At 41.7% G+C, this 121,415-nt stretch overlaps 2 protein-coding genes, 1 non-coding gene and 2 pseudogenes across 8 annotated transcripts; 3 read left to right on the top strand and 2 right to left on the bottom strand.

The window, feature by feature from the left end:
* Window positions 1-6,091: 6,091 nt before the first annotated feature.
* DDX50 (DExD-box helicase 50) lies at window positions 6,092-38,250 on the bottom strand. 4 transcript variants are annotated; one of them, XM_045437635.1, is made up of 17 exons: window positions 38,038-38,146; window positions 35,310-35,467; window positions 34,918-35,027; window positions 34,255-34,554; window positions 31,438-31,513; window positions 30,895-31,073; window positions 29,282-29,399; window positions 28,972-29,157; window positions 28,337-28,482; window positions 23,921-24,070; window positions 16,747-16,908; window positions 16,162-16,281; window positions 15,087-15,160; window positions 14,703-14,862; window positions 11,228-11,362; window positions 10,021-10,065; window positions 6,092-6,592 (listed from the first exon to the last, which is right to left on the bottom strand). In XM_045437635.1, exons 4-17 carry the CDS (start codon window positions 34,444-34,446, stop codon window positions 6,314-6,316), a joined length of 2,022 nt encoding a protein of 673 aa, XP_045293591.1. In that variant the 5' UTR covers window positions 34,447-34,554; window positions 34,918-35,027; window positions 35,310-35,467; window positions 38,038-38,146; the 3' UTR covers window positions 6,092-6,313. The 4 variants fall into 4 exon arrangements, with proteins under 4 accessions (XP_045293591.1, XP_045293590.1, XP_045293592.1 ...); XM_045437634.1 differs by lacking the exon at window positions 35,310-35,467 and having other exon boundaries at window positions 38,038-38,151; XM_045437636.1 differs by lacking the exon at window positions 35,310-35,467 and having other exon boundaries at window positions 34,918-34,969; window positions 38,038-38,135.
* On the top strand, window positions 6,890-8,954 carry LOC123577559 (annotated as a pseudogene).
* Window positions 19,167-19,857, top strand: LOC123576605 (annotated as a pseudogene).
* Window positions 38,251-39,125: 875 nt separating the features above from the next.
* Window positions 39,126-99,675, bottom strand: STOX1 (storkhead box 1). 3 transcript variants are annotated; one of them, XM_045437629.1, is made up of 4 exons: window positions 99,243-99,675; window positions 58,028-58,180; window positions 52,954-55,306; window positions 39,126-39,327 (listed from the first exon to the last, which is right to left on the bottom strand). In XM_045437629.1, exons 1-4 carry the CDS (start codon window positions 99,553-99,555, stop codon window positions 39,171-39,173), a joined length of 2,976 nt encoding a protein of 991 aa, XP_045293585.1. In that variant the 5' UTR covers window positions 99,556-99,675; the 3' UTR covers window positions 39,126-39,170. The 3 variants fall into 3 exon arrangements, with proteins under 3 accessions (XP_045293585.1, XP_045293587.1, XP_045293586.1); XM_045437631.1 differs by lacking the exon at window positions 99,243-99,675 and adding an exon at window positions 66,990-70,144; XM_045437630.1 differs by lacking the exon at window positions 39,126-39,327 and adding an exon at window positions 48,806-49,020.
* Window positions 99,676-110,583: 10,908 nt separating this feature from the next.
* LOC123577641 lies at window positions 110,584-110,687 on the top strand. The gene has a single exon (XR_006701983.1). It is a non-coding gene; the product is annotated as a U6 spliceosomal RNA (small nuclear RNA).
* The last annotated feature ends 10,728 nt before the right edge of the window (window positions 110,688-121,415 follow it).

Below are 121,415 nucleotides of genomic sequence, written 5' to 3'. Positions count from 1 at the left end.
AAGTAAAACGTAAAAGAATTTTTAATTAAAAATACAGGGCTCTAAATCTTGCATAATTGGGGCAATATACTAATTCGAGCAGTTGAGGAAAGTGGTCCATGATCTATGACAATGTCACTAAACTCTGAAGAACTAGTGATCCAAAGAATTGGGAATAATTTTTAAAAATCCGTTGAAATCATGCCTGGCTTTGAAAGCCTGCACTGCTTGGTCTTCTCTGATTTTGCACACATTACTTAATTGGAACCTGAGTTTCTCCTGCATGAAATCAGGAGAAATCAATGAGTTTCTCGTGGGCTGAGAAAATTAAGTAAGATAATGAATGAAAAGGGATTAGCAGTGTCTGGCACGTAAAGCACAATAAATGACAGCCATTAAAACTTGTAGGTGTTTAGAAAGACAACTTAAGATATAATCATTTTATGACAAAGGTAAATGCAGAAGTTTTATTTCTGTATTTACTGCACATTTTAAAATGACAGTTCAATGGAAAATTTTCATGTTTCACATAAAACTGTTACTTGATGTTTCACAGTCTCAATTTTTTAACAGGTAAACTTATGTAAATCTACAGCAACTCTTTCTTTAACTTATACTCTGTGATATCTTTGAGCTAGGAACCTTGATTTACCTATTTTGTATCCCAAAGATTTCAAACAGTGCCTGGTACATAGGCACATGGTAGACTGACACTAAAAGTTGATTGATCATTAAAATGGCAATGTTGGGGTGTGGGGAAGACAGAGAAATCCCTTGAAATAAATTTTAGCTGTATGCCCACGCAGGAAAGCAATTCAATCATCCTGGTATTAGGTGTAGAAGGGGGAGGAAGCATGAATGCAATCAATCAACTGATAAAATGCTTAACATCTAGGATTTCAGCATTGTACGTGGGAGTTTGGAGTACCTTTAGTGAAGGCCCAGTCCCTCCCTTAAGGAACCTCTGTGATACTGCTATAAACCATACAAGGACATTTTTATTACCAGTAGATGTTCAACAACTGAGTGAGCCCAGAACACTCCTTAATGGAAAACTGTTGTCAAGGTTTATAAAATATGTAAGTTCCTTTGTAATATACCCACACATAGGCATAAGGCCCTTTTTGGGTCAAAGGCAGCCAAATTACTGCATTAAATCTAGTTATCAGTATAAAATTCAGCAACAAGTAGAAAAAAAATAGGTCTTATACATACATTTGATTGGAAATGTGAAGTTCTGGGTATTGATTCCGCCAGACCAGTTTCCTCTGATGTAGATAATGTGTTTTCATAAAATGGGAGAATTTCTGTTTCAAAAAGTATGCATACATACACACACACGCTGATTCAAAAGTCTACACAACAATATGTTAACAGTAATTATCTGGTATAATTATGGATGGTTTTTATTTTCTTCCATTTGCTCCTCTATTTTTTTCAAATTTTCAACAATGGATGCATATTACTAATATGAAAAAGGAATATGGTTTAAAAAAACATTAAACACTACCCACAAGACATGTGAAACAAAAACAATGTGAGAGGAAGCTCTCAGACATTCACACATAAATGTGAATTCATTATTCAAATTTCTAATAAGACAGACATTTACAAGTTCAAAAACTGAAGATCAGGGTAACTGATTTAATTGAATTCATAGCTGTTAAGTGACCACACTAGGGCACAAATACCAAACAGGAGGCTCTGAATAGCCAAAAGGTGGAAGCATGAAGGTGCTGGGCTCTATGAAGAAAGAGCAAAAATAAGGGGCTAAATGCAGCCCAAAGAGGAGAATTCTGCCCCCACCTTCTTCTAGAAGGTATGGAAAGCTATTACTTAATCTTTTTTAGGACCTGCCCCATCTTCCTTGCTAATAGGGAAGCCAGCCTTTAGCAAGTGGACCCCTAAAATCTACCTCCACCCTGCTAGCATGCACCTACATGCTTATCTTTTTCACTCACTTCCCTGAAAGCCTTCAATGGGTTTCAAAACAAGGCCTACAAAGCCTTCCGAGATAGGACCTTACCTTGTTCTCATCACTGCTTTCCGTGAAGTGAGAAGCCCAGCAATGAGAGCTATTTCTCATTCACCATGCTTAGACCTTGTTTTATTAGCTGTTCTATGCCTTTGCCTCGATGTCCATTCCCACTTTGCTCCTTTTACCTGACTTAATCCATTTTCAATCATCATGTCCAAAAAGCTTTCTCTGAACTCCCACCCCCGTTTCCTGGGCTGGGCTAAGTGCCCTTGTGCAGAGCTCTCAAATTATTGCACTAGTCATTGCTCTGGACCTAGGTTTCTGTGGCCATTTATTTCACTAGATTCTGAGTTCCTGAGGGCAGAGACCAGGCACACATTATTCACCTTTGTACCCTGAACGTGGTGCCTGGGGCATTGTAGGTATACAGCTTACTCTGACTAAAGTACTAGGACTCATGCACCTTTGTAGGAATGGAGCCCCGATTTCATCTTCAGTATAAATGCAGAGCTCACAGCTACTCATATGCAGAGCCAACTGACACTTTTCCCCCGAGTCATGGCTATCTGGAACCCCATTTCCCATAATCAAAACCTCTCCCTTTCTCAATCCAGCACTGAGTCCTCCCCCCCACACACCCCGGCTTAACTGAAATCTGGGTTTGCTGAAAAATACTCTTCTTGCAGCTTTCCCTCACACGTTGCTCATTCCCTCATATCCCACGTACCCTGGTATCCATGTCCTCTTCTTTTCTTCAAAACCATTTCCAAACTATTACTCCTTCACTATCATGCAAATGCCCTTTTCCCCTTGAAGATATGTGGCAATATCACCCTATACACTTTCTTGTTCCGTAACTTAAACTCTACCATTCATTGGCTCAGTCTTCCTCTCCCTCCTCAGTCCTAAAGACTTCATTGTCCATGAAAACACCCAAAGAATGCTAGATTCTCAGTTCTTTGACCATCTCATCTGAAGTGACCTTTGCCCCTGAACAGGCCTGCTACCAAACCCTGAACTTGTCTTCTCCCCAACTGCTCCACTCTTGAAATCTCAGAGAACTTTCAGTGACCTTCAGGTCTTTGCTCCTTCTATATTCTCCCAGTTATCAACCCTACCTCCACTTCAATGCCTAGGCAGTCTAGACTCCATGGACCATTACTCCGATCACTTTTGCCAAAGTTCTTCATCCTTTCATCCCACAGAGCAAAACCCCAATCCTGGATCAAGCAGATATCTGCCATCTCCATTCCTACAACAGAATACTGAAATGTTATTACAGGAAGTCACTCAAGTGCTCTAATTGCTGCCAGAATAAATGAAGTCTCTAATCTCAGCTGGACCCTCAAAGCTGCCTGTGACCCTCAGTTTCCCTAGTAAGCTATCTTGTCCTACAGTTGATACCTCAGTGTTTCTCCCATTTTCTCAAATCTCCTAGCCTGCTACTTCCCTCTTCACCCTTAGTAGATGACCATGAAAGAATACCACAGAAAAAAAATAGAAGACATCAGGCAGGCACTCCCTTAATTTTTACCTTATCACCTGCAAACTCACCTACGTGATAACCATACTTTCCTCCTGGCAAAATGTGCTTCTACTTCTAAGGCTAAATTCTGTCTGCCTAAGCTCATCCTTCTGGGTCTTCATAGAGATATTGCTCCATCATATGTTCTTTCTCTTCCTCCCTCCTTTCTGGCTCCTTCCTGTAGTAGTAGTCCATGCTCTAATTTCCTTCATCCTCCCCCAGCCCACACATACAAAAAACTGTCATCTCATGTCCTTTCTTTCACTCCAGCTTTAGCTTATTCTTCTCTATTCACAGCCAAATTTCTGGAAGACAGATTTGTCGTCTCTACTTCTTTATCTCTCATTTCCACCTGAACCCACTGTTCAATGGTTTCTACTTTCTTTTTTTTTTTTTTTAATTTTTTTTTTTTCCCAACGTTTATTTATTTTTGGGACAGAGAGAGACAGAGCATGAACGGGGGAGGGGCAGAGAGAGAGGGAGACACAGAATCGGAAACAGGCTCCAGGCTCTGAGCCATCAGCCCAGAGCCCGACGCGGGGCTCGAACCCACGGACCGCGAGATCGTGACCTGGCTGAAGTCGGACGCTTAACCGACTGCGCCACCCAGGCGCCCCTGGTTTCTACTTTCAACACTTTATTACTCTGGGTGTTCCCCACGTCAAACGTCTCCTTTTTGCCAAATCCAATGGCCATCTCAGGCTCATCTTCTGGTTCCTTTGAAAGCCTCATACTTCTGGACTTTCTGCCTTCTTCTTACCTCTTATTGATAGTGATGGGATTCCCTTCCTCTGTTATGTAGTGAATACATTAGTTTGCCTCTGGGTTTACTCCTTAGTCCTCTTTTCTTACTATACTTTCACTAGATACACTCTTCCACTGCCTTAACTATAATTACCATTGTTTTATTATTCCCAAATCTTTACACCTCTAGAACAGATCTCTCTCTGCTTCAAACTTACAAATCCAACTGTATACTGTTAACCTCCTCTTACATCTTCTTTTAAGATCTCATGGGCTATTCAATATTAAAATATATCTAATATTGAACTAATCATATCCCCCCTCCCTCCCCACATAACTTTTCTTATTCTTCCTTCTAGTACCTTATCTCAGTGACAAAAACCTGTTTTATACTTCTGCATCTCTCTCATCTTCCAATTCAATCAAGTACTGAGTCCTAACCATTTTATTTCCTAAAAACTTTGGGGATGCCTGGCTGGCTTATTGGAGGAGCACATAACTCTTAATCTTGGGGTCATGAGTTCAAGCCCCACAATGGGTATAGAGATTACTAAAAAATAATAATAAACTTAAAAAAAAAAACTTTGGAAATCTATGCATGTTTCTCAGTGTCACCCACCAACTATTTAGCACAGTGGTTAAGAATGCTGGTTCAGAAGGTAGACTTATCTGGGTTTAAATCCTCATTCCATTACATTGATCCAGCTGGGATTCTGGCCAAGTAATAAGCTCCCAAATGCCTCAGTTCTTATCATCAAGACATGTTACCTACTAGTAATGCAGACCATCACCACCTCTACCTTAGATTGTTCCAACAGCATCATAAGAGGTCTCCTTACCTCCAATCTGGCCCTTCTCTGATCCAGTCCCTTCAGTGTAGCCAATAATCTTTTCTAAAACACAAATCTCATTATGTCATTCCTTACCTTAAATCTTTTAATGGTTCACCAATCTTCAAGAGAACGTTTAAACTTAATGCACACAAGGCCTTTAAAATAAGGTCCCTGTTAAATACTAACTCACTCTCTCTTATTCCTTCCCTCTGCCTGTCACATGCAAACCATACTGAACTGTAGGTCCTCAGACTTGCTATGGTATTCTTTGGCTCTGGTTATTTGCATATTCTGTTCTCCCTGCCTGTAAACCCTTTCCCTTCTGAATGCTTCTTCCAACCATTCACACATACTTGCTTAGATCAATGGATACTTTTGCTTTACTTCTTTTTTTGGGTATCACTGCTTATAAGCCTTTCTGACTCCTAAGACTGGTTTGGTGTACCCAAACTAAGTCCTTAACATTCCATCCAGGTAGGATCTTAGCCTACCATCCATCCATCTTAGCCTTTCGATGTTAATTTCATTCAAAACTGTTTGTCTTTAGACCGTAAGTTCCTTGAAGATAGTGCTGTGCCTTGTTCACCAACTAAATCCCTAGTGATCAACACAGTGATAGGCACATAGCAGACTTCAATCATTTATCTGGTGAATAAGTTATTGAGCGTACACTGCTTGCACACCTTTTTAATTAACACACAGGTGTGTGTGTGTGTGTGTATGTATATATATATATATATGTATATATATATATATATATATATATATATATATGTATATATATATATATATATATATATATATATATATATACATATATATATATATATACACCTAACCATATATATATATGGTTTATATATCCCTTTAATGTAGAAGGGATTTCTTTTCTACTACATAGCCTATGGAAGGAATGATCTCAATACAAATACACCACATTTTTCAAAATGCAAGTAATCTTAAGATTAATTTGACTGTCATGTTTTAGAAGAAACTGTAGAAGATTACACTGACAAAATTCTTAACACATAGTGAAAAGAGACAATAAAAGGAGGTTTTTTTATTCAAAGGTATAACTGGATAAGTAGATTTGTTTACAACCATTCTTGTGAAACACTTTTTAAAAAAATATGACCAACTTCTTTGCAAAGAGCAGACACATACCTCAACTATGATGACCTAATTTTTGGTGGATAATGTACATGATTAGGCAGAAATAGGCAAGCTCACACTGGTAGATTAACTATCAAATACTCAGTCAAAACTCCGTTTGTGGCCCCCGCTTCTTGATCGATTTCTATTCCCACTTCGTCTTCTACCATCTTGTCGACTTCCTGACCGACTCCCCTGTCGACTCTGTCTACCTGACCGGCCACCAGATCGACCACCTGACCGGCCAGATCGGCCAGACCGGCCACTTGACCAGCCACTCCTCTGCCTGGAGTTAGAAGATGTGTTTCCATCATAATATTCTTCAATTTCAGGTAACTTGGCTGGCAATGAAAGTATCCAGTCTGAATCATGCCACTCTGCCTGTTGGGGGAATTTAGAGGATTAATATAAATGCAAAATAGAAACCATAAGCAACTACACTGAGTACAGGAGATTCTTTTTTTAATGTCCATTAACTATTAGCTAATTAATCTTCCCATTAAATTCAAAGTTTCTGGAACAAAACTGAAAGCCAGAAAACAAAACCAAAAACATATTCAAAGTACATCCATTAAAGTTCCTAAATTTTAGTCTTAGGAGAAATTCTCAGGCTTATTTTGAGGCTCATTATTTCATACTCAGTTTATACACTCTAAAAGAGAGCACTGATTTCTTGGCATGAAACAAGTAGGCCGTTAACAAGTAGTGCATTTCTTTCAGCAGTTATATTGACAGAAGCAAGAAGTGAGAGCTAGTGATGAAGATTAAAACCTGTCAACACAGGTGAGGACAAAAATACATAGCCATTGGAAATAATTTGGTCAGGGTAAACAACTCAAGATATACAAATCAGCGCTCCTAAGAGCATCACTATGTTATATCCTGCTACAATAACTGTTCATTGTAATCATGAGTTGCCAAGGAAAGTAAATATTAAAATACCCTGTTGGTAAGAGTGAGCAGAGACAAACACATACCACTAGTGGCAATATATGACCAAAGCCTTAAAAATGCACAAACCTTCTGGCCAAGCAATCATCTTAAAAAATTCATCTTATACCATATGGTTTCATTCATGTGGAATTTGAGAAACTTAACAGAGAACCATGCCGGGGGGGGAAGAGAAGGGGAAAAAAATAGTTTCAAACAGAGAAGGAAGCAAACCGTAAGAGACTCTTAGATACAGAGAGCAAATAGGGTTGAGGGAGGGCAAGGAGTGGGGGCGGGAGGAGGGGAGGGTGAGGAAAATGGGTGATGGGCATTGAGGAGGGCACTTGTTGGGACAAGCACTGGGTGTTGTATGTAAGCAATAAAGTATGGGAATCTACTCCCGAAGCCAAGAGCACACTGTGTACACTATATGTTAGTTAACCTGACAATATATTATAGTAAAAAACAATAATTAATTAAATAAAAATAAAAATAGAAATAAAAATAAAAATAAAAAATTCATCTTAAGGGTGCCTTGGTGGCTCAGTCAATTAAGTGTCCGACTCTTGATTTTGGTCATGATCTCACAAGTTAATGCGGCTGAGCTCCACATCATACTCTGTGCTGACAGCTCAGAGCCTGCTTGGGATTCTCTCTCTCCCTCTCTATGCCCCTCCCCTGTGTGTGCTCTCTCTCTCTCTCTCTCTCTCTCTCTCTCTTCTAAGTAAGTAAATAAACATTAAAAAGGGGCACCTGGGTGGCTCAGTCGGTTAAGCGTCCGACTTCGGCTCAGGTCATGATCTCACGGTCCGTGAGTTCGAGCCCTGCATCGGGCTCTGTGCTGACAGCTCAGAGCCTGGAGCCTGCTTCAGATTCTGTGTCTCCCTCTCTCTCTGACCCTCCCCCATTCATGCTCTGTCTCTCTCTGTCTCAAAAATAAATAAACATTAAAAAAAATAAAAATTAAAAAAAAATAAACATTAAAAAAAAATTTCATCTTGGGGCCCTGGGTGGCTCAGTCAGTTAAGTGTCTTGGACTCTTGATTTCAGCTTGGGTCATGTTCTCACAGTTCACAGTGAGTCTGAGCCCCATGCTGGGCTCTGCGCTGGCAGCTAGAAGCCTGCTTTGGATTCTCTATCTCTCCCTCTGCCCTTCCTCCACTCGCATATTTTCTCTCTCTCTCTCTTAAAATAAATAAATAAACTTTAAAAAATTCATGTAGGGGCACCTGGGTGGCTCAGCTGGTTAAGTGTTCAACTCTTGGTTTCAGTGCAGGTCATAATCTCACAGTTGGTGGGTTCACGCCCTGTGTAGGTCTCTGTGCTGGCAGCAAGGAGCCTGCTTGGGATTGTCTCTCTTTCCCTCTCTATCTCTGCCCCTTCCCTGCTCTCTCTCTCAAAAAAATAAACATTTAAAAAAAAATTCATCTTGAAGAGATAAACATGGCAATGCATAAAGAGTTAGCTATGCTACCCCTTTTTAGCGATGACAACTTGCCCACAAGAACAAGCCCTTTGTGAAGGAACTCCTGTACCCGTCCCCAGAAGAGAAGAGGAAGGGCAAAAAGAAGCGCCTGGTGCGGGGCCCCAGCTCCTACTTCATGGATATGAGGTACCCTGGGTGCTACAAAATCACCACCATCTTCAACCACACACAAACAGTGGTGTGTCTGTGAGCTGCTCCACTGTCCTGTGCCAGCCAACAGGAAGAAAAGCAAGGCTTACAGAAGGATGCTCCTTCAGACAGCAACGGCAGTAAAAGCACCCTGAATTAGCATGAGTGGGAAACTATCCTAATAAACAGATTTGGATACAAAAAAACACCCAAAAAACCAAAAAAACGGAGCTAGCTATACCATCATTCATGGCTGTCCTGTTTATAACAGTATATTACTGGAAATAACCTAAACGTCAGAAAACAGAACATTAAGAAAAGTTGACCAGGGGTGCCTGGCTGGCTCAGTCAGTAGAGCACGTGACTCTTGATCTCAGCTTCATGAGTTCAAGCCCCACGTTGGGCATAGAGCCTACTTAAAATAAAAATTTTTAAAAAACAAAAGAAAAGTTGACCACCCACATGGCCAAATGCAGGGAGCTGTTAAAAAATAACTGTAGAGTTGACAAAGGAATGTGTTCATGATATATTCTTAATTTTTAAAAAGACTTAAAAAACAGAATCACCCCCAAATACATCTATAAATATGCACAGTAGTGCAATAGTCAAATTCTATAGTGTAGGAATCTAGTAGACAATCTCTTTCTGCAACAGATAAAATACAAGAAAAATTTTTTAAAGTGACAAAGAAAGGAGCAAGAAACTGCAGATTAAAAGAGACTTAAGAAACATCAAATTATAACGTATGGGTCTTATATTCTAAGATATTCAGGAGACAAAAAAATAAAAAATATTTAGGAGACAATAGGGAAATTTTAAACACAAAATTAGATGATATTAAGGAATTATTATTTTAGGTATTTGAACTATGGCATTATGATTATGTTTTTAAAAAGTATCCCTAGTAGATATATGGAAATATTTATGGTTGAAATGACAGAATACCTACAATTTCTCTCAAAAGCATACATACAGGAGAGTAGGAAAATGGATGGAAGTGACATGAAACAAACCAGCTGTGAGCTGATCACAACTGCAGCTGGGTGATGGGTACATGAATATTTATTATGCAATTCTATTTTTTATATTTGAAATTATAATAAATGTTTTAAATTATGATATAGCCTAGATATATTCTATAAAGGAAAATTAATTGACTTAGGCATCATAATGATATTGTGACTTCTTTTAAATGACTTCTTTTAAATTACTATTTTAAATGGTTAAATATTCAACTATTTAACAGATAAAATTTTTAAAATACCTGTAACCTTTCTGACTCAGTTGTAGGAACGTCAAAGCAAACACCCTAAAAGCAAAATGAAAAAATTTTTATTTAGATGCAGATGAGTTGAATTTTTACTAATACACTAGTACTTGCTGGTAATCTTACAGCTAAAAAAAAAAGAAAGAAAAGATAGGGTGTGTCCCATGAATGCTTATAAGATTAAAACAACTAACATAAATAATGCATGAAAGTGGCTGCTTATTTTATTTTCTATATCTGAAAAGTAAAAAAAATATCTAACAGGAATCTACTACTAAAAATATAGAGTACTCTCTAGAAAAGTTCTTGTAGACACTTTAATGTTGTTCCATGTCCACTGTAAAATGATCCATGTAATAAATTCTTTGGAAAATTTAGTGCTGGAAAATTTCTATCCTGAAGAGATGCAGTATTTATCAGATAATGGGAATGATATAACCCAAGATGCTTCTTCTTTGGTACTGGTTGTGAATAAACTGAAAGTTAATTTAATTCTCATGTACAGCAACTAGCCTGGCCTAAAGATTTTGTTAGATTTTCCATGCCCTTCATATTTTTTCTGAATGCGTTTATTTGTCTCAGATTTGCCACAAAACTTTTTTTAATGGTAATATTAAACTTTGAGAGAAATGATTATTTCCAATAAATAATAAAGTTTAACAAATTCTAGGCTAGAATAAACCTATGTAGCAAAGTTGGATGAATAAATATAACATCTTTCCTCAAAACCATTAGAAGAAACAGTCACTAAGATTAGAGATAGTTTTAACTTTGCTGTTTCAAAAATGTATTAAAATTCTTACTTTACTTCATTATCCTCATTAACAACCAAAGCAGGCCACTTAAAAGTCAACACTGCATATTCGCTAAATAACAGAGCTGTTCAGCTGTTGAAATTATAAGTTACTTAGTCATAGAGTAAAACACATACAACCACAGATAATATGTGCACAAAAGCAGAAACTTAGATAACTTGGTTATTAGACAAACTAAGCAGAATGACTTACAGCTTTCTAGAGAGTAAATTATTTATAAAACTCCCCAAATTTACAACTGGAAACAAACCATCACACAGAGAAAACCGTATTATGCACCCTATTAGCCTTTAAAAAAAAAAAAAAAAAAAGAAAAGAAAATCTACTGGGCGTTAGAAACATTTATAGTAGTTGATTAAAAAGCTTTTTATTTGTCTAGAAAAACCTACCATATTTCCTTTTAGGAGGCACATTCTGGTAATTTGGGACACAGCATTACTACTCAGCTTTCTGTTAAGTTCTTTCCAAGCGCAACTGACATCTTGTATTTCTTCTGGGCTTTCCAGAGTCATGGTCACAAACCCCTTAAAAATTAAAAGTCACATTATCTTTGGGAAAAAGGCAGCAAAAGTAGGACAATGAAGTTCTAACTTCATGACTTAACTACATTTTTCATGAGACATCAGTATAACATGGCTGCTAAAAAAAAATAACTTCTTTGGGGCGCCTGGGTGGCGCAGTCGGTTAAGCGTCCGACTTCAGCCAGGTCACGATCTCGCGGTCTGTGAGTTCGAGCCCCGCGTCGGGCTCTGGGCTGATGGCTCAGAGCCTGGAGCCTGTTTCCGATTCTGTGTCTCCCTCTCTCTCTGCCCCTCCCCCGTTCATGCTCTGTCTCTCTCTGTCCCAAAAATAAATAAACGTTGAAAAAAAAAAAAATTTAAAAATAAAAAAAAAAAAATAAAAAAAAAAATAACTTCTTTAAAACCATATTAATAGAAGACTAATGCTTACAGATATTTGAAAGAACAATTCTTCTTTGTGTTGCTGTAAAGACTCATGCTTTAAGAAATAATTAAACTAGAGCACCAGAAGGGCACCTGGGTGGCTCAGTCAGTTAAGCGTCTGACCTCAGCTCAAGTCATGATCTCACACTCCGTGAGTTTGAGCCCCACGTCGGGCCCTGTGCTGATAGCTCGGAGCCTGGAGCCTGCTTTGGATTCTATGTCTCCCTCTCTCTCTGCCCACCCATCTGCTTATGCTCGTCTCTCTCACTATCAAAAATGAATAAATGTTAAAAAAAAAAAAAAAAAAAAAAAAAAAAAAAACCTAGAGCATCAGAGAAAAAGTTGTAAAGAATTAAGGAAATGCCGGAAGAGTCAAAGCTTGGAGTGGAAAAACAAGAAGACATAAATCTCTAAACTTTTGAAGGACTATTACCTATGCAAAGATTACTTGTTCTGTAAAACTTCACTGGACAGCAAAAGGATCAGCATGAAGAAGATATAGGGAGGGATTCATCTACTTTTTTAAGTAAGCTCTATGCCCAACATGCAACTTGAACTCACAACCCTGAGATCAAAGGTTGCATACTCTACTGACTGAGCCAGCCAGGATCCTCTCATCTATCTAACAAATATCCACTGAGTGTCCCCTATGTATGTGCCAGAGACATAGTAGGTGCTCAAGATTTAGCAGTAAATAGTCCTTTCTCTCATGAAGGTTATATTCTAGTGTTGGGAATAGGAGTGGTGGTGATGAGGTGAGGTAGACAGTAAATAAATAAGCAAACATAAACACTAGATAGTAATAAGCATCATGAAGAAAAATAAAGCAAGACAAGGGAATCGAGAGTAAAGGGAAAGGTAAGCTATTTTAGACAGGGTGATCAGGAAAGACCTCTATAATACAGTGATCTATGAAGAGAGACCTAAATAAAGTGAGGGAGGAACTCACATGGTAAAAAGAAAGAACATATGAAACAGTACAAGTAAGTGCAAAGGTCTTATGTGAAAGTAGGTTTATGTTCGAGTAACAAGTAGGTTAGGGTAGCTGAAACAAGGGGAGAATGATGAGATGAGGTCAAAGAGGTACAACGGGGAAGACCCTGTAGTGCATTTGTGGTAAAGACTCTGGATTTTGGTTTAAACTATAAAAAAATTTCAAACCCACTAACATTGTTTCTAAGATATTTAATCAGAAATTAGATGACCCATCTGCCAAAGAGAGATTCCTTTATTAGATAAGGGCTGGGAATAAATGATCTCTTAGGTACTTCTTAGCCTAAAAGTCTATCAACATTTTCCTAAAAAATATGGCTTAAGTAATTTCCTAAGAAGTATTTGGTGACAGGGTGGCTGGGTGGCTCAGTGGGTTAAGCAACTGACTCTTGATTTTGGCTCAGGTCATGATCTCAGTTTCGTGAGTTCAATCCCTGCATCAGGCTCTGTGCTGACACTGGAGCCTGCTTGGGACTCTCTCTCTTTGCCCCTCCCCAACTCACACTCTCTGTCTCTCTCAAATAAAAAACAAAACAAAACACACACACAAAAAACAAAACCCCAACTACAGAGAGTAAGATACCTTCACAAAGGGAGTACATGGCAGTTTCCACTGTAAACAAGTGATCAAACTAAGCAATTTTAGTACTGGAACAATCTGACATCATATGCCTCCTGATGTAATGTAGTATAAAATACATATATATACTATATACAATATAATATATAATATATAATACATATATATATAATATCACCCACAGGGTACTTTGGCCAAAACTATCTAACCTGAATATAAAATCATGCTTTGACGTTACTTCCAGTTTACAGGAAAAGCTGAATAAAGACAAAAGTTACATGATGTATGAAAAAGAGAAAACCAGAAAAATCCAGGTGAGAAGTTTTAGACTCTGATCTAGACAACTAATCTATACTCTTTAAAAAAATAAAAATAAAAATGGTGGGAAAATAGTTCCAGATTAAAAGAGAAATATTAACACCAAATGTAACATATGAACTTGAATTGGATCCAGGCGGTTTTTTAAAAATGTTCATTTATTTAGAGAGAACAAGAGCAAGTGAGCAGGGGAAAGGCAGACAGAGAAGGAGAGAGAGAGAATCCCAAGTAGGCTCCATGCTGTCAGTGCAGGGTGCTATGTGGGGCTTGAACTAACAAACTGTGGGGCTCCAACTTATAAACTGTGATATCATGACTTGAGCCTAGATCAAGAGTCAGACACTCAACCGACTGAGCCACTCAGGTGCCCCAAATCCTGATGTTTTTTAGAAATACACAGTGTGCTGGTGGGGGGAGATGGACACATGAAGTCACTCCCAGCAAAATGACATTTGGCTAAACCATTAACACTTGCCAGATGGAAAACCTCAGACACACCCAATGTACTCATTTATCCTACACCACCAAATAGTCCCAAGTAACTTTATCTGCCCTGCTCTTTTTGTTCCCCTCTCCCACCAACTCCTTCTGTCAATCTTTCTCTCTCCACCCAGATATCAGAGTGCTCTCTTATTGATGGGTCCGGTCATCCAGGGACTCTCCTCACTTATACCATGGTGAGTACCTTTTAACTACTTGCAACCAATAGCTCTGATGTGATTTGTTTTGACATCTGACACTGATCTAGCAGGGGACTAGATCAGTAGTGTCACACCATGCACACACCCCTCCACATATACAGGCAATCCTTCCTTTGCGTGGTACTGTGTGAACTGCATAGCGTCTATGCTTTGATTTGCATGGTTCCATGGCAACTTACAAAATAAAGAATAGATTCTGGTATGTAAGTTTCAGTTAACACAGTACTGGCAAAGTAAAGGTTTCATGGTTTTCTCTCCAGATAGATGAATTATCTATGGTTCAATTTTAATCTTTTCTCAATCACATAATTTTATCATAGATTTCTACCTTATCAGAGGTGATCAAAGATCGTGGTTCAAAACTTGATGCACCAGAGATGTGGGCTAATGCTGCAGCCAATGCATCAACTGCCCCTTTCTCTTCAATCAATCTCTGAGCTGATGGTCGGAAAAAATCAACAGCAGCATAAGAAACGGAAGCCAGAGACCTATGGTTTAAAAATAGTACATTTTCTTGGTCAAGACAAATGTAAAAAATTAAAGATAAGAGAATGAATGGGAAAAGAAAGAGCAACGTTTTCGTATTTTAATATAACTAAAAGTCTGCTGGTAAAACTGGTGATTAAGTTTTCTGATATTTGAACTAGGAGAGCTTAAAGATGAATAGCCTAATACAAAAGAAAAACTTATTCAGCAAGGTCAGAAAGCATACCTGATGGCATCCATGCTTTTAGATTTAACTAAATCCATTGTAGAAGGAACACCTACACGTTTAAAAGTAATTCCCTGAAAATGAAAGAATTACATTAAAGAAAAATGGAAGTCTTTACAATTAATTCCTAAATTAATATAGTTTGTTGAATTTCCATTTCTTGGACTTAAAGATTTCCAAGCCCCAGTAGATCAAAAGACCTGCTTTTTTTCTAATAAATCATCAATTACAAATTCTAGAAAGAGAAAAAAAATTTAATTGCCCTTAGTTACAATCATGAAATTTCACTTACAAAATAAAGCTGATTCTAAAAGAGGAAAAAAGATGCTGTTTATGTCTATCAACTTTTTTTTCTTATTACCCTATCTCATTTTACAAAGTAGATGAAATAGTGTTTAAAAAACACACATCAAAGGGGCGCCTGGGTGGCTCAGTCGGTTAAGCATCCCACTTGGGTTCAGGTCACGATCTCACAGTTTGTGAGTTCGAGTCCCATGTCGGGCTCTGTGCTGACAGCTCGGAGCCTGGAGACTGCTTCGGATTCTGTGTCTCCTTTTCTCTCTGCCCCTCCCCCACTGGTGCTCTGTCTCTCAAAAATAAATAAATGTAAAAAAAAAAAGAAAGAAAAACAAAAAACACATATCATAAAAATAGGAAAAAATGTAAAATACCACAAAACAATACAGGCCACAAAAAAATGTACATAATTTCTTACAGAAACTGGCCGTTGTACTATCATTCAATATAATCTTATAAATACACCAAGACTATGTCACAGTCACCCCTTCACAATGCTGGACTATGAGATACTGAAATCACAATGTGCTTCTGATTTTAGAATCAAGGGAGAAATTCAAGGGAAAAATGAGAAAGTCAGCTCTTCTGTCTTCACAATAAAAGCTGTATCAAAACAAAGTCTTGCAGCTCATATAAATTTAGCTCTCCACATGCTTCACATCCAAATGCAGCTTAAACTGAGAAAATAGTTATAAGGATCTATTTGTGAGAACAAATATAAAAAGAGCTCTAAGTCACCGTTTAGATAATAAGCCTGAAATAATTTAACTCTACTTACTGCTTTTTGTTCCACATATCGTAGTTGACCTCTTTCTCTTGGTTGATAAAAACATATGCAAATCCCTGTCCGGCCAGCTCTACCTGTGCGTCCAGAACGATGAATATAGGACTCAACATCCTAAAAATAAAAGAGGCATTTTTTAATACTTCTTAAAAAAAATCTGGCAAGTAAACACAGTCATTCCAACATTCAAAAAATAATGCTAATAATAACAAAACTACTACCACCAATAAATATATTATTTCAATCTTGTTGCTCTGTCAACATTCCAAAGAACTTTTATGCTGAATTTTTGGATAAAAGAAATAGGATTTTTTTTAATCCACCTAATCCCAGGGCTCTTCATATGACAACTTTTTATAATTCCTTTGCATGATTCCACGCTTTAAATCCAAAAAGGAAAGTTAATCATTTGCTAAGGCATCAGATTCTGACTAATTTAACACTGCATTAATAAAAAAAATGGCTAAGAGGAAGAACAGATAACATATTTTGCATATCCCAGGCAACATCTTGTAAATAAGCAAAATGGCAATTTATACAGTTGTTCTTCTATTCCCTAAATAAAATCTCATTTCTTACCTGGGGAGGAGAACTTTGAATCACCAGGTCCACCTCAGGTATGTCCAAACCACGGGCAGCCACATTGGTTGCCACCAAAACTTTAAAACTACCTTCTCTGAAGCCTTTCAGGGTAATTTCTCTTTGTGACTGTGCTATGTCCCCATGTAAACACTGGGCATTCTATTTGACAAAAGAGAAAAAGTAAGTGTACAACTCACACTTGCACTTGATAGCACCATAACACCATACAGTCCGTACTCTTTTTCTGTTACTTTAAAAAAAAATTTTTTTTTAAATAATCTCTATACCCAGTGTCGGGCTTGAACTCACAACCCCAAGATCAAGAATCAGATGCTCCACTGACTGAGCCAGCCAGGTGCCCCAATCTTATTTTCTGGTAATTACATGATGCATGCTTATTGTTCAAAAAGACCAAATATTACAGAAACTAAATATTTAATATAAAATGTAAAAGCTTCCCTTAATATCAGCCTCATAATAATTGACTAACCATTTGGTGAATATTCCTCCAGATATTGTTTTAAAAAAACATACAAGACACACAACCCACACATAATGGCATATACTATAATATTATATATTTACTTATAAAAATGGGATCATACTATATACATATATGTATTGTTTCAAAACAATGAAATGCTTTATAAATTTACTACCTTAGCCATTTTTCTACATCTATAGATATAACTCTACTTAATCTTTATAAACTGGATATGATTTCTTCATATGGATGCAATGTCATATATTTTAGCAATATCCTACTGATGTTTGAGTCATATCCAAGTTTTCATCTTTCATAATACTACAAGTACTATACTATACTATAAGTACTTTGTACTTATACCTCTGGACCACTCAGTATATGTGTATTTCAGTAGGAAACATATCTAGAAGTTGAATTTTGGGGTCAAAAATTAGAAACATTTGGTGCACCTGAGTGGCTCAGTCGGTTGCATGTCTGACTCAATTTCAGCTCAGGTCATGATCCCAGGGTCATGGGACTAAGCCCTGCATCAGGTTCCATGCTGAGCATGGAGGCTGCTTAAGAATCTCTCCCTCTTTCCCTCTACCCCTCTCCCCATCACCCCACTAAAAATAAATAAATAATATTTAAAATTATAAACATTTAACACTTTAATAGCTATTGTAAAAGTGTATTATAAAAAGAGGTTGTGCCCATTTACTCTTCAACCTTTATGAGTCTTTACTTCATCATAACCTGCCTACCCTGTGTATTGTGAATCATTACCATCTTTGTAAATCTAATCATTTAGGCAAAAATGATTTCCCAATGTTTTAATTTATATTTCTATAGTATTTAGTGAAGTTGAGCCTTCTTTATGTGATTTAGATATTACCTTTCATTCGTACTGAAAATAATTTTCCTACTATTATAAACATATTTCCTAGAATTCTAGCCACTATTAAAATTAAAAAGTTCGTAACAGTCCACATCTAAACCTTAGTAACCAAGTCTTAAGCATTGATGAATGAATTAACATACTTGGTGTGCACCAGATTCTGGAACAATCACGAAGCAACAGCCCTGGGACAGACAAGCTGACAGGCATTTTCAATACAGTATGATGATATATACTATGACCGGGTGCAGGCTGCTATAGGAATACTTACAAGGGAAGCCTAACTTAATTTTGTTTAAGGGTAAGGCAGCACTGAAGCTGAGACCTGACAGATAATAAGGAACCAGTAGTCAGGTAGAAGGAGAGCAGGAGGCTAGGGAGTTTTGGGCAAAAAAAACTTCATACATGAACAGGGTGTCTTGAGGATCTACAATATTTGAGTATTGATAAAGCATAGTGTGTAAAGGGAAAAGTGATGAGAGATGAGGCTGGAAAGGAATATGAATTATATCCTGAGAACAGTATGAAACAACTGAATGATTGTAAACAGGATTATCATGAACATATTCAGATTATCATGAACATATTTGCATTACAGAAGGAACACTCTGATTATAATGTATAGAATGTATTAGAAAATGGCAAAACAGAAAGACAAAAGCTAGAGACCTAGGTAGCAGGCTGTTGTAGAATTCAAAAGACGTATCAGTGGCCTCACCAAGGCAGTGCCAACCACCCTCTATGCATTCAACTAATACTTTATAACCTACGAAATGTCAGACACCAGGGATAAAATTGCAAACAAAAATAAGACTGCCTCTGTCCTCATGGTCTTTATACTCTGGTAGGGGAGATGGAAGTTAATCAAATTATGAGACACACAAATTTAGCCAACAACCGTAATCGATGCACGGGTATAAGAGGCAAAGAGCATTTATAAGAGGGCAATCCTATACTGGGGAAACAGCAGAGAAGAGAACAGAGGTCTCTGCCCTCACATGGCCACTGTTTGATGGGGAGCTTGTCAGTCAGCAAGATAAATGTTGTAAAGTCAGGATGGCTAAAGGTGATCACAAGAAACCAAAGAGCAAGATGTCTGCTTATGCCTTCTTTGTGCAGACATGCAGAGAGGAACCTAAGAAGAAAAACCCAGAGGTCCCTGTCAATTTTGCAGAATTTTCCAAGAAGTGCTCTGAGAGGTGGAAGATAACATCTGGGAAAGAAAAGTCTAAAGTTGATGAAATGGCAAAGGCAGATGAAATGCACTATTTATTGGAAAATGAAGAATTATGGACCAGCTAAGGGAGGCAAGAAGGACCCTAATGCCCCCAAAGGCAGTCTGGATTCTTCCTGTTCTGTTCAGAATTCTGCCCCAAGATCAAATCTACAAACCCTGGTATCTCCATTGGAGACACGGCAAAGAAGCTGGGTGAAATGGGGAATAACTTAAGTGACAGTGAAAAGCAGCCTTACAACAATAAGGCAGCAAAACTGAAGGAGAAGTAGAGAAGAAGGATGTCGCTGACTCTAAGTCCCAAGGAAAGTTTGATGGCACAAGGGGTCCTACTAAAGTTGCCGGGAAAAGGTGGAAGAAGATGAGGAAGAGGAGGAGGAGGAGGAGGCAGAGGCAGAGGAGGCGGAGGCGGGAGAGGAGGCATAAAAAAGGAGGAGGAATATAAAAACCGTTTATCTGTTAAAAAAAAAAAAAAAAAGGACAATCTGACCTAGTTTGGAGCAAGGAAGAATTCCCTGAGAGTGGTGCTCTAGACTTTTATCTGAAAGTTAAGTAGGAGTTGCTAGGCAAGGAAGATTACAAGTTCAAGAGCCCTGTGGTGTGAGGAAACATGGCAGATATGGAAGAGTGTACAGAAATGACAGGAAAGTATAATAAGATGAAGTTGGAAAGGTAAGTAGGGGGCTAAGCCATAAATGAATTCAAGAACTACTGTCAGATGAAACTGGGGGGACCTGGTGAAGAAAGGAGAAATCAGGTATAAAGGAAAGAAGCATTATTCTTGACTCCCAGATTTTAATTTTCTGCAACAGTAGTAAGAAAGAAATGGACCATTTTCAGCCATGGAAGATAGAATCTAAAAATACTTTGTGGCTGGGGCGCCTGGGTGGCTCAGTCAGTTAAACATCCGACTTTGGCTCAGGTCATGATCTCGCAGTTCACAAGTTCGAGTCCCATGTTGGGCTTTGTGCTGACAGCTCAGAGCCTGGAGCCTGCTTCGGATTCCTCTCTGACATTCCTCCCTCTCTGACGTTCCCCAGACGCTCTCTCTCTCCCAAGAATAAATAAACACTTTAAAAAGAAGTCAAAAGCAAACATATGTTAAACAGTTGGGACAGTTTTTCATAGTGAAATTTTCAAATTCCATTTTTTTCAAAAAAAATTTTTTTAACGTTTATTCATTTTTGAGAGACAGAGAGAGACAGAGCATGAGCAGGGAAGGGGCAGAGAGAGGGAGACACAGAATCCAAAACAGGCTCCATGCTCTGAGCTGTCAGCACAGAGCCCTGATGCAGGGCTCGAACTCACAAACTGCGAGATCCTGACCCGAGCCAAAGTCAGATGCTCAACCAACTGAGCCACCCAGGCACCCCTCAAATTCCCTTTAAAAAAATTTGATACAACATTGATTTTTTTCTTGATAATTAGTCCTAAGAAGGGACATAATACATTAATAATGCCAATGATGGGGGTACCTGGCTGGTTCAATTGGTGAGCATACGACTCTTGATCTTGAGGTTTTGAGTTGGAGCCCCATGTTGGTGTAGTGATAAAATAATTAAAAAAAAAACAAAACAAAACACAGTGATGGTTTCCAGGTCTCTAACATCTGAGTAAATTATTTTCCAAAAGTTTGTGTGTGCATATGCGTGCACGCGTGTGTGTGTGTGTAGGTTTGTTTAGAATTAAGAAAGCATTTTTCTTGGTAAAATCTGACCTTAAGGAAAAAAATAGTTAAAAACAAAGAAAATAACCACTGAAGTTCCCTCAACAGTCCCTAAAATCCTGTATCACCTATAATGATATGCTACTATTTTTGAACTAAACAGTAAACCAGCAGAGCAGAAACTGCATTGCTCTCAGCCACAGAAGCTGATTATCGTCCAGTAAGCAGGGGAATTCTTACCCAGCTTCTGCAGCAAGGCAGTTCCTCCCTAGGAGACAGAACAAGAGCGGCTGCAACACTGCTGCTGCTAGGTGTTCTAAGGCAGTACCAGGAAAGGTGAATCAACCACCCTCAATCACTTTCACCATTTGGCATCTGTGTATACCGTATACAAAGCTAAAACTACACAATTAGTTAAAATGATACTGAGGAAGATGTTGACAGAATAGTCTTTGAATCTCTCGTTCTCCCATAAAAACAAATAGAGCAACTGTATAACAAAATTAAAAATCCACTGACATCTATGACAAAACTAAGTGAAAGTATTTTCATGATTTCCAAAACATGAGCAGGTAGGGACAGATGTGTGTGTATGTATGAGGTGGGGAGATTTGCTGGTCCTAAGAACAGATACTCCCTGCAAAGCCTAACGGACCAATTTGATAACAGCAGCTGAACGTGACAGAGTTTTTGTACACTCAATGGTGATTCCAGAGGATTCTAAGAATCCAGAGGTAAGATCTGGAAGAGGCTGGAGCAGCCTGGACCCTATGTGAACTTTCAAAACTAATAAGCCAATGTTTCCTTGCCAGGAAGAGCTCCACACTGAGGAGAAAGTGTTGGACCTAGGATCCAAACTGAGGATACCAGGGATTACAGAAGCAAAGGAATAGAAGATCCGCATAAAAATGAGGGAAGGGGCGCCTGAGTGGTTCAGTTGAAGCGTCCAACTCTTGATTTCAGGGCTCAGGTCATGATCTCACAGTTTGTGGGTTTGAGCCCTGTGTCAGGCTCTACACAGACAGTACAGAGCCTGCTTGGGATTCTCTCTCTTTCTCATTCTCTGCCCCTCCTCCCCCCACCCTCTCAAAATAAATAACTTTAAAAAAAAGTTAGGGAAAAGACAGCCAGAGCTCAGAAAGTGGGATATGCTTTACTCCAAAAACAATGGCAAAACATATTTAAGATACTGAAGGAAAGGAAATATGAACCAAGTATTTTAATATCCAGCCAAATGATTTTCAGGTATCATTACAAATCACAAACCATCTATTATCAACAGATAATATTATTTCCATAAGCCCTTCTTCAAGAATCTACTATGCCACTCTCAGACAACAAAATTGACTGGAGAGACACTGACATAAAAACTAAGGAGTTTTTTATGAGTTTTTTTTAAGTTTAAAAACTTTTTTTAAGAGTTTTTAAAGAGAAAGAACTATGCATTATACACTCTTATAACATAGTTTTGCCCTAAATAAACAAACAAACCTGAATTTCCAGGAAATACAGAAGAAGACAGAGGAACATGTTAAATGACTTCACAGGGAAACAATACTCTAGATGATGGAAACTTGGGTTTCTTAAATAACAAAAAAGATGATGCACCTGAGTGGCTTAGTTGGTTAAGCATCCAACTCTGAATCTTGGCTCAAGTCATGATCCCACACTCGTGAGACTGAGCCCCACATTCTTAAGATTCTCTCTCTCCCTCTGCCTCTCTTGTGCTCTCAAAAAATAAAAAAATACATGAAAAAAAAAAGCTACAAGAAAAAACAGATGAGAAAGGAATCCATACATTAAAGAGATATATTGAGGGGTTCCTGGGTGGCTCAGCTGGATAAGCGACTAACTTCAGCTCAGGTCATGATCTCACAGTTCCTGAGTTCAAACCCCGCATCAGGCTCTCTGCTGTCAACACAGAGCCAGCTTCAGATCCTCTGTCCCCCCTCACTCTCTGCCCCTCCCCACTCATGCTCTCTCTCTCAAAAATAAACATTAAAAAAAGTAAAAAAAGAAAGAGATATAATAAAATCACACAATTTATGAATCTTATTTGAATCTACAAAAGAAAACTATAAAAACGAAAACTATAAAAACAAAAACTATAGGGGCCCCTAGGTGGCTCAGTCGGTTGAGCATCCAGCTTCAGCTCAGGTCATGATCTCACAGTTTATGAGTTCGAGCCCCACGTGGGGCTCTGTGGGGACAGCTCAGAGTCTGGAGCCTGCTTCAGATTCTGTGTCTCCCTCTCTCTCTGGCTCTCACCTGCTCATGTACTCTCTCTCTCTCTCTCAAAACTAAACAAACATTTAAAAAAATGTTTTTAAACAAAAACTATAAAAGAAAAAAAGCAATCACGAGGCAATTCACAATTTGAACACAAATTGACATTTGAAAATATTAATTACTATTAATTTTTTAGAGGTGGTAACATTATTATAGGTTTAAAAAAATTCTTTTCTTTTAGAGACACATACCCAAAAATTTATAATATGTAATAATATGTTATCTAGGGTTTAGCATAAAAATAATTCAGGAGCAGGAAGTGAGTGGGCATTTGGATGAAATAAGGTTAATTGTTGCAGTGGATCCATTCATTCAATAAACATTTGTAATTCATTTTATAACACAGCTTTCAACTATTACCCACTCTTACCCATAGGAATTCATTTTGTTTCAACCTTTATATTTTCAAGATCAATTTATGCAAAGTCTTGAAAAACCTTCTCATGAAAATGGGTAGAATTCTATCCTCACTTAAAAGATCATGAAAGGTTGGCTATAACTTCCTTCTGAATTAGATTCGATTCTAAATACTGTCAAACCTGGTCCACAAAGGACAATATTTTTCTTCAGTGAGTCATCCCTATAATCTCAATTAGAGAAGCATCAGAAAAGACTTACCTGTTTTATGTGTGGATTCATGGCCATTTCAGTTACATTCTTTTTGGTCTCACAGAAAATAATAGCCCTCCCTTCAGACCCACTGTAGACTTGAAGGACATCTCCAATAACTGCTGGCCTCTGAGACCAATGGCACTGGATGGCCAAATGCTTCGAGGAAAGAAAATACCTATTATCTGTTTCATTAAAATTAGTGAAAATGACTTCCCTTGTATATTTTTTTCCTAATTTGTTCAAGAATTGGCCTTTCTGGGAGACAATAAAATGACAATTCTTCTGAACCCCATTTGAAAACAATATACAAACGGCCATCAATAGGTGAAGGGATATATAAACTAGTATATTTATACAATGTAATACTACTCAGTAATTAAAAGGAACTAAAAACTAAAAGAGAAAAGAATCAACTACTGATACATGCAACAATATGGATTAATCTCAAAACACGTTAGGTAAATGAAGTTTTACAGAAAGAGAACACACATAGTAGGATTCCATTTATATCAAGTTCTAAAATAGGCATAACTATTCTATGACTACATTTATATGAAGCATCAAGAATAGGTAAGTCCATAGGGACAGAAAGCAGATTGTTGATGCCGGAGGCTATGCAAAGGGGATGATGGGGAGCAACTGCTTAATGATTATTGGGTTTCCTTTTGGGGTGATGATGTGTTTTGGAAGTAGACAAAAGCTATGGTTGCACAACATCATGAATATATACATGTTATACAGTTAATTTTGTGAATTTTGCCTCAGAAACTTTGTAGGGGTGCCTACTGAAACTGGGTGTTTCAGTTGGATGAACATCTGACTCTTGATTTTGGCTCAGGTCATGATCCCAGGGTAGTGGGATTAAGCCCTGCATCAGACTCTGCACTGAGCTTTGGAGCATGCTTAAGATTCTCTCTCTCCCTCTGCCCCTCTTGCACACTCTCTCAAATAAAAATAAATAAATAAAGTAATTAATTAATTAATTAATTAATAATAACAAATTTATAATATAAGCATATGGGTGCTCACTGTAAAATTGTTTTGACTTTTCAGTGTTTGAAAATTTTCATGACAAAATGTTGGGAGGGGTACCTAGCTGGCTCAGTTAGTAGAGCATGTGACACTTAAACTCCAGGTTGTGAGTTCAAGCCCCATCCTGGGTATAGAGATAACTTAAAAAATAAAATCTGTAGGGGCGCGTGGGTGGCTCAGTCAGTTAAGAATCCAGCTTCGGCTCAGGTCACAATCTCGCAGTCTGTGAGTTTGAGCCCCACGTTAGGCTCTGTGCTGACAGCTCTGAGCCTGGAGCCTGCTTCAGATTCTGGGTTTCCTTCTCTCTCTGCCCTTCCCCTGCTCGCGCTCTCTCAAAAAAATAAACATTAAAAAAAATTTTTTTAAAGAAAATAAAATCTTTAATCAGGCTCCACACTGAGTATGGAGTCTGCTTGAGATTCATTCTCTCTCTCTCTCAATTGCTCTCTGCCTCCCCCACTCTCACAGGCTTTCTTTCTCTCAAAATAAATAAATAAATAAACTTAAAAAATATTTTAAAAAATAAAAATAAAAATCTTTTAAAAACGCTTGGGATAAAATTGTGTATTCTAAATCTGTGCATTTTAACATGTATTATATTTCAATTGCTATTGTATATTCTAAATCTGTGCACTTTAACATGTATTATATCTCAATAAAATTGTTTTTAAAATGTAATACAGGGGCACCTGGATGGCTTAGTAGGTTAAACATCCGACTCTTGGAGCACTTGGGTGGCTCAATTGGTTGAGCGTCCAACTGCAGCTCAGGACACGATCTCGTGGCATGAGTTCAAGCCCTGCCTCGGGCTCTGTGCTGACAGCTCAGAGCCTGAAGCCTGCTTCAGATTCTGTGTCTCCCTCTCTCTCTGCCCATCCCCACTTGCACTCTGTCTCTGTCTCTCTCTCAAAAATAAACATTTAAAAAGAAAACAAGAAAAACAAAAAAACATGAGACTTGATATCAGCTCAGGTCGTGATCTCGTATCTCATAGACATAAAATCAAGCCCCAGGTCAGGCTCCACGCTCAGTTTGAGATTCTCTCTCTGCCCTTATCCACTTGTGCAGGTATGTGCATGCGCGCTCTCTCTCTCTCTCTCTCAAAATAAATAAACATTTAAAATAATAATAATAAAAATAGGGCATTTGGGTGGCTCTCAGTCTGTTAAGTGGCCAACAACTGATGTCAGCTCAGGTCATGATGTGATTTATGGTTCGAGTCCCAAGTCAGGTTCCATGCTGATAGGGCAGAGCCTGCTTGGGATTCTCTCTCTCACCCTCTCTCTCTGCCCCTTCCCTGCTCCCACAGGTGTGCGCACACATGCGCACGCACTCTCTCTCAAAATAAACTTTAAAAAAATTATAATAAAATATAATACACATTAATTATACAGCACCTGGAAAATAGAGAAAAGAACAAAGAAAATGAAGAATCTTTTGTACCACCTATGACACTCCTACTTCTTCACCATGGTTTAAAAAAAAACAAAACAAAACAAGAACCTAAATCTGACCAAGCCCCACAATCCAAACATCAATTCACAGGAAAATGAAAGCGGAATAACATGTTAAATAACACCACAGGGTTGCCAATTACCAAAATTAAGACTGTGGGAAATGTATCATTTGAAAAATGATCATGTCCTTTTAACAAAAAAAAATTGTAAAAATAAAGTGACAGAGGAACCTGTAGATTATAAGATTTAAGAGAAATATAAACCAGTGGCAATTCAAAGATCTTATTTGGATCCAAACTGAAACTATATAAAAAAAAAAGACAACTAAGGTAACAAGGGCACTAGATATTCAATAATATTAAATTATTGGTTTTTTTTCTAATGTGATAACTTTGTAATTTTTGTTTTGTTTTTTAAAGAATACTTATTCTTTTCAAAATATAAACAATTACATGAAGATGAAATGACGACAAGATTGCTTCCAATTGTAGGAATGAAAAATGTATGGGGGTATAGAAAAGATCATCATTAAAGCCTAGTGATGAGGGCCCCTGGGTGGCTCAGCGGGTTAAGCGTCAGACTCATGGATTCAGCTCAGGTCATAGCCGCACAGTTCATGGATTTGAGCCCCACAGCAGGTTCTGCGCTGACAGCACAGAGCCTGCGTGGGATTCTCAGTCTCCCTCTCTCTCTGCCCCTCCCCTGCTCTTGCTGTCTCTCTCTCTCTCTCAAAAATAAAATAAATAAACATTAAAAGAAAAAAAAAAAAAGCCTGGTGATGGGTACATCGAGTCCCTCATAATATTCGATTTCTGCACATGTTTGAAAACTTCCTTAATAAATTTTTTTCACTGATGCATTGTATTCTTATAAAATTTTCAACCATTACAAAATGTAAGAGTTTCCTTTGACTATCCCATACTATAAAAATCTTCTTTCCCAAAAGTAATTATTGGTTTGATGTTTATCCTTCCAAACTATCTTTATACATTTACATAAATACCTAAAGAATCCATTTAGCATTATTTGTGTATTTTTTGTACACACAAAAATACAGTGTAATTCTGTACATATCACTTTGTAATTTGGCTTTTATCACTCAAATTCATTCTTTTTAACCATTCCATTGTACTTATACATTATACCATTGTTTAGCCTATTTTTATTTGCATATATATATATATACATACATATATATATGTACATCTATTAAACAGAAAGTGACATACATGGTACCTACCATAAATAATGCAAATGCCATCTTTAATCCTTTCTTTTTTGTGTCTTTTGTTTGTTTGTTTTTTTGTTTTTGCAAGTCAGCTCTAAGTCCAATGCAGGGCTGGAACTCAAAACCCTGAGATCAAACATCACACGCACTACCAACTAAGCCAGTCAGGCACCTCTTTCATTCTTTTTAAAAATATATACACTACTGGTTTAAATTTTTATGGAGTGAAAATTATCAACATTTTCCTTCTGACTTTATGTTTAGAAAAGCTTTCCCTTCCATGAAATCAAAAAATTGTTCATCTACACCTGCTTTAAATTTTATGGTTCACTTTTTAAAATTCTTTTGAGACCTTTTTTGGTATAGGGTATGAGATGAAGCTCTATTATCAGCACTATTCTCTTCATATTGATATAAACTGTCTCCTTTGTCACTTTCTACATACTTCAAGTCCTTCTCTATGGCTGCTTGTACAGTATCTCTTGTTAGGACTTGCTTATTTACATTAAAAATATTTACATATTTTCTTCTACTTATTCTATTCTGCTCCTTAATCTCAGACCATAGAAATACATAGGTATCTTACTGACTAAAGGTCAAAAAAGAGATTTGGCCTGAACTGGTACCTAAAACTTAAAGTTTAGCTTCAACAAATTTCAAATACCAACTAAAAGCTACAATCTCTCATGCTAGAAAGCTACTTACTTCCACAGTAGTTGCAGCCTTTTGAGTCATTTTTCCAACAAGGTCAACCTGTTCATATCTGGATTTCATGTATTTTTTTGCAACTTTGTATACCCATTGTGGGCAAGTTGCAGAAAAAAGTAAAGTCTGAGGATTGTCTTCAGAATCTTAAATAAACAAAAAGAATTCAAATGCTTTCTTAATATCCATGATGTAGTCAGCTCTTGAACCCCCCCCCCCCACAAACTTCAAAGAAATAATTAAAAATTCAAAACTTGGGGTAAAATTTGAACATACGAACTTCAGTGCAATTATTAAAACTTTCAACTTTCAAAATTAGGGGAAAAAATGAAGAAAACTGAACCCAGAAAAAAAGGTGAGAATTTAAGAAGGGACAATGACCAAAGAAATCAGTAAAAATGAGTTAGTAAATCTAACTATGGACTATAAAAAATAATACATGAAAGAAACTGTAGGAAGCTAACAAATATGTTAAAGTACGTCACCATACTCTCTTGTTTAGGAAGAGAACACATACCAAATATTTAGTTTTGTTTGAAGGCTGGGGACAGTGTAATAATAATTATGAAATAAAAAATTCATAACTTTTAGATAAAGAATAATTGCTAATGTGTTTATTTGGAATTAGGATATACCAGTTTTGTAGGATTCATGGATGATATCTTCAACTTGTTCAGCAAATCCTAAATCTAACATTTGATCCACTTCATCAAGTACAACATGGCGCAGTTTAGAAAGATCTAATCGGCCACTCTGCAGATGGTCTTTGATACGACCAGGAGTCCCAACCAAGATGTCAATACCATTTCGAATATGATTAACTGTTAGAGGAGAGAAATACCGTAACATATGAAATCAAATATTTTTTTAGAATTTTTTCACATTATTTCCTTAGATTTAAGTAGCAAGTAGATCTCTGCACCACCCTCTTACATATTTACTCACTTTGGCTTTGATAGGATGTTCCACCATAAAAACACGCCACACTGAGTTTCCTAGTGATATCTTTGAAGTCTTTGGCTACTTGGTTTGCCAGTTCCCTTGTAGGAGCCAAAACAAGTACCTAAGCAAGAGATTTAAAAAATAAAAAGATACTTTTCTAAAGACAACTAAATTCAAAATGAGAAGATTTTTTTTTTAAGGCGCATTTAAAACTAGAAATCTAAACATTAAAGTCGTAGTATTTAAAGACACAGCACCAATGCCAACAAGAACAGCTTATATTGATAATATCCTCCCCACTTCCTTCAGGTTTTTTTTTTTCAAAACTCACTTTCTCAATGAGATTCTTAACTCTCTTTTCATATCCTCCACCCCTCCTTAACTGTCTCTCCCGAGCACTTATGTCATATTAAATATTCATATTTTACCTTTTTGTTTATTGTCTGTCTCACCCACTAAAATATAAGCTGCCATGAAGGCAAGGATTTATGTCAATTTAAGTTACTGAATTCCTTACACTTGAGACCATGCCTGGCACAGAACAGACACCCAAAAAGTATTTGTGAAATGAATACACAAACGTTTATGAGCCAACCACTAGTGCTTTGGCCAAATTACAGAATTTGAGCCTCACAAAAACCCTGTGACGTGGCATTACTATCACAATTTTACAGATGAGGAAGCTGAGTCTTAGAGAAGTCGAGTCTTGTCCAAGATCAAACAGCTAGAAGTGGCGGAGCTGGAACCTCCAATAATCTGGAATCTCCTTGTAGCATAAAAGCTTTTTAAGGGAGGGTCCTATTTCTACTACTTGCAGTCTTTCCTAATTTCACCAAAGAAACAAAACTCTCTAAAAAAGGTTTTTCCTGTTGGCCACCCTGATCCAAGACCATTATGACTTAATTATACTCATACATGTGAATTTACTTTCATATTGCAATACCATTTAGGAATCTCAAAGAACAAATTACTTTTAGTCACATTATCTGTAAAAATCATGATGCTCATTTTTTCTTTTTTCTTTTATTAACCTTAAAGTGAACACAGGTTCTAAAAACATCAAATTTCAGGCTAAAATTTCATTAGGTCCTCTCTGCTCTCTCCTACTTATACATTAAGATAGATCTCTAATACCCCAATAACATATGGACTAGCAATATCATTTCTAGAATCTCTTCTTTAAAAAAATCAACCAGTGAAATAAATGATATTGATTATTAACTGAATGACCAAATAAATGAATACCTCTTTAGCAAATTCATTGTTTAAAAGCAAAGGTCAAGACTGTAAAAAAGAAGACAAGGTCACTAAATATATTCCCTATAAATACACCTAAAATTAGACATGCTGGCTTTATAACATCTATGTTTACAAACATCTTTATCAAAGACATCTATGGATCCATACACATTACACTCATATGTAATAACTACTTCATTCGGCTTGAGATTTATATTAAAAAATCCACTAATTTTTGCTTTAGGACCTAAATTTTTACTTTATGCCACAGAGCTAATTTTTCTATCTCGGGGGTTCTTGAACTTAAGATCAGTATACTCTTTCTTTCCCTAACCATTAGAGTAATGTTTAAACCTTTTACTCCCTATAATGGTTACCTTTGGTGAGCGGCTTTTTTTAATTGTCTCTTGATTTCTTTGGAGTCTTTCAATCAAGGGGATAGCAAAAGAAAATGTCTTTCCTGTTCCTGTCCGTGCTTGAGCAATTAAATCTTTTCCTTCATATACAGGACCAAAGGTCTTAACTTGAATAGGAAAGAGATATGTTACCCCTCGACCTGTAAAATGAGATTTCATTGAAATATATTTAAGACTAGCGTTAGGAAAAAATATATTTATTTGAAAATGACAATCCAGATTCCTCTATGTCAGCCTAAAAATATACCACCTAGTGACATTTACAGTTATTCCTACCCCAAAGAGGAATTTTTTAAAAATTGGTCTGAACTCTTGACAGATACATACAATTAAAGTCAAAAACCGGTCAGAATATCAAAAAGGATGATGTAGAAATAACTGCAATTAAAGAAGGGCTTATTTCTCTTACACTTTCTATATTCTCTTTTTGGTAAGAAGAGGCAAAGATTTTTATAAAATCTAGTTGTAGATTTTCAGTTGTATAGCCATTAAAGTTCATAGTACCTTTTAGAAGCTTTATAGTTTCTTCAGAAATAGGGAAATTGGAGAAGGCTCCTTCTTTCTGTTCACGTGTTAGGTTCTGTCAAAATGAAATCAAAGTTCTAACTAATAATAGTTCATATTCAACTAGGCATTTAGATTCTTACTCATTTACCAATTTTAGCTTTACTAAACGAGCTAACAAATCAAAGTTAGTTACTACTTGCAAAAATTGTATAGATTAACTTACACAACCAATTAGTGGAAAATTCTTTTAATTTCAAAAGCATCCCTTTAAATACCAAGTTTACTTAATACATTTTCCCATAGTACATTTAAAAATGATTTACTCACACATAAAACTCCCTTTGGAAATACAGCTACTACATAAATTAAAATATATTTTCATTTCACTGAAACATTACAAAAACACTATTTGATCATCTAAGCCATATTCACAGATACAGGCAGTATTAATTACAAGGACTAACAGAAGCCTATAAACCATCCTAAAAAAATATTACACAATGAGAAAAATAAATTGTTTCTAAAAATAAATGTTAAAAAGTTGTTCTATGGCTCTAAAAAGCATGTTTTAGGTCACCAAAACAAAGCAAAGTTCCTGCAAGCTTGAAAGTTTCTTTAACATATACATAGGTTAGCATGATACTATCATTTAACATCTATTGGAAACTTTGTTTACTGGTCAATATGTATATAGAAGAAAGACAATATTATCTACCTGTTAAGTTTATTATTGGTGTGTTTAAAGAAAGTTGTTCCAAAACCATACACAATAGCAATTTTCAAACAGAGAACCAGATAAAAGACATAATATCAAACTGAAATTGTAAGCTATTTAAGCAACCTCAAAGCTATCATTTTTTTAATTAAAAGAAAAAATTTTATTACAAAAGTAATACATTTTCATTATGGAAACCACATATAAACAGAAATAAAACTATAATCCAGTCAGCTGATACCACATTTGAAACAGATACTCCTCTAATCCTCACTCTATGCACATATAAATTTTTTAAAATAAGAAAATACTGTATATATTGTTCTATAATCTGTGTTTTTCATTTAATAAGATACACTAAACACCTTTTTAACATTCTTCTATGACCTTCAGGATAGATGTCATGTATTGCATAAATGTAGCAGATTTTCTAAAACCAATTGCCTACTATCAGGCATTTAGTATGCATTTAGAATGCATAAATTTTCCACTATTATCAACATCATTGTAGTAAGAGTTTCATACAACCCTATACACCTCATGATTATCTCCTTAAGACACATGCCTACAAATAGAATTCCTGAACCCTAATATGATCTAAATAAAATAATAAACAATTAAGCCTATTATAATACAGAGCATTATACCAGATAAAATTGCAACAGAGCAAAAGCAACTCTGTACATTTTGCCACTGGCAATACAAACTTGTAGGGCCTCGTTTATTTATTTATTTATTTATTTTGAAAGAGAGAAAGAGTGACAGCATGTGTGAGCAGGGCAGGAGCAAAGAGAGAGGGAGAGAGAGAATCCCAAGCAGACTCCATATTCAGCACAGAGCCCAAAATGGGACTTGATCTCACAACATTGAGATCATGACATTAGCCGAAATCAAAAGTTGGATGCACAATCGACTGAACCACTCCAGGTTCCCTGGAGGGCCTTATTTAGATCAACTCTCAACATATGTGCTTCCTGACAAATATCAAATTCCCAAGTAAAAGAAACACCATATTTTAAGGCAAAAATTCAGTATGTTTCCCCAAAGTTTACACAATAAGCTAGGCTAAGACCTATTTAAATTATCGGCAACCATCAGATTTTAAAACATAAAGAATTATTGGGGCATCTAGGTGGCTCTGTCGGTTGAACGTCCAACTTCAGCTCAGGTCATGATCTCACCGATTGTGAGCTCAAGCCCCACAACAGGCTTGCTGCTGTCAGCCTGTCAGTGTGGAGCCCACTTCCAATCCTCTGTCCCACTCTCTCTGCCCCACCCCACTTGCATTCTCCCAAAAATAAATATTTTTTGAAAATTAAATATAAGGAATTATTAATACCAAGAATTACTAAGACTATCAAAAGTTGTTTCTGTCTGAAGACCTGAGTAACTGACAGTTTATAATACCTAGGTAAACCTATGAACTCTGCTAGAGGACAACTGCAAGAACAAATTGGACAAATTCTGTGCAAGGAAATATCTATTCTAACAGATAAAGGCAAAAGCAATGGGTTCAGGAATACAAATTCTATACTAAGCATGTTTTCTAAACTCCACAAAAATTAATACCCTGGAAAACAGATTTCTTCAGTTCATTTTTATACGGTTCATTTCTGTTTAAAAATGCAAACAGCTTTTGAGTTACAATATGACCTAAAGATCACTTAAAGTTGCTATTGTTACAGAAGCACAACAAGCAGAAGGCAAAATACACAAAGTCAAGAGGCTTTATGTACCTTGTTTCAGGAAGTCAGATGTCAATTCATGAGTACTGGTAGGGACTGAAATAACCATAAGAAATGCAAGCAGATCACCATCAATAAGCAATTTGGAAAAACTATTTAGGAACCCAAATGCATAGGAAAGGTTTACATTTGACCATTCCCCCAACCTCCACCCCAAGAAAAACAAAATACAATGACAGAAACAAGGGACAAAGGAAAAAAGTTTCCAGTTTCAGTTGTACAGATTCCCTGTCCAATTGAGGGTATTGTACACTAAGCAGGAAACATCATGGAATCAATTCTAATTAGTCTAAAAAATCAAATTAACCTGTATTTCAAGGATAAAGGCAAATGCAAAACAAAAAGTATCCATACCTCCTCTAGTTTATTATCACTTGATTTATGAGTAGAACTATCTAAGGATGACACTCGCTTTGATTTTTTTTCATATTCATCAATATCTCCATTTGACAGATCTTTTCTTCTTGACTTATGAGATTTAGAAAATTCATCTGAAAGTCTATTATTACATCCTTCTTCAGTGTCTCCATTTAGCTTCTCTTTCATTTTAGCTTTTTTGGGCTTGGGAGCATCCAAGTTATCTGCCACACCATTTTCTCTTGTTTCTGATTTCTCGTCTGAGTCATAATGGTGCCTTGATTTCCTTCTATCACTCTGTGGAAAAACAAAGAAGCAGTGACAAGAGGGTCACAAGGTCTCCTAAGACTCTAGAGAAGTTAGAGAGTGACCCCCAACCACCTTGAAAAGTTACCTGGTAAAAATCAACTGGTTGCTAATGCCGAGCCTAAGCCTCACCTATTGCTTTCTTTCTCATCCCATCTCTTGCATTCTCAAGACTTGGCCTCTAGCCCCTCTCTAATCCCATTACATGATTTAAAGGAAATCAAAATACCTCCTTTCAGAAAAAGATGAGAACCCGAGATCTGTAAATTAAAAAACATATCCAAATCCAAAAACAAAAACTTCTAATATCTCCAAGAGAAAAAAAAAAAAAAGTTAATATTATTGCGTACCTACCCAGCACTGTGTAATGCTTTCGGCTTATCTTGTTTAAATCTTCATAACAACCCTATAAGGGAAGTACAGGTCCATAATCCCTTATCCGAAATTCCGATATCCATAAAGCTCTGAAAACCGAAAGTTTTTTGGTAACTTATTTGGAGACAAAACCTTACCTAACCTGAACTCACTGATGGAAAAATTTGACTCAAACTGATGTGAGGCTATTTTTAACCTTTACTTATTCCACTTAGTATGCATATTCATATTTAATATTAAGGTGTTTGATCATAGGTTGGGGGCCCCAAGCCCTACTGGGGTGTTACCCTTTTAAAAGCCCCCAAAATTCTGAATTCCAAAACAAATCTAGCCCCAAGGATTTTGGATAAGGGATAGCGAACCTGTATTACCTTTGCCATAGTACAGATGAGGAAACGGAAGTTCTTAGAGGTAAATAACTTGCCAAAGACTCACATGCAGGATTTCCTTCAAGTGGAAGTTCTAGAAATCAAGCTCTGTCTGATTTGAAAGCCCATGCTCTTTTCACATCATGCTTCCTCTCTGAACTCTGGTAATTAATAGGTTAACGAATAAACAAAACAAAAAAAAAACCTAAATAATTCATGTAAAGTTCCAATCGTTATATTCCCATGGAGAGACAAGTATATTAGTAACCCTGGAAACTTTTTAAAAAGTTTTTTTGTTAATTAATACAACTTTAAAAAAAGAAAAAAAGACTACTCTGCAACTTTACTTCTAAAATGCCAAACTGGTGACCCGTGTTTTAATATTTGCAAACAGTAAAAATTATTTGGCAATTTAGCACTTCAGAATTACCTGGTCAAATGTTCAAAATAGATTAGGTAATAGTTATTAGTGATAACAAACACTACTGCCACCAAAATTTTGACCATGATTTACATAAATTTTACAAAGTACTTTCACATACAATTTTCTCATCCATAAAATGGAGATGTTGTGAAAACGGAATAACATATGTGAAAATGCTTTGTAAACAGTAGAGCTTTATATTAACATAAATTATACAGTTACATGTTATACATTTGATCTTTCATTAACTGAACTAACCCACATCTCCCCAAATCAATAAGTTCCAAAGAAAAACAAGGTTATTTACAGAGCCAGCCTTGGGGTTAGAAATGCTTTGGGGCCATGTACTTGAGGGAAATGAAGTAAGGTAAAGAGAGGCCTCTAAGTCCAAGCCCAGAGATATGGCAAGGTGATGAAATACACTGTTCCACATCAGATCCATAGTGCTTGACACTCTTCACTTCCTTGGCTTCCATGACACTCTAGATTCCCTCCTTATCCTCTTACCTCTACCCTAATGATTCCTCTCCCGCCTCCTTCTGTAGATGCTCCTTAAGTCTAAGTTCTCTGTGTACGCTTTCATACCATTTTCATGGTTTCAACATTTCCATGATTCCTTCCTCCCCCGCACTCCAGTTTTGAGAACATACGGCCCAGCTTCATAGTTCTACAAATCCAAATCCAAAATTGTCTTCAACTCAATGCCAGATCACTACCCAAATGCTCTGTTTTTGTTAGTTGGTACTCTGATCTGTTTCCAAATCTTTAGTTATCCCTCACAGTTAAAGAAAAATCAACAAGTATTTCTGGAGAACGTACAATGTGAAAGCCATCAATTTACAAGAATGTACTAATATGTAAGGATGGACAAATATATGGCCACTTACCCCAAGAATCTCTGGAAACATTTGAGAAGTACACACAAGAAAAGTGAGCTAACTTTACAAAGCAGCACAGAATAGATACCAATCGAATGATAAAGATAGCACTGGAACAAGACTTCAAAGGGGAATGAGATTACTGGATGTGTACACTGGAGTGTTTAGAAAACACATATAAACTAAACCTTGACAGAGAGACAGGATTTGAATGCAAAAGGAGAGGTATTTCAGGAGGAGCCAAAATTAAAATAACTGCTTAGTGATTCCACTTACATAAGGGATCTAGAGAAGTCAAATTCACAGAGACAGAAAGTAAAATGGAGATTGTTAGGGACTGAGGGGAGTGGGCAAGGGGGAGTTGGTGTTTAACGAGAACAGAGTTTCAGTTTAGAGGATGGAAAAGTTCTGGAGATGCATGGTGGTGATGGCTGCAGAACAATGTGAATGTACTTAATGCTACAAAACTGTACACTCTAAGATAGTTAAAATGGCAAATTTTATGTCGTATGTATTTCACCATGACTAAAAAAAATAACCACTTGGCTGGAATGGCAAAGTTTACCTAGGTGATAAGGTAAGGTAGGTTCTGCTCTCTGGGGCTATACAGAGTATTTTCATTTTTTTTGTCAAATGTCAGCCTTCAAATACAGCTTCCTCACCCACCTTAGCTCTGTTTTCTTTTCTCTGGGTCTCTTTTTTTTTTTTTTTTTTTTTTTTTTCTTTTTTTGAGGTTTAGGGTGGGAATTCTCAACAACTCCTCTACGGGGTCCTTGAGGGCAGGGACTTATTTAAATCCTGTGGTGCCCAGCAAAGAGTGTGGCACAAATTAAGCTCATTAAACACTTGGGGTCTAAATGAAAATACTAACAGTAAAGCCTACTAGTAAAACAACCCACACGATCTCCATCACAGCCAAATCCTGGGAATGTCGGCTCTGACACTTTTCCTTAAGCCTCTAAAGACTGGCTCTCGAGGTTTGTAAACCTAAGATCGCTTTCCCCAAGATTCTCGCTCACAGGTCAGGCTGACGGAGAAGTAACACATATTCAAGGCAACCATTTTCTTAACCATCTTCTAACGCGGCCAACAAGAACCAAGTAACAGGCCTCGCTGCTTAAGCAAGGAGAGGAAAGAAAGAACAGATTCCACGGCGATGGGAACTTGAGTCTGCCCATCTCGTAGTCGCCGACGGGAAGGGCTGAGGGAGCACTGGAGGCCCGGCCAAAGCCTAGTGCAGCCCTTCTCCAGGTTCGGGGTGTGGAGATGGGAATGGTTCCGGAATGACCATTCAGGAGGGACGACGGCTGCGCGAGGGGAGGCCCTGGGATGCTCCGGCCAGGTTCTGACAGGCCATCAGATCAGAGACAGCTCCCCTCCCCGCCCAAGCCGGCGCAGCCCAAAAGGAGGCGCGGCCCATCCAGCGCACCTTTTGCCTCTCCTTCCTTTGGCTCTCCGTCTCCTCCAAGGGTGCCTCCAGCTCCATAATGTCCCCCCAGAGGAGTTTCCCAGGCATCATTCGCCGCCGCCGCCTCCTTCTGGGCTCGGTGGCCACAACCACCTACGGGCAGCGGCAGCGTGAAAGGAAGCGGGGGCAGGGCGGCCGCCCGGCCAGGGCCTACGTCACTTCCGGGACACGCACCGCGCGGCGGGGAAAAATAATCCCGGATACTCTCGTTTTAAACTCATCCTTTGCGTTGCAACCTTCCATCCAATGAGTGTGAGCGATCTCGACTGGCCCACCCTTGTTCTAAAGTGATTGGCTGCTAGGATAAAACCCTGGCCAATCTCCATAAAGGATGAGCAAACTGATTAGCATAAAATGATGCGGGTTTTCTTTCCTCTCCTTCTCTCCCCCTCCCCCACTCCGAACAGTCTACTTCGGCCTTGCGGAGTCGCTTTGGGGCTTTCCAGAGAGCACTGCTGGGGCTGAGAAGGCCCTGAACTGCGGCGGAGAGGGGCCCGACCGCTGCGGGATGGCGCGTGGGAAGGCCCGAGCAGGGCCGGTGGGGAGCGCCACGCGCCTCCTAGCCATTCGCCGCCGGAAGCTGCAGGCCTCAGCCCGCCCATTTCGGGGTGAGGCGTTAACGTCTAACGGCTTTGCGCGAAGTCGCCTGTCCGGCGCTGTTGGGAAGGGGTTGGTGGGGTCTGGAGTGGGCTAGGGGGGCTTGAAGTGAGGGTCAGGGCTGGACAGTCGTTTCTCAAGTCTTAAGTTTTAGTCAGGAAATAGGTCCTTGGTTCATTTTAGGTTCTTTCCACACTCCCCAGTGACTGAGGGGAAACTAAACCCCGAGAAAGGGATTTACATGTCTGAAGACACAAAACCAGTTCGTGGCATAGTCAGGACTAGAGAGAACGCTCCTGAATCTGAGATCAGTGCTCTCTTGCCACACCATCATAAAGACTTTGTTTCGCAAAGCGTTTGGGGGAAGATGCTCCCGTGAAATCATAACTAGGAAAACTCCGGAGAAACGTAGAGAGAAAAACAAGTCTAAATGTCTTCGACAGATGACGTAGTTGCAGTGAATAAAAGGATTTTATTTTATTGGAGATTAACCGCCCCTAAATTACAACCTCATACAAAACTGGAAACCTTTCGACAATACAAAAGGTTGATTGCTTAGCATACTTCTTTTCTTCCGCCACTGGTGCTGGCTGGTTAGCGTTCTTTTTCAAAGCCATTTCTTTATCTCTTCCTGATCTCTTCACCTCAGCTACCCTTGAGTGGAGAATGAGAGAACCCAAACTGAGACTGTAGGTGCAGGGGCACTTCACAACCACTTGACAATTTCTAAGACACCAGCCTTGTTACCTCGGCATCAGACTTGTGTCTTAGCAACATTACATATTGCTATATACATCATGGAGTGGCCCCAAACTATTGGTCCAGAATAGCTGAAACCACAAATGATTGCTACAGGCCTTCTGCCCTATTGTGGATTGGCCTGAAGTCAAAGGACTGTGTATCTAAAAGTCACCTTATGGGTTCCATACTGTGAACAAAGAGTGTCAGCAAAAGATAGTGGAAAAAATGCATCTCTCTAGAGTATGAGAATCGCTGTGAATCTCTAGATGTAAATCCTTTTCTACCATTCTCGTACACCCACCCCAATTCTACCATTGTAAGGTCTTTGTAGCCCTACAACAGAGCATGAGGTGCATAGGAACATGGAGTGGATGTGGCAACTTCACACATGTAAAATTGGGAAAATAATAGGAACAGATGTTAGTATGTTGTGGTTAAAGACCAAATATAGATGAAGTAAAGTTTTTAGCTCCTCTAGATTCTATTTTTGGCATTCATTTTTCTATCAGAGGTCTTATAGCAGGTATGTAAATAAAACGGACTAGACTGTTCAACTCTCCCTATGCCAGAGACTAACAAGCGTATTAGTGTTTTTCAGAATGACCTTCTGTGATTTAGGACATTCTACAACCCTTGCCTTTCTAAGCCCCAAATTCCTTGAATCAAATCTCTGTCTGGTGTCTTATATTTTTTAATTTCTTCTCTAATTGCCTGGTTGACCCACTCATTCGTTAGTAGGGTGTTCTTTAACCTCCATGCTTTTGGAGGTTTTCCAGACTTTTTCCTGTGGTTGATTTCAAGCTTCATAGCATTGTGGTCTGAAAGTATGCGTGGTATGATTTCAATTCTTGTAAACTTATGAAGGGCTATTTTGTGACCCAGTATATGATCTATCTTGGAGAATGTTCCATGTGCACTCGAGAAGAAAGTATATTCTGTTGCTTTGGGATGCAGAGTTCTAAATATATCTGTCAAGTCCATCTGATCCAATGTATCATTTAGGGCCCTTGTTTCTTTATTGACCGTGTGTCTAGATGATCTATCCATTTCTGTAAGTGGGGTGTTAAAGTCCCCTGCAATTACCACATTCTTATCAATAAGGTTGCTTATGTTTATGAGTAATTGTTTTATATATTTGGGGGCTCCGGTATTCGGCGCATAGACATTTATAATTGTTAGCTCTTCCTGATGGATAGACCCTGTAATTATTATATAATGCCCTTCTTCATCTCTTGTTACAGCCTTTAATTTAAAGTCTAGTTTGTCTGATATAAGTATGGCTACTCCAGCTTTCTTTTGGCTTCCAGTAGCATGATAAATAGTTCTCCATCCCCTCACTCTCAATCTAAAGGTGTCCTCAGGTCTAAAATGAGTCTCTTGTAGACAGCAAATAGATGGGTCTTGTTTTTTTATCCATTCTGATACCCTATGTCTTTTGGTTGGCGCATTTAATCCATTTATATTCAGTGTTATTATAGAAAGATATGGGTTTAGAGTCATTGTGATGTCTGTATGTTTTATGCTTGTAGTGATGTCTCTGGTACTTTGTCTCACAGGATCCCCCTTAGGATCTCTTGTAGGGCTGGTTTAGTGGTGACAAATTCCTTCAGTTTTTGTTTGTTTGGGAAGACCTTTATCTCCTTCTATTCTAAATGACAGACTTGCTGCATAAAGGATTCTCGGCTGCATATTTTTTCTGTCTAGCACACTGAAAATCTCATGCCAATTCTTTCTGGCCTGCCAAGTTTCAAAAGAGAGATCAGTCACGAGTCTTATAGGTCTCCCTTTATATGTGAAGGCACATTTATCCCTTGCTGCTTTCAGAATTTTCTCTTTATTCTTGTATTTTGCCAGTTTCACTATGATATGTCGTGCAGATCGATTCAAGTTATGTCTGAAGGGAGTTCTCTGTGCCTCTTGGATTTCAATGCCTTTTTCCTTCCCCAGTTCAGGGAAGTTCTCAGCTATAATTTCTTCAAGTACCCCTTCAGCACCTTTCCCTCTCTCTTCCTCCTCTGGGACACCAATTATGCGTATATTATTTCTTTTTAGTGTATCACTTAGTTCTCTAATTTTCCCCTCATACTCCTGGATTTTTTTATCTCTCTTTCTCTCAGCTTCCTCTTTTTCCATAACTTTATCTTCTAGTTCACCTATTCTCTCCTCTGCCTCTTCCATCCGAGCCGTGGTGGTTTCCATTTTGTTTTGCATTTCGTTTAAAGCGTTTTTCAGCTCCTCGTGACTGTTCCTTAGTCCCTTGATCTCTGTAGCAAGAGATTCTCTGCTGTCCTCTATACTGTTTTCAAGCCCAGCGATTAATTTTATGACTATTATTCTAAATTCACTTTCTGTTATATTATTTAAATCCTTTTTGATCAGTTCATTAGCTGTTGTTATTTCCTGGAGATTCTTCTGAGGGGAATTCTTCCGCTTGGTCATTTTGGATAGTCCCTGGCGTGGTGAGGACCTGCAGGGCACTTCCCCTGTGCTGTGGTGTATAACTGGAGTTGGTGGGCGGAGTCGCAGTCAGACCTGATCTCTGCCCCCGGCCCACCGCTGGGGCCACAGTCAGACTGGTGTGTGCCTTCTCTTCAACTCTCCTAGGGGCGGGATTCACTGTGGGGTGGCGTGGCCCGTCTGGGCTACTTGCACACTGCCAGGCTTGTGATGCTGGGGATCTGGCATATTAGCTGGGGTGGGTAGGCAAGGTGCACAGGGGCAGGAGGGGCAGGCTTAGCTCACTTCTCCTTAGGTGATCCACTTCAGGAGGGGCCCTGTGGCAGCGGAAGGGAGTCAGATCCGCTGCCGGAGGTTTGGCTCCGCAGAAGCACAGAGTTGGGTGTTTGCGTGGAGCGAGCAAGTTCCCTGGCAGGAACTGGTTTCCTTTGGGATTTTGGCTGGGGGATGGGTGGGGGAGATGGCCCTGGGGAGCGCCTTTGTTCCCCACCAAGCTGAGCTCTGTCGTCCAGGGGCTCAGCAGCTCTCCCTCCCTTTGTCCTCCAGCCTTCCCGCTTTCCGAGCAGAGCTGTTAACTTATGACCTCCAAGACGCTAAGTCGCGCTTGCTGTCGGAACACAGTCCGTCAGGCCCCTCCGCTTTTGCCAGCCAGACTCAGGGGCTCCGCTTGGCCGGTGAGCCGCCCCTCCGCCCCAGCTCCCTCCCGCCAGTCCGTGGAGCGCGCACCGCCTCGCTGTCCTTCTACCCTCTTCCGTGGGCCTCTCGTCTGCGCCTGGCTCCGGAGACTCTGTTCTGCTAATCCTCTGGCGGTTTTCTGGGTTATTTGGGCAGGTGTAGGTGGAATCTAAGTGATCAGCAGGACGCGCAGTGAGCCCAGCGTCCTCCTACGCCGCCATCTTCCCTCTCTTCTCGACAAAATAATTTCTCCAGAGTAATTAACAGGTGTTATCTACCCAAGGAATGGAACAAATAGGAAGTTCAGGTTCTAAGGAGCTGCCTTGTTTGTGCCAGTGGCCCCAAGCTAGCTCTTTATTAATTGCACCACCTGGGATGCTGATAGCGAACTGAGCTTTGGAACATTTCAGGCCTGGCATGGAATGCGGTTTTTACACAAGTGTCTTGTGGTTCAGAAATCCGATTTCACAGCTTATCTTCCGTTAGGTGAAAGTGTTTACGGTGTGTCTGGAGCTGGAGTAAGTTCCTGCGGGTGCCCAAGAGCAGGGGCCTCCTCTCTCCTCTCATTAATTTGCTGATGCCTAACTGCACTGACGCAGCGGTGAGATACCGGGGAGAGAGCTGTCTGGTGTCTTAAACCAAGTCATAAGTAACTTCGCCAAGCTGTGGCTTAGCTGGAAAAAAATTAGGTACTACCAAATTTGGGTAACTATATGTTCTCCAGGGACCTCAACTAGAAAACTTGGGAATGGTAATGAAGGGATGGAGAATTCTGTTTTTTCTTTCATATTTGTTCCCACTATAACTCTCAAGAGATTTGTATCTGATAATAAAATCTATTGGAGAGGACATGAAGGAGTAGCATAATTTAAATGTACAAGTAATTCAAAATATAATATTAGAATATGTTTATTTTCCAAAATATCTTACCAAAGTCACTGATATAATTTCTTAAAATTTAAGAGACTACCTCATCTGTTTCTCGATTCTATAAAGATTTATCTTGCCTTTGGCTTCAGCTCCTTAAACTCTATGACCTTAAGATATAAAAATAAGAGGTCTACGACCATACTACCCTGAACATGCCCAATCTTGTCTGATCTTGGAAGATAGAAAGAGGACTTACACTTGCCTCTCTCTGGTCATTCTCAAGCCTACAGGGCTAGGGTTTTTTTTTTTTTTTTTGCTTTTTGGTTTTTTTACTCCATAGTTAAAAAATAGAAAGTTAAAAAGAAAAAGTCATTTTGCATCTGCATTTCAGTTTTATGTGACAAAAGGAACTGAACTACCATGCTTAAATGTTAGGACATGGAAATAGTTTAAGGAGCAGTTATAAATTGATGAAGAGACACTGTTGCATAGAATGAATGTTTAGAGTATAAAGAAGTAAGGAGAAAATGAAAGAGGGAACAGGACATGTTTCCTCCGTTGCTAGCCCCATGACCTTGGCCAACTCAACTCTAAAATCTGGTCTTTTGCGGGGCGCCTGGGTGGCTCAGTCGGTTAAGTGTCCGACTTTGGCTCAGGTCATGATCTCGCAGTGTGTGGGTTTGGGCCCCGCGTCGGGCTCTGTGCTGACAGCTCAGAATCCGGAGCCTGCTTCGAATTCTGTGTCTCCCTCTCTCTCTGCCCCTCCCCTGCTCACACTCTGTCTCTCTCTGTCTCTCAAAAATAAATAAATGTTTAAAAAAATTTTTTTAAATAAATAAAATCTGGTCTTTTTGTTAGTAATGTGGGGACAAATATGCCTTCCCTGCTGGTAGTGCAGGGAAATTGGAAGGATCAGCTGATTGAAACAGTACTGTAGAGAAGATGATATACAGAGCTGCTTACATTTCTACCTTTAGGTCAAGGTTTTAACAGCCTCGAGGAAGACACAGCTTTTGTACATTTAGCACATGTACACTTAATGTATGTAGCTCCTAATTCAAAGGTGGAATTTTTTTTAAGGTTTTATTTTTAAGTAATCTCTGCACCTAATGTGGGGCTTGAACTCACAACCCCAAGATTAAAAGATTAAAAGAGTCCCACGCTCCACCAACTGAACCAGCCACGCACACCTGGCGGTGGGGGGGGGGGGTGGACTTTTTAACTTTTAGAGAGAGGTCTTACTGGTTTTTTAGCCAATTACTTTGTAAATGTTTTGAATCAAATGGTGGAAGAGTAGTGACATCAGCTACCCAGAGAGGGCACTGTTACCCAAAAAATGGAAGCTGCTACTACTAATGGAAGCTGCTTGCATCTAAGGTTTAAAAGGAAGACAGATCTGTAGAGGCCAGCAAAGTAGTCATGAGTTTTTGATACCCACCCCCCCCCCATTCTTGTTTCATGACTCCCGTGTCTCTCTTCCCCACTCCATTTTGGCAGTAGTCTTTCTCCCGCATTCCCCCAAAGCCTTCTCAGCTGTAGGAGGGATTCTCAAAATGTAGTCGTTCCCAGTTTTCAACACTACTACTGTTCTTGTTCTCTCCATTTTTTTTCCTGACATATCTGACATTTTGAAACCTCTGTCTGCTAAATTGCATTTAGTAATAGACCCATGATCATTCTAATCTATAAATAAGATACAAATGCAGCTTAGCAATGTCACACCAGCATGTGATGGTGTTCTATTACGGAGCTGGTGTAATTTCAGCCACTGCCAAAGAAACTTGAGGTTTTAATTAGTAAGGAGTTAAGCAAAGGAAATATACAATTTCTATTAGAATCTTTGAAATATTGAAAATAGCTTGCAGAACCCAGCTACTCTCTGGAGGATTCCTAGGGGTCTGAGATCCCAGATGAGAGAGGATGATCTTGTATGAAATGTCTAAATTAACCCCATGATTTGCATATTTTATTCCTATAGCATCAGGCATAATATTTCCTATTAGCCAAGACATAATAACTCCCCAGGCAAATCCAGATTTGGATTGGGATGAAATTTCTTATAATCTTAATTTAGGGGCATCTGCGTGGCTCAGTCGGTTAAGTGTCTGACTCTTGATTTAACGGCTTAGGTCATTAGGTCTCAGTTCATAGGATTGAGCCCCATGTCGGGCTCTTTGCTGACAGCATCATAGAGCCTGCTTGAGATTCTCTCTCTCCTCTCTGCCTCTCCCTCCCTCTCTCTCAAAATAAACATTTTTTTAAAAAAGAATAAAAAATACTTTATTACCAAAAAAAAATCTTAAAGGATTGAATCTCTAAATGGAGGAATTCAGGACAACTTAGCAAAAACAGGAGACCTATATAGAAGGCCATGTATTCAGACCAGTTTTGTGAATATATAAATATATAAAAATATGCATACGTATATTTATAACAATATCAGGTGCCTCCTGCATTGGGCACTTTGAATAGATGAGCCTTAGATCTTACAACAGTTCTGAAAGGTAGATATCTTACAGATGAGAAAACTGAATCAGAGAAGTTTGGAATCTCTCTCCATCACACAGCTCCCAAGGATTGTAACTGGGATTCAAATTTGTCTGAATCTGGGGTGCCTGCATGGCTCAGTTGGGTGGGCATCAGACTTTGGCTCAGGTCATGATCTCATGGTTCCTGAGTTTTGAGTCCCACAATGGGTTCTGTGCTTTGTGCTGACAGCTCGGACCCTGGAGCCTGCTTCAGATTCTGTGTTCCCTTCCCTCCCCCACTCCCAACATGCACTCTGTCTCTGTTTCTCTCTTTCTCAAGCATTAAAAGGAAAAAAAAAAAAAAAAAAAGACAAAACAGGGGCACCTGGGTGGCTCAGTCAGTTAAGCATCTGACTTTGGTTCAGGTCATGATCCTCATGGTCCACGAGTTTGAGCCCCTCATCAGGCTCTGTGCTGACAGCCCAGAGCCTGGAGCCTGCTTCAGACTCTGTGTCTCCCTCTCTCTCTTTCCCTCCCCTGTTCATGCTCTGTCTCTCTCAAAAATAAACATTAAAACAACAACAATGACAACAACAACAAATTTGTCTGAATCCTCAACTCAGGTCATCATGCTACCTCAAGGGAACCATCATGCGGAGGAGAAATCAAGAACTAATGTCATCACACACAATATTGGTGGGGGGGGGGGGGAATGCAAGCCACCTATTTAGAGAACAACCTCCCAAACAACACGCATACCCATCTTTAATATCTGTTGTCATATGTTGTGTTTTAGAAGAAACACAACTTTTAGAAGAAAAGTTTTATTGGTCTCACAATAGGTTTCATTTAATACATCTAGAGAGTGTCATAATGCATCCAGTGGCAAAATTAGACAGATTTCATTGGTCCCTACATGTGACTAGAGCCACAAAAGACTTTGGATTCCTCATTCTGTTAAGAAACTTGTCCAGGTCCAAAATCAAAGATAGAATGAGTTGCTGCTGCTCCCTTTTCCAAGGAGTAACAAGGATAGTACAGAAATGGAGAAGTGGAAGAACTCTGGAATCTTGCAGGAGTTCAGTGTTTTGTAGGATCCTCAATCTTTTTCCCCCCGCCCTTGAGGCATATTTGACCTATAACCCTCACTGAATCTTATAAGAACAAAACCTTACAGTCAAGAGGAATTTTGGGGACGTCTGGGTGGCTCAGTCAGGTAAGCGTCCAACTTCAACTCAGGTCATGATCTCACAGTCCGTGAGTTCAAGCCCCACATCAGGCTCTGTGCTGACAGTTCAGAGCCTGGAGCCTGCTTCAGATTCTGTGTCTTCCTCTCTCTCTGCCTCTCCCCTGCTCACGCTCAGTCTCTCTCTCTTACAAAAATAAACACTAAAAATTTTTAATTTAAAAAATCATCGAGTTCAGCTATCCTGTTATGCTAAGTATATACCAATCAAAGGATCACCAAGTCTCTGCTTGAATACCCTAAATAATGGGAAATGCTTTCATTTATAAAATGTCTATTTCATCTATGGGTAGTTTTGACTAGTGGGAAGTTCTTTATCTGAGCTGAAATCTTTATTCTAACTTTCATTCACTGACGATGATTCCAAGCTGTCACACCCCCTAAAACAATGCCTCCCACACAAGGCCTTTCTATACAAATTACCCTTCTTTGGTACTTTGCCCAGGGTTTCAAATGTCCTTGTGACCACAGCTGATCTTCTTGGAAATGCCATAATAGGTTGCTCAGAGCCACTACAAGCCAATAGTCAGAATTGAGTGGGCCAACCGCTACTTTTGTACATGGGCATATGTGACCTCTCCTTCTCTGTACTCCCCCAGAGCCTGGAGACAGCTCTCTATGGCGCCAAGCTTCATCTTGCCTTCACTGTTATCTTGTCTTCACTGGTGAGAGTTGGAAAGAGGCACTCTCCAAACATTCAGTCATGCTTGAGATCTAAGGCCTTGACAACCCTTAGAAACCTCTCAGAAGAAACATCCCCTGAACCATAAGTCAGCATTAGCATCTATCCAATATGCTGAAACCAGTCCTGACTGCTCCATATTCCCCAAACCTGAGAGAACGGACCATTCCACTACCTGCCTGAAAAGGCCAGCCAGAAAAAATTCTGGCAAAGCTGTCTAAGTCTTAGTGGAAATAGATCAGATGTAAATGAACTATCATCCATCTTCCATCTTTTCTCTAAATCTCTAATTCAGAACCTCCTTGCACTCACGAGCCATTCTGCAACCATTCTGCTTCCTTTCTATCTCTACCCTCTGAGAACGTCCTGATTTCTCACTGCCATGCTACAGAGAGTGCCTTAAATGTGAGGAGGAACCAGAAAAACAGTAGACCCAGTTGCTGCCACACGTATTTTGGACATTGCCAGTCAGTATGATGTGGGGCCATCTGTTCACGTTCAAGGTGGTTGCAGAAAAGATCTTTGGCAGCAATGACTAGAGAGAAAAAATTCTTGTTGCAAAGTACCCAATACATCTATATAAACTTTGATAATGATAAAAGACTTTAGTTGCAAGCAAAGTATCTATGCAACCTTAATACACTATTTTCGGGAGTTTTGTGTTGAAATCTGGTGAAATCCACTTAACATAAGAGTGGATTAGTGTAGGTAGAGAAATTCACTACTGAGTATAGTAAATTAACATCCTATGTAATTGGGAAATTAATGAATGTCTGAAAATTTGAGTTAATCACATTTAATTGGAAAAGGACCATGTATTTTATGGTTTAATTGCAAAATAATCTGTATATTCCCAATAAGTTCATAGTAAAATAATCTTTTAAAAAAGCTTTAAAATGTCAAAAAAAGGGGAAAATACAGCAACTAGAACAAAATATGTAATGAGATTAACAGAATCTCATACTTGGCTTTAGAGAATGCTTACATATTCGGTTGATTAAAATATTCTATATTAATGCTGTACCTTTTTACCAAAGAGTTTCCAAAAGAAAAATAAGAATTAAACATTTATGACTGGAGTTAGTTGTAGTAAGGAATTGGATGTGAGTGTTTGACCGCTCTTTGTGCCTTCAATGTTCTGCAGAAAATTCTGTCTTCTTTTTAGTCCATCCAAAATGACTGAATTATTAGATGCCAGACTCTGTGTCCTAAAGATATTAAAAATAACAGAATTATTACCTTCCAAAGGGGCCTGGGCTTCTAATCAAGGCATCATACCTTCATCTGTTACTTTGAAGCAATATAACATTTTCTAACACTAAAGCACGCTTAGAAGTTAATCTTTAAAAATCTAAAGTGCTCCTTATATTTTATTTTTTAATGTTTATTTATTTTTGAGAGAGAGACAGAGAAAGAGCATGAGCAGGGTAGGGCAGAGAGAGAGGGAGACACAGAATCTGAAGCACGTTCCAGGCTCTGAGCTGTCAGCACAGAGCCCAACGCCGGGCTTGAACCCACCAACTATGGGATCGTGACCTGAGCCAAAGTCAGATGCTTAACTGACTGAACCACCCAGGTGCCCCTAAAGTGCTCCTTATATTTTAAAGGCTTCACAATAGCACCTCAATTATTTGGCAGCTGCTTTCCAAGAAGTTCATATTTTTTGAACATCTTCTCAGATCCAATATCAAGTATATTCTAGTCAGAAACAGTAAGTTCCTTGGTGGCTGGCTGGCTCAGTCAGAAGAGCGTGTCACTCTTGATCTTGGGCTTGTGAGTTCAAGCCCCACGCTGGGTGTAGAAATTACTTAAATAAATACACAAATTTAACAAAAAAGAAAGAAAAAGAAATAACAAGTTCCCTAAAAAACTCTTCTCTACAAGTGAAGTAACCCATACCTTCTTGAGTAATTTCTTTTTTGAGATGTCATATGAAAGAGAAAAGCTGACCATAACATTTTTCATATTGACAAGATTCCTTTCTAAGGAGCTGTAGGCTAGGTTAGTCCCTTATCTAACACATCTGCCTTGCTTCAGCCAAGTCACATTACTATTTGGGCATTTTGCTTTTGACATTCCCCTTTTCTCACCTTGCATCCTCTCCATCACTTGCTCATTACAGTAAGATATGCCTTGGGGCTCCTAGGTGGCTCAGTTGGTTAAGTGTAGGACTCTTGGTTTTGGCTCAGGTCATGATCTCATGGTTCCTGAGACGGAGCTCCACATCAGGCTCTGTGCTGACAGTGCAGAGTCTACTTGGGATTCTTTTTCTCCTCTCTCCCTCTGTCTCTGCCCCTGTCCTGCTCTTGCTCTCTGTCTCTCAAAATAAATAAATAAACTTAAAAAAAAATAATAAAACTAATATCACCATACTTTAAAAAAAAAAGAGATGCTTCAAAAATGTATCCTCCAATAAGTGTCCCCCCAAACATTTCATTACTCTTAATTCCACATCTCTTCAGCAATTACAGAGAGTTTCCACTTCATTTTTTTTTTTTTTAAAGTAAACTCTACCCCCAATGTGGGTTTCACCTGAGCCAGCCAGGCACCCTCCACTTTGTTCTCGAGTTCAGTTCGGCTACTTATGTTTTGTTGGTCTACTCAACTAAAGTGCAAATTTCCTATGGGTAGCAACATCTTGTGGGTCTTCTCTGTCCCTCTAATTTGTAACAATTATGGCACAGAGTTGATGTTCAAATGCTATCTTCTCTTCCTTTTCTTGATTATACTTATAAGTCTTTTAAGAGAACCATATTATACGCAATTTTTTAAGAAATCAAATTTCTCGGGGCGCCTGGGTGGCTCAGTCGGTTAAGCGTCCGACTTCAGCTCAGGTCATGATCTCACAGTCTGTGAGTTCGAGCCCCGTGTCAGGCTCTGTACTGACAGCTCAGAGCCTGGAGCCTGCCTTGGATTCTGTGTCTCCCTCTCTCTCTCTGCTCCTCCCCCACTCATGCTCTGTCTCTCTCACTCTCTCAAAAATAAACATTAAAAAAATTTTTTTAAAAAAAGAAATCAAATTTCTCAAGATTTCACAAATTTAAATTCTCACGCATATCCTTGACAAATTTAAATTCCTGCATGTCCTTGACATGCAAGTCAAGGAGCAATTGCCCTTACCTGTTTTGGGTTTGATTTTGTTTTTGTTTCTGCTTTTTTTTTTTTTTTTTTTTTTTAGCAGCAGGCAAAGGTTTATTAGAATATAAGATTAGAAAGGAAGAATAGTAGAAAAGCTCTCTTTACAGAGAGGGGACATTTGAAAGTAAATGCCCAAGGACTATAGGCAAGGGTCCTTGTTTTATGAGGTTCTGGTCAGCCTTCTGTTTCTGCTTTTGCCAAAGTGGAAGGGGACCCATAGCTTGTTGGTTTACACTACCATTGTTTACTTTGGAGACAATATGTGTTGATACTTTCAAGACTTGATATGAAGAGCACCTGGATGGCTCAGTCGGTTAAGCCTCTAACTCTTGGTTTTGACTTGGGTTGTGGTCTCACAGTTCGTGGGTTCGAGCCCCCCGTTGGGGTTGCACTGGCAGTGCGGAACCTGCTTGGGATTCTCTGTCTCTTCCTCTCTTTCTGCCCCTCCCCTGCTTGTGCTCTCTCTCTCAGAAAACAAAAACAAAACAAAACCAGAAAAAAAAAGACTTGATATGAATTAAACATTCTTTCAAGCAGAAAAGATCTGTTTCCCAATAAGAAGTAAAGATATATTTTTAAACTGCAGACCTCCAGGAATTTAGCCTAAGGTAGAGTCAGAAATGTCTGTAAACATTTATATGTGAAAACAATCCACTGAAGATTGATATTACGGCAAAAAAATGGGAATCTAAATGTCAAAGGAGGGAAAATAATAGTTATATAAATACTAGAGTCCACATAACAGAATACTAAGCAGCCATTAAAACGAATGAGTTGGATCCGTATGTATTGATTGCAGGATATGCATGATACGTTAAGTGAAAAAAGAAAGTCACAGCTCTGTATGATCTGTTGTTAAAAAATAATTATATTTCTTCTTTTTTAAAAAAATAATTATATTTCTAAATGCACAGAAAAAAGGCCGAAAGAATATAAACCACACTGTCAACAATGTTTAGGTCACCTCAACGGAAAGGCAATGGAAAAGGTTGGGGAATGCAGACTGTCAGTTTCACCTTTTACATTTCTGTATTACTTTTTCAAAAGGAAGTATATAATAATTTTGTATAATAAAAAACTGGTAAAGATATATGCCAAATTTTAAGACGACCCTTTTGAAAACTATTAAATAACCTCAGGGGAATGTTCACACTGTACCCTGAAAAAAGCACTATGCAAAACAGTAATGACAGTATAGGGAAAACATTTAGACAAAATACATAGATCAATATGTTCAGACTGAAGTGTTATAAATATACCAAATATAAAAGGATTTTTTAAACACATCTAAATGGTAGGGTGATTATAGGTGTTTTTTAAAACGCTTTTCAGTACTTCTCAAATGTTCTATTATGTGCATATTACTTTCATAACATGTACAATGTTTAATTTAAACAAATAAACATGGAGGGGCGCCCTGGTGGCCCAGTCGGTTAAGCCTCCGACTTTGGCTTACGTCATGATGTCACGATTTGTGAGTTTGAGCCCCGCGTTGGGCTCTGTGCTGACAGCTTGGAGCCCGGAGCCTGCTTCGGATTTTGTGTCTCCTCCTCTCTCTGCCCCTCTCCCACTTATGTTCTGTCTTTCTCTGTCTCTCAAAAATAAATAAATGTAAAAAAAAAAAATTTAAACAAACATGGAAAAGATTGGTGGAAAATAGCTGCATCTCTTTCTGAACTGAGTAGAACCAGATATATAAGTGAAAACTTCTAGCCCTCAGTTCAGGAAGTGCTTCATTTATAGCAGTTCCTTCCTATATTTAGAAATAATTCAAGATTTAGTAGTAGTGGAACAAATTTTGGTTCACATTCAAAATGAACTCTATCCTATTATGTAAGAGATTTCATTTTAACTTTATACAATTCATTCAGTAAAGGCTGGCAGAATTCTATCACTATAAAAAGTGTATTCAGGGGAGTCTCCTACTGGGTCATTCAGTACTCCCTTGAGTGTAATAATTCCTGAGGAATAGTGGCTACTCAAACACTTTTACATACACTTACCGTGGAGAATCTATTCCACTGTCTCCCGCCATGCTGTGATTTTCTGTTCCTTCCAGATGACTGTGTTCATGTTGGACATCCTGAGCCAACACTGGCATATGTGAAGGGCTGAAAAGTTCTAACTTTTGCATGAACTGTTTTCTCACTTCCTGATTCTGAGCACCCTGACTCCAGCTAGCTGGTTTCTTTCCTATGTCACCAACCAAGTCTTGTAGGTTTTCAGTCTCAGAAGTGGCTTTCCTTGTGCTATAGTAATCAAATACACTTCCATCAGTATCTGCTAAGGCTTGCACACATGTAGCAACACTGGGTCCGTCTTCATAGTTAAAACTGGACCGAGTCCCTGAATTGAGGCCACAGCTTTCAGCAGAGAGTTTAGGTGTTTGGCTTTCACCTGAGTTAGTGAACAACCCAGTGGGTTTGTAACACTCATTTCCTTTAAGCACCTGAGGCTCAGACCTGTGTATTCTGCGGTTGTACTCAGTCAGAAATCTTTCAGTCCCCTTTTGTTTTCCTAAATGATTCCACTTGCTTCCCCCTGTAAAGGAATACTGAATGCGGCCAGGCAGCATTTGACATAAGTCATCATTCTCAGAAAAGTCCTCCTCATCTAGATATAATGAACTACAGGCTCCATCATCATCTTCCAGTTCCTTCTGATACAAGGCCTGGTTATCCTCAGAAAGCCCTTCGTTTTCTGGACTCACAGTCTTTGTTTCCTGGACAAATGCCTTTCTTACTCGTGTTTCTTCTGAGTCTCCCTCTTGTCTCTCAGGTTGTCTCAAACAGTTCATACTAACTGGGTAATCCAAAATACCAAGATTTTGGAACTGGTGTATTGTTTTATCAACTAGTCTACACGCAGAGGAAGCATGGCCTAGAGAGGAGGAACCTTGTGATGGCAGCACATACTGTGTTTCTTTTGCGTCCCCTAATGCGTCAAAGTGAGAATAACTTTTCCTCAAGACTTCAGGGATTACCTCATTTTTTCCACCATACACATCGTGTCTCCTCAGGCTTTCCCTAAAGGAAAAACATTTACTACCATTTTGCAAAACACTACCTTGAGAGTGATTTAAGAGGGGATCTCTAAAGTCATCACTGATAGGCTTGACTGTAGACTTATTCATAGAAATGGATTCTGCTGTCAGTTTATCTTCATACTGTTCAGCACATGGCTGTTTGCCTTTACTCTCAAAGATTCTTGAGGAATCCAAAGACCTTGACCTTTGGAAAGGCTTTCCCTTTGGTCCAATCTGACCCGGTTTCAGATCACTGGTCTGGATGTCGTGCCCTTTGGTTGTTGGGTTCCCTCGGTAAGACAAACCCTGGAAAGGATTACTAATTCGCTTCTTGTAAAGCAAATGGGAACCTAGCATTGATGGATTCTCATCAAGTGGTTTCGGAACTAGTGCTTCATTTGGGCTTTGAATTCGGGAGGTGGGCTGTGCAGCAGGGGACGTGGGATGTTTCTCCAGTCTAAGGCTTCCTGGAGGAGGCTCACTTCCCTGACTCCTGGCTTTGTGTCTATCCCTATGAGAACGGCCCCGCCTTCGAGGCTTTGCAGACCGGCCCCGTCTTTTCTTAACTCCCTCTTTTGAAGGATATTTATGCCTGACTGTCAGCAGATCAGTGGAAGTGCCCTGGCTATTGTATTTTTTCTGTTCTTCGTATTTTTGCATTAGGACGGTATGTTTGATTAAATTGTCAACAGTCAGAATGGGATTAATTCGTTTGATAATCTCATGTTCAATGTCTCGAGGGATATTGTCCAAGTTATCTTCATCTCGAACAGGCCATTCTTCTGGTGGAAACTGGGCAGAGAAACTACTGTGCTCTATTCTGGACTTCTCCTTTCTGGATATACTACGCCAAAAGAGGCTAAAGCCAAACTTCCTGCCTTTTTCTCTGTCTTTTGTGTATGGTAAAGGTTTGGTGCTTTCACAGACGTGATTCCCCTCAGACAGGGAAACTGCTTGATTCTGTCCCAAAGATTTGGATTCCCGCAGACCTTTCTGGCTTTTTCTAGTCACTTCAGCAGCCGGTGTTTCCTGTACATCCTGAGTGCACAGATCAGGGAAACACCGGCAAGACTGACAGTGAGAAATGGGGGCAGCCTTTTCTTGGGCCAACTCTGCACAGCCCTCCACGCTCACCAGATAAGTAACGCAAGTTGGCATCTGGCAGCTTTCATCCGATAGGTCTCTCTTATTTTCATGGGGCGTGATATTCGTAATGAAGTAAGTCTGAGGAGTGACTATGAAGTATCCTTCTCCAGTGTGATAAATTTTCCTTTCTTTAATCAGAGTTCCCAGAGTGGTATAGAGAATATCTTGAGGTGGAACTGCGATGCCTGAAACAAACAAGCATTTTATTACACTGATAGATTTTGAATGAAAAACATTTCAATGCCTGAAGTCAGTAAGTCAGAAATGACCACACATTTGCCTGATGAACCCAGAGCTGACTATAACACAATTAATATATGTGATTAAAATGCCAAAGAGGCATTACTAATAATCATAACTTAATTGAAAAATGGGAATATATTTTGACCCACACAAAGACATAGGGCTAAGTTAATGTTTAAGTAGAGAAAAAAAATGAGTCCACTCAAATACAAACACTAAGTTATATAACCCCATCATAAATTTATTTTATTTTTTTAAATGTTTATTTTTGAGAGAGCGTAAGTGGGGGACGGGCAGAGCAAGACAGAGGATCCGAAGCCAGCTCTGCACTGACAGCAGAGATCCCGATGTGGGCCTCGAACTCATGAACCGTGAGATGGTGACCTGAGTCAAAGTCTGGCCCTCAAATGACTGAGCCACCCAGGTGCCCCACCCATCACAAATTTAAATGTTCACTTCAAGAAAGCATTCTTGAAGAGTTTTTGAAAATAATCACAGTCTCCTAGCTTAAATCTTAATAATCTAAAGACAAAATGAAAACCAGCTTGTGTCAGGGGGAGGGCAAACTATCTAACATCAATATTATGATAGTTTTTCAAACTAGGAAGGTAACAAATCTTTTTAAAAGAAATCCCCGGGGGTGAGGGGAGGCACCTGGGTGGCTCAGTCAGTTACTCATCTGACGTCGGCTCAGGTCATGATCTCACAGTTCAGAGCCTGGAACGTGCTTCAGATTCTGTGTCTGCCTCTCTCTCTGCCCCTCCTCTGTTCATGCTCTGTCTCTCTCTGTCTCAAAAATAAATGTTAAAAAAATGTTTTAAATAAATAAATAAACATTAAACATTAAATTAAACATTAAATTAAATTAAATTAAATTAAATTAAATTAAATTAAAAGAAACTCCTGGGGTGCCTGGGTGGCCCAGTCAGTTGTGTCCATCTCTCGGTTTCAGCTCAGGTCATTATCTCACAGTTTGTGAGTTCGAGCCCCGCATCAGGCTCCAGAGCTGGCAGTGCCAGGCCTGCTTGGGATTCTCTCTCTCCCTCTCCTTCTGCTCCTCTCCTGTTCATATTGTCTCTGCCTCTCTCAAAATAAACTTTAAAATTTTCCCTTTTCCAAATAGCAGCGTTCAAAACTGTATTTATGTTGTGAAAACATTTTTGAATAACACTGGAAGAAAATACATCATATATTAACATTGATTTCCTTGAGTGGTGGTACCATAAGTGGTTACTTCTCTAGATGTTCTCGATTTTCTACAATGAGCATATTTTACAATGGGAAATTTTTTTAAATACTCTTCTGCAGGGGTGCCTGACTGCATGTTGGGTGCAGATTACTTAAAAATAAAATCCTTAAAATTATTTTAAAGATAATAATAATATTATTAATTAATCAAAAAATACTCTCCTACATTCATGCACTGGGATATCATGGCAGCTGTGTAAGAATGAGATAGATCGATATATAATAATACAGAAAGATTTCTAAAATATGTTTTTAACCTAGGCAAGGGGCAGAGAGAATGTAAAGATCTAATTTGGGGTTGCTAGGTGGCTCAGTCAGTTAGGCGCCCGACTTCGGCTCAGGTCATGATCTCACGGCTTGTGAGTTGGAGCCCTGCGTCAGGCTCTGTGCTGACAGCTCGGGGCCTGGAGCCTGCTTCAGATTCTGTGTCTCCCCCTCTCTCTGCCCCTCCCTGGCTCATGCTCTGTCTCTCTGTCCTTCAAAAATAAATAAACATTTAAAAAAATGATCCAATCTATGTTATAAAAATAGAACACATATGCTCAAATACAATTTATGGAAGTATACACAGGAAAAGAGACTAGAAGCTGTTGTCTTTGGGAGGTGGCAATGGAAGGATGTGACTGGCTGGGGGGGTGGGGAGAAGATGAACTTTCCCTTGTTTTGCTCTGCACTCCTTTCTACAATCTGATTTGTTGTCATAAGCATAATTTTTGAGGGGCGCCTGGGTGGCGCAGTCGGTTAAGCGTCCGACTTCAGCCAGGTCACGATCTCGCGGTCCGTGAGTTCGAGCCCCACGTCGGGCTCTGTGCTGACAGCTCAGAGCCTGGAGCCTGCTTCAGATTCTGTGTCTCCCTCTCTTTCTGACCCTCCCCCATTCATGCTCTGTCTCTCTCTGTCTCAAAAATAAATAAACATTAAAAAAAATTTTTTTTTAAAACCCATAAGCATAATTTTTGAAAAAGTTCCTTTGGAAAGTAAAAGAAATACCCTTATTAAATTTGTTGATGCAGGCCTTTTCCTAGCAGGGCTCTAATACAAGGGTCTACAATAGAAAAAAAAAAAAAAGTAGATATCGCCCAGTTTATTCACATGTTTAAGATGATTTCTAAATAGGGGTGCCTGGGAGGCTCAGTTGGTTGAGTGTCTGACTTCAGCTCAGGTCTTGATCTTATGGTTCATGGGTTTGAGTCCCATGTCGGGTTTTGCACTGACAGCACAGAGCCTGCTTGGGATTCTCTGTCTCCCTCTCTCTGCCCCTCCCCAGCTCGTGCTCTCTCTCATATAAATAAGTAAATAAATACACATTAAAAAAATTTTTTTTAAGTTGCTGAAAAACCTCTTTAAAAAAAAATGACTTATAAATAGAAAGCAAACACATACAATGAACTAATAGAGAAAACTTGCTGTCCTACCTGGGTAATGTTTCATCAAATGCTCCAATAGTGATTCCTGTGTCACCACAATCTGAGCAACATTCATATCAGATATAGCACAGCAAAGAACTTCAGCCAAAGGTATAAACTGAGATTGAGCTATTGGATTCATTTGCACTGGAAAGACATCACCTAAATTGGAGGTTTAAAAAAAAAAAAAAAAAGGAAAGGTGATAAATTTGTAGTAAAAAATGTTTAGGGGGGCGTCTGCAGGTCACTCAGTCAGCTGAGCATCTGACTTCGGCTCAGGTCATGATCTCACAGCTCGTGGGCTCAAGCCCCATATTGGCCTCTTGTGCTGACAGCTCAGAGCCTGGAGCCTACTTCAGATTCTGTGTCTCCCTCTCTCTCTGCCCCTCCCCCACTCATACTCTATCTCTCTCAGAAATAAATAAAACATTAAAAAAATTTTTTTTAATATTTGAAATTAGTGAATCAAGAATAAAAACTGAATAGTACATGGAATTGCTATTTTTTTCATCACTTTTTCCTCAGAATCTGTTAACATGATATGTACAATGATAGAGAGCATAGAAGAAAAGTTTTACATTAGGGTCCCTACTTTTTAAGAAGTTTGTAGACTTTGTCACTGCTTTACATGTAAGAGATAGTAAGTCCCCAGATTAAAGGCACAAAGTGCTATCAGAGTACAGGTTGGACAATGCTTATATGGTAATTCTCATCTTTCAAAGCATTTTTTTTTTTCACATTAGCTATCTGAGGCAGGCGGGGATGGGATTCTTCTTTATAATACAGAAAACCTTCAGGGTGCCTGGGTGGCTCAGTCGGTTGAGCGTCTGACTTTGGCTCAGGTCATGATCTCGTGGTTCATGGGTTCATGCCCCGCATAGGGCTCTGTGCTGACAGCTTGAAGCCTGGAGCCTGCTTTGGATTCTGTGTCTCCCTCTCTCTCTGCCCCTCCCCAACTCATGCTCTGTTTCTGTCTCTGTCTCTCTCTCAAAATTAAGTTTAAAGAATTTAAAAATTAAATTTAAAAATTAAAAATTAAAAAAAATAAAAATTTTTTTAAATTTAAAAACTTTTTTAAATAAATAAAATTTAAAACATATATAGCAAACCTTCTGGAAGCTCAAGAAATTGTCCCAAGGTCAGACAGCAAGTAGAGTGACAGAAATAGGTCTTCTGACTCCTAATCCAGTATTTTCATCATTCCACATTTTCCTGATTGGAATGATTAGGAAGGAAAGAAAGTGCACAAATGTTTTTCACAAGCATAAAGCCACGGAACAAAACCATGGAAGGAGGAAAGCACAAGGTATATAAAAGCATGAACAGAATTATCCTGGTTGGATAGAGCTGAAGGGTTATATCAGACCCAAGTGGAAGACCGACTGGAAATGGAAGCTAGACCATACTGTCCTTCCTCCTTGCTGACGTATTAAATAAATGTCCTTAACTTGCTATTACTTACATTAGAGTTTTAGATTCTGCTGAACATCCAAGGGAATCCCTCAGTTACTTGGACATGAAAGACTAGGACTCAGGAAAGAGATTTGGGAATCAACTAATACAGATGAGATCTGAAACTATGGAGTGGAGTAAATTCTTCAGTGGGAGAGTAAGGAAGAGAGCCAAGGAACACTTAACTACAGGACTATCTACAGTTAAGAGACAATAGGGGCACCTGGGTGGCTCAGTCAGTTGAGTGTCCCACTCTTGATTTCAGCTCAGGTCATGATCCCAGGGTCAAGGGATGGAGCTCCACATGAGGCTCCACACTGAGCCTGGAGCCTGCTTAAGATTCTCTCTCCCCCTCAGGCCCTCTACCCTGCTCATATGTGCGCACTCTCTCTCTCTCTCTCTCTCTCTCTAAATAAATAAATAAAAGCCACTAATCCCATAAAAAAGAGAGAGATAATAGAAATAGGGACCCACAAAAGAGAGAAGGCCCCATAATGGGAGTAGAAGGGAGAGAACCAAAAGTAGAATAAAATGCTCCAAAGTGAATAGTAAAGCAACAGTGTCAAAATGTTTGAATGAGATCAAAAGGTTGAGGGAGGAGACAAAACGGCCATTGAATTTCGTGATGAGAAGGGGACCACTGGTGACTTTCATTAAGAGTTGTTTCCATAGAAAAGAATACCAAAACTAAATGTCAAGTTGAAGGGAAGGGAATTGGTGAGAAAAAAGGAAAGTTAATGGATCCTCCTTCTAAAGCAGGGTTTCTTAACTTCAGCATTTTGGACATCTGTGGCATGATAATAGGGTGACCAACCATCCCAGGATGACCAAAACTCAGGGGTTTCCTGGGACATAGGATTTTCAATGTGATAACTGAGAAAGTCAAAGGCAAACCAAGATGGTTGGTCACCATAGCCACATAATTCTTTGTTGTGTGGGGCTGTCTTGTGCACTGTAGCATGTTTAGTCGCATCCTTGGTCTCCACCCACTTCTAGATGCCAGTAGCATCTCCCACGGTTGCAGCAACCATACTTCCAGACATTGCCAAATGTCTCCAGAGGCAGGGGAAGGCAAGACTGTCCCAACTACAAGCCATTGTTCTATACCATTTGTTGGAAAACTCGATTGTGAAAGAGGAAAAATCAAATGCAAACCAGCAAGGAGTAGGATCAAGTGAATATGAATGTGTGTGTATCTTGTGATTTTCTTAAAAGAAGATCTCTGCACATTTGGATGCAAAAAGGAAAGGCTTAACGGAAACAATGTACATGATTCTGGGAGACAGAAGACCAGGGAGACAGCAAGATCCCAGAAGAGAGGCATAGGAAAATGCACAAAAGGCACAGGTAGAAGAACTGCCTTAGAAACAGGGAAGATATTATCATCTGAGATCTGAAAATAGAGGGTGGTAGAACACCAGAAATATACTGAAGCATAAAGGAAAAAAAAAACAAACAAAACAAAACATTAGCACAGCAAGGTCATCTGATCTCTGTAAAGTTAAGGCAGGGAAAGAAAGGATAGGAATAGGAGAAAAAAAAAAAAACAGGAATGAAGAGAGGAAGAGTGGAAAGGGGGTTGGAAGAGCTATTCTTGGAGTATACTAAATAAAAAAAAAATGAATACAAAGATTATGAAGGAGCCCTGGGTCTCGAGATGATGGAAGTATGGTTTCTGGCAGGTGAAGTGGCAATCTGCAATAGAAAAGGGTGAGAGCCAGGGAGGCCAGCAGGGCTTCTCGAATTTTAATGTGCATATGAGAATCCCCAGGAGATTGTGCAGATTCTGATTCAGAAGGTCTGAAGCTGAGCCTCTGATTCTGCATTTCTAACAACTTCCCAGGTGAGGTCCACTTGGGAATGGTAGAGGGTTAGGGTGGTAATGACAGCAATGTTAAAGTAGGTAACCATTCAACAAATAAACATGGCCCTGAGGCACAGGGAGTCAAGTGTAGCCAAAAGGAAGGCAAAGAATTGAGAAAACCTGGTTATGCCCTGCAGTTGATTCCCCTAGTGATAGTGGAGAAGCCAGTACATTGTACTGGTCATTGAGGGGGAAGGAAGGTGGTGAGGGCTGGCAAGGTATGAAAGGTTGTAGCCAGCTGGTGAGAGGCCCACAGTACTTACTGTATCTGCGTGAAGAAAAAGGGCTGTCATAAGGAAACTGGTAAACAGTTTGCTGTTATACATAACATTGGTCTGTTTCCCTGTGTACTTTAGCTTCTCTATCTGGCAGACTGGGGCATCTCCGAACTTGGAAGGTCACAACAGGGCAGAATTGCCGTCTGCCACCGAGGCAACTGAGGTTAGGATCTCCTCTTGTGTACTTGTGGCTATTCCACTGGGTGATGCCAGGATACTTACAGCATTCTGAGAAGCTAGGATGAATGGCTAATCGATTAACGTTTCTAAGGACAGTGATAAGAGATGATGCTCTGAAGCTTACTGTCCAGAGGGATGATAGCTGACCTAAACCTCAAATTCCTCCTAGAGACTCTACCTCTAAGCTGAGTGTAATAAGTCTCTGCCTTTCTTCATTCCCTCTTTGCCTTTCTTTCTTCCCTCAGAATTTGGGATTTACCTTCTTTTCTTTCATCTCCCTCCTCAACCAGAAAAAATATAGGTACAATTTCAAATAGTTCCATGCTTCTTTAACATGACTCTATGTGCTTAATTTGAAATAAGTGACTTTTCGGTATCTTTCTTCCTCATCTCCCAAAACACTCTTAGGTGACTTTTTTCTTGTATGTGATTTTATATTGATTACCTGCCCCCTGCACCCTCCCCTCGCACTTTCATGTGGACTAGAAGTCCTTCATTCAAAAAGAGGGAGGAGAAAGGTCTCTCCTAGAAAGTTTAGGGCTAGAGTATTGGCGAAGTATAAGGCAAAACTTCAAAAGTTTTGCTCAACCACACAATCCACTTTCAAGCCTCACCTCATCCCTACCCTAAACCCAGTCACTTCGAACTTTGAGATGGGAGGAGGAGGAGGAAGCATTAAAGGGAAGGAGATGAGTGGCTAGAGCGTCAGCATCCCTATCGCGCCCTCTGCCGGTAGCTGTCCATTTTTTGGCAAATGAAACAAGGAAGCTGTAGGAAGGGTGGGGGTCCAATACTCTGATCTCCACTATGCCTTCGGGATACACTGAAGCAGCCCGTTTTTTAGCTCAACGCTTAAATTTATTTCCTCTTTTCACAGGAAAAATAGTCAAAATGGATTTTTCATGGGGCTGGTGGGAGGGATGCACGGGATATTCCTGTACATTTCTTTGCAATCTCCCGTATATCTAAAATTATTTCAAAATAAAAGTTAAATATAGATTTTTCAGAAGGCACTACTTTTAGGGGCACCTGGTTGGTTCAGTCCATGGAGTGTGCAACTCTTGATCTCAGGGTTGTGAGTTCCAGCCCCACACTTGGTGTAGAGATTACATAAAAATAAAATCAAGCAGATAATCAACGATCACTTTTAGTTAACAAGCAGATATAAATGAGAAACAGAACTTTTTTCTTACATTTAAAAAATCCCAAGCAACTTCTTTTAAAGAATCCTGACACTGCTTGCCAAATCCAAAGACACTCTCAGAAACTGTACTCATAATTCCTACCACGGTGTGGGAATGAGTATTTTAAGAATCAACAAATCTATCAACTAGGAAGTCAAATGGCCTTTTTTTTCTCCTTAAAATTAATACGGCAATATGTCAATTGCATTTTGGAAGGACATGTTAAATTGCATTTAACCTCTGCTTCGGAGCTCCCTCTAAACAAAGCCTAGAGAACGTTTCTCAGAACATTTCCTTCATAGCCATTGGTAAGATACGTCTTCAGGTGCATAAATCATCAAGAGTTGTTTGTGCAGGAAAGCAGAGTGAACCCTGACATGGGAACATTTGTGACAGACGCAGGAATCATTTTCACGCTACAGCCATCTTTTTTCTTTCAGTAAATAACCCTTAACAGAGATTTCCACCAAATATTAACTTTCTGTGTAGAAGAGCCCACTTACAGATGTGACCAGATTTCACAGTGAGGAAAAGGCAATCCTTTGGCTTTATCCTCAATTACTATGGAGTAATTGAAGAGCACCCTTAAGCCCAGGCCTGTCGTGGACCTTTGACCCCTGACCTGTAGCAGTGATCAGAAGGCTAGGAGAGGCTGTGTGCCAGAGTAAACAGTTCCCAACAATGTTCTCTCTGTTTACACAGTCTTGCACTCTTGGGTGCTGCAGAAATGGGAAAAGCATTTAGGCTGAAAGACTGGTTTGACCAAAACACCAACAAAGTCGAACCATATATATTGGTGCCTACTACATTTAATGCCATCTTTTCCGAAAGGACTTTCTGTTACTAACTTGCTGTACTCCCAAAGGATTTAGTTGCTATTTATGTATTTTTTGAGTTTCCAAATTATGAGTTCTAAAACAATTATTCTTTAAAAGTCCACTTTGGGGGAGAAGAAAAAAAAAAACAGCACAAGGCAAATTAAATAGATGTGGTGTGTAGAAGTCCAATCAGAAATGAAAGTATGGAGTTCTGAACTGTCACAGGTTGACAAGCAGGCCCCTTACGGCTTGGGATCCAACAACTGTGACTGGAATTGCACTCCTGTGCGAAGGATATAAATTCATATAACCCCCCCCCCCGCAAAAAAAAAAAAGTTAAAAAAAAAAAAAATACAACCCCAGGCAATCAATCTCTGCCCCTGATGCCTAATAACAGTGGCCTAGAAAGCCCCTAGCTGATGGCAGAAGCCTCAAGTGCAGCTTGCTCCTGGAGTCGGTGACAATAGCTCTATGAGGATCCAGTGCAAACTCCTCATCAAAACTCTGAGAGGAAAACAAAACAAAACACAAATCAAACAAAACTGAAGAAAAGGAGGTGGCTTCTTTATGTCAAGACAAAAGGCCTCGTCCATATGTCTCTGGTGGAAGGCCTCTAGAAGAATACCCTATCTTGGCTGTTTTCTATCAGCAAAGTGGCTACAAAAAAGTCATTTCCTGGCTAATTCATGAGGCGTAAATACTCACACCCCAGTGTAAAATGTCAGGAAGTACACTCGTGACAAATATGGATACGGCAAGACTGCCTTTCACCGGACCCAGGTAAGGCAGCTGGAGTCGACCAAGCAAACTGTCCCCCAACGCTGTTGGTACTGGAGAAACCTCCAACCAGGGACAGCAGACTCCTAAATCTGCCAGTTATAGATCATCAGTTGGAAGCTTTAGTAAAATTAAGCGAGCCTCAACTTTGCACTCTCATAACTGGGAGCACTGGTGTCAGCCTAGTGGCCGGTCCAGTGAGGTTAGTTTTCCAGGGTTAGTGGATGTAGGGGGCACAAGCCAACAGAAGTGTGACAGTGATCAGTCCCAGCACCCAGAGTGAGCGTCGGATGCCATGCAGCAGTACTGGGGTCCAAACAACATACTCGCTCCACATCTTGAAGGGGAGGTTTGGAATCATAACCATTTTGGAGGAAAGAGCCAGATGCAAAGAAACCGTGTGATCCTAGGCCTCCCAAGTGAGAAAGGCAGAACCAAAATCAAGCAGCAATCTGCCTGGCCCAATCCCACATTTGCCTTGTCCACTGAGAAAACTTGGGAAGAAAAACCCATCTTTATCGAAACTGAGTTTTATTTTGCCATCTGAATGCTCCAGTTAAATTTCAGGGCCAAAATTAAAGTTTTCTATAAAACCTTTACCTTTAGGGGAAAAAAGTTAAATACCATGTAATATTTACATTTATGTTTTCAAGACACCTAGACACATTCCCAGAGGGCCTTCTCGTGGAATCTAAATCCTGACATTTTAATTGGGAGTACTAAAATACGATTTTAAGGTTCACAAGAGACTGTGCTACCAAATATGCAAAACAGAGGAAAGACTTCTTTGAAAATTTGGAAAGCACTCACATCAGAACTTTTTTGTTGTCCCACTAAAACATGAATTTGCCATAAAATTCTAGGCAAAACTGATGCTAAGATCATTTAGTTCATATTTCAAACACAAAATTTTCTCTACTATAAAAATGTTTAGTCCCTACACAAGTTTATGGACTCCGTGCTAGGCAGTCTGCCAGAAATTCATGCATTATTGACCTTCAAAGGGTTTAACTGAGCCACTCAAACTCAGCTAATTACCCGGACACATGAAATCTGAGACCATCTTTTTGGGTGCCTGTATTGAATCACACTGTGGGAAAGGTATCTTCTACGTGCATTAGAGATGACAATGGAGCATGAATAAAACAGCCTGCAAATACACTCAAGTTTAATTAAAAAAAAAAAAAAAAAAAAAAGGATGTTTTGTTCTAAGTAATCCAAGAAGCTTCCCTGATTTTTTAACTCCACTTTTATCCAAGGCAGAATTTCCAGATTCCTTTAACATTAAAATTAATCCTGTTCTTTTAAAAATGAAAGTATTTTGTAACAATGTGTATCTCATCAGAGATAAGACACTGTGCAAAAATCTCCATAGCTTTAAATAATTAGATCTCTTGTGTTAGAACCTTAAATAGGTTCAGAAAATCAAAACAAAATAGGAACAAAAAGGTTTCAGACCAGCAATACCAAGTCCCTCTCCATGTCTCCCTTTTACTTCAGTAAAATAAAAGAATGCAAACACTTCTCTCCCCATTTAGAAACTGAAGAGTACCAAGACTCAGAAACAGGCTGTAGATCTAAGGTTAGTCAGGTTATCTGCCATGGAAGCTGAAATCTTTCTCAAGCACGGTGATGTTTATTTTGAACTCCTAGACAAATGCTTTCCCTTCTGGGACATGCCCTCTGTTGAAAAGCTAAAGGCTTTGCCTTGGAAGCCTGGGCCAGTCCAACACCAGGAGTCCTTAGTGTTGTCTTCTGTAATAACCACACTTCAACCTGTCAGGGTTTGTGAATTAGCAGCCCCTTTCTTTTCAACTGATATAGCCACTAATAACCACTTTCAAACGACTTGCAGAGGCTTTGGGCCATTTATGACAGACTCCACGATTCAGTCATCAGACAGTACATGGGGTATAGAAAAGACAGAGGTGGTCCTACTTTGGGGAGCCCTTTGGCCTCTAGCACCCTTCCGCCATGACCACCTCATTTTGGGTAGAGATACAAGGACACCTGGCCGGTGGGGAGGTGGGGGGTGACGGGGAAGATGTGCATGACTCAAACTGGCTGGTTTTTTAAAAAACACTGAAACTCAGCACTCAGCCCCAAAGCCCTCCAGGCCCTTTGGTGCCCTTCCCTAACCTCTCTTCCCTTAAGGCTTCCACTTTGGATGTTCAAGATTTTATCCCAGGGGTGTCTGTTTTCTCAGGCTGTCAAAATTAACTACCATAAATTTACTCGCTTAAAACAACAGAAATTTATTATCTCACAGTCTACACATCAGTAGTCCCCTGGGCTACAATGGTTCCTCTGCTCCGGGTCCCTTGGCCTAGGCTCTAACTAGAGGCTCTAGAGAGAGTCTCTTTCCATGCTCATTCAGGTTTTTGGCAGAATTCATTTTCTTCTGATTAGAGGACTCACGACTCAGGTCTCCATCTGCTTGATGGCTGTCACAAAGGAGCCTCTTCTCAGCAATTTAAAGCCATCTATATTTGTCCTGTTGCCCCCTTCATCTTCAAAGACAGCATGGAGTCTTCTGCACACCGCGATTCTGACTTGCCCTCCTGTGGCTTCACTTCTGTTCCAGCCAGATAAAGTTCTCTGCTTTTAAGGGCTCATGTGATTAGATTGCGCCCACCCAGATAATCCAGGATAATCTTTTAAGTCCATGACATAAAATTGCATCTGCAAAGTCCCTTCTGCCATGTAAGGTAACATATTCACAGGTTCCAGGGATTTGGAGGCGGACAAGGCTGGGGCACCGCTCTGCCTACCTCAGCAGATGTAAGGGCTGGGGACCAGGAACACCTGAGAAGAGAGGCACAGGTTGTAAACTGCAACGGTCCTGGATCTCCCTAAAAATGGCCATGCAGGAGAAAATCTTTTCTTTGCCCTCGAGGCAAACCTGGGACTGATTTAAGGTGAACCTTCTCCCCAAGAGTCTGGAGGCCACACACACAATGGCTGTGACTGGCAGCTGAGAGTCATGGTGATGAATATAAAATACCACTGTGCAAAACTGGGGGAAATGTTTAGCACCGAGTTTGTTGCTTGGATAATAGATAAATAAAAAGTTCCCCGTGACGAAGAAGCTGTCTTTTATTACGCAGTCTTCGTATTACAAATGAGCCTTATATTGGTGGGCAAGGGACCTGGTTCTGCTATGTGGCTCTGGCTAAACCACTTCTCTTGAGTCTCAGTTTCCTTGTCTCTGAATGTGGGACCGAGCTAGATCAGTGTTTCCCAAGATGTGTTCTGTGGAAAATTCATTCCATAAAATGCTCTGCAAGGGTCCCAAGGCCAAATGTTTAAGAAACGCTGCCTGGAGTCACAGTGGCATTGTTAAAAGCTCTGAGAACTGTTATGGACAATCTAGTTTATTTAACCCCGTGTTTCCCAGTCATACCTGGCAGCAATCTTTCTCCAAAACCTAGTATTACCCTTCAGCTGTGACTTCTCCCTGAATAGTCTGTACTCTCATCTCCCCGTGCCCGTGTTTCAAAATCCCGTCAGGAGGACTGGCCCAAATGCTGACTGACTCTCCCCTGAACTGTTCTCGGAACCCATCAGCTAGAGTTACATTCTCCCTCCTACAGGGACCACTTAAAGAAACATTGAATGAGCGGCTCCCATGGTGTAGTTTAGGTATTCGTAATATTATAACAACACAGTCATTCAATCATTCCTTATCCTGCAAATATTTATTGAGTACCTACTATATGCCAGTTCCTGGAGATACAACAGTGAACAGAATACAGTTTTGGCCTCCAGGGGCTCTGATTCTAGTGGAAGAACAGTGGTTGGAGGCAATCACAGCCCAAGAGGAGGGCTATCATTGGTAGGACGGGGACTCAGTCTTCCTGGTCCCCCTCCTGAATGCCATTCTCAGAAGTTTGTGGATGCCTGGGCAGGATCATCATGAATGAGAAGAGCCAGACCTGTCCCTTCTTGTTCTGAGACAAATCCACCCTTCACGTGTTCATGCCATTTTGAGAGGGTTTTCTATAATCTGCAGCAAAACACATGTTTAGTCAGGGGCTTTTGACATTTGTTTCCCCTTCAGGTTTTCCACTGTGGGCAAAATGTTTGCCCTGCCAAGGGCTGGAGTGAAGCTTCTGGATTCTACGGCAGCTGGGTGACTTTAAGCCACAATGCTATACTGACGGGTCTTCACAAGAAAGGTGTCAGGGCTTCTGCTGCTTTCCTCCTATCATGCCAGGTCTGGAACACGCCACAAGAAGGATGAGAAGCAGCAACTTTAGCTAGTACTGCTACGTTTTAACTGCTCGGGGAAATCTGTCCTAAAGAGGCTACAATAGGCACTCTCCTCGGGATGAGGAAGGATTTCGTCATTGCTTGTAGAAACCACAGAGGGGGAGATAAGAACAGTCACAGCTGTACAGCTCGCTCTCCAAATGGATATCTACAGTTACAGCCCTGAGAACGGGATGCCTTTCAATCTCTCCTGAAAGGAAGTCTTGTGAAATGCAGCCAATAAGTCAGTATCACCACTCACGTCGATGTAAGATTAACTCAGCATGTGAAGAGGCAAATAATGAATAACAACACCACTTCTATTTCAGGAGTAGGTAATCCCTGCCATTTGTTGAAGATAGTTGGGTTCTGTGGTGACGGGACCTGGGAGAAGGCTCTACTTTATTTACATCATGAGATACAAACTTAGTGCTGACTTATACTCCAGGCCAAACACACACACATGTATACTTTACTAAAAGCATCACAAAAATTGTAGCCTGGCCTGTGCCTCTCCTATTGATGGAGGTGGGGGTCAGGTGACCCAGAATAATGAACAGGACCTGCCCCCAGAATCCAGGGAGGATAATCCCTGCCCGCAGGCTCCTGCCCAGGCCCCCAGAACAGGGCACTCAGCGAAGTCAGCCACCCTTTCTCCCACCTGGGAACCGCTCCTGCCCCAATCAGGAAAGCATCACTGGGTTTCTAAATCAATGGTCTCTTTCACTCCTCCCAGACTATCTGCTATGCCCCAGCTGCTTTCAAGTTGATTACAGATTCTTCTGGCCTCCTGAAATATCAACTTTTAAAGATAAAAGCCACTCCGGGGAAACAATTCATAGAAACGTAGTTTTACTGAGAAGCATTTCCAGGCTGTTAGAGACTTTAATGGCATAAACTTGTCGATTCTAAGATTGTGAATTCCCTTTTATTCGGCCCAGAAGGCTTCACGTTACGTTTGGGCAGATGTGCCCATACCTCAGCAGGCCTTTAGCACCTTTTCACGAGGTCATTGCCTTAGAAATGAAAAGTTCACCACCTGAGAAATCTTAAAAGAGGCTGTAGGCCTTGCTTACCATCCATGGCTCTGATTTTTACATGTGGGGCCATAGGACCACTGCCTCTGGGAGCGAACCACCTGCTTTATACAAAGCTGTCCATTCCTGCACCTCTGACCCAAGGCAGCCAGATGTTTGCTCAGGTTACATGCTGGCAGAAAGAGTGTGGGTTTGTGGGCCACCTGGGTGGCTCAGTCAGTTAAGCATCTGCCTTTGGCTCAGGTCATATGATTTCACAGTTCGTGGGTTCGAGCCCTGCATCAGGTTCTCTACCGTCTGCGCAGAGCCTGCCTTGGATCCTCTGTCCCTTCTCTCTCTACCCTCCCCCGCTCCTGCTCTCTCTCTCTTAAAAAATAAATAATAAAACATTAAAAAAAAAAGAGTGTGGGTTCATGCACATCACGTTGTGTATCCAGGCAGAAACTGCTAGGGTCCGCCTGCAACGGTTAGCTGACTTTTCCCTTCACCTTCCACATGGACATGGCTTCCCTACCCCACTCAAAACAAATGCACTCTTTTCCTCACTCTCTTTGGTCTCAGCCCAGAAAAGGAGCCTCCAACACATCTTTTAGACATACTACTTCCCAGCTTATTGCTTCTCTGGTCCCCTCTTCTTCCTACCTAGGAGTCTAAGACTGACATTCTCCTTTCACTTATGAAATATCCCCTCTTGCAAATGCGGCGCAGACCGTACTCCTGCTACCCACACACTGCTCATTTCACCAGCCCTCTTACTCAGGCCGCTGCCACCTCACATCTTTGCCGGCAGCCCAATGCATGGTGCCTGAACTCAGCTGTAGGAGAGCAAAGACAATTCCTGTGGAAGTGCCTGGAGCAGCACAGACCTCTGGGTCATGAGAGTCATGCATCTGTCCAGCTTCCAACATTGCACAGTGGAGCAAACTGTCAGCAAGAGAAGTAGAATCTTTGACTTTGAAGAGCTGGGACTTCCTGGAGAAATGTTGCTGAAATCTTGAGATCCTCAGCTAAGTTAATTTACAACTATGTAGTGAGAGAACTCTCGGAAGATTTACCTAACTCCGAAGGTGTGTTTACATTTCAAGGGCAAATGAGACCCATGACCTTGGAAATAGCTCTAGGTCATAAAAACTGGAGCCACCAGGGTTGCTCTGGCTCCTGCAGAGATGTATTTATGTTCCAAAAGGTTAGAGGGAGAACCCCGGATCCTTTCCATCCTGTTTGCAAGCAACAAAGGTTTTTCTCCCTTCTGGGAGAAGAGAAGGAAGCAGTTGCCTCTTCTGTATAGAAGCAAGGAAAATCCATTCTTCTCCATCCCTCACCTAGGGAGTGTCTAACCACCTATGCTGGAGATTTTGCCATCTGGCTTTCATTAATAAAGGTGCATATGAAAAGCCCAACAGTTATTATGGCAGCAAAGATGATGGTATCCTATTTGTCACGTGGTTGACTGGAAGAGACAGAGCCCCAAGGCTGGTTAGCAGGATTTAAAGGATATCCACAGGAATCAGATCTGTTAAAAAGATCGAGAAATTTGTTAGGCAGGGATTAGGAGATAGGCTTGGAAAGTGAGGATTGGGATTTTGCTCTCTGCTCTGGGTGGACCCAGAAATCCTTAAGGGTGGGCTTCAGGTGGGACAGGAGAAGCTCGTGTTGCTCTCCTGCAGGTGAGAAGAGAGACTTACTCAGCTCCCAAGGCAAGAGCAAGACTGGGAGGACTGCACAGCTACAGGTATTGAGTCAACACTACAGGGAAGGGTGTGGAGAACCACCTTGGAGAGGCTTCCTTGCTCCCCTCTGCTCCTTAGTTCCCCTGCGACTCCAGACTCCAGCTGACTTTCCTGGCTCAGAAGGCACTGCACTAATCCCTTTACACCCACCAGGGGACAGGGAGCCTGGAATGTTGACAGTTCTGTGGAGAGAGGACTCGGGGGTAAATGGAGATGCTGAGGAATGCAGAGTGGAACGCCTGGCCTGGCCTGTGAGCTAGCAGGAGTCCTGGAGCATTCTCACATAGGCCAAAGAGAAAGGAGAGGGCTGTTATAAAACACCACCCTGCTGCCTGCATTTTGCCCCACTTCTACATTCCCCACCGGGGAGGAAACAGCTTCTCCCTGCAGCTGTGATTTTATCCCTGTAAATGCTGATTTTAACTGTTAGGAGTTTGTGGAAAAATTTGCAGTGGGGAAAAAAGAGGAGCTTAAAAATGACTTTGTATTGTTGTCTGTGCTGTTACACCTGAATGTATGGCAGAACTTGATTTGGAGGTTATAAGCTTGTCCTAAGTGCTCGAGAGGGATCATCTCACCTCCTCCATCACGGAAGGCTGCAAAGAGAAAGCTGCCCTTGCCTTTTGTCACCTGTGAGTGGAATGGATGTCTCTTAGCCCTGAGGTTCTCTGGCAACAGGGAGAAAACTGTTGGCTTCTTACCATAAATTTGGAGACCTGAAATCTTACTAGATTATAGGTGTGAGAGACAGAACAAGTCTCCATGCCAGATTTTTGCTGTGATGCTTGCCTTAGGAAAGGTAGTAAGGCCAAAGCAAGAAGGGGGACAGCTTCCAGAGTCAGGTACACCATAGTAGAAGTTTTTGACATGGACACTACATAGTATCTTTTTGAAAAGCAGCTTATGAGCTTGTTAAGGAGCTCTTGTGGAATTCAGATGTGCCCATTCGTGGAATGGGTCAACTCACACTCCATGACCGACAGGTAAAAGGAGCTTTTACAAAAATCCTTGTAAGAAAGGCCTTGCTAGCCGAGCAGCGGTTCTGCTTTGCATGAGAAAGGGGCAGAGCGATCTCCTCTAGCCGCCCCAAGCAAGGAAAAGCCACTGGCTTTTAGGGGTGGAGAGTCAGGTTTTCAGCTCTCCTAAGCTAAAAAGAGGTGTGGTGCCTCTCTCCTACCCCGCTTTGTGAGCTGAACTCTGAGAATGTTCAGACATCCTTCTGTGAGGCTGTGAGCTGCAGAAACGAATCCTGAATACGGGCGGACCTGTCTGGATCGCACACAGGTGCCCACGGAAAGGGCTGTTGTCCAGGAGGCCACCGCTGACGGAGTCTGCCCCATCCCTAGCAGCCCCTCCGCCTGCTCAGGTGGATGGAATCAGAGGGGACTCTGGGACCTCCCTCAGTGAGATCTCATTGCTGTTGGCTTTTTGCAGTCAGCCTTTCTGACCTTTGCAGTCGGGTCATTTGTGCCTTCTCTGGTTCTGGCAGAGGTCACTTAACCATCAGCTGCTGGTCGGATTCGCCTTCTCCCAGTGCACACACCTCAAGAAGGCAGCTTGATGATCAATGCAGCCGTCACCAAGGAGGGCAGATTCTCTGAGCTTTTCACTGGCTCGTGGTCAGAAAGGTAGGAGTGAGGGCAGTATAGATCTATTTCAAAAAATGTTTTCATTCAGAATTCTGCCCTGACCAGTCTCCTGCATATGATGTATCTTTCTCCCCCCTGACAATCATCCCAGGTAAGCTTGCCTGCAAAGGGTCTCAGGAGATGCAGATTTCATAATTAAGTCTGTTTGAATTGTGTGCAAATGTTCTGTGAAAAGGCTTTTTGTCTCTCTCACACCCAACCCTTGTGGACAAAATGTCTGGATGAGAGGAGTGTATGATGGGAAAAACTTCGTGAAGTCACAGTAAGGAGACACACTGACTCAGTAACAATGAAAGGAAAGTCAAAAGCAAGGCCCTAGAGAAGGAAGAACTTCACACCCAGGAGATGGAGGGCAGGGGATTAATGACACTTGTTTTCCAGAATCTGCTCCTGGAGCCCTCCTCCCAGATGCTCTCCTGACCTGCTGCCCTGTACTCCTCTTCTTAACTGCCTTCCTTGCTGCTGTGAGCACTCCAAATTCAAACTGACCACTGAGCGTGCTCCTGATGCCTGACAGCTGACCGGACAGGAGGGGGTGGGCGCAGCTTCCGCGTGGTCCACGTATAACAACTCCAGGTACCGTCTGCACCTCAGGAACAGATGATCGGGTGTCGCGAGCAACCTGGACTGCTTGAAACTGATTGCCTGAAGGCAATCCCTCTGAAAACAAGAACTGAACTGATTTATTTGGGCTGAAGTGGGGAACCCCAAAACCTATTAACTGGTGGAAGGCCACATTAGGGATCTTGTGCACTTAGGCTGCCTAACTGATGTATAATCCCCCGCGTGCCCTCTGGGGCTGTGTTTTCGAAAGGCAGGGATTAACTTCTCTCTGGTGAAAACACTGACCTACACCTAGACACGGTTATCAGGAATGTTCAAGTGTTGATAGAAACACTGCAGGTAGACCAAGGAGCCCTCAGACACGTACTCTTAGGGCAGCTTGCCTACAGTGTTATTCCATTAGAAAGGTGGTATGAAATTTATTCCTCACATTTTAGTTGAAGGGCTTCACGGCCCCATCTCAGCCTCAAAGACATTCAGGTCAGCTTCAACTCACTGGGGCCAATTACAAGGATGACGGAATTTGCTCTAGATTTCCTTCTTGCAGGCTGTGGCAAAGTCCATACAAAGTATTAATACATCCAGCTGAACCCGGGTATATGCCTCGGGCCAGGTAGGCAAGGTTGATTCAGAAACCTGAGGAAGCCACCAGCCATTCTAAGGTAGACCTTGATGGTAAATGAGATTTTGTTCAATTGACTAAAACCAGAAGGACCTCGGAGGCTGAGGCGAAGACCACTGCAGTGGCAATGACCTCATCCTGCCCTTGGAGTTCTGGGGGAAATAGTGAAAGGGCGGGCCTACGCCGGCCGACTCCATCTTGTTCTGTGTCCTTCACCTTCACCACACCTCCTCCCCTTGAGTAACCCCCCCCCCCCTCACCTGCCTAACAGGACTCGGACCCTTCCCCAGCCAATCGGCCGAGGCCACGACCCTTCCCCAGCCAATCGGCTGAGGCCACAGCTGTTACCTCACCAACTGCCCCTAGACCCCAATAAAACCTTTGTGCTTTTGAAACTCGCTCTCTCTCCCCGGTATCTCACCGCTGCGTCGGCGCAGGTAGGGGATTGAGCTCGAGCTAGCTCGAATAAAGGCTCTTTTGCTTTTGCATCAGACTCGGCTCCCTGGTGGTCTTTGGGGATCACGAATTCTGGGCATAACAATAGCTGGGTATGTGCTGTTTAAGACAAATCCAGTGGATTTGGTCCTGTCTCCTGCCAGTCAGATTAAAAGAAAATGACCAACAGAGTGGCATATTCTAGAAAAACTTACCAGGAGCCATCTAGGGAGAAACATAAGAGGTGGAATCACTGGGTAGAGAGAAAATAGTTTTTGTGTTTCTGCACTGTTGGGATTTCCTGAATAAATTTGCTGAAAATCAGCTAAGAGCCAAGTCTTGGAAAATTAATTTTCAACTGTATAGGTAGGGAGCTCCAGAGAGATTCACCTAATTCTGAAGGTATGTGTTTCTATTTCAAGGGGAATGAAACCCACAACCCTGGAGACTTCTCTAGGTCAAAAAGCTGGAGTTTATCTGACCCTAGAGAGATGTGTTTACATTGCATAAGGTTAGAGAACCCAGAATGCTTTCTGCCCTGTCTCCAAGTAGCAAATGTTTTTCTCCTTTCGGGAGGGAGAGGAGGGGCTGCTGCCCTTCTCCTGTGGAAAGTCAGAGAAAATTGATTTTTCTCAGTCCCACGTCTACGGAACGTCCAGCTCCTTGTGTGGGTGGTTTTCTTCACTGCTTCCCATGGTGTTGCCCAGGACTGATGTAGTTGTTACGGAAGTAATAACTAATCCACTTCGGGATGTCAGTGTGAGAAATTCTTTGGACCACTCCTAGCAAAACAAGCTGGTGGCAACCATAAAAAAGAACCGCCAAAGTCCCTGGAAATTCTTCTCAGGTCCTATGCCAAATGAGGAAACATTTATTAGAGAAAATCTAGTACAATTTGGTAAGAACAGAGTCTGTGGCAATTAAGCCACAACCCCCTCCCTACCCCACCCTTCCAAACCCCAGCTCAGTTTGATGAGGGCTCCACTACAGGTAAATATGGTCAAGAAGTCTGGGCTCCCCCTCCCTCAGCTCCCAATCAAGGTTTACCATGTCTCACTGGGAGAGGCAGGCTGCCAGCATTTTCCATCCCCTCCAATTTCAAGCTGAAGAGGCTAAATTTCAATTACTGGTGAGTGTGGCTGAAGGATTAAGGGTTCTTTTCCTCTTACCCAGTGCCTACCCACCTAGTCCAGGCTCCACTCCAGGAGCAGCAAGCCAAGAACACTGGGACCCCAACACCTTCACCCCAACTCACTCACAGGGCATAGGTCCCACCCTGGGAGAGCAAACAGAAGACCAGAGGCTACCATGGTACCCAGCACCCACAGCAGGACAGAGGCAGTCCAAAAGAGTTCCAAAGCACTCCCTGAAGGAACAGACTTTATTTAAGACTGTTGGAAAGTTCAAGCCTTAGGGCACTCCTAAAAACAATAGTTCCTCATAAGAACAATGAATAAACTATAGACCAGCTAGTGCACCAGAGTGAACCAGAAAAAGAGATAGCTAAAAACAACAACAACAACAACAACAACAACAACAACAAACTCCTGGGGTCAGGAGAAAATTCAAAAGACTGACCTCAAAAAACAATCCCTGCCGGAATTTAATTGGACCAGCCTGCTGGCAAGTTTGCCCTGGGGCATTGTTGAAGACAAAAGAGCAATCAGTTGTCATTAGAGCCTAACAAGAGTGGTGCGCACCTCACAGAGCAGGCCTCTTAACTGGAGATCAGGGAAAGAGACTCTGCTAAAGCCACCGGTATCCCTGGGAACTGTCACCACTCAGGCTGCGCACCTCACCTCAGGGAGGCTTCTTGCTGGGGGGAAACAGGCTTCACTAACCTAGCCTAGTCAAGCCACAAAATCAAATACAAGTCCCAGAAAGGGGAAAGAGTTGCTATAATAGATTCCCAGAAAGGTCCAGTTTTCAACATAAGACCTGCAAAGAACGAGGAACCTGTGACCCATATGCAGGGGGGAAAGTAGGCAACAGAAACTGCCTACGGGGACCAGAGGACAGATTTAGACTTCAAAGTGGCCATTATATGTTCTAAGAACCAAAGGAAACCATGCTTAAAGAAGTAAAGTATAAAGACAACGTCTCACCAAATAGACAGTATCAATGAAGAGAAACTATAAAAACCAAACACAAATTCTGGAGTTGAAAAGTACAATGACCCAACTTAAACATTCATGTGAGGGGCTCAACAGCAGATTTGCAATGGCAGAAGAGCCAGGGAACTTGAAGATCAGTAGAGATCACATGAGCAAGCCAAAGAACAGAAAACAGAACGAAGATAAATGAACAGAGCTTCAGAGAAATGCAAGACATCTTTAAGTACACCAGTGTAGGGGCGCCTGGGTGGCTCAGTCGGTTGAGCGTCCGGCTTCGGCTCAGGTCATGATCTCACGGTTTGTGAGTTCGAGCCCCGCATCGGGCTCTGTGCTGACAGCTCAGAGCCTGGAGTCTCCTTTGGACTCTGTGTTTCCCTCTCTCTCTGCCCCTCCCCTGCTTACACTCTGTCTCTCTTTCTCTCTCTCTCTCTCTCTATCTCTCTCTCTCTCTCAAAAGTAAATAAACATTAAAAAAAAAAAAAAAAGTACACCAGTGTATGTCTGAGGAGGAATACCACAAGTTCGGGAGGAGGAGAAAGGAGCAGAAAGATTTGAAGAATTAATGGTAAAATGTTCCCAAATTTTGAAAACCAATCTACATACCTGAGAAGTTCAAAGAACTTCAAGTAAGATAATGCTTCACACAACACAGTGGAGTGAAAATACCAAAAGCCAAAGACAAGAAGAAAACCTTGAAAGCAGCCAGAGAAAAACAACTCACATGCAAGGGAGGTCCAAACAGATGAACAGCTGACTTCTCACCCAAAACAACAGAGGCCAGAAGGCAGTGCATACAGATTTATTTTTATTTTCTCAGTGTACAACATATTGAAAGTGATGAAAGAATAAACCGTGTCTAGGGCACCTGGGTGGCTCAGCTGGTTGAGCAACTGACTCTTGATTTCAGCTCAGGTCATGATCTCACAGTTCGTGGGATCAGAGCCCCGAGTCCGGCTCTGAGCTGACATCGAGGAGCCTGCTTGGGATTCTCTCTCTCTCTCCCTTTCCCTGACCCTCCCCTGCACATAATGCTCTCTTTCTCTCTCTCTCAAAATAAATAACCTTAAAAAAAATAAAAAGAATAAATTGTCTCTGACCCAGAACACTTCAGGTGTGCATTCCAGATAAAATTAATAAAGATGAATATTAAAAACCAAACAATACTCTAATTAAAAGATTTAAAAATTTGATGACTTTTTACTGCCACAATTGGATGTCAAGTGTATTAGAAAGTGAGTTAAGATCCACATGATTCATTATGCTCATGGAGCACTCAAATTTCCTATAATGTTGAGGCTCCCTCTTCCTCCATCCTTTTTGCAAGGATAGAGTTGTGTTTGACTTTGTGTGTTGCCCCTTAACATACATGGAAAGATATTTGGTCTCTATCCCCAGTTCCTGGCATAGTTCCTCGTTCCTAAAACCTTTGGAATTCCCCAAATGATAAGGGTGACTTCCAGGCCCCTTTAGATAGCCTCAGGATGGGGCCTGGTTGCCAGAACAAGCCTTGATTACAAGTTTGGAACTTTCAGCCCCACTCCCGAACCTCTGGGGATGAGTGAGGGACTGGAGATCTCATTCTTCACCAATGGCCGATAATTTAGTAAGTCACGTCTATGTAATGAAACCTCCATGAAAACGAAGTTGGGAGAGTTTTTGGATTAGTGAATAGACCAAGGTGCTGGAGAGGGCATGAACCACTGAACTCCTCTCCCCGACACCTTGCCCTATGCATCCCTTCTGTTTGGCTGTTTCCTGTGTTGTACCCTTTATAATAAGCTGAGGGGCACCTGGGTGGCTCAGTCGATTAAGCATCGGACTCTTTGATTTCAGGTCGTGATCTCAAAATTCATGGGATTGAGCCCCAAGTCTGACTCTGTGCTGACAGCGCAGAGCCTGCTTGGGATTCTATCAGTGCCCTCTCTCTCAAAATAAACATTAAAAAAATATGTAACAAGCCGTAACAGTGCACTTTTCCTGAGTTCTGAGTTATTCTAGCAAATTAATGAACATGAGGTGATTGTGAGAATGTGTGGTTTTGTTTTTTTGGGGGTTTTTTTTGCTTTTTTTGGGAGGCAGAGGGAGATTGAGAGAATCTTAAACTGGGCGTGGAGCCTGATACAGGGCTGTATCTCAGGACTACAAGATCATGACCTGAGCTGAAATCAAGAGTCAGACGGACGTTTAACTGAGCCACTCAGGCACCCCAGGGAACTCCTGATTTTATAGTCAAGTTAGGAGAGTGTTGGTAACCTGGGGGACCCGATACTTACAACAGTTATCTGAAAGGTGGGCCAGTCTTGTGAGACTGAACCCTAAAACGTGTGGAGTCTGATGCTAACTCCGGGCAGTCAGTGTCAGAATTGTGGGACACACCCAGTTGGCATCTGCAGAGAATCAGTTGGTGTCCAGAGGAACCACACCTCTCACTCCCGCCTCCTTGGTCAGGAAGGTCCCTATGACTCCAGCCCTCCCACAGCCACCCCCCCCCCTTCAAGAAGCTGGCAAAACTACACAAAAGTCTAAGTGCAAACAAATGAGATGAGGGGAAAATGGGTGATGGGCATTGAGGAGGGCACTTGGGATGAGCACTTGGTGTTGTATGTAAGCCAATGTGATAATAAATTATATTAAAAAAACAAACAAATGCAATGTCATGGAATCTCAGCTAATGACAAAAGTGTCAACTTTAAAGTGAGTATGATAAATACATACATACATACACACATACACACATACATACAATGAGCATGTACACAGTATTCAACTCCAAGGAAGCTTCTTCTGCAACACCAAACCCACCAGGGGCTCCTTATGGTTTAGGGAAGTTGAAAAGTTAGTGTTTCAGAAACCCTAAGCCTTCGTTTCCTAAACATCAATCATTTGGGTCACATTTGGGATTTGGGACCTATCTACATATATAATATTTATCTTAAAATCAACTGTATTAAAATCATTACTAAAGAAACTTTATGTCCCAACTGTAAGTGGAAAATCAGTATTATTAGCTATTAACAGAAGATACACCTTACTTCATTAAAAAAAAGCTTAATGGTTAAATGTGTATCTAGGGGCACCTATCTGGCTCAGTCAGTAGAGCACGCAATTCTTGATCTCAGGGTCATGAGTTTGAGCCCCATGTTGGGTGTAGATTACTTAAATAAACAAATTAAAAAAATAAATGTATATCTAAATCAACTTGTGTGCCATCACCAATCCTATATATGCCACACCTTGCCCTAATCCATTGTGTGGGATGAATGGGTGAGAACAGAAACAGAAGACACTGTCTTTGTGAAGCGCCCTGGGTTTGAGAATCAGGCTTCCCTCTGAGGAGACTGTCGTCGCCTTTCTTCTCAAGGCACATCAAGGAAACACCTTTACAGTGCATTCAGTTAGAACACTAAATTTTTAAAAATTTAAAAATTAAAAAAAATATATTACCAGGGCTTTCAACCAGCAAATACAATTAGAGGCAGCTGCAGGGCTAGACAATTAAGCTCAGTTTAAAAACAAAAAACACAGCCCTGGGCTTTCTGAAAAGCACCATCACCAAATGCCACTGCTCTCCAGGGACAGCCAGTTTATGTGACCCACAATTACCATTTAAAGCCCACACCATTCCTTTATTCCCTTTCTTACAGTTATGGAGAAGTGAGATGATGAAAAGTTTAGAATGGATTCTGGCAAAGGCTGGGGCAAAAACGAAACAAAAACAAAGCAAATATCAAACTGCTCCCTGCAGGTAGTTTTTTTTTTTTTACCTCTCTTCCAATAGGAATCACAGTCTGGTGTAGAGGGATGGAAAGACCAGGCTCCCAGCCTTACTGGCTTGCCATCTCTGTGCACAGAACCTTCGGGTCAAAGAGACATGAGAGGCCTCCCACACAGAAGACAAGGCAGGGGCTCGCCTTGAGCATCATGGTTCTCTGGAGTCTGATGCAGCGATGAACGACCCTGGTTAGGACTCCTTCTGTAGCTCCCAGAAGCTGCAAGTGCCTCTGTCAGATGGGAAGTGCGCAGAAACTGAAAGAGCGGACCTAGGCCGGCCGACTCCATTTTGTTCTGTGTCCTCCATCTTGAGTGACTATGTCCCCGACATGGCCCCCTTTTCCGGGCAAACCGCAGAAAGAAATTCCCGCTCACCCACTAAAACCCCCTCCCCTTGAGTAACTTCTCGCTCACCCGTTCAAACTTCCCGTTCAAACCACACCCGGCAACCTGCGCAACGGGACTCTGATCCTTCCCCAGCCAATTGGCTAAGGCCACGACCATCACCCCACCAACTGCCCCTAGACCCTTATAAAACCTTTGTGCTTTTGAAACTCGCTCTCTCTCTCTGGCATCTCACCGCTGCGTCGGTGCAGGTAGGAGATTGAGCTCGAGCTAGCTCGAATAAAGGCTCTTTGCTTTTGCATCGGACTCGGCTCCCTGGTGGTCTTTGGGGATCGCGAATTCTGGGCATAACAAAACCATGCAATTTTCAATTTTTCAAATGTAATTTTTATTCACTCTAGATTAAAAGTAATGTAGATTGTTCCCTATTTTTAGGAAATAATGATTTATATATCAAACAGTCAGAAAAGGCCAGGAATTACTGGCCTCCGAGAATCATTCAGTGATTCAGTGGGATGAGAACAGCACAACACGGTAGGAAACACGCCCATTCTACAGACCGAAGCTCAAGTCCAGAGGCAGCCGGGAACTGGCCAGTGACAGGACAGGTTAGGAATGGAAGCCAGGTCTCACGGACTCAGAGGCCACTAATGCCTGATTGAATCTGAAAAAGCAAAGCCTGGGGCACGCTAATAAATATTCGTGCAGCCCTAATAGAGAAAAAGTTGTTTCTGTGTCTGTTTCAACACAGTAGTGATCTTTTGGCACATGGAACCAAGATGACCAAAGTACATCCTCCAGAGTGACAGAATGAGGCCTCCAGGACGGTTTGATGGCAGATTCGAGTACTGCCCAAGTGCCTGGCCTGGCACTCTGTGTGATCCACAATAATAATGAATTGCTAGCATTTACTGAGGATTCATCATTGCTGGCTGGGCACTTTTCTAAGTGCTTTACCTGCATTGTTTCATTTACTACTCCAACAACCCAATGTAGTCGTAGTATGTAAGTTTTACAGATGGGGAGGTAGAGCTATGGAGAGTTAAACACACTGTCCACTGTCTCGGTAGCCTTGATATGATGTGAAGCCAGGCAGTCTAGCTCCAGAGCCAGTGTTCTTGACCACTGGTATTTATTGAGCACTATGTTCTGAAATCCCTCTTCCTCCTTCTTTTTTTTTTTTTTTTAATTTTTTAATGTTTATTTTTTTAAGGAAGAGAGAGGGGCGCCTGGGTGGCTCAGTCGGTTAAGCGGTCGACTTCGGCTCAGGTCATGATCTCGCGGTCCGTGAGTTCGAACCCCGCGTCGGGCTCTGTGCTGACAGCTCAGAGCCCGGAGCCTGTTCCAGATTCTGTGTTTCCCTCTCTCTGACCCTCCCCCGTTCATGCTCTGTCTCTCTCTGTCTCAAAAATAAATAAACGTTAAAAAAAAAAAAAAGAGAGAGAGAGAGAGAGAGAGGGTGCGCGCTCTCAAGAGCTTGAGCAGGGGAGGGGCAGAGAGAGAGGGAGAAACAGAATCCAAAGCAGGCTCCAAGCCCGAGCTGTCAGCACAGAGCCTGACATGGGCTTGAACCCATGAACCATGGGATCATGACCTGAGCTGAAGTCGGAGGCTTAACCAACTGAGCCACTCAGGCACACCGCTCTTCCTCCTTCTTAAATATTGGCCCTAACCGGTGGCATCAGAGGCCCCCAAAGAACCCAAGCAAAGGCTGGGAGAAGGAGGCCTGTAAGCCACTTGGGCTTTGGTGGAAGGCAGCAGTGAAGCTGGGTTGGGCCTGACCTGGATAAGGTCTGGCCAGAATTAGCACCTTTTAATTTGGGTCAATTAGCAGGAACTGGGGGTGGCCTCCTAGCCTCTGCCTTGAAGGAGAACTGAGAATAAAATGACAGGTATGTTTCTCAGTGCAGGAAATGCCACTTGGCCTATGTCCACAGGGCTAGGAGACCTTGCACTGCTCACTGTGCCCTCCTGGCACCCAGGTCAGAGCTGGCCTAGCATGGTTCTTGATCAACAACTAAAGGAAAGGCCTTGATCAGTTCCAGGCAGGGTGCAGACAGGAAAAAGACCTGAAAACACTTCTTTTTCCTTTTTTTAATTTTTTTAAATATTTATTTTTGAGAGAGAGACAGAGACAGAGCATGAATGGGGCAGGGGCAGGGACAGAGAAAGAGAGAGACACAGAATTGGAAGCAGGCTCCAGGCTCTGAGCTGTCAGCACAGAGCCCAACGTGGAACTCAAACCATGAGCCACAAGATCATGACCTGAGCAGGAGTCAGACTCTTAACCTACTGAGCCACCCAGGCGCCTCCTTGACAACATTTCTACCCTCCAATCCCCAAACCCACTCCCAACCGGACAAAACCCCCCACCAACCCAAACCACCACAATAAACAGGTATCTGCTGATGCTCTTAAAACTTAAGTTAGCATCATCTTTAGTTGCCTTTCAAAATACTTTTCCCCTTAGTTGATACAGATTTTCTAATTTTTCCTAAAGGATCTGTTCCTCTTTGATCCTCAGTGCCCCTGTGCCTCTCCAGAATTTAAATAGGTCTTCTGCGGTTTCTCTTTCCTCTGCTTCCTCCTGCACCTACCTTGCTTACTCCTTGGTATCTGGAAGGCATTTGATTTCACAGGTTTTCAAAGACTCCAGAGGTCAAAGGTCAACACTTACATTTGTAACACACAGTCAGAAAAAAAGATTTAGGAGAGAGATATATACATCAGAAGACTCAATGTTGTTAAGATATAAAGCCTCCTCAAATTAATCTGTAGATTTAACACAATCCTAATAAAGATTCTAGCAGGATTTTATTCTTTGTAGAAATTGACAAGCTGAGTCTAATGTTTGTACAGAAAAGTAAAGGGGGGGTGCCTGGCTGGCTCAGTCAGTAGAGCATATGGCTCTTGATCTTCAGGTAATGAGTTGAAGCCCTATGTTGGGTGTAGAACGCTTACATAAACTTAAAAAAACAAAAATCTTTAAAAAATAAACAAATCAACCCATGTAACTGAGACATTGTCCTAATACGCAGTTACTGTGATACGACCCTTTAAAAAAAGAAGAAAAAGAAGAAAAGGACCCATCACAGACAAACAAAAGAAAGAAAGTTGGATTTCAAGATCTACTATATAGCTAGTCATCAAAACATTGTAGTTTTGGTGAAATGACAGGTTACAGACATCAAAGGAAGAGAACATAGTCCAGGAATATGTGGTCAATTTCCATTCAACAAAGGGCCAATGGAGAAAGGACAGTCTCTTCAACAAATCGTTCTTAAAAAATTGGACATACATATGCAGAAAAATGAACCTCAACACATATATCATATACAAACACATACATGAAATGCATCAGAAAACCAAACATAAACGAGAAGTATAAAAGTTTTAAAAATTTCTTGGACAAAAATCTTTATGATCTTAGTAAGGCAAAGATTTCTTAGGACGCAACAAACACACAAAGGAAAAATTGATAAATTGTACTTCATTAAAATTAAAAATTCTGATTTTCATAAGGTGCTGGTAAAAATAATGCACAAAACAAAGACTGGGAGAGGGGTGCCTAGGTGGCTCAGCTGGTTAAGCATCCAACTTCAGCTCAGCTGATGATCTCCCAGTTGCTGAGTTCAAGTCCCAAGTCAGGCTCTGTGCTGACAGCTCAGAGCCTGGAGCATGCTTCAGATTCTGTGTCTCCTTCTCTCTTTGTCCCTCCTCCATTCGTTCTCTCTCTCTCTCTCTCTCTCAAAAATAAACATATTTATTAAATTTTTTACATTTTATTTATTTGAGAGAAAGAGAGAGAGAGAGTGCGCAAGCTGGGGAGAGAGCCAGAAAAACAGAGAGAGATAATCTCAAGCAGGCTGCACAGTCAGCGTGGAGTCTGATGCACAGCTCCATCCCACAACCCTGGGATCGGGACCTGAGCCGAAATCAAGAGTTAGACGCTCAACCAACCGAGCCACCCAGGCACTCAACAAATAAACATTTTCTAAGAAATTTTAAAAAAAGACTGGGAGAAAACGTTTGCAAAACACATATATGATAAAGGACTTGTATCTAACATATATGAAGAACTTGTACAATCCAATAAGGGAAAAAACATTTTTTTTTAATGGGCAAAAGATCTTAGCAGACACTTTACCAAAGAAGATACAATGGCAAATAAACACATGAAAAGATACTCAGCTCACTAGGCATGAGAGAAATACAAATTAAAACCACAATGAAGTACCACTATCCATCTATTAGAATAGCCAAAAATTATCAAACTAAACAAAAGACAGTATCAAATGCTAGACTAGAATACTCCTACATTGGGAATGCAAAATGCTTTGCCACTGGGGAAAAGAGCTCTCTAATCCCACTAGGTATTTACCCAAGAGAAATAAAAACACATACCCACACCAAGACCTGTGGTTAGTTAATGTTCGTTGCAGCTTTATTCATAATCACTAAAATCTGTAAGCAACCCAAGTATCCATCAACTGCGTGAATGGAAGGACACATTGAGGAACATCTACAAGTTACAATACTACTCAGCAACAAAAGGAATGAATTACTGATACACACGCTGATGAATCTCAAAAGCATTATCCAGAGTGAAAGAGGCCCGACTCAAAATGCTTCATTTATGACATTCCAAAAAAGGCAAAACTATGGGGACAGAAATCAGATCAGTGGCTGTCGGGATCAGGGTGGAAGGATGGAACTGATCACAAAGGGATTCTAGGGAATTTTGGGGGGGAGGTGATGGAAATACACTATACCTTTAAGTTCAAGTTTGTTTATTTATTTATTTTGAGAGAGACAGAGATAGCATGAGTCGGGTAGAGGCAGAGAGAGAGGGAATCTCAATCAGGCTCTGAGCTGCCAGCTCAGATCTCGACGAGAGGCTCAAACTCAAGAAACCATGAGATCAGGACCTGAGCTGAAACCAAGAGTTGGACGCTTAGCTAACTAAGCCACCCAGGCGTCCCAGAAATACCCTATATCTTAATTGTGGTAGTGGTTACCTGTTTACATTTGTCCAAACTCAAACTTGTATACCTAAAAAGAATAAATTTTTCTGTATGTAAATTATGCCTCACTAAACCCCCAAAAAGAAGCCAAATATTTCATTTTTAAAATGTAACTTATAAGCAATTGCACTTATGTAAGACTAATCAGCCATGGAAAAATTTGTGTTGCCAGACCCTTCCATCAAATAAATACACTTACAACTGATGGTTTTAGACTTGAGGAGACAAAAGCTGTTTTGATTTAAAAAGAATTATCACGGGGCACCTGGGTGGCTCAGTCAGTTAAGCTTCTGACTTAGGCTCAGGTCTTTGTCTCACGTTTCATGAGTTCAAGACCCACATCAGGCTCTCTGCTGTCAGTGTGGAGTCCACTTCGGATCCTCTGTCTCTCTCTCTCTCTCTCTCTCTCTCTCTTTGTCTCTCTTTCTCTCAAAAATAAACACTTAAAAAATATATGGGGCGCCTGGGTAGCTCAGTCAGTTCAACGTCCCACTCCTGATTTTGGCTCAGTTCACGACCTCACCGTTTGTGAGATGGAGCCTCATCAGGATCTGTGCTAACAGTGTGGAGCCTGCTTGGGATTCTCTCTCCCTCTCTCTGCCCCTTCACAGCTGCTCTCTCTCTCTCTCTCTCTCTCTCTCTCTCTCTCTGTCAAAAAATAAACATAAAAAAATAATAAAAATTAAAAGAGAAAAGGAATTTCACAAGGGACTTACTGATCCTTAATCACAGCTAAAGAAATGCGGCAGAGCCATAGAGAGGTGCCATGACTCAGCAAGGGGATCATTTTGAACATTCTTGCCCCAACAGATAATTTTTTTAAGTTAAATTATCATGTAAAAACCTTAATTCTGCAAATGATCTTGGGCAAGCAGTTTCTGTTTCCTCATCTGTAAAAAGTCAGCTGATCTAAAGAGTACCCTGCATTAAAATTTAAAGTCTGACTTTCCCTAACTAGCACAATTTAGCTGAACCCCCAGGGAGCCTTTGAAAGCCCTCTGACCTATAAAACCTGTGAAGTCAAACTCTACTCCTTGAAACTTCTTCCATTAATTGTGTGCGTGCGTGTGTGTGTGTGTGTGTGTGTGTGTGTGTGTGTGTGTGTAATATCTGATTAGGGCATTTCCATATCCAAAGCCCCAACAACTCTGGGGGCAGGGCAGGCATGGTGACTGTCATTAATAAGAGGAGGGCTGCAGGATCAGAATGCTAGGAAAACTCAGTCCCAAGTCCCATGATTAATACCCTTCAAATAGGGGCACCTGGGTGGCTCAGTCCGGTTAAGCCTCTGACTTTGGCTCAGGTTTTGATCTCACGGTTTATGAGTTCGAATCTTGCATCGAACTCTGTGCAGACAGCCTGGAGCCTGCTTCAGATTCTGTGTCTGCCCCTCCTCTGCTCACACTGTCTCTCTCTCTCAAAAATAAATAAATGTTAAAAAGAAATTTTTTTTAGTACTCTTCAAACAGCCCAGACTCTGTCCATGTTCCCCATTTCCCCTCCCAACCTTCCATACTCCATGGCTCAGACTCCCCAGGGTAGGTGTGCTTTGGCAGTTTTTACTTTCTCTCTCTCCATCCCACTATCACAACAGCTCAGAGACAGAGGCCCTCTACAGGCCTCTGGGCCCACCTGATGAGCCTATCAACTCCTTCTACAAGACGCTCCATAAGAACCCAGAATTTCCCAAGAATTCCTCAAACATCTCCCCGAGAAAGGGTTTGGCAAAAGAGGTTTTCCATGGTAGAACAAGCTTGGAGCACTCAGATCTTTCTCCTGCCTCCTAGATGCAGGCAGTCAACAGACTAAGTTCTCCCAGAAGTCTTTGCAGTAACAAAACCTGTTTAAATGTGGTTTCCATACGCACTTACCTAGGAAACTCTTCCATGTAATACCTGTCTACATGCCACACAGCTAGTGTTTCCACACGCAACTGGATCAGTGCTGTTAGCTTCCTTGCATTTATACTTTTTTTTTAACGACCTTTCTAGAAACCTTGTGTTTCCAAGAAAAAAAGATACCTGTAACATGCTAACATTTATGTAAAAAATGGGGGCAAATATATACCTTTGTATTGCTTGTAGATGTATAAACTATCTCTGGAAGGATTAGGGAACCAGGCACGGCAGCTGTTCCCAGAGAAAAGAAATACGGCTGGGGGCAGGGAAAAGAGACGTTTTACTATGTGACCTTTTGTACCAGGTGCATATGTTACCCTAAGCAACCCATTAAATCAAAATAACAGGCGCTAAAAAAAGGTAACATCTTAAAAATATAAAAAGTATTCCATAAGCGCATGAGCGCACACATGCACACAGAGCACCCCAACCATAATCAATACAAGAGAGAACACAGCCACTGTGAATATTTGGTGCTTGTACTTTAGTCCCACTTGCCTTTTCTTGCTTTTGTTGACTGTACTTTTGCTGTCCTATTCAAGAAATCATTGCCAAGACCTATGTCATGAAGCTTTTCCTCTAGGTTTTTGTTTTTTGGTTTTTTTAGGAGTTTTACAATTTCAGGTCTTACATTTAAGACTTTAATCCATTTTTTTTAAATTTTATTTTATTTTAGAGAGAATGTGAGTGGGGAAGAGGAGCAGAGGGAGAGAGAGAGAATCTTTTTTTTTTTAACTTTATTTATTTTGAGAGAGAGAGTGTGTGTGTGTGAGCAGGGGAGGGGCAGAGAGAGGAGAGAGAGAGTCTCTGCTCACAGCAGAGTCCCACACGAGGCTTGAATCCACAAAGTGTGAGATCATAACCTGAGCCAAAATCAAGAGTTTAGATGCTTATTAACCAACTGAACTACCCAGGTGCCCCAAGTTTTTGATTCATTTTGAGTTGGTGTCTGTGTATGGTCTAAGAGTCCAATTTTATTCTTTCACAAGTGGATATCCAGTTCTCCCAACACCATTCGTTGAAGAGACGAGCCTTTCCCCATTGTGTATTCTTGGCACCCTTATCAGAAACCAGCTAACTGTGTATGTGTGGGCTTATTTCTGGGCTTTCTATTTTGTTCCATGGTGTATATGTCTACCTTTATGCCAGTACCATAAATGTTTTAATTATTATAGCTTTATAACACATTAAAATCAGGAATCGTGATGCCTCCAGCTTTGTTTTTCTCGTTCAAGATTGTTTTGGCTATCCAGGATCCTCTGTGATCCCATATGAATTTTAGAATGTTTTTTTCTGTTTCTGTAAAAAATGTCATTGAGAGTTTGACAGGTTGCAATGAATCTGTAGACCACATCAGGTCTTCCAATCCATGAACACAGGAAAAAATTACCTTAAACTAGCCTTATTAAGTTAACACAATAAAGGCCATTTATGAGAAGCCCATAGCTAAGGTCATAATGAATGGGGAAAAACGGAAAGCCTTGCCTCTAAGATCAGGAACAAGACAAGTATGGCCACTCTCATCACGTCTATTCAGCCTAGCCAGAGATATTAGGCAAGAAAAAGAAATAAAAGGCATCTAAATTGAAATGGAAGAAGTACAGGGCACTTGGCCGGCTCAGTTGATAGAGCATGCAACTCTTGATCTCAGCGCTGAGTTCAAGCCCTACGTTGAGGGCAGAGTACTTTAAAAAAAAAGGTGGGGAGGGGGAGGGGGAGAAGGAGGAGGAGAAGAAGGAGAGGAATCACTTTTTGACATGATCATACACGTAGAAAACTCGAAAAGATTCCACAAAAGAACTGCTAGAACTAATTGACAAATTCAGTAAAGTTACAGGGAACAAAATCAACATACAAAAATCAGTTGCATTTCTATACACTAACAAGTATCCAAAAAGAAAATTAGGAAAACAATCCCATTGACAATAGCATCAAAGAGAATAAAATCCTTAGGAGCAAACTGAACTGGGGAAGTGAAAGATTTGTACACTGAAAACTAACAAAAATTGATGAAAGATAAAAAAGATTTATAAATAAATGGAAAGGCTTGGTTCTTGGGTTCTTGTACTCTGTACTTTCCAAAGTGTTCTCCCAGAGGGTGTCCCATCTGAGCCTGAGGCCAACTCTGCAGAAAGGGCAGGTAGGATGCTTGCCAACAGGAGGCAACCGAGGTGCCCAGAGGACTGGATCAGAAGCTGGTCACTCAGCTGCTTAGTGGCAGAGGATTAGATCTGAGTGTCCTAAATGGCCCTCGGCCTCTCCCTACAGCTTTACTCGGAGGGCAGACCACCACCTCATGGGCGCAAACGGCACAAACTACAGTAGGTCCACAGGCTATGTAACCCTCCAAAAGAACCACCACTGCAGAAATGGAGGAGGAAAGATAATGGAGGAAAGATAATGCCCACATAAGGCTGGGAAAGATTTCCTACGCACCATGTCAAATGTAATGTGTAATGTACGCATTATTCACCCCACAACTTGATACTCTTCAGTGGCCTCAGGCTCAAATCCACACCCCTCATTTTGGTGGTCAGAGTCTGTCACAGGCCAGCCCCTCTCTAGGCCCTTCACGCCACTGCCCACGTGCCACTCCACGCTCCGGCCGTGCCTGGCTGCCTGTGGTTCCCCATGTGGGCCATGCCCTGCGACACAGGCCCTCCCCCTTTGCTTTATTAAAATGTGCTTCTCTGGGGTGCCTGGGTGGCTCAGTCGGTTGAGTGTCAGACTCTTTGATTTCGGCTCAGGTCATGATTCCAGGGTCGTGAGATCCAGCCCCGCGTCAGCTCCACGTTCAGAGCGTGGAGCTTGCTTGAGATTTTCTCTCTCCCTCTGCCCCTCCCCTGCTCTCTCTCTAAAATACAATAAGAAATAAAAGGCTCGATGCATGGCACAATGGGAGAACGAAGATGACCATCTTTTACAAACAAACAAAGTGTGGAGCTGACCTTCTGGGACATTCACCCCTCAGTCAGCAACAGAGGTAAGAACAGAGGTGTCTAAAACTCAAGGATGACTCAATAACTGGCTTTTCCTTGAAGAGCAACAGACACGTAAGTACAGCCAGTGATGGGAAGCCTGCCAATGGCTGGCATGGGGGAGACCAAAGAGCACCCACTTTGGGCACCCGGCAGAGGGTACAGCATGCGGACACCCTCGGTGACAGCCCAGCTTGTTCAGAGGGCAGCACTCAGGTCTGGCTGAAGGGTGGTGTGATGGTCAGTCTCAACCATCACTCTGGCTAGGCTACAGCTCCGTAATTCAATCAAACGCTGACCCAGGGACTGCTGTGAACATATTTTATAGATGTGATTAAAGTTTACACTCAGTTGATTTTAGGTAAGGGAGATGATCCTACCTAATCTAGATTTCAATCAGCTGAAAGGCCTTACGAGTAGAACTGAGGCTTCTCAAAAGAAGAAATTCTACCTATACACAGCAGCTTTGGCTGTGCCTCAGAGTCCCCGCCTGCCCTGCATGATGGCGAGAACTGCAGATTCTGGACTTGCCTCCCTGGCCCCCACAATCATGCAAAAGTCAATTCCTGGTAATAAATCTCTGAATATATATATCTCATACCGGTTCTGTATCTCTGATTGAACCTTGACTGATAACAGGAAAGCAGGCACCTTTCAGAAGGTGGGGAGAAAAAGGAGGCTCAGGCTGGAATGGGATTAGAAGCACTGTGATGCATGTTAAGGGCTCTGGACTTTTTCTGAAAAGCAAAGGGGAGCAGCAGAGGTATCTGAGCAGAGGAAGAGCAGAATTAGATACGCATTTTAGACGCCATTAGTCCATCTACCTGTGAGGTGGCGAATGGACTGAAGTGCACGGAGCCAGCCAAGAGGAGGCACCACAAAAAAGGCAAGAAGCTGAAGTCAAAACTCAGGTAGGAAATGGTAAGATCTTGGGTGGACAAAGGCCTAGCAGGGGAAATGGAGAGAAAGAACTGAGTTTAAGAAACACTGAGGAGTTAAGCCTCCCCAAGCTTGGTGACCTACTGGCCTGGGGTATGAGAAAGAAGGCAGAGGAGTCCAAGCTGATTTTCAGATTAATGGTTCTTTTCATCCCACTGGGCCTCAATGCTACATGGCAGCAACTCGAGGTGTCTTTTCTTATCCACCAGTTGCTAAATCAAAACATGGAGCCAGAAACACTCATTAACTGCCCAGATGCTACATACAGATCATCCAGCTTGGTAACAATATGCCTACAAGACACCCTGTTGTGAGCCCTTTGGCTCTTTCGGACTGAACTGTTCAGCTGTCTCAGCACAGAATAAGGAGAAAGGTAACATCTGGCAGAACAAAGCCAGAAAAACATGTGTGCAAGGATCCTGGGTAGAAAGGAGAGAGGTAAGAGCAGGGGCACGGTCCGAGCAGCTGTTTCTGCCATTTCCTGGGCCTTGGAGTGGACCAAAGCCATGGTGGCAATCTGATAGCCTCACAGGGAGAGTGAGGGCCAGGGCACTGGCTTGTGAAAAATGCCAGAACCTTCACAGGAACCATGGGAAGACTGGTAGTGAATAAAGAGGAAGGCAAGAAACGCACACAACACCACCCACATGACAGTCCTAATTTCCATTTCCTGTCTGCAAAACGGACAGAATTATTCCAGCTTACCACCTAACAGAAGAAAAGGAATAATCAAGCTACAAAAGACTGGGGAGATACGAAGATGTGTTTGGGAGAAAGAAGACATGGGACAGAGATATTCGTTCCTGGTGACTGTCTAAATGATCTTGACATGACCATTAGTTTCTCAACAGGCTAGACATTTCTCGTCACCAGAATGACATTTCTTAAAAGTTTATTTATTTTGAGAGAAAAAGAGAGCACGAGCGAGGGGAACAACAGAGAGGAGAGAGAGAATCCCAAGCAGGCTCCATGCTGTCAGCATAGAGCCCAACATGGGGCTCGATCTCACAAACTGTGAAATCATGACCTGAGCTGAAATCCAAGAGTCAGATGCTTAACCGAATGAGCCATCCAGGCATCTTAGAATGACATTTTAAAAGAGGAAAAGACAGAATACGTATGCAAAGAATACTGGAGCACCTGCATGGCTCAGTCAGTTAAGCATCTGACTTTGGCTCAGGTCATGATCTCACGGTTCGTGAGTTTGAGCCCCGCATTGGGCTATCAGCACAGAGCCCACTTCAGATTCTCTGTTCCCCACCCCCTCTATCTCAAAATAAACTTAAAAAAAAAGAAACGCAGTCTATTAATTAGAAAAAATTTTTTAAATATCTAAAGAATAAAGAGAAAGAAATTCAAATAAAGAAAACCAGCCAACCATGAGAAAAAGACAAGAAAGGATCAGAGAAAATCTTCAGAAACAATCACAAAACAAGTGATAAAACAGCAATAAATACGTATATATCAATAATTACTTTGAATGTAAAGAGACTAAATACTCCAATCAAAAGACACAGGGTGTGAAAAAGGACAGCCTAACTGCCTATTAAGAGACGCACTTCAGACCAAAGAACACCTGCAGATTGAAAGTGAGGGGATGGAGGAATGACTGGTGGCTCAGTCTGTTAAGCGTCTGATTCTTGCTTTCGTCTCAGATCCTGATCTCACAGTTCGTAAGTATGAGCCGCACGTCAGGTTCTGCACTGATAGTGCAGAGGCTGCTTGGGATTCTCTCTCTCTCCCTCTCTCTCTGCCCATCCTGTGTCCGTTCTCTCTCTCTCTCTCTCAAAATAAATAAATAACTTTAAAGAAAAAAGAAAAAAAAGTGAGAGGATGGAAAAACATTTATCATGCAAATGGATATCAAAAGAAAGCCCAAGTAGCGATACATATGTCGGACAAACTAGACTTTAAAACAAAGACTGTAGGGGCACCTGGGTGGCTCAGTCAGTTAAATGTCTGACTTTGGCCCAAGTCATTATCTCACAGTTTGTGGGTTCGAGCCCTGCATCATGCTGTATGCTGACAGTGTGGAGCCTCCTTGGGATTCTCCCTCTCTCTCTCTCTCTCTCTCTCTCTCTCTGTCTCTCTCTGTCTCTCTCTCTCTCTCTCTCTCTGCACCCCCCCAACTTGTGCTATCTCTGTTTCTCTCAAAATAAATAAACTTTTAAAAAAAGTTATAACAAGGGACAAAGAAGGGCACTATATCATAATAAAGGGGACAAGCCAACAAAAAGATCTGACAATTGTAAGTATTTACGCACCCAACTTGAGAGCACCCAAATACATAAAACAGCTAATAACAAACATAAAGGAACTAATGGATTATAATACAATAATGGTAGGGAACTATATTTTTTAAATTTTTATTTATTTTTAAGTAGGTGCCACACATGGAACCCAACGTGGGGCTTGAACTCACAACCCTAAGATCAAGACCTGAGCTGAAATCAAGAAACAGACGCTTAGCTGAATGAGTCACCCAGGCACCCCAATAGTAGGTGACTAACACCCCATTTACATCAACACACAGATCATCTAAACAGAAAATATACAAAGAAACAATGGCTTTGAGTGACACACTGGACCAGATGCATTTAACAAATACATTGAGAATATTCCATCCTGGGGGGGCCTGGGTAGATCAGTTGGTTGAGCATCCAACTCTTGATTTTGGCTCAGGTCATGATCCCAGGGTCGTGGTATTGAGCCCCACATCAGGCTCCATGCTGAGCATATGGAGCCTGCCTGAGATTCTCTCTCTTACTGCCCCTCCCCTGCTCTCTCACTCTAAAATAAAATTTAAATTTAAAAATTTTTTAAAGAGGAGGTGCCTAGGTAGCTCACTCGGTTAAGCATCCGACTTCAGCCTAGGTCATGATCCTGTGCTTTGTGGGTTCGAGCCCCACATCAGGCTCTGTGCGGACAGCTTGGAGCCTGGAGCCTGCTTCGGATTCTATGACTCCCTCTCTCTGCCTCTCCCCTGCTCGCACTCTGTCTCTGTCTCTGTCTCTCTCTCTCTCTCTCAAAAATAAATAAACATTAAAAAATCTTTTTAAAAAAATAAATAAAAACTTAAGGGGGGACTCCTGGGAGGCTCATTCAGTTAAGCATCTGACTCTTGATTTCAGCTCATGTCATGACTCACAGTCGTGAGATGGAGCCCTGCCTTGGGCCCCTCATTGGGCTCAGAGCTGGGCATGGAGCCTGCTTAAGATTCTCTCTCTCCTCTCCTTCTGCCCCTTCCCTGATCACACTCCTGCTCTCTCTCTCTCAAAAAAAAGGTAAAACAACTCCATTTATGGTAGCATCCAAAAGCATACAGTTCTTAGGAACATAAATTTAACAAATGATATTCATGCCCTCTACCCTAAAAAGTACAAGCCCTTAGTAAGAAAAATTAAGAACACTCAAACATAGATATACCACGTTCATGGATTGCTAAAATGTCAATTCTCCCCCAAATTAGGATGACCAATCATCCCAGTTTGCCTGGGACCAAAAGGGTTCCCAAGATGCATGACTATCAATTCTAAAGTCAGGGCAGTCTCAGGCAAACCAGGATGTATCAGGGACATGGGGAGAGGTGGAAAGATCCTTCTATCACCTCCCTTTCACCAGTCTGACCTGCCTGATCAGACTGCCCCCCAAATCACATGCCAGAGAACTCTTGCCCAACTAAATCACAGGCCAATCCTGCAGTGCCCACACATGTCACAGTGGGATGGAAAAGACTCTGTGTGAATCAGCCAACCTCTCTATGTTTATTTATTTTGAGAGACAGAGAGAGTTGAGAGAGTGTGCTCTTGAGGGGCAGAGAGGGAGAGGGAGAGAGAGAATCCCAAGCAGGCTCAGAGCTGACACAGCAGAGCCTGATGTGGGGCTCGATCTCACAAAGCATGAGATCATGACTCCAGCCAAGATCAAGAGTCAGACCCTTAACCAACTAAGCTCCAGGCACTCGAACCAGCCAACTTCTAGCACATAGCCTCCCATTCAGCTATTCCCCCTTGAAGTGAACATGAAGGAAATAGGCTGACTCTATTTTCACCTTGTACACGAGCGGCTCTTAATGAAGTATGCATTAAAACACAAGCACACTCAGAAGAGCACCTGACACATGAATGGATTAATGAAGCAAGTATTTAGAAAGAGCCACAGGCATTTTTATTCAATGAGAACAGATGGAAGGCCATGCTAGGGGTGAAAGAGTAGGGACACCGCAGCTATAAATTTCAGGAGAAAGGAACAAACTGTTTGGCCAAGTGGCCTTCCCTCTCTTACCCTGGGAAGCCATCATTAACTTTTCACCACCCCAGGAGGTGTGGTCCCAGAGTAACAACTGATTCAGCCAAACAAATACAGGTGTCCCCCACCCCTAACCACCTGCAGTGGCTCAGCTTGCAGAGCAGATATTTCCCTCCAGTTTCCAGAGCTCACCCCTTTCATTTGTTAATGTCACTTGCTTATTAGAAACAAACAAACAAACAAACAAACAAAAAGAGACAGGAAGACTGGAGCACAAAAGAAGAGTTAGCTCTTGGCCCACACGTTAAAGATGTCCCTCTTTTTAGGAGAATGCTCTCAGTCTGGGAACTATTTTTCTCACCAGAGGGAAGTTGAGGTGGAGAGTGAAGAGGGAAAGAAAAGACACAACACAAGGAGAAAATATAAACTCCTCCTTAAATTCAGGTCTGCACCAGGAAGTGGAAACTCCAGTCACTCTTGTCTGCTCAACCAGGGCACTCCTACCTCATATTTTATGAGGCCCCAGGAGTTCCAGGTCCAGAAGCCCAGGAGGAGAACACAGCAGAGTTCCATGGGTTTATAAAGCTGGTGGCCACCTCTCCTTCCCTCCCTGCGCTTTGTCTGAGCTGGCCAACAGCATTCCCCATGCACAAATACTTTTATATGGGAGTAAATGAGCCTCACCAAAAAAAAAAAAAAAAAAAAAAAAAAACTACAGCAAAGGAACCAAATTGATCTGACCAAATTGATCTTTTTTGTCTTTTGCTAACATTTTGCTCTTCACCACAAAGTAACAGTACCCGCAAGAGTGCACCATTGTTCTTCCTGGCCTTCCTGGAAGCCCATATTCTTCTGAAAGTCAATGCTGCCAGATTCAGGAAAGCAAGTGAACAGAAACTTCTAATTTCTTTGTGGGGAAGCAGCTTCTCCTTCCTTCACCACATTCTGGGACTGAGATGGCCCAAGAGCTGTCTTGATGCAGTTCTCTGATGTGACCCCAGGACCCCAAGTTAAATCAGTAATTATCAATTCTATTCAAAATAACCCCCCTCCCCATGTGCATCCATTGGCCTGCATCAAATAAGATCTTTCTCCATTCTGCTATCCAAATTGTCCTAATAGGTGGTTTTGTGCAAATTCCGGCTAAAATGTCCAAATTCTTATCAGGACTCTGTTAAAAACCTCAACACCATTCCTTCTAAGAGACCCAAGTCAGGGGTGATGACCCAGCATAAAGACCCCTGTTACTGTTCACTTCACAGGCTATAGTGTCCGTAGCATCCTGAGTTTTGCAACAAGGCAGCAGTATCTAGTGGGTGGAGAATCAGAGTACTTGGCGACGTGTTTTCTTTGTCCACCGCACTGTTCAAATGGCAGAAAACAGGGCCAACCCAGGAACCAGCATTCTCCACTGCTTGATGGGCCCCAGGAGGTAGTACCATGGCTGCCTCTGGCTTAGCACAAGTGCTCTGTGTCACCCTCAGGTCCAGACCCCAACTCCATCCACTCCTTCTCTGCAATACTCTTTCTCACCCTTTGAAAGGGGGTGGGGGAACAGAGAATGCAACCACTAAATCAAACCAGAAAAACAGAGGACACAGAGCTGAAAAGAGTTTTTCATCCAGCCTGTCTGAAAGACCCCTTCCCTGTGAGAATTTTGGCTTGGCTACTTAGCTCTCTGCTATTAAAGTCAGAAACCGATTTTCTTCACTAATTCCCACGAGTCAAAGGTGATGAAATGTGTGTATGTGGCTTTGCAAATGAGCTCTCTTTTGCTTTTAACAGAAGAGTTAAAGTGGTCTGCCCCCCAACAAAAGTGGGGCAGGGGTACCAGAAAGATGGGAACGCACGGAGATGAAAAGCCAAGGTTTATTTAGCCTCACTGGCCCCGATATTGAGACATCATCTCTGAGCAGATGATACACATCAAGTGCCTCTTGTACCCTCCCAACCCCCACCCCACCTCCCTTCTCCCAGAGGACGTAAAACAAATGTTTTATTTGCTCCACGGAAGGAGGAGGATTTATGGACTGAGGTGGGGGGGGTGTCCTTGGTAGGAGTCAAAATTCAGGGCTGGACAACTGGTGACTTGTCAACAGCACACCATCAAATGGTCGCCACAACCCCACTCTTAAATGCAGACAAACGAGACTGTGGCGGGGCGCTGACAAGCCCTCCGGAGTTTAGTGGCGGGTGTCAAAGACCACTCAACGGTGGAGTGCTTTCGTTTCTCAAATGAAGCTGTTTTATACAAGCAAAAAGTTGCTGTCTGTCTTCTAACAAACGGGCTCTCTGAAAAGGCTGAAAAGGGGGAATTCTTTCTATTTAGGCTAATGGGATGGGTTGTGTTCAGAGCACCATTTGTCATTTCTTTTTCCCAAGCAGTTAATCACCCCAAACCTTCCACGAGGCCCTGAACCGCGAGACCACCACACCACCCAGTACAGAAGGGCATAGAAACCACAGACTTGTCCGCTCCAAGCCTGTAACTTTAATAAATATAAATAAATAAATAAATAAATAGATAGATAGATAGATAGATTGATTCACTGATTCATTCATGCATTAAAAAAAAGCAGCAACCAGTTCAGAATCAGTATCCTTCCTAAGCACATTCATTCACTCATTTAAAAAAAAGCAGCAACCAGTTCAGAAATAGTATCCTTCCTAAGCATACTCATGGTGCAGGGGCAGAGGCCTCTGTCTCCTGACCCCAGTCTGGGTGCCCCGTGGCTTCTCCAGAGCATCACTTTTCTAAGTAGAAAGTTCCTTCGGCCGGGAACCTGTTGGCTCCACTGGCTGAAAGACTTGGGATATGGAAGCATCCCGGAGTTGGCCCAGGGCAGCGGCCAGGCAGACCTGGGGGGAGCTGAGCTTCAGTGTCCTGGCAGGAAGAAATGTCTTGGGAGGACGGCCCTCCTCCAGCAGCCCAGGGGCCGCCCATCCCCTCTTCCCCCGGCTCCCGCGGCCTCAGAGCAGAGCCCGGGCAGCACACGCCCCCGGCGGCCAGTGCTCCGTCCCCGCGGCCGGCGCGGGGCGCCCCTCCCGCCCGGGTCCCGCACTCACCCACCGCCCGGATGCGGAAGCCGCGCGGGGGGCGCAGCGCCCGGCGGCACCAGGCGTCGCGCAGCACCTGCAGGCTGGCGGGAGGCGCGTGCACCAGCAGCACCCCGCGCCGCAGCCAGCCCTGGAAGGCCAGCCGCGAGGCGGCGCGCGCCAGCCGCGAGTTCCAGAAGCAGCGCGCGTTGGCGCGGCGGAACGCGCGGAAGATCGCGCGCCCGCCAGGCTCCTCCGTGCCCGCCGCCGCCGCCTCCTCCGCCTCCAGCCTGCACAGCACCAGCGCCAGCGAGCCCGGTGCCAGCTGCACAGGCCGGGCCATGCCGCCACGGGTGGCCGGGGCCCGCAGCCTAGCGCATGGTCGGGAGCGAGCACCGGCGGCGGGAGGAATCGGCTTACTGCGCGCGGCGCCGGCTGCCGGGGGAACGGGCTCCTGGGGGCGGGGACGGCTGTGCTCGGCGGGTCGGGGGGTGGGGCGGGACGCGAGGCCTGGGAGCGGCCACGGTCCTCGACCGCCGGCGCCCAATGGGGGTTTCCAAGGGCTGAGTTACCAGGCCTTGCTCCACCCCAGGCAGGACTCCGCCGCCCTGCCCCCCATTGCCTCCCCCACCCCCGTGTCTCTCTGCACTTCCCAGCTCCCGGGGCAACCGAGAGCTCCCCTACCCCGGGGCGGGGGGGGGCGGCGTGCTGGGGCTTTTCCAAGTCCTACGGGGGCCCCCGCAGCCCCCGAGAGCCTCTTTCAACCGCGGCGCGAGTAGCACGGCCAGTTGGTCCCCAGAGCTGAGCCGACCGGAGTGGCCGCCATCTCCCGGGCTTTGGGATCCTTCCTAGTGAGAGAGGCGACCAGGGACAACCCGCGGGTGTCAAGGACCTCGCTCGGGCCCGGGAGTCTGTAGACCCAGGTTTGAGTCTCGGTCTGCTGTTTTGCTCGCTACTTCCCTTGTCTCCGAGCCTCCGTTTACTGCCCTGTAAAATGAAGAGTTGGAACTGAAATCTAAGAATTCTAAAATTCTTTCTACATATGAATTTCTGAGGTCTGGGATCTAGCTCCCCACCCCCCCAACCCCCGGATATCCCATACACTTAGGTGATGAGGGATGTAAAGTGTTCCAGAGGTGCTACCCCGATTGGCGAGGCTCAGTGGCGAAGTCCGTGGAATTCAGCCTTGGCTTGGCTCCCGGCATTCCCAAAAGACTGAGAACCCGTCTTGTCCCAGGAGTTCCCAGGACTGAAAGGAGAGGGGCTTGTGATCTATCAGGCTCTAGCCAGAGCCTCTGAGTGAGGTGGTCCAGCTCATATGCTGAGGACAGAGGCTGGAACCTTGACTGGGGCACTGGGTGAGAGCTCCTGGAGGAAAGACAGGTTAATGAGAGGTAGGGCGTTTGTTATTACTACTAGAAATTGGCCCTATAAGAGGGAGGAGGGATGCTTGGCCAGATCCGGGGGTCATTCCAGACTTTCCGCTCCCTCAGCTCATCAATCATCAATAACAACCATAATAATCAGAGATCATCTATACCCTGCTTCTTGTAAATCATTCTTGTAATGATAGATGATGTTATTAAATGATGATAGCTAACATTTATTGAACACTATACACTGGGGGCATTAATTTCACAACTCTGTGTTAACTACTGTTAGTATTTCTATATATTTTTAAGTTTACTTATTTATTTTGAGAGAGACAGAGATGGCGGGGGTGTGCAGAGAAAGGGAGAGAGAGAGAATCCCAAGCAGGCTTCATACTGTCAGTGCAGAGCCAGATGCGGGCTCGATCTCACTAACCAGGAGATCATGACCTGAGCCAAAACCAGGAATCTTATGTTCAACTGACTGAGCCACCCAGGCGCCCCAGTATCTCTATATTTTTTATAGATGAGGAAACTGCAAGCCGTGTTTGATCAAGAGGTGCGACCTGATCACACAGGTGATAAGAGATGGAGTTGGGCAACCACTGATCAGGGTTCCTTATGACAAATAAGTCAGACACAATTTTTTCTTTCTTTCTTTCTTTCTTTCTTTCTTTCTTTCTTTCTTTCTTTCTTTCTTAGTTTATTTATTTTTGAGAGAGAGAGAGAGAGTGCAAGCAGGGAAGGGGCAGAGAGAGAAGGAGACACAGAATCCACTGCAGGCTCCAGGCTCTGAGCTGTCAGCACAGAGCCCGACACGGGGCTCAAACCTACGAACCTCAAGATCATGACCTGAGCCAAAGTCAGAGACTTAATCGACTGAGCCAGCCAGGTGCCCCAAGTCAGACACAATTCTCAATTCAAATAAGCATGCAAACCTGAGACAACCATCTCACATCTGAATTCTGACTCTGATGGTGATGGATGGGTAAATACAGCAGGGAGTCTAAATGAACTACACTCCTATGCCTGTATAAGCTCCACAGTGAGGGCTGTTTCTTCCGGTGAGTTCTCTCTATGGTAGCCCTAACCTTGCAGGATCAAGGATACCTTTGCTGTGTTTCCCATCCTGGAGAACTATAACTTTTGTCTCTTATCTCTAGCATCTGGCACAATGTCTTTTCCATTATAATAAGGGTAATGATAATTCTCGTTTATTCTCGGCTTACTCTATGCCTAGAACTGTACTAAGGGTTTTACATGTGCAATCTAATTTTATCCTCAAATTTTACCCTCTGAAAAGGGTAATATTAAGCCACACCTTCCACAAGAAGAACAAAAGCTAGGAAAAAAGAAAGAAGGAAGGAAGGAAGAGAGAGAAAGAAAAAGAAAGAAGAGAAAAAGAAAGGAAAAGAAAGCTTAGATAGCTTAGGCCACTTGCCTATGAGGACGAGGCTAATGGATGGTGAAGCAGAGATGCCAACATTGTCCACACACCAGGCTAGATGAGGAAGCCCAGACACCATGCCCTGACTCACTGGACCTGTCGCCTGGTCTGAAAAATTGTTCTGAGCTTGCTTCTGTCTCCCAAGCACTTGAACTGGAAATATACAATCAGGCCCTTGTTAGCTACAGGGATGCTGTGAAGTAGACCCAGCTATGAGGTTTCACGGCCTGAAATTATGAGGTAGAACTGTCTTAAACTGTGGAAACATTCATTCAGATGTGTGACATTTCCATTATCATTTTACTTAAGCTAGTCCAATTAACAAAACAAGGGGGAAGACTGTAAGGAGGAAAATTGTATTTATTTTTATTTTAAGTTTATTTATTAACTTTTATTTTGTTTCTTTTATTTTTTATTTATTAAAAAAAATTATATTTTGAGAGAGAAAGAGCAGAGGGAAGGGGCAGAGGAAGAGAAAGAATCCCAAGCAGGCTCCACACCCAGCAGAGAACCCCATTTGGGCTCGATCTCAAGACCACGATGACATGATGACCTGAGCCGAGGTCAAGAGTCGGACACTCAACCAGCTGAGCCACTCAGGCACCCCTAGTTTATTTATTTAAGTAATGTCTACACCCAGTGTGGGGCTCAAGCTCATGATCCTGAGATCAAGAGTTGCACGCTCTTCCAACTGAGCAACCACGTGCCCCTGTAAGGAGAGAAATTTAAACTACAGCCAAATATGCATCCACTTGTTTTCCCAAAGGATCAGTTACCTCACAAATATCCCCAAATTCCTCCCAAATGGAACACATCTTAAGAGTTCATGGAAAGGGGTGCCTGGGTGGCTCAGTCGGTTAAGCTTCCAACTTCGGCTCAGGTCATGATCTCACGGTCTGTGTCTGTGAGTTTGAGCCCCGCGTCGGGCTCTGTGCTGACAACTCGGAACCTGGAGCCTGTTTCAGATTCTGTGTCTCCCTCTCTCTCTGCCCCTCCCCAACTTGCGCTCTGTCTCCCTCTGTCTCAAAAATAAATAAAAAAACGTTAAAAAAAAAAAAAAAAAAAGAGTTCATGGAAAACAAGGTCTCCAACCTGAATGGCCAGTGTTACATGGCAAAACTAGAGAAACAGAATCTTCTCAGGGGCCCTCCATCTTTGCGATCTCTGGAGACTAGACACAGAAACGTTTTTAGAAGACAGATTTGGTATCATTCTCCACTTAAAGAGGGACACAGTAGTCAAACTAAAAGGTACACTAAAAAGTCTCATGATAAAAGGATTTTTAAATAATTTTTTTCCGTGAAATCTATGCCTGAGAAAGAACAAAGTCATTCTAACACTATATATACATCTAAAGAACATGCTATGTAGTTAAAAAGATTGAGACAAAACTTTATGTACTGATTGATACAAGACAGTATCCCAGAAAGCTATATCTGTATCTATATCGATATAGATGTTTTATGTATGTATGTATGTATGTATGTATGTATGTATGTATTTAGAGAGAGAGAGCCTGCACTCGCATGAGTAGGGGACAGGCAGAAAGAGAGGGAGAGAATCTCAAGTAGGCTCCACACTCAGCATGGAGCCAGACAAGGGACCTGATCCCATGACGCTGAGATCATGACCTGAACCAAAATCAAGAGTTGAAGCCTTGGGGTGCCTGGGTGGCTCAGTTGGTTGAGCATCTGACCTCGGCTCAGGTCATGATCTCACAGTCCGTAAGTTCGAGCCCCACGTTGGGCTCTGTGCTGACAGCCTGTTTCAGATTCTGTGTCTCCCTCTCTCTCTGACCCTCTCCCATTCATGCTCTGTCTCTGTCTCAAAAATCAATAAACATTAAAAAAATTAAAAAAAAAAAAAGAGTTGGAGACTTAGCCGACTGAGCCACCCAGGTGCCACCCCCCCAGATGTACTTTTTTAAGTAATCTCCACACCCAACGTGGGACTCAAACTCATGACCCTGAGATCAAGGGTCACATGCTCTTCTGACTGAGCCAGCCAGGCACCCCCCAATATATTTTGAAGTAAAAAAGAAAGGTAGACCCACTACTTGCATTTAAAACATGGGGGGGGGGTGGGAAATGGGCATATATATACATGTTTGGCTGGAAAATCTCTGGAAGGGTACATAAGAGGCTGGTTATCACAGGGGTCATCTGTAGAGAGAGGAATGGGGAACAAGATCAAAGGAAGGCTTATTTTTCACTGTGTATTACCATGTGCAAATACTTGTTCAAAAAATACTTTCAAGGGGCACCTGGGTGGCTCAGTCAGTTAAGCATCTGACTTCAGCTCGGGTCATGATCTCCCGGTTCATGAGTTGAAGCCCTGCATTGGGCTCTTTGCTGTTAGCACAGAGCCTGCTTAAGATCCTCTGTCTCTCTCTGCCCTCCCCCCACCCTCATGTATGCTCTCTCTCTCTCTCTCTCTCTCAAAAATAAACATAAAAAAAAGATTTCATTTGGTTCAGAAAACAACCTGAAGGAGGAACAAAAGCATGCCTGCTACATTTGTAATTGCTATGGAAGATAAACCTGATCATTTGATGCTCATATCTTCCTGGGGTCTGTCCTGAGTAGAGCATTCAATGCTTCTCACACTCTAACCCCAGCCTGTCTTTCTAGCTTCATCTCCATTTCTATCTTTGCTCTACTCCTGCAGTCCACACAAGGACGGGGTACTCCAGGTACACAAAATTGCACATCTTCCCATGTTTTTGCTCACATTATTCCATCTGCCTGGAAGGCTTTCCCCCTTTCCACCAGGTGATATCCTCCGAAGCTCAGCTCGTGAAGCCTGGGACAAATCCAGCAAGGTATCATCTGTTCTTGGAGCACATTGTTAACCCTTTTATAACCCCTGTGTGTTAAGGGCTGTAATACTTAATTATCTGTCTCATCAGGCAACCTGAGATTCCTGGAGGGCCAGGCTCCTGACTGACTCATGTCTGTCACCCAGCACATGGTCCAGTACCTGAGCCGTAGATTCATTCTGCTTGCATCAAGTCCAGTTTAACTAGTACTCCATCTAGAATAACTCCACTTTTGCTGCTTCCCACTAGCCTGGGGTCATCACACACCAAAGCATTTCTGGGTTGTGGGTGAGTCACAGGAAGACCTGGTTATCCAACAGCCAATGCCAGGGCAAAGCCTCAAGGAAGAGACACACCCAGGCCATACCCACACATTTGGAGTGCAGTGGTTTCTCTGGAGTCTGTTTACAGCACACATGTTACACTGAGGATGATGTTTTGGGGAACTGCTTCAAAATATTTTTCCATACCAAAATTCATCGGGCTGAAGGTCCTCCCCCTTAACTCAGAAAATCAAGCTTTAGGGCACCTGGCTGGCTCAGTTGGTTGAGCAGCTAACTTTGGCTCAGGTCATGTTCTCGCAGTTCATGAGTTTGTCAAGCCCAGTATCCAGCTCTGTGCTGACAGCTCAGAGCCTGGAGCCTGCTTCGAATTCTGTGTCTCCTTCTCTCTCTGCCCTTCCCCGGCTCGCACTCTGTCTCTCTCTCTCAAAAATAAATAAAACTTTTTAAAAAATTTTAAAAAGACAATCATGCCTTGACATCTAAGGCTGATTTAGAAATCATTTTCTGTCTGGCTCCTCTTTATTTATGACCATTTCTGCTTCCACAGCATGTTTTTTCCCCTGTTCCAGAAAAAAGGAAAGAAAGAAAGAAAGAAAGAAAGAAAGAAAGAAAGAAAGAAAGAAAAGAAAGAACGAACAAATCCTGGAGACTTTTGTTTGTATTTCTCAAGGAGCAATGTGAGGCTTTGCTAAGCAACTGTGTTGATGCAAAGAGCAGAGAAGAGGAGGTGGGGGCAGGGGAAAGGCATTTAATACCATTTCTTTACACACACACACACACACACACACACACACACCACAAATTACCTCCATTATTCTAGCTCCATTATTCTAGCCACTGAACTCAGACAATACAAGACTCTGGACCATGGTAGCCTTTCCTTTAAAAAGAGAGTAAAAACGTCTTAGGGTCCCTTCCAGCTTCCTGGTGCTACAACTCCACTTTCACACCCAAAGATAGAAACCCAAATGTAGTTTAAATAGTCATTGAGTCCAATGAGACACTAAGGGACGCAAATTCAGAGGCTGAGAGCTGGATATCCCAAAGCTGATTCTGATTTGCCTTTGAACAGTCCACTTTATCTCTCCAATGGCAAGAGGCCAACAGAGAAATAAATATTGGAGAAAAAAGGATCCTTAGTTTGGAACACTTAAAGGCTAAGAATATTGGAAGCCCCATGATTCTGACGTGAGAAGTGTTCAAGAAAAAATTATTCCAACACTTGCTAAACTGGTAAGGAAGACTTTATTCAAAACTTTGCAAAGTCTAGACAGCAGAGAGTTGTAAAGCAAAGATAGCAGAGGAGCTTGGGATTTCAGCCAAGAAGCAGAGTGAGGGAGTTAGTGGATAGAAAATTACTAACAAGACTTCCGGGGTAGGGGGTTTCTTGCTAAACTGACCTAGTAGGACTCCTGGCTAAGGGCAGGTCAAGGATTTACACATCAAAGGTGGGGAGTGAAGAACTTGATCAGATATCAAGGGTCAGGGATTCATACTAAACTGACCTTGGCAGGATTCTTGCTAAGGCTGGACTGGGCAGGCAAAGACACTTTGGGGCCCAAAGGTGAGGCTTATCCAGAAAGAAGGCTTGGAGGAGAGGCACCTGGCTGGCTGACTCAGTGGAGCACCTGACTCTTTATCTCAGGATCCTGAGTTCAAGCCCCACTTTGGCTGTGGAGCCTACTAAAAAAAAAAAAAAAAAAAAGAAAAGAAAGGAAAAAGGGGAAAAAAAAAAAAAAAAGAAAGAAGGCTTAGAGGAGCCTGACCCAAAGTTTGGTCAAGGAGAGTCTTTCTCAGGAACCAATACTAACTTCCTGCACTCTGCCCCTCCCCACTGGTTAAAGGAACTAACACTCAGAAAACATTTAAAACACCCTCACAATATTTTTTTTTAATGTTTATTCATTTTTGAGAGAGAGAGCAAGCAGGGAAGGGGCAGAGAGGGGGACAGAGGATCCAAAGCAGGCTCTGAGCTGTCAGCACAGAGCCTTATGAGTGGCTTGAACTCATGAACCACAAGATCATGACCTGAGCTGAAGTTGGAAGCTGAACCGACTGAGCCACCCAGGCGCCCCAATCCTTTTTTTTTTTTAAATAATCTCTGCCCCCAATGTAGGGCTCAGGGCTCAAACTCACAGCCCTGAGATCAAGAGTCACATGTTCTACCCGCTGAGCCATTCAGGTGCCCCTATAACCCTATTTTTGTTTGGGGAGGGGGAACTGGAATTTTATCATTATATTACAAAAGATTATTTCTAGAAGGTGGAATCGCAAGCAATTTTTATTTCTTTCTTTGAGTTTTTCTATACTTACCAAAAAAAAATTTTTTTTAAGGCCCCAATAATGTTTGCTTTAAAAGAAGTGAAGGCAGCTGGCTCTCCTGCACTGGGGCCATCGGTGCCACTAAGCCTTCTAAACAAAATGAAGAGACTCTGTCATTCCACTTACCCATTGAACTTGAGGTCAGAGGGCAGGTCTCAGAGCTGGAAAAAATTACTTCCAGAAGGAAAGCTGCAACGCCAGCCTGTTTAAAAAACATGCAATGAAGTGCCCTGGAACCAGAGCAAGTCAGCAAAATTCTTATTATTTGAAACATGGAAAATCAAATTAACTCTTTCCCTACACCTTAAAAAAAAAAAAAAAAAAAAAGGAATAAAGTATGCAGGCCTAAGGCAAGATGCCAAACTTAGTTTCAGGATTTTAAAGGAGAAACCACTTCTCTTTAGTTTTATTACAGCACAGGGTATAAAGCTGGGCCTCATATCCATTATTTCCATGCAAATCCCTTCAAAAATGAGTTGGCCGCACTCCAGATGCCCAGATCTCAAAGGAACTCTGTTTCCAGTGAGGCCCCTACCCTGTAGCTAGGAGTCTCTTTTCTCTACTTTCTTTTTTTTTTTTTCTTTTTTAATTTTTTTTAATGTTTCTTTTTGAGAGAGAGAGAAAGTGCAAGTGGGGGAGAAGCAGGGAGAGAGGGGGACAGAAGATCCCAAGCAGGCCGCACACCGACAGTGGTGAGCCTGAGGTGGGGCTCTAACCCACGAAACATGAGATCATGACCTAAGCCGAAGTCAGAGCTTTAACCGACTGAGCCACCCAGGTGCCCCTCTTCTTTGCTTTCGTATGAAGGGAAGGGAGAAAAGATGCTGTCTTTTCCGTCACACACTGAAATTGTCTTGGATTGGGGAACAAACTGTTGCTTTGTCCCTTCTCACAAGCTACCTGTTACCAGTTGTTTAAGCTTCTTAACAGGGATGCAGGATTACCTCATGTTCATCTGTACCTTCTAGAATCCCCCCCACACACACCCCAAACCCCAGCATGGCTCAAAAGCCAGACAATGGTTCTCTGAACAAGATGGTTAAAGAACAACAGTGTGATACGGAAGGACTGGATGTTCAAGTCGGTGCTAACCAACCCTGGTTTGGGACTGCATGGATGCACTTCATTCAGTGTTCACTAGAGCATCCAAATAGAACAGGAGGCTTTGTAGAAGTACCTATAATAGAACAAGAAAAAGTACTTGGGGCGCCTGGGCGGCTCAGTTGGTTAAGCATCGTGAGTTTGAGCCCTACATCGGGTTCTCTGCTGTCAGCATGGATTCAGCTTCCAATCCTCTGTCTCCCTCTCTCTCTTTCCCTCTCCCCCCTCTCTCCTGCTCTCAAAAATAAGGGGAAAAAGAAAGAAAAAAAAATACTTATTGAGCCTGCTAAATCCCAGGTGCCGCTTTGGTTAATAAAGAGGAAGACACAGGGGTGCCCTGGGGGCTCAGTCGGTTGAGCGTTGAGCTTCCGACTCTTGATTTCGGCTCCAGTCATGATCTCATGGTTTGTAGGGTCGGGCTCTGAGCAGACAGTGCGGAGCCTGTGTGGGATTCTCTCTCTGTCTCTCTGCCCTTCCCCTGCTCTCTCTCTCTCTCTCAAAATAAATAAGATGTTTAAAATAAAGAGGAAGACACGAAAATGGAAGAAACATTTCCATTCACTCAGATAGCTTGCAATCTAGTGTTTTTCAAAACATCAGAGCCTTGGGGCTCCTGGGTGGCTCCTGGTTGAGCGTCTGACTTCGGCTCAGGTCATGATCTCACGGTTTGTGAGTTCGAGCCCCACATCTGGCTCTGTGCTGACAGCTCAGAGCCTGGAGCCTGCTTCAGATTCTGTGTCTCCCTCTCTCTCTGCCCCTCCCCTGCTCATGCTCTGTCTCTCTCCCTCTCAAAAATAAGTAAGAAAATTAAAAAAAAAAAAAATCAGAGCCTTCATAACAAATTTATGGTGAGAAAAACAAAGCAGGGGAAGAGCATAAAGTAAAAAGAATGAGCTATCAACTAATGCAATGGCTAGTGTAGACCTTACTTGGATCCTAATTTGAACAAACCAAATGTGAAACAATTATGAGAAATTTGAACACTGACGCGGTATTTGATACAAAGAACAAAAGGAAAAACAAAGAGATACATGAATGTGATTTATGAAGAAATGAATATGTTCTGAAAATACTTCCACCTTAAAAAAAAAATCAGCGCGTTGGGTAAGCTGTTTGGTGATTTTCTTTTCTGATCTTCAGTAAAAATGATTACTAACCCTCAGTCATCACCTCCTACAATAAGGTATATCCGGTAGCAGAGAGCTTATAAAATATACTTGCCAATAAGTTGCAAAAACACTAACAATTTTTTAAGCTTATTTATTTATTTTGAGAAAGAGAGGATATGTGCACAAGAGAGGAGGGAGCAGAGAGGGAGAAACAGCAAAAAGAGAGAATCCCAAGCAGGCTCCACACTCTCAGCACAGAGCCCAATGTGGGACTCGAACCCACAAACTGTGAGATCATGACCTGAGCCAAAACCAAGAGTTGGATGCTTAACTGATCCACCCAGGCACCCCCCCCAAAACATTAACATTTTAAAATAACATCTTTGAAGGAGAAACATTTCTGTTTTCCAATAAACTCTGGGATCATACTTTCCCCACCCACCAGAAAGAAAGAAAAGAAAGAAAGAAAGAAAGAAAGAAAGAAAGAAACCAGGAAAGAAAAAGAATAGCATTGGCAAAACAAAAAGAAAGGGTGTGAGCCTTCAAATAGAGATAGGAGGCTACAAATTTTGGTCTTGCTCTCAGGATGGTGACATTACTCCTCTTACTAGGACAAAGAATCACATTGAGAATATTAAGATTTATGTGTTTCCTTTAACTTAACTAATTTCCATTCCACATACATAACATTGCTTGTGTTGACTTACACTCCTAGAATAGACTCAGGAAATCTAATATAGCTAAAAGGAACTTTGTTTCATTTGTTTCTGTTCCTCCCCATTCTGTCAAAACACACTGGATAAAGAGACCGAGGCCCACGGAAGTTAAACCAGTGCTCAGGGTTCCACAGCTCAGTCACTAACTAGCTGGCGTGGGAGCGAGGGAAAGTTCCAAGTCTTGGTCAGAAGCAGAGGTCAGCAGTGCTTGCTGTCGTAGCACATACACCGAAATTGGAATGATACAGAGATTAGAATGGCCCCTGAGCAAGGATGACACACAAATTTGTGAAATGTTCCACATTTTTTGGGTGATATAAAGGGGGTTCAGAGTACACATATCTTGATGAGCAGCGAGAAATGTATAGAATTACTGAATCATTATATTGATTCTAATATAATAAAACTAGTATAACACTGTATGTTAATTATACTTGAATTAAAAAAGAATTATGGGGGCATCTGGGTGGCTCAGTCAGTTGAGCGACTGACTCTTGGTTTCAATTTCAGCTCAGGTCATGATTCCAGGGTCGTGGGACCAAGCCCCAGGCCAGGCTCCTTGCTGAACATGGATTTCTTTCTCCCTTTGCCCTTCTCCTCCACTTGCTCTCTCTCTCTCTCAAATTAAAAAAAAGAATTATGGCCTAAAAATAAAATAAAATAAAATAAAATATAAAATAAAATAAAATAAAATAAAATAAAATAAAATAAAGCAGAGGTTGCAAATTATGGGTGGTAGGCCAAATCTGGCCCACTGCCTGTTTTTGTATGGCCTGTAAGCTAAGGGTAATCTTTATATTTTTAAATGCTTGAAAGGAAAAAAAAAAGGAAGACTATTTCTTGACATGTGAAAATTATATAAAACTCAATTTTTCATGTCCCTACTGTTGTGTTGGCAGATCGGCACATGCATTCACATATGTATGCTATGTGGCTGCGTTTGTCAGTCGAGTTGAGTGGCTCCAACAAAATCTGTGTGGTCTGCAAAACCTAACCTATCTCTGTCTCCTCTCTGGCCCTTTACAAAAAAAGTTTGCAGAATCCTGGTCGAGAGCCCTATCGGCGCCAAGACTGCTTTGCAGAACAGGGCCAGACGTATGGCAAGGATCATTCCTTAGTGGACACACGACAGGCCTTCAGACCTCCCGGATCTAGTCCGTTGCTTTACACGTTCGATGCCGCTGAAGACAGAACTGGTAGCTGCCCCCTCGGTGTCCTTCAGCTGACATGCGGAGCTGAGGTGGGGTAATTTAGTTTCTGTTCTCACTGCCTACTCAATCACGGGCTTTCAGTGAAGCCTGTCAACAGGGAGACCAATTAGTGCCAATTTCTGTGTAAAAGGCGTTTCCTTCAGGCAAGACTGAGATCACCACTTCATTTCACACAAACAATTCAGGGTCACAAGGTTAACCCGGGTTAGATTCAAACCAGGGCTTAAAAAGTGCAAGGCAGCCTGCTTACCAATCCTTAGAGCTCTCCAGACTCCTCAGGAAAAAAGTGCCAAAGAATTCACCTCATTTACCAGACGGGGACCTAACACTTCGGGGGTAAACAGCCAACAGGCCCTGCAAATTTAATACCCCTCTGCAAGATTACCCCCAGATTTCCCACAGATGTTTACGGCAAACTTTATTCGAGCCCTGTGTAGCAATCAGTTTCCTTGGAATTCAAAACCACCAGAGAGCAGGCCCTCTACTTTAGAATTCTGAATTTTTTAGGAAATCAGAGACCTCCAAGGGCCAGTGAGTTCTCAAAGCACATTTCTTTCTTTCTTTTTTTTAATGTGTATTTGTTTTTGAGAGAGAGAGAGAGAGCAGGGGAGGGGCAGAGGACCTGAAGCAGGCTCTGCACTGACAGCAGACAGAGCCTGATGTGGATGGGGCTCGAACTCATGAACCTTGAGATCATGATCCAAACTGAAGTTAGACATTTAACTGACTGAGCCACCCAGGCGCCCCTCAAAGCACATTTCTTACGAGTGTAAATATCCTTTTGCGTGAGGGGAGAAATGCATTTATAGGCAACCTTGTTTTATACTAGATTGTCTAAAAGTTTACTGTAAATAAATTTGCATGTGTATGTTAGAACATTTTAATAAGATGAGCAGAGCAAACCCTTTGGTAGATCATTTCATAAAGAATATCTCTTTTGGGGGCACCTGGGTGGCTCAGTCGGTTGAGCGCCCAACTTTGGCTCAGGTCATGATCTCACAGCTCACGAGTTTGAGCTCTACATTGGACCCTATGCTGACAGCTTGGAGCCTGGAGCCTGCTTTGGATTCTGTGTCTCCCTCTCTCTCTGCCCCTCCCCTACTCATGCTCTGTCTCTCTCTGTCTCTAAAAATAAGTAAACTTTTTAAAAAATTAAAAAAAAAGAATATCTCTTTTTGGGGGCCACCTGGGTGGCTCAGTCTGTTGAGTGTCCAACTTTGGCTCAGGTCATGATCTCACAGCTCAGGCATTAGAGCCCAACATTGAGCTGTCAGCACAGAGCCCACTTCGGATTTTCTGTCCCTCTCTCTCTGCCCCTTCCCCACTTGCACTCTCTCTCTCAAAAGTAAATCTTTTTTTTTTTTTTTTTAAAGAATATCTCTTTTCTTTTTTGAGAACTCGTAGTTATGTTATTCAAAAGAATCACATTGTTTTTATTTTTTTTTTTAATTTTTTAACGTTTATTTATTTTTGAGAGACAGAGCTCCAGTGGGGAAAGGGCAGAGAGAGAGGGAGACACAGAATCTGAAGCAGGCTCCAAGCTTTGAGCTGTCAGTACAGAGCCTGAAGCAGGGCTCGAACCCACGAACTGTGACAACATGACATGAGCCAAAGTTAGATGCCTAACCGACTGAGCCCTCAGGTGCCCCAAATCTCATCATTTTTAAAAATTAAAATGCCATTGATGTAATATAACTTGCTTAATCTACCTACATCAAAATTATTCATTCTTACGTGGACAACTCCATGACATTCACGATATCAGGATTTTTTAAAATCATTTTTTAAAGCTTATTTATTTTGAGAGAGACAGGGTATGAGCTGGGGAGGAAAAAGGGAGAGAGAGAGAGAGAGAGAGAGAGAATCCCAGGCAGACTCTGCAGAGTCAGCACAGAGCCCGACAAGGGGCTCCAACTCACAAAACTGTGAGATCTGTCACGATTTCTTTTAACGTCAATGTAGCCTGTTTTCATTTGCCTAAAATTTGATTTATATTTTGAATATTAACAGTGTACATACACCCACGTGTACCCGCTGCTTAGAAGAATTTGAAGCCAATAATTGTTTTCTAATTCCTCACGGACATTCAAATTGCCAAATGATGGTAAGTAATTCACACTAGCAGACAACAGGAAAAGAATTCTTTTAAACTGATTACAATCACTCAGAAGGGAGATTTGCTGGGGTTTTGTAATTTTTTTAATTTTGATTTAGTTTTATTTTTGGGGGGAGACAAAGCATGAGTGGGGAAGGGGCAGAGAGAGAGAGAGAGAGCGAGAATCTTAAGTGGGCTCCAGGCCCAGAAGGGAGTCTGACGCAGGACTCATCTCACAGTCGTGAGATCATGACCTCGGCCAAAATCAAGAGTCACGAAGTCGCTGGGGGCACCTGGGTGGCTCAGTCAGTTAAGCATCCAACTTTGATTCAGGTCATGATCTCACAGTTTGTGGGTTCAAGCCCCAGATTGGGCTCTCCACTGTCAGCGCAGAGCCCACTTTGGATCCTCTGTCTCCATCTCTCTCTCTGCCCCTCCCCACTCCCTCTCTCTCTCTCAAAAATAAACATTAAAAAAAAGAGTTGAAGACTTAACCGATTCAGCCACCCAGGTGCCCCTAATTGATTTTTTAAAAAATCCTTATTTTTGAGAGAGAGCTCGCATAAGTGGGGGAGGGGCGGAGAGGGGGGGACAGAGGACCCCAAGCAGTCTCCGTGCTGACAGCAGAGAGCCCGATGTGGGGCTGGAACTCAAGAAACGCAAGATCACATCTGATACAGCCAAAAGGCCAAGAAGTGATGATGAACCGTGAGATCATAACCTGAACTGAAGCCAGATGCTCAACCTATTGAGCCACAAAGGCAGCCCTTATTATTTTTTTTTTTTAAGTTTATTTTTGAAAGAGAGAGAGAGAGAGAGCATATTCATATGTGAGTGGGGAAGGGGCAGAGAGAGAGAGAGAGAGAGAAGGAGAGAGAGAATCCCAAGCAACGTCCATGTTGTCATGCTGTCGTGGAGAAGATACGGATTGTTCAGGGTCTAAGAGGTGAGTGTCAGCTCTCAGCAGCACTCTCCCTTCATAATACTTGGGGCTGTTCTCTCACTGGAGATTGGAGCTTTCCCTCCATTTTATATTTGTGTATTTTTAGTAGGTATGAAGAGAATCATGAGCAAATATGACTTTGTTTCACAATTTTTAATTCAACATACCATTCCCCACCCCAAATGTTTGGGACAGCCGCTTGCTAAGCATCCGGAATGAAGAGGTGTGCTCTCTTAGCTTTCATCCATCCACTTTTCATCTTCAAACATTTTATGTACATGTGATTTTTTCATCATGGTTGATAACATCTCCATTCTTCGACCCCAAGCTCAACATTTGCAAAGGAAAAGGGGAAACCACAAAGGACTTCTGTGAAACAAAGTGCCTTACTCAGCTGGTTGTTAAACAGCAGTATAGAAGCCCTACATGAAGTTTATGGTAGGAGGGCACCCAGCTGGCTCCATCAGTAGAGCATGTGATTCTTGATCTTGGAATCCTGAGTTTAAGCCCCACATTAGGTGTAAACTTACTGAAAAATAAAATTATGGGGGCGCCTGGGTGGCTCGGTCGGTTAAGTGTCCGACTTTGACTCCGGTCATGATCTCACGGCGTGTGAGTTCGAGCTCCACGTCGGGCTCTGTGCTGACGGTTTCAGAGCCTGGAGTCTGCTTCAGACTCTGTGTCTCCGTCTCTATTCCTCCCCCACTCACACTCTATCTGCCTCTCAAAAATAAATACACATTAAAAAAATATTTTAAACAATTATGATAGGAACCATGTTAAGTGCCAAGGAAACACTCTGAGCAGGAAAAAAGAGGACAGATGTGTGAACCTGTTACTGAAGCAGCAACATATGAGTTTCTGATCAGTTCATCATAGCTACATCATTCTTTGTTTTTAAGTTTTTTTTCCCTAATATTTACTTATTTTGAGAGGAGGGGGAGAGAGAGGCAGAAAGAGAAGGAGAGAATCCCAAGCAGGCTCAATGCTATCAGCACAGAGCCTCACATGGGGCTCAATCTCATGAACCTGTGAGATCATGACCTGAGCTGAAACCAAGAGTCGGACGCTTAACCGACTGAGCCACCCAGGCACCGCACCCACAGCTACCTCATTCTTAAACTACATGGATCGTAAACTGCTTTTCCAAAAATAGCATAGGCTCTCAAAGAAGAATTTATAGTAAATTTGTCCGAATTCCAGTTCATAATGAAAAGAATCCAAGACATCTTGTTTTTATTTGGTATCTCTCATGAGAATTAAGAAAAACAATCCAAATGTTTTCACTTCCTTAAAAAGCCGGGGAGAGACTGCGGCTAGTGTTACATGGTTTGGCAGGCAAACATTCCTCACAGTCCAAGTGTGATCTGAGCTAGGTCCCCACGGTTTTGGTTCATTGCCAAAGTATTCTCAGCTGCAAAGTGGGAGGATGAGAAAAAGCCCTACCTTGTAACCTGAAAAGGTGACTGAATGAAAGATGATTTAGGGTAAGGACTGGGGTAAGAAAGGTGTAAAACAATATTGAAATAAGATTAAGATTATACAGTATACTTTGAAACATAGATTTTATGAAATAAATATCATTTCTTACATCTATCTTAGAACTATAAATATCTATCTTATTTACACAACATTCCAGAATTATGTCACAATTTTTTTCTTATCCAAACCTTTTTGGTTATGATTTATATTTCCTCTATCGTCCTCTCGATTAAAGTTTGAATGTAAAACCACTTTCATTTGAGACAGTGTTGTCTTGAAAGTACTCAGTAAAGCTTTGAGCATCTTTGCAGTGACTAGAACAATGTAGTTATCTATGGGATTACATCATTTAGGGATAATATATATTTGCTCAAAGTAATTTACATTAAATTTGAATCATTATGTTGTATACCTGAAACTAATGTAACATTGTGTATCAACTATAATAAAAAAAGAAAAAAATTGGGGCGCCTGGGTGGCCCAGTCGGTTGAGCGGCCGACTTCGGCTCAGGTCATGATCTCGCGGTCCGTGAGTTCGAGCCCCACGTCAGGCTCTGTGCTGACAGCTCAGAGCCTGGAACCTGTTTCAGATTTTGTGTCTCCCTCTCTCTCTGCCCCTCCCCTGCTCATGCTCTGTCTCTCCCTGTCTCAAAAATAAATGTTAAAAAAAAAAAAGAAAAAAAAAGAGAAAAAATTAATACTCCCTTTACAAATGGGAAGCATTTTAAGATGGGTGAGAGGACACTTAGTTACTGCAAAAAAATAAAATAAAATAAATAATAAAATAAATAAATAGTTACTGCAAGAAATAGCTCTGAGCCTGCAGCTTAGACTTTCAACTCTGCTGTTATCTTAATAAAGAGTTTTACTGTCAATATAAGTACTATTAAATCACAGCTGGCCCGAATCAGCATTTTTTTTCTTTTTAGTGTGGAATAGAGCTGAAGATTGAACTCCTAATTTTTTTTTTTTTTAATTGCAGTAAAAATCCATTTTAGTTTGCTAGGTCAAATCAATCCTTCATATCTACACTGACTAAACCCCACCCACCATACCTTTATTAGTTAGGTTTCTCTTTTATACTGTGACACTTCAACTTTTTACTTTTTCTGACTGCCATTTTGGGTATAGGTAAAATTAACAGAGTAACTGCCAATCCTCTCAATAATTATAACAGAAGTGTATGCGTGACTTCATAATCTTGGGCAATGAATCAAAAGAAGTGATGACTTTCTTCTATTCAAGCAGATAAAGACTGGCTTTCAGGAAACAGGAACTGATCTGCTATTTATTAAAGAGGAATCTTTACTTATAACAAATCCTTAATAATTAAAAAAATTTTTTTTAATGTTTATTTTTGAGATAGAGAGAGACAGAGCATGAACAGGGGAGGGTCAGAGAGAGAGGGAGACACAGAATCTGAAGCAGGCTCCAGGCCCCGAGCTGTCAGCACAGAGCCGGATGTGGGGCTTGAACTCACGGACCACGAGATCATGACCTGAGCCGAAGTCTGACGCTCAACTGACTGAGCCACCCAGGCGCCCCACAAATCCTTAATAATTTAAAACAAAAGTACTGCTGGAACTATGCTGAATGCACAGGAAAGCAAGAAGCTTGTGGATCATAGCTTCTACCTCTAGGCTTCAATTTCCTCAATTTATCTGCAGACGGCTGGAAGGCGCAGGCAACCAAGAGCTAACCACGGCCATACCTTAAAATAGACGCAAATTAACTACGGAGCTAAAGAATTAACTTTAGAATGGTACACGTCTCATTTTATTCCAAATTCCAATTCTTTTTCTCCTCCTCCCCCTCCTCCTTCTTTTTTTAATGTTTATTTATTTTGAGAGAGAGATTGAGCACAGGCAGGGGAGGGGCAGAGAGAGGGAGGGAGAGAATCCCAAGCAGGCTCCGTGCAGTCAGTGCAGAGCCCAACGGGGGGCTCTCACAAACCATGATATCATGACCTGAGCCCAAATCAAGAGTCAGACACTTAACCAACTTAGCCACCCAGGTGCCCCTCCAAATTCCAATTCTTACAGTGATGGTTGAGACTCTTCTGGAAACAGTAGCTAAAGGTTAAACATTCACCTCTTGTAAACATTTCCAAAAGCCAAGTGACTGCCTCCTGAATTTGCAAAGCTGATAAAAACTCTGGGATAAATAACAGATGGTTTGGGAAATGGCTTAAGTGTATCCCAAGGCTAGTATATTTTATACCTTAAGGAAGAATGGTTCAAAGTAGGTTTTAATTAAATATTTATGTTATAGCCAGAAACAGCAAGCGTTCTTTGTATGGCCAGGGACTGGCTTTCAACAGGTCTATCTATCTCAGCAAGGAAATGAATGGACATTAAATATTTATTCTATACGTGTTAAAAGTAGATTCTGCTTTTTCCCTGCCTGAAGGAAGATAAAAAAGGCTAGAGATAACCAGTGAGCTGCATTTGGAAATACAATATTAAAAAAAAAAAAAAAAAAAAGGAAATATAATCTCATAAAAAGACTGGGAGGCCAGGTTCAAGTAGGAAGCAGACTTGAGGTTTTACTAAGGCAAGATGATGCGAAATATTAAACCCTATGCCATTTATCTGAATTATTCAATAAAGGAATAACTTTTTTGGTTGCATTTTCTCACCTTTAGAATGGGGAAATAATATGATCAAAAGAATTTTTTTTTTCTGCAGCATAAATAATTGTTATAAAAAGAGTCAACAGGCCCAAGATGGAGTCATTGGTGCTAAGTCCACATCACCAAATCAAGACTTAATGCCAACTTAATTACAGTTTTAACTTTTCCCAGAAGTAGAAACTTAAACTAGTCAATCTGGAATTATCTAGTCAACTCTAAATGAGGCAATCTGCTTGAATGACCCCTGCCATCTCCTAAAGGAAGGTGACCTCGCCACAAATAATCCACTTTGCTAGGAGGCTTCCTTGTCCCACCCCCAGCTCTTTGGAGTTCCTTTTAAAAAAAATTTTTGTTTGTTTAATGTTTATTCATTTTTGAGAGACAGAGTGCAAGATGGAGTGGGGCTGAGAAAGAAAGAGACACACAATCTGAAGCAGGCTCCAGGCTCTGAGCTGTCAGCACAGAGCCCGACGCAGGGCTCGAACTCACGAGCCGTGATATCATGACCTGAACCCAAGTCGGATGCTTAACCGACTGAACCATCCAGATGCTCTTGGAGTTCCTTTTCATTTGCTAGATGGAATGCTACCTGATTCATAAATCATTGAATAAAGCCAATAAAATCTTTAAAATTTTCTTAGTTGAATTTTGTGTTTATACCAATTGCTGTATCAAGTCTCCAAACTTCTTTTTTTCATGTCTCTGAACTTTTATATGACTATTCCAAAGGAGAATTTGGAATTAATTAGCAAACTAATCCCAAGACCATCTTTTGGTTTATTTTGAATTAGAAAATTTAGAATGATCATGAACCATAGGGCATGCAAATTCCTCATATTTTGTCTCTTTAGATGTGAGAAAATTGCAATAACCTCCATTTAACGGCTTTCCATAGATTACACTTCAAGTTATTCCCTGCTCAAAGGGGCGCCTGTCTGGCTCAGTCCGTAGAACATGCAACTCTTGTTCTTGGGGTGGTAAGTTTCAGTCATTTTGGGTGTAGAGTTTACTTAAAAAGAAAAAAAAAAAAGTAGAGCACCTGGGTGCCTCAGTCTGTTGAGTGTCCAACATCGGCTTGGGTCATGATCTCATGACCTTGCAGTTTGTAGGTTCGAGGCCCCTCATCAGACTCTGCTGTCAGCACAGAGCCTGCTTCAGATCCTGTCTCCCTCTCTTGCTGTCTCTTCCCCACTCAGCACTCTCTCAAAAATAAGTAAACATTAAAAAAATAAAGCTATTCTCGCATTTCATGAAGCTTCATTTGACTGAACTACAATGGTACAATATCAATTATTGTTGGATCACATGCATATGTAACCAAAGTTGAAACTTCCACCCGATTTAGTAGTTCAGAGAGTTTTTAGGGCAAAGGTCATGAAAATACAAATAAACACCAACTATAAAAAAATGTTTGGAAAAAGTCCAAATCTGAAGTTAAATTAATCCCCCAAACTTGAGAACCTAGAACAAACTTCATACAAAGAGGCACCCTCTTAGCCATATGTTAATAACAACATTGGCTATTGTTACAGCCAATAACAGTATTGCCTTTAGTGGCTACTGCAGTAGTGCAATAAAGGATAGAAATTAACATGATTATATGACATTCTTTGATGTTATGTCCAAGGCACATGCATCCTAAAACTGATGAATTAGAAAGCCATCTGTTCTCAAGACTCTTTAAAACAATGTCAAGAGCCAAATATTTAAAAGATGATTGAGATACCTAAACTTAGACTTAAAAAAATTTTAAGGTTTAAACACCTTCGCTAAGAATAGATGTTTTATTTATTCATTTGTGTTTATATATTTTTGAGAAAGGGAGGGAGAGAAAGAGAGAGCACATGAACAAGGTGGGGGTGGGCAGAGACAGAGGAAGACAGAGGATCTGATGTGGGGCTTAAACCCACGAACCATGAGATCATGACCTGAGCCACAGGCTTAATTGAGTGAGCCACCCAGACACCCCATGATTAGATGTTTTAAAATATCCACTTAGGGGTGCCTGGGTGGCTCAGTCAGTTAAGCGTCCAACTTTGGCTCAGGTCATGATCTGACAGTGTGTGGGTTTGAGCCCTGCATTGGGCTCTGTGCTGACAGCTCAGAGCCTGGAGCCTGCTTAGTATTGTGTGTCTCCCTCTCTCTGCTCCTCCCCAGCTGGCACACACTCTCTCTCTCTTTCAAAAAATAAACATTAAAAAAATGTTTTTCTTAAAAAAAATTTTAACATTTATTCATTTTTGAGAGAGTGTAAGGGGGAGAGGGGCAAAGAGAGGGGGACACAGAATCAGAAGCAGGTGCCAGGCTCCCAGCTGTCAGCACAGAGCCCAACACAAGGCTCGAACCCAATGAACCATTAGCTCATGACCCGAGCCCGAGTCAGACGCCCAAGCATCTGAGCCACCCAGGCGCCCCTAAAAATTTTTTTTTACAATATTCACTTAGAGGGCACCTAGGTAGCTCAGTCAGTTAAGCATCTGACTTTGGCTCAGAGCCTAGAGCCTTTTTCAGATTCTGTGTCTCCTTCTCTCCCTGCATCTTGCACTCTCAAAACTAAACATTAAAAAAAATTTTTTTTTAAATATATTAAGATGTTTATACATATTTTGAATAAATAGTGGTGTGAACCTAAATGCCCCCACCCACATAAAGCTCTTGTCTTCAGTCAAACTG

The sequence above is a fragment of the Leopardus geoffroyi genome, chromosome D2 (genome assembly GCF_018350155.1).
Source record: "Leopardus geoffroyi isolate Oge1 chromosome D2, O.geoffroyi_Oge1_pat1.0, whole genome shotgun sequence".
NCBI classification, from domain to species: Eukaryota; Metazoa; Chordata; class Mammalia; order Carnivora; family Felidae; genus Leopardus; species Leopardus geoffroyi.
Note: the sequence above shows the minus strand (reverse complement) of the source record. Positions and strands in the feature narration are given on the sequence as shown.

Bases quoted from the DNA above. Each gene is read 5' to 3' on its own strand.
- DDX50 (XM_045437633.1), bottom strand. From the start codon at position 38,127: ATGATGCCTGGGAAACTCCTCTGGGGGGACATTATGGAGCTGGAGGCA. The intron at 31,514-34,254 runs GTATGGATACTT...TCATTTTGACAG, and splicing joins GTGATAATAAACTAGAGGAG to AACCTAACACGTGAACAGAA. The intron at 29,400-30,894 runs GTAACCATTATA...TCTCTTGCTTAG, and splicing joins AAAAAAGCCGCTCACCAAAG to GTACTTGTTTTGGCTCCTAC.
- STOX1 (XM_045437629.1), bottom strand. From the start codon at position 99,555: ATGGCCCGGCCTGTGCAGCTGGCACCGGGCTCGCTGGCGCTGGTGCTG. The intron at 55,307-58,027 runs GTAGGACAGCAA...TGTTTGTTTCAG, and splicing joins TTTGATGAAACATTACCCAG to GCATCGCAGTTCCACCTCAA. The intron at 39,328-52,953 runs GTAAGTGTATGT...TCTCCACTCAAG, and splicing joins AGTGGAATAGATTCTCCACG to GGTAGCTGAGGTGAAGAGAT.